The following is a 121,896-nucleotide window of genomic DNA, read 5'->3' as shown; positions in this document are numbered from 1 at the left end:
TAGACATAACTCAGTCATCCATTGAAACAAATACATATACGTCATTTCACTGTCTCTAAATGCCAGCTCACTGTATCTACCACTGCTGGAGTTGTCCTGCTGCAGTAAACAGGTCTCTTATCTAACAGTGGATTATTCTTTCAAAGCTGCTTTCTCTATTAGACTAGTCATACAGTACTTAAATCCTTTTTGTGCAACCCACTTTCGCTTCTTTTCATACACAATGTGGTGCTCCCTGATCCTCTCCATCATTCTACCCACTGACATTATATAACATCAAATCAGATCATACCTAAAAAGAATCATACTCAATACCTGTATTGTATGCCTGTGTTCAATTACTTGAAGCACGCACACATGCTGTGTATGTCTTTTGGAAAATGAGCAACCTCTCTGAATAATCTTTAAAATGATTGCATATTTAACAAGTTTTATTTGATATAAAAACATTTCATTCAGTGGAACATGCTCTCATGGCTCTTTTTAAAAAACTGACATCTTTTTAAAATGATACCCTTGCACGCATCCATCCGTTGGTTCATCTGCCAATGAAAACGTCCACGGGGCTTTGACAAGACTCCCTTCCATCTTCTCTGGCATAAAAGTACAGCAATTACAGTAACACTTTTCAAGCTTTTGCTTTCCTGAATGTGCCAATTCTGCCCCCATGATTTACTGTAAGCGCAGGGAGTATTTCTTTCACTGCTGAATACAGATCTTCAAAATCCTGGTTTACTGCGATGTCCTAGAGAGAGTGATAACAGAAAAGCGGGTGAATAAATTTGAAAGGAGGAGAAAGTCTCATAGAGGTGGGATATGTGCAAGTTACCGAAAAGTCTAATGCCTCCACGGCTGAATCTGGGTTTTCCTGTACAGACTTGAGGATCCCATAACACCCAGCGCTCTGAATGGGGTTCCTTCCCATCTGCAAAGACAGACATTAGAAATGTAAAAATATGGAAATAACGCCACAGATGGGGGTCTTTACTGCGGTTTTTACTGAGGTTAAGAAGGTGATGAGATACGTTTTTAAGGCTATTATGGTGTTTTAAAATTGATTTCCACCCATGCCTCAGCTCAAATCAACCCTCTCACTGGATGTAGTCAGCTTTAAAGGAACATATTAGCATTTTGTAAAAAAAAAAAAACCAAAAAAACAGTTTTTGGCTTTCTGGTGGAGGCTATAGTGTCCCGGGAATGAGTCCTAAAACCCGGAAATGAGTTAGCATTTGAGCACTCCCGCTTCCCTCATCTTTAAATCAATGGGTTCTTTGAATAGATTTTTGTCAGATGCCTGAAATAAAGTTAACCCCTTGAAACTTCGCTCAACATCACTTTTTTGTGATGTGTTCAGACACCTTTCACAGGTGTTTAAACTTCTAAACCCTGAGTAAATTGGTTTGATTTCTTTCAAAAACATGAGGAATAAAGGCAATGAGCGACTTGGCAAGAAAAGTTCTCCAAATTGCAAGAAATCAATAATATTTTTAAAAAGCATAGGAAAACAACAAACAGCATTTGCAATAATTAGCTTTCATATATGAAAATGCAAATAGGATAAAGTCTTTGAACTTTTCACTAACCGATCACAGTTTTAACAGCTAAATCTTGAACTGCCTAACATTTATCTGTTTATATTACGTTTTCAGACATGTTTATTTCACCAGACACCCAAAATCTATTTTCAACTCAGAAGTATTCATAAAATCAATATTAAATGCTCAGGCTGTAGCTCAATTTTAAGTCCTCCCCATAACTTCTTTTCAATCACTAAGCTGTTTCAGACAGTTAAGATGAGCCCCTGAGATCTCTGCTGGGGCGCTGACATTAAAACAAAGTACAGTGATCCATTCATTTATCCCATTTTACCCACTGATGCCCCCCATTGACTTGGGAGCTAGAACCAATCTTTCAGCAGCTTACGTTCAGGGATTTGATTGTCTTGTTTACTTTGAGGCCCATGGCAAGGCGGAGAGCTCCTTCAGGGGGTATGCGGTTGTTACTGTGGCAAGAAACAAATGGAGAGAACAAACAAAAGTGTGTTGGAGTGTGAGGGAAGCAATCATAAAGTGTTATTTTTTAAATGGTATTATTCATCCACGTAGCCCAAATGTCTGGAAATTTGTGAGGCGAGGTTTGTTTTGCTTGGGAAGCATATGATACTGAATTACTTGAACTTTGTTAATAGTCTCACTTTAAGAAAAAAGATGTCTGCAGTTAGAGATTTATTGGTAGATCTATGTAAAGGAAGTTGCCCTCACCAGGAGGATATAATGTGTTAGATTTGCCTAACAATTAGTACTGCACATGGTAAAATATGCTTTTTGCTCCCATTTGGAATTTAAGGAAGAATTCAATAAAACTAACCTAACAACTTCAAGCATGTAACCCTTTAAAAACCTGAGCAAATTTCTTGAAATCAGCAGGGCACTTCTTGATGCCTTTTTCCCCATGTTTCGAAAAGAAATCAAACCAACCGGCTCGATTTCTTAAACAGCCTTGCTTTTTGCGGGTATTTAAACCTTTGAAACGTGATTTCTTTTTAAAACATAGGAAAAAACAGCAATCAGCAACTTGGCATATAATGTCCCAGAAATTGCAAAAAAATCATTAAAACGTGACAAGAACATTACCGAAAAGTTAGCTAAAGACAGAGAGAAAAAGAGCAAGAAAGAAAGTTTAATCATAGAATTACTAAATAACTAGGGAAAAATATCAAGAAAGCTATTTAAATAATTATTACAATTATATAACTAAAATTAGATTACAGAAAACAATATTATTATTTATATCATTTATCATTTTTATTTTTTTGTTTTAGCACCAATAAATATAATTTTCTTTATTTATTCTGTGACTTTTATTTCCTTTTTTGTTGCTAATTTCAGATATTTTCTTGCAAATTTTAGGGGCATTTCTTGCTAACTTACTCATTGCCTTCTTTCTATGTTTTTAAAAGAAGTCAAGCCACTTTAGTATGGTTTCAAAGGGTTAAATACTTGTGAAAGACATCAGCACAAGAAAAGTGACAAATGTGACATCAGCATAGGTTTCAAAGGGTTAACTCAATTACAGTGAAATAATGTGATCACCAGATATGAAGATAACAAAGCCTCATACCTCACATTCAACTCCTCCAAAACAGTGTTCTCTTTCAGAGCCTGTCCTAAAGCGATGGCTCCTTCTTTCCCAAAGCCATTAAACGAAAGGTCCACTGTTCTGAGGAAAATGTTTCCCTAAAAAGAAAGAAAAGAATGTGTCTTTTATAAGGAAAGATCTCAAAAGCAAAAGCAAGTCAAACTTGAGCAAGTTTTCTAACAAGATTATCTGAGGACAAAAGGCAGGCTTTCATTTGAAGCGAGAGAACAGCGGTATAGATCCTGACGTAATCAGCCTCTCATGTCCCGAATCAATCACTCCTGTCAGCGCAGCCCACTGATCAGGTCCCTCTGACCGGCTTGGTCATTAAGACAGGGGGAAGAACTGCGTCGGTGCTGTCTCTCCTGCTGTGAGACGCTTAATGAATACCTGACCAGGAGGCTGCTGCACAGAGCAAGATGAGCGAGTTAGCCAGGTTATAATACACAGTACTTTCCTCCAGTGGCAATTATCAAACTGCATAGCTGAATCATACTATTAAACTTCATATACAAGTTTACAAACTCAAAATCACCATGATGATCTTGTTACTTGTTGCAATGCTAGTTCTACAAATCCTTCGTGTCCATTTGCAGTAAAAGCAATATGCATCGAAAGACAAACTAGACTAATAAAACCAAAAACATTACAACAAATGTCTAGGGAATGGATTAAAACATCCTGTCATAAGAAATTCATGAAATGACCCTAAATTCTTAACATTACGTGGTGGTGGTGATAATTACGTGCCAGCACCACAGAAACAATGGCAATGTAAAGTAGGTTAGGATGCTTTGTTGTGGTGGACATATGAATATCCTGGTTCGACAAAGTCACACACTGGATGGTGCTTAATGTTACGACCCCATGGGCAGTATACAGAGTGATAAACGATCCTCGCACATCACACCAACTTTGGCTTCATTGCACTGGTGTCCAGTATATGTATTTCTGCAACGACCTTTCACTGAGCATCAGATCCGCTGACTCAGTTCCCGCTTTTAAATCACGCCTGAAAACTGACTTCTCTAATAGTTCACAGACTTTCATTATTTTACTGCTCTATTTCACTTAGGTTATATATATAGTTTTTCCTAGCCTTTTCTGTTCTCCTATCTTTTACCATAGCTTTTTCCTTTCAAATAATTGTCTAAATCTAAATATTTCTTGAAATTTGTGGAACATTTCTTACCAAGTTTCTTATTGTCATTTTTCCCATGTTTTTTTTAAAGAAATCACACAATTTGCTCTGGGTTCAAAGGTCTAAATGCTTGTGGGAGGCATCTGTAAGCAGCACAAGTAAATGAAAATTGTAATGCTTCAGCATGCAATTACATTTTTAACAGCAGTGCACTCTAAACTTAAAAATTTGGGTACAGGCTTGTCCTGTTTCACCATAATGATGGCCTCATGCACAAAGCCAGGTCCGATGGCCTGCACATCAGAGCCCTGATCTCAACCCCATCCAACATTTGAGATGAGATGGACCACGAGCCAGGCCTTACCGCCCAACATTAGTGTCCAACCTCTGATGATTTTGTGACTGAAATGGGAGCAAATCTCCTCAGCCAGTCTCCAAAACCCTGCTGACAGCCTTCCCAAAAGAGGCTATTGTAGCAGCAAAACTTGTTCTAACCTGTAAATCCTCTTTTGTTTCGCATGAGTTAAAAACGAATATAGTGTTCAAATATTGATTTTTTTTTTAGGCGTATTACCCCAAGGCCATTGGCCAGCATCACAGCTCCTCTTCCTCGAATGCAGTTCCAGGCCAGACTTAGTGATCTCAACCCTGTGTTCTCTGATAGAGAGTCTCCCAGGTGTTTTCCTTTGGATAGGAACAAGATAAGAACAAAACAGAAACAAAAAGTTCCATTATTTCATTGAAAAGCAAAGAAAATGTCTATTATTCTCAGTAAATTGCAATGACTTGTTCAAAATGAATATAAATCGCTGTTATCAGTCAGTCTGTACGTGTTTGAGGCAGTTTCTCGAATAGCTGAACTTTGATTTTGCAAAAAAAGTAATCACATTGAGACTGATGCATGGAAAATAATCTATGACGACAGATATTTTTTGGTGTCAAAAAAAGCATAATCAAAGATTCTTGACTCTCTGAGGGCAACTTATCTCCAGTAGATTCCACTGAGATGGCGCGATTGTGTGTTTCATGGCCTATAAGCAAAAGTGAGTGAGGGCTGTGCAGGCAGAGATCCTGAGGAGAAAGATCCCCATCATCATCTCACCCACTTTATCACAGGGATAAGAATGTGCACAGCACTCCATAATCACAGAAGAAGACGCTCTCACTGTGCCTGATTGAAAAAGCAATAAAACCATAGCATGAATGAATGAGTGTTTGATTGGTACACTGCTTTCTCTATGCTATATGGAAGAGTGCACTCAAAAAGCACAAGGATGTCCTTTGATATTTCAGCGATGGAAAAATTAAAATTGAATATGTGGGGATGAATCATAGCAGCACACATGGCAGTGCAACAGCGGTGTCCCCTTTCCCACAGACAGATTTATTTTCAATTACCGACATCAGATGCTCATTGCGTCCTGGTTTGCCATTCTGCCACAAGGGGCCTGTCACAAAGCTCATCCACATGATAATTAAAAGCGGTTTTAATGAAGGCGAAATGTTCTTGACCTTTGAATGCCACAGTCTGCTGCTGCCTGCTGTCCTGTGACGGCTCACAGAGAAGGATACACCATTACGGCAAAATTCTTACTGGTTTTATGAGAGGGGCTTTCTAAGAATCTAATGAAGTAGATATAAGCAAGCACATGTTGAATTATTCTGCATTTATCGCAGTAACTGGTCAATTGAAAGAGCTTTATTGGATATTCACTTAACATATACTATAGAAGACAGAAAAGAGTTTTGGGGTGTTTTTTAAAAAAAATGTATTTCTGGAATCTGGTACTTTTACTTTTAATAATTTAAGCACATGTGTATTGAAACATGAGTATTTTTACAGTATCGTATTAATACTTTAGCAGTGAGCAACTTGGCAAGAAAGGTTCTACAATTTGAAAGGAATTAGCAATTTAGTTAGTTAGTTTTAAAACATGTCTAAAACTAAACAATATTTATAATTATCATTAATATCTATTTTTAAATAATTCACGGAATTATTAGAATTTTTAAGCAATTATTAGAATTTTTAAGTCATGATTTTCCTTTTTTGTATATATATATATAAAATATTTCAGGTTTAATTTCTTACTTATATTTGGGTAGTTTCTTTTAGTTTTTTTTTAGTTTCTAGGTTTTTTTTAAGGAAATCAAGCCAATTTGTCCATGTTTCAAAGGTTAAACAGCAGAGATAGAGCTCTGTCCAGAGAAACTAAACTCATTTACATTTGCCACACCTCTGCAATGTCCTTTGCTATCCATCGATGCCGTATATACTTTTTTAGGGACCTAAAGTTCAATTATTATCTGCTGCGAATGCAAAGTATGTGAAAATATGTATCTCCAGTGGAAATCTTTAATATCCACCTAATGAAAATGGGAGCCACGGGTCCTGTTTCATTTTTTGAAAGGCTAAGGCATTAAAGAAAGTATGTGACCTTTATTATGTATAACTAATGGCTGTCCTACCTGCACGCTCTCCCAGCGCGTTGTAGCTGAGGTCCAGGTGCTGTAGCTTGGAGTTGGTGATCAGTGCCGGGCTGAAGTGCTCAGCGGAGCGGTCTGTGAAATGGTTTCCTGACAGATTGAGGCTCACCAGGGTGCTGTTCTCTTTAAGCATACCAGCGACGGCTCTGGCTCCATAATCCCCAAGGTTGTTGTCAGCAAGGTCCACCTCTAGGATTGACACACAAGTATACGAGGAGAAGGTGACGTGTTTCCCATCATGAAAGAGTCCAAACAGAAGAAGTTTATCCTCCACAATTCAAAATATGTTTATTGTTTTATACTGTATAAATCAGTTGTTTAAAGTTTGCTTATTGTCATTCTGATAGTTTTGGTAGCCTGATTACTGCAGAGAAATGTTTCAACAAAATATTTAAGACTGCATCAGTAGCCTTTAGTATTTCAGTTGGTATTTCCTTCTTTGTTGTACTGTAGCTACAGACAAAGTTAATACCATTAAATTCCAGTTATGAATGAAATAGATCAAAGGTTTGTGGCTGTGTTTTAGTTATAAAAATACATTATCCTCACAATTATTGTACATAATATCTATATTTCCACATACAGTGCCTTTTAGCTGCAGAACTCTAAAGTCTAAAGTGAACACAAGCAGCATGGGCGGCCCCCTGGTGGACATCTGAACTCTGCTGAGTGCATTTTTCTAGTTGTATATCTGTTTATTTGTTAAATTAGAAAAAAAGGTTTCCTTTAAAACTCTGTATTAGCAATTAAACTGTTTTACTGTATGCTCCCAAACTGGATTACCCCCGAAAGCTGAATGGTGGTGTCTGACAAAGGGATGTTAAAAATAACGTCACCCCAAAGAGCCCACATGACTCAGAGGAGTCATTCTCCATTGGTTCCTGAACTGACTGACATTTAACAAATATGAAACATGGACCCCAGATATATATGGCACATAATTGAGGTGAGTGGCGTGCGAGTGGGAGTCGGGGTGGCACTTTCGCTACAAGAATGTGAAAGAGTGAGGGAAAAGGCAGAGAAAATGTGTGCATGCTTGAGTGCCCTGTAAAACCACCTGTAATATAACAATTTTCCTTTAACATCTCGGCTATGGCAGCTCCGCCCATTCCTTCCATCCAATTATCTCGCAGGTTCAGCCTCAGTACTGAAGTGTTGGTTACCAGGGGAACTGCCAGTGCTTTGGTGCCCTGCAAACACACAACCAAACCTCTCCTCAAAGTGAAATTCTTCTGTTTGTTCACTGCAGTATATTTTCTTATCCATATTCCAGTTAAAAGAGTAGATGTACTGATGCAGGTGGGCAGAGAGCTAGAGTGAGAGAGGGAGAGAGAGGGGTGAATATTAAACCTGTGTGAGACAAATGAAGCAGAACGGAGCTGTGTGTGGAGGCGTGGGTCAGAAATGAAGCTCGCAGAACATGAAAATTATAGTTTCTAGCACGACTAATGAGAAAGTTGGCTGCATGAAGCCTTATGTTAACTTGATCTTAAAGAGAAATGAGAACCCCATCAGAGGATAGTGCATTTAAATGCATGCAGAGTATTTTTCTTATAGAGATCAGAGAAGCCCATCACTCTGCAAGACATTAAACAAATAACCTTCGGCAGCTGCACTTTGTTACTTTTCTTCTACTCTCTCTGATTGACAGGTGAATACTTATTTAAAATCAGATTCAATTTGCCTGAAAGACATTACTGAGGCCAAAACCTCGGGAAATGGCTTGTTAGGGAATGGATTTACTTTTACAACTTTCATTTACAGCGTTATGGACTGGTGGAAGCCTGTAAAAATGTCAAAATGTGTTGCTAAGAGCTCCAGGCAATGGATTTTCAAATTTGCAAAAATGTACAATTCCCTCTGTCTGTACAATTCCCTCACAGAGCAGTTTCACATTGATTTACCATTAAAATTACATGCAATTGCACATGATTTATGAGCTAAAATAAGGTTACATAGGTTGTAAGTGTAAAAAAATTTATAGATGTTGGCCTATATCTTTTTACAAAGCATCCTCCTGAGACCTGAGCTTTTCTTTGGTATACATCTTTAATTTCTCTGAGCAACTTGGGATTAGTAGGACCTGATAAGTATAAAGAACTAAGCAATGTATTTCTACAGTAAGTAGTTTTTGAGAAAAAAAGTTTTCATATGGGGACAATGGGTTTATTTTTAACAGTCACAAGTGTGAAATTAAATATAAAACAGTTTATTTCAATGCCTGAACATTGTAACAATGCAAAATGTAATCAATGTTTGGTAACTTTAAGGGTTTGGGGTCACTGTTCAGGTCTAAAACTATCAATTTCATTGCCTCAACATGACTGTGCAAAAACAAAATAGCAAACAACAGGACATTTTTAAGCCTTGTGATTTGTTTGCTTTGTAAATGAAATTTTCTTGCTCCATACTTACAGTTAGGAATGCCCCTTTTGTCTGTAAGAGCCAGTCACAACTAACTGGCCTGCAAACTGCTGTGATAATCCAATTAAGTCCAAATGTCCTAAAATGAGACAATAATAAAGTCCTAATGTCCTCAAATGAGCTCCTTCTAATTTACAGCGTTTAAGCTTGTTACAATTGCTAAAATGTGTTAAGTTTGCATGCCATATCAAACTGCAAACATCATATTAAGCATAAATACACAAATTTCAACCATAAAATTTGATCAGGTGCTATACCTTGTCCACTTGTGTCTTGACCTGCTGAAGACTTGACTTGCCAGATGGCTGCCATCTTGTCTTTACATGGATTAGTGTGTTGTGCTTTTGCCACCACTAGATGGCACTTAAAAAGTCCGTGTAGAAGGACAACAGGTCTCAGTTAACCTCCTTAAAAGCTGAGCAAATTTGCTGGATTCCTTTACAAAAACACGTGGAAAGAAGGCAATCAGCAAATTGACAAGAAATGTCCCAAAAATTGGCAGGACCCCCCCCCCAAATTAGGGAAAAAGGGAAAGTAAGTAACAGAGCAAAAAAAGAAAATTAACTAAATAAAGTGCTAGAAAAAATGGTAAATGGTAAAAATCTCTGCCTTTTTTTTTTTTTTAGCACTGCTTCAGGTCATTTTTTCACATTTTAATTTTTGCAATGTTTGGGACATTTCATGCCAAGTTGGTGACTGCATTTTTTGTCATATTTTGGAAAGAAATCACATTTCAAAGGTTTAAATACTTGCGAAAAGAGTCTGAATGCTGCAAAAAAAAAAACAAACAAACAAACAAACAAAAAAAAAAAAACTGATGTTGATCCAGCTTTTAAAGGGTTAAGCAGAAGGTGCTGCAAACCCAAACTGGAATATCCTCATATGAGGATACAGGGTTACATGCCAAAAAGTTTTTTTTGTTGTTTTTTCATGTGCTTAATGAAATGAAATGTAATGAGATCCATTAGTTGAAGTAATGTATTTCCTGTTTGGTGTAAAGCTGCCAAAAACGTCTTTGATTATGTTTCGGTAGATCTGTGTACATCTGTGTATATTCAGGGTTACATGATAGCGAAAACATGTTTGACACAATATAGATATTGTGTCCTAATGCTTGATGGGACCAAATAATAAAGCTACTTTTACATGTCTCAAGGTCAAAAGCATGTGCTGTCATTTGGGTTTAAAGAAAGAGGTAAATTAAAACAGATCTGCATTATGAGCTCTCTCTGATTATTAATCTGCCAGCAGCCTAGCTTCAGTGGGGTGAAGGACTCTCAAATTGATTATGTACTGGAGGATCTATATAATAGACCACACTTATGCAATTTTGTATGTAAATTGTACTGCAAAGATCTTTACATTCATGATCTATTTCCAGGGAAAGGGCTGAAAACGCCTTGAAGCTCTGCTGCATTGGATTTACCACAGTGCTCCCCAGACTTTGCCATGATCAGTGCAGTCCCCGTGAAGGTGAATGTGACTTTGGATTAATTAGTCATTCACTGAAAAAAAGGTGTGGGCTGATGTGAGACGGTGTTAGAGAGAGAAGAAGAAGAAGTTCAAATATGTAGATCGAATCCCTTACTCCAGGTGAAACCGATGGCCACTTTGGGAGAAGCAGAAACATGTTGTGAACTCAATACTGACCAACTCCTGAGGGAAATATCTGACTCATTGCCCACTTTTCCTTTGCGTTATTGGTGCTGACCAGGTAGCACTCTCGCTATAATCCAAAGTGAGCTATGAGAACTGTAGGTGTTGACATTTGTAGGATTTTAGGATGTTTTCAGGATTTTAGGACATTTGTAGGATTTTAGGACATTTGTAAGAGTCTTCTTGTAAGAAGATGTTTCTGGGAGTTTAGGGCATTTCTAGGATTTTCAGACATTTCTGGGATTTTCAGACATTTCTAGGATTTCAGGATGTTTCTAGGATTTCAGGTAATTTCACTAATTTTTGGACATTATGGGCTTTGCCAGGACCTCTGTCGGAGGGTGTGAGGTATCCTCCACTGGCACTTTTTTGGAAAAAGCAAGCTCTATTTTTATGCTGTTCTATGCACTCTGGCACCTTATGTATCATCACCAAAATGTAATGTCTGTATAACATAAGTTTCCAACATACTAATGTCCGATGCCAGCTTGGCTGGTTACAAAAAATAACAAACAGACCAGATCAAGTAAAAGGTAAATAAAACATTTATCTGTGGGGTCCTTCCCAAAATGCTGTCAGACACTAATAATCAGAGTCTTTCAGTGGCAAAACAAACACTTTTAGTTGACATACTGATATTGCCAAATGCAGCAACTTCTTAACATTATAGTCTGTTTCACAGCTGCTAGCTGCCGCAGTCTCTGGACCAGTTTCAAAGAAGTTGTCTCCATCAGTCACATTGACACAAAAACTGTGAAAATGGGGACCAGGATGAAGAATACTGAAGTTTCCCTTCAACAGTTGCTCTTGTCACTGAAAGGCTGAACCGTTCACAGATGGCAGCTGAGTGTCTGCAGAGGCACTTGAGCACTGAAATATGTTTGCCCCGCACCTCGATTCCAAATTATAAAAACAATAGAATCAAATAATAATGAAATATAAAATTGGGTCAGAAATAGATGAATAAGTGAAAGTCAGACCAACCTTCCTTCAGCATAAAGAAAATACACATATCCCTCCTATGATTCTTACCTTCTAATAATTTTCACACAATCCCTAATTTATGATCAACATACCTTCGGCCCCAGACCGCGATGCATCATAGACAGCTCACTACTTTGCATCTGCTGCAGGAAGTAAGAAGCAGGTACAACCTGTAACACCTTACACGCCTCCATGTAGCACGCCTGCCCCGTCAGGTCATACGCCTCCTCCTTATCTGCAATGTGAATAAAGACACTGACTGTCTGAATTGTTCGCTATCAATGCCTCTTTGTAAAAGGAGAGATGTGGCACTTTCCCTCGCAGGAGGACCTTTTGAGTGTGATATTGAAAACTCCCTCGTGGCTGATTTGGCCCTGTCAGGGGAGCTCATTTACACCAGATGGTTTTCACTTGTGGTGAAAAGAAAGCCTGACACAAAGACTGGGATGAAATCATTAAGATGCAGAACAGGGCTTTACATGTGTGGGCAGGTGCATGTAGGAGTTACTGTTTTGATTTGTTTTTTATTTCTTTCTTGAAATCATTTAGAGAGTGAGAAGATGGAAAGCAGAAGAGAAAAGATTAACAGATGGGGTGGCGGGAAAGCTTTGCTTTAGCAATGCATGTTTGGATCTAGATCAAATTAAGACTCAAAATACTGTGTACTGCTAGAGCAGAGACACTAAACTTGCTTTGCTTTGGGTCTACTTTTGCTAAATGACAGGAGGCCAGGGGCCATTCGGAGCAGCCAAATACACTGTATGTTCCTAGGATTTCAGGACATTTGTAGGATTATAGGATGTTTTTAGGATTTCCGGACATTTGTAGGATTTTAGGATGTTTCTAGGATTTTAGGACGTTTCTAGGATTTTAGGATGTTTCTAGGATTTTAGGACATTTCTAGGATTTTAGGATATTTCTAGGATTTTAGGACATTTCTAGGATTTCAGGTCATTTCACTAATTTTTGGACAGTATGGGCTTTGCCAGGAGCTCTTTCGGAAAGTGCTGGGGGATCGTCCACTGGCACAGTTTTGGATAAACAAGCTCTATTTTTATGCTGTTTTATGCACTCTGGCACCTTCTGTTTACTAAAAGTACAAAAACAAGTGTGAATCACTTTATTTTTACTGTGAATTAGAAAATAGCTGGGGGGCCACAGGGCACCCTATCGGGGACCTGATATCGCCTGCTGGCAGTAAGTTGGGTATCACTGTGCTAGAGTCTGGTGTGAAATTTCAAACAGAAAATAACAGAGCAAAATGTCTCATTTCAAACATATGACTCACATCACCAAGACTTTCTCCCTTTTTTATGAGAGGGAACATCACACCCTTTATCATGTAATGTGATAACTTTCCCACCCTATATTATCCCTTCTTTACCTTCAAGCTCTAAATCTGTATCGAAGTCGTCATCAAAGACAACACTTTCCTCTTCTCCAAGCTCCTCATCTTCATTATCTTCCTCCTCCTCTTCCTCTTCACCCTCTCTTTGACCTCTGTCTAGCACATTCCCACCAGGACTTGAGCGTTTGTCCTTTGGCCCACGCATGTCAACCTCTGTCCGTCTCTCTCTCTGCTGGGTGGAGAATGAGAAAGTAAGACATCGTGACTCTTCAAAGCTGCCTGTTGCTGGCAGCCCAAGTCAGGAGATTTGATAGATTTGCTGCCAGGAAGATAAAACTGATACCTACACTTTGGACAACTGTGTCCGTCAATGTGGAGAACTGTCTCTTTGAGCTCGTATCTCTCTGTCCTCCCAGTCTTTGTGACCAATTTCCTACCCTCCTACTCCTTTCTTCCCTCTTTTCTATAACCTCTCTCACCGCAGACTGTTCTAGTTTTTTTACTCCCTTCATTTGAAGGCCTATGGCAAACTCACTACATTTCTCAGTACATTGTTATTTTCAGCACTAAATGTGCTACACAGAAATATCAGAATTTGGCACGTGACCACACACTCACATGTTCTAATGCACTTTTTGTGTGGACATCCAACTGGGTTGTGTACTGAAAAATGTGCAGCTTTCATAATGTGTTTGGTGCAGTCCTGTGATTAGACTACATAAAAGTGTAATTGGGACACTTTCAGGGTGACTCTCTGAGTCCCCTCTGTTAAATAAATTCATGTGCATACACAGGTCAAAAGAGCAATCTTTAAATAGAAAATTGCAGGTCTTTAGCTTGTAATTTTGAGTCTGTATTTCCTCGCCTTGAGCAAGGAAAGTGCTCAGACGTGTCTTGAGATGCTGTTATGGTTAAGGGAATACTTCACCCTGGATGACCATTTCTATCTCACTCGCTTACTCTGTGTTACCTTGAAGAAAACTGTTTGTAGTATGCCACCTGTGAACAAAGAACCCAAAAACTGAGAAAAAACAACAACACATTCACCAACATATGGGGTGAATGATTGATAAATTGGAAATCTAAGCTTTCCTTTCAAACCTTCATTTCTAAAGCTTAATATACTCTTGCAGGTGAATAACATGCTTTAAATTCTCACCTAGCCTCTCTCCGTCTTTTCAAGTCTAAAACTTCATTAAAATCTGCCTCCAAACAGTCCTACAAATCTCTGCTCGCCTACCTGGTTGTTCACACTCCCCCTGCTCAAGCAGACTTGGCTGGATGGTCAGCTTCCTACCTCTCCCAGCTGCAGCTTCTCACTTTGTGTTTCTGCGTCATCGTCTTCCAGCACAGAAGGCAGCAGCGTCTCCTTAGCCAACTTCTTCCCATGAACCATGACTTTGACGCTGAGCAATGGTGAGGAAAAATATATTCTGCAGCCTTTAACAAATTTTGCTCTTTTTGTTTGTTTTCAGGGAAATCACTCGACTGCATTTGACCAGCAGGTATGATTCCCTGTGTTGCTAAACTGTTTGAGCTACTTAGAAATGCTTCACTCTTCCTAATAGCCAATCAGAGTCCTTGTATAAAGTTTGGATGGCTTGTTATGTTGACATGTTTCCATAGTGCTGAGAGGAACCTCTGTGCTCTGAGTGTTGACTCTCTGAGCCATGACGACCAGCACTTACAACGGCAGGGACGGGAGCAAATGGCTTGTTGGCCACAACGCTGTATCAACATCTAAATCTGACCTTCAAACTAAAACACTACAATCTTAAACAAGTCCCACTGCGGGAATTAACCGCTCTGGTGCGGCTTCTCTCTCACATAAACAAGAAAAACAAACCAAGCAAATGTGTTGACATATTCTGTAAATGTTTCTCTTTATTTGTAAGTAAATGCAAAGTCCTTGCAGTTGATGCAATAAAATGGAATATCCTCAATCAATTACACAACAAAGGTCATTATAGCAGAGGCTGATTGGATCAGAGTTGTTCATAGCAGCAGCGATATGCAAACACAGAAAAAGAAACCCCCTTCGAGAATGTTTTTACCATCCCAAGGCCTGCGAGAAAGCCCGGACAACCTCACAATACAGTCTCACTGACTGACACAGTGCTGGTAAATAGACAGAGCTTTTTAAATATGAACAGGAGAGAGAAGATCACCATGCATTGATTTAATGCTGCCGTTTTACATCCCATACCTAAAGGATATGAGAGACACCATAGAATAGGCCTTTTTTTTGTTCTTTTTTTAAATCAAGCAGAATCATAGTGCTCATTTACATAATCAAAATACATTCTTAGAAAAAGATCAAAGTGGTACTCTTTATATTTTATACTTTGAATATATATCTATAGAAGCTATATATAGAAGCTATATCTCGTATCAATTGTTTTTCTGCTGCACATTTTACATCACAGACATTTTTTCTTGACAGCTCTCATTCCGATTTAACTTAATTATACAGAGGAGACATTCATCCAGAATGAACGACAGTGGGGACACTGGGATCACCCATTTTCTCCCGGCAGTAAAAATAGTTGATTAAGAAAAAAAAAATCGAATAAAATAAAATAACCAAACATATTCTGCTGTGAGAAAATCACATTGAAATCCGTTTATCATGCTAACAGTTATCTTTAATTTAAGACAAAGAAAGGGAACAAACAAGCTGACAAGAAAAGCCACAGGTTACTGCAGAGTGGGTGATCGATAAACAACGTGGCCCCTGCACAAATATATATTCAAATTACAACCCTGACTCATTGGAAAGCAGCAAATGACCACAGCGGCAGTGTGATTGCCTCTTGTCCCTTAATGAAAAACTTCACTGGAACTCATCACAATTGAACTGAACCGCTGAGATCAGAAAACTAAAAAAGCCATGTGGGCAGTTTCCTGTTACCAAAACACCATCTGTAAGATTCGCAGGCTCATGTGACTCACAAAACAACAAATTCATGCTTATTTTAAAAATCGGACCAGTTTGACGACAGGCAACAAGCAGAATAATCATGTAAGAACGCACACCTGAGCTCATGCATGTTTTTACACCCACTCAAATAGAGATGCGCACAGTAAGGATGATTTCTATCGCACACTCTCACTCACACGTACGCACGCACACACAAACGCACACACACACACACACACACACACACACACACACACGCTGATGCTACTGAGCAGGTGTCAGGTCACAGTGAAAGGGTGGCGTGTGAGCCAAAGGGTTGTGCACAATCATGCAGAGAGACAAAAGAAAAGAATGAATGTGCTGCATGTAGGCAGAGGCAGAGAGTTAATGTAAGGCAAGAGGCAGAGGAGTTATGATGCTAATAAATGCAAATTTTAAAAGCTCAAGAGCTGTTAGAGGTGACCCGGGCTGCACAGGGTGCTAAAAGATCTTTTTACTTAAGTTTTTTTACAGAAATATATCATTTTTAAGGGAATAGTTTGACAGAGTAAGATAAGAAACTGACGCCCCTATCATGTTGGTACGGTAAATATGATGCAGCAGCCAGGGGCCTTCTCTCAGTGTAAAAAGTAGAAACGGGGGAAACAGCTCGCTTGGATTTCTGCAAATTTAACAAAATCTAACAACCAGGACCTCGGAAGCTCAGTCATAACAGGGTTCCTGCACATTTTCATGGAAAAAAATTCAAACATTTTCCATGAGTTTTCAGGGACTAATACCATTTTCCATAATCATGCAAAACGTATAACACAAACATAACTGTATAGTATAATTTACTTCTGGTGTTAATTATTTTTTTACAGGTGGTCTGTGGACACAAAGCAGTGGAGTTTGCACTGTCTGGGAGTTACAGCCAACAGTTTGGTTGGCCTGTTGAATGACGGGACCTATGAACCACCATTTTTTACTTTCACAGCAGTTGAAGGCAGAGCCTGCGATAAAAAAATAAAAAAAAGGTCCATTAACGCTCAAATTCCACAAACTGGAACTGGGTATATTATGTCTAATGGAAACACATCAATTTTGAAAAAACAAACATTTATAGCAAAAGGTTTTTACAGCACTTTAAACCTGCATCCTCTTTAATGGCCAGTGGGGGCGACCACATTTAGAGTTAAATAGGCAAAAAAAAAAAGCAGGGGACGCTTTAGGTGGTGACCTTGTGATTGATAAGTTGCCACCACGTCGACCTGTCAATCAGGATAGAGGCATAGCCAAGCATATATCGCTGGCACTGTGTACATTTTAATAGCCATGAACTTTTTTTGGAGTGTTGTTTGCGTTCTCAGCATTGAACTTTGATCCTTTCGCAGTGTGTTTCATTGTGTTTTCAGTTCAGCTGGTCCCCTAAAAATGTCTTGATCAGCATTCGATTGTACTAAAACACACTTGAAGGAGTTGACTGCTTTTCTAGTAAGCAGTCTAAAATCAAAGCAAAAATTAGCATCCAAGTAATATTACAGTTAAAGAGAATACAAATGCAACTTTAACCAAGTGCTAGCTGATAACTTAGTGACTTGAAAAATGTATCTGGGAGAGACGTGCAGTCAGGTTGCCAGTACAGGTAGATCTGCATAGTGTCAGTCAGAGAACCCAAAAACAACAAACCAACTGGTGATGTCACTGTGGCTACACCCCCTTCTTCTTATATACAGTTTATGAATGCGACAAAATGTCATCCCGTGATCATCTTAACAAATTAGAACAACCTGAAAACAAACCCAGAGTTGTAAAATCCTATCTCATAGTTTTATACAAGCAGTGTTTTGGCATTTGATTTCTTTAAATTCACAGCTCTGTTACTTAAACTGGATTTCCTAGATTGTATTTCTGGTCTCACTCATACCTGTAACAGCACTGTTTCAACACACGGCTTTCCCCGTCTGAATGCCTGCTAACTGGCTGCTGGCTGTAACATCATATTTACCGTAGAGACATGAGGGTGAATCAATATTTTCACAACTGAGCGCATGAGCGTAATTCCCAAAACACTTGTAAACTGCTGATTAATACTTGGATAATTATCTACAATTCAAGACCTCATTTCCCAGAACAACACACCATTATTATATGGATTGACATATGATCATGATCTTTTTTTTGTTATAGTCAATATGTTAATACCTGGATATTTTATAATCTGAGAGTCCTGAAAGCGTGTTAAAGCACTTTTAATTTGCCATTTATTAAGAGTTTTTTTTTTTTTTTTTAACATGCACTGGTTCAGACTTCTACTTTAGCGGCTGCTCTGCACATTTTTTATGCAGCTGCTGTGGGTTGTGCAAGCCTCAGCTGGGACACATAACATTATGATGTTTGGGAGAGAATGGACAGGCCACTAAAAAGAGAGCTGGCACAGAGGCTGATGCATTTTGATGGACTGCCAGTGAAGAGCTAGATAATATGTTAGTTGAGGCTGTGACAGAATCGCTGTTTTCATAATTCAGGGTGACCTGTCAGAACGCCAAATGTGCTTGCAAAAAAAATCTATCAGTGTTTCTATCTGCATGCCTGTACATCTTTCAATTATCTCTGCCCTTTGGAACTTTTCCTAAAACTACAGCGTTTGATTAAAAAACAAAAAACAGACCGAATAGATCTGACCAGCCCTGATTCTTTCCCGAAATGTAAGGTCGACTTAATTCATACTTCAGAAATGTCTGTGAGTTTGTTATCAACGCCACCTCATAAATATAAAACCTCAATAAAAGCCTTTTTAACTGTAACAACAACACAGAGTATAGTATATTTCTTGAGTATATTCTTGTATTGGTCATGCATTCACAATGAGGCAGGTCATTACACTAGGTGCACACATTATGAATCAAAAATGATCAATTTTATAGTTTTTGGAAGTATCAACGAGCAAAACATATTCTCAGAGAACAGAACATTTCCAACTTGCTACAGACGAAATTGCAGAGCCCAACAGAAACATTAAAGTGGTATAAAAAAAAGAAGAAAGAAATCCATTGGGTTTTTTTTTTAGTAGTAGAAAAATTGGCACAGTATTTTTTAACCAGCGTTGCTGTGTCCTCCAGACTGGTTGTCAGAAAGCCCCTCAATTCACAGACCTACGAGCAGAAAACCCTGAGAGAGAGAAAAGACAGAGGGAGAGACAGAGAGACAGACAGAGAGAGCAACAGAGACATGGAGATAGAGATGTTACAGTCATTACTCATCCAGCCAACAGGGGCTTTGATGGCCAAATGTGAAATTCAAGTGACAATCCACACAGGAGCCATCGTCTGTGATGCATTATGTTGGTACTTAATGAGCCATAGTGAATATGTAGGGCCCTTGTTTTGCTCTCATGGCAAGGGTGTATGAAGTGTCTAATCTTCAATGTGCACAAGTGACGACAGAAACAAAAACAGAAATGGAACAGACCCGCTTGCTTTTGCTCTAATCCTGTTATTTTAAAGATCCCTCTCCACGGGTTTCCATGGTTACCCACTGTGTTTTTATCTTAAACAAGGGGTGATAACACATCGGCAACAACTACAGGTTGCAGATTGGAGTTACTTATACAGTCGTCTCTTGGAGATGGAGCTGCTATAGTAATCTCAGCTGCTGAGATGAATCTAAAAGGGGGCTGTGCCAAAAACACTGCTCTCTAAAATACGAGCTAACCAGCTGGCAAATCTGAGCGGCAAAGAAGATGAATAAATAAGAAAACACATCATAGAGTTTAAGTATCCCACGCAGATCAGCCGCGCTGCAAATAAGTTAAGTGAATGATTGAGGTTTTATGGGTTTGTGCACAAACTAGACATTACCATACCTCCAAAAATCAGAGACAAATAGTCAAACGATGAAGGAGGGAGTACAGTCATGTATGAATGAATGTTTCTAGTTTTATGTGATGAATGAGGTGCAATTTAAATTTTTTAAATAACAGAAATGTGATTCATGACTTTGAGTCAGCAGGTTACCTAAATAGCTTACCAAATTAGCAAAGGTTTCAGGCCTGAAATGAAAAAGGCAGCCACTGGCTAGGTTGCCGTTTAAATGCTCAGCAGGAGATTTTATTCACATCTGCAATCTTAAAACTATTGCTACAAAGACAGAAAACCCTGTAAAAATTGAAGAATCATTGGACCAAAAAATAAGACAGTATCAGTGTCCTCTACAAAAGCAAAAGCCAACAGCAAACTAACTATAATTTAGGGTTGCCCTCTGAAAGTCTAAAGACCTCTCAGTCGACTGAGAGTCCTTCACGTGGACAAAATTTCAAAACTTTTTAGGACTTGCCAAGAACCCAGAACAACATATTTTTTCTTGCTCCACATGTTCGGCATTCTATCCTACATATCAGTTTCAAACTCGATTCAAAAATAATTTCACCTATCAGCTGGCTTCATCTATCTAAATGAAGGAAAAGGTGCAAACGAAACGTCACACATTGAAAAATGCGCTTATTTAGGTCAACAGCTACAGAAAATACATTTGCTGTTATGCTACATTATGTGGAAGGTTATCCACGGAAGATTACTGTAACAATTTTATTTAACTTAACAAAGCCCATTACTTTTCAAAAACTTACAATTATTTTATACTAATTTCATGACTTTTCCAGGACTGGAAGATGTGGCTGTGATATTTCATGACTTTTCCAGGTTTTTCATGACCGTGGGGACCCTGAATGTATTCCTTGACCAACATTTCATGGCGATGTATCTCAAGAACTAATACTAGCATTTTATTAGAAAACTGTTTCTGGTTTTCTGACCTTTGCTTCAACACAATCATACAAAATATCTGTTTGTAGGCAAGAAATGTCAAAATCTGCTAAGCAGGTTACTATAAAATTTACTGTGGTTATATTTGTGCCATGCAAAAACCAAAAATATAAACACTGTACGCAAGATATCTATTAGTCTAAGAATATTGCCATGAAATTTAAGTACAGCTCTGTTTCGTACATAAACGGGATAGTGACCTTTTATAATCTCAATCCGAAATTAAGAAAAACTGTAAAGGGATAGCACTCTTCAGAAAATTCTGGAGATGAAATGACACAAACCACTTACTCATCTGAGTCCTTTTTGCTCTCCTCAATGTAGGCAATGGACTCTGAACGAAGCCGGTTGGTGACCTCATAAGTACGCAGGGTGACACCAAAGATGTCCTCATGGTAGCGGTTCTCATCCTGGGTTTGATGGGATGGTGAAGGTAGAGAAAATGTGAGATGGACATTATTTTTATTATATTATTGTTATTTAATGCTCCAGATAAGTTTGTACAAGTAAATATGTAAAAATACTTGTTTAACATGGTTTTCCCCACATAAAAAAGTAAATAAAAACTTTTGAGAAGGGGCTGGAAGTAGATCTACTCCTTCACCCTATTTGAAAAATTTTGGATCTGATCTTGCGCCTTGCTCACCACCGCTGCTTGTGCAATGTTGAGCAGTTCAAGGGTGGTGCACATCAAGATGGCTGATGTTAGTGTTAGAGGAAACATGGGAGAGATTCAGCCACACATGCTTGATCGTCAGTCAGACCTAGACTGTTAAAAAGGTCAAAAACTTTTCATTGGAGGGGATCTGTAACAGTAAATGACAGCCTCATTTGAAAGAAACAATGAAATAAGCAAATACATATCTGAAACTTAGAAACAGCCAGAGCTGCCTTCTTCTGTAAAAGCACGCAGTTTAAATTCCATGATGGTTTCAGACTAATTCTTATTTCAGTAAGGTCTTACGCTGATAGTACTGAGAAATATTTGAACTTCTTTTTTTATTTTCTTGTCTTTCCAGCTTTCCTTTTCATGCACATTCTTTTGGTTTGTGTATTTAAGATCATCTTACATCGTAGAATGATGAGATGATTAAACATGTACATGAAGAGACATACTGACTGTGTTTACATGCCTGAGGTTGTTGGATTTGACGAGTCACTGAACAGGACTGAAAAACAGCTCTTCAGTTCATTTGTATTCTTCACAGGTAAGTGTGCTAATAGTGGCCTTGGTGACACGTGTCACTCTTCTATTTATAGCCTTTTTTACCCTTGAGTTCACAAATGAAAACAAGCCAGTGGGGGGGTTATTTAACCTTCAGTTTAGTGGGAAATTCTGACTCAACACGCCTTCTGTTTGTCAGCTTCATGCTTAGCACACAGCTACATACGTTCGTGCGAAGAGGCTGCCCTGTAGAACCCCGCCTGCTCAACTGGATGTTGATCGCATTGCTCAAGGGCACTTTTGCAATGATGGAGAGCACTTCCGATTTTCTATTGTTACAGCTCATCTAGGATTCAAACTTGTGACCCCTCTCTTCTCTGACGCCACCATCACATTGAGCTGCTCAGTAGGGTTTAATCCTTTGACACCTGAGGCGACATCACTTTTCTTGTCCTGCTCTCAGAGGCCTTTCAGTAGTATTGAAACCTTTGAGCCAGGAGCAAATGGTTTGATTTTTTAAAAAACATGAGGAAAAAAAGGCAATGAGCAATTTGGTAATTAATCATTCACAAATGACAAATTACAATAAATTATTAGGTTAAAAAAATATTTTAAAAAGCTAGGGAAAAATGTCGAGGGAAAAAATATATTTACAGTGATCATAATTACATATATAAATTATATTACAAAATTATTATAATTTTAAAGCAGCTTTTCCAGGCCATTTCCTTTTTTTATTATTATTTCTCCCTCTCCTTTTTTATTTGACAAATTTTCATTTTTTAACCAATTTCTTAAGTACATTTTTACCAATTTCTTTCAATTTTTTGTCTCTGATTTCCTTCTTCACATATTTTTGCTAAATTTGCTCAGGTTTCAAAGGGTTAACAACAATAAACATCATGGTGATGGTGTAGCACACTGAACTGCGCTGTTTTCCTCTTTCTTACCCGCAGCTTGCTGATGAAGAAGCCAGCATCCTCCAGGGTCATGTTGGCCTGCTGCTTGATGATTTGCTGGACAGTCTTGAGAACATCTCCAGCCATCGTAACATCCCCACACACGTAGATGTGTCCTCCCTCCTCCTTCAGGCACTGGTACACCGTCTCTGACAGCTGCTCGCGCAGTACATCCTGTACATATTTCTGACAGAGCAGCAGAGGAGGAATGATGAGTGTGCACAAAGAAGTCAAGTGTGAAAAAAGTAAGAAACAATGTGAAAAAAACAGGAGACCACTGACAGATAGGGAATAAAGTGAAATTAATTAAAATTTGAAAACTGCAGGCTGGAAGGCTAATATCTATATATATGGAAATTATTTTTTCTACACTCTGTTTCTTGAATATTTTGAGCTTTTATACTCAGTTATTGAACATCATTGCTGTAAGAACCAGACAGCAAATGAAGCAGAGACTTTTTTTTACATGCTCAAAATAAATATCAATTTCAGTTTCAATATTGCTGGCTGAAGCTAGCACAGTGACATAAAAATTGTCAAATGGAAACATATGATGTCAACTGAAGTAAGCGTGCTCCAGAATACAGCCACACAGCAGTTTTAATTCAGATGTTTTACAACGCTATGATTTTATCTCAAGCCCAAACAGCTCTCCAGAGAGATTTGTGAAAAGCTGACTCATCCAGAGCCATGGACAGTTTCGCGCTGGTACCTTTGGTTTGCCGGGTTCTCTGGAATAGGCCGTGTAGAGCTCCTTGAACGCTTCTTTGTTCTTGGCCTGGATGGTCTCCTCTTTGTAGATGTGGTCCATCTCAGACTGCCGACAGCCGAACACCAGGATCATGGGGTATGCCTCAATTCCTGACAGATGACAAGTAGAGTTACTTTGTTGCTCTGAAAGGTTTTGTAGAAGTGACACTCTGCCGTTTTGTATCCTATCTAAATCTCTCACAGTTATTCGATCTGAAATACATTATTACAAAGAGGTGCATGAGACAGCATTTTGCCTGATAGAGTACATTTAGCAGCTTGTCCTGGATATTCTTATCATCAGCAAATTGAATATTCTGCTGCGGGTTCATGTGCAGCTGTGAAAATCCACCGCAAAGCCCCTCAATAAGGTAGTAATAAATACCTTTCTAGGGAATGAGGAAAAAACTTACCGTTGTGTTCAAGGTCGTATAGTCTCTGTTGCCAGAAGCTTCTGAACGGGGCGATACCTGTTCCCGGACCCACCAGGATGCAAGGTGCTTGGTTGTCTTTGGGAAGTTGGAATGATGGTGCACTAAAACAATGCATCAGACAAAAAAAAACATATTAAGTAAAAATGTCCTTAAAGTGACCACAAAACTTGTAAATTCACTTAAAGTGATAGTTTCACATTTTGGGAAACATGTTTTTTTGTTTTCTTGTCAAGAGTTAGACTAGAAGATTAACATCATTCCAATGTAGACTAGTCACAATTTCATTTTCAATTAAAACTTGAAACTAGTGATTTCCTGATTGGATCAGACAGATCAGTATTAGGCCCCTAGCACACATTTTTTAATTGATTGGGATCCTTTTATTTGAGCACGCACTTTCCATGATCCTTCGTTTACGTCCGCCAGGTTTTATTGTAATGCTGCTACTCCAATAAGTAGAAACTATTTTTATTTTCATGTTCAACTTGAGCTGCTGCACCACTTAAAGTGGAAATTAAATTTCTGTAACAATACTTTGAAGTGGAGTTGTGATTTTATTACTCATTTATAGTATTCTGTACTTTTATTACAATGCTACATGAAGTGGATCTGAGAGCAATTTCTGAAGACACATTTTAGTTTGTTTAATTTTTTATTTTGTTGGAAAAACAAATGCTGCACTAAGTGGATTTAAGAGCAATTTCTAAAGTTATTTTAGTTTGTTTACTTGGTTATTTTATTTAAAAGGAAAAAGGCTGCACAGTGGAATTGTGATAATAACCATAAAAAAGTTTAGTTGCTTGCTTTGTTATTTAAAAAAGAAGATATTTTTTCTTGCATTGCACTGCACAGCTACTAAATTGTCAAAGTACTGTTTAAAGTACTTGAAGTGTGCATTGTACAGCTATATATTATCCAAGTAAATAATTTGTACTTGAAACCTTTTTTGTGGAAATGTGTAAGTTTTTTAATGAGTAGGTGTAAAAGTGTGTAAAAAGGAAATGTGTGATTCTCCATCCAGTCCCATATTTATTTCATTACCTAGATAGGATGTAGATGTGGCAGATTAATTTCATTTTTAGTTCGTTTCCATATAATGTCAAGCTTTTCTTTTAACATGCAAAAATACCATAATTCCTCGGAAAGACATGATTTTTACCTTCGGACAAAACACGGCACCATCTCTCCCTTTTCTATCCTGTTGAGCCACGACGAACACACTCCGTGGTGGATAGGTCCTGCTCCATCTGAAAGAGACGATTATTACCAAGCGAGCACTTTACCTTTTTCTCACCAGCTCCCACTCTCTTTAAGTGCACAAACTAACAGGAGAAGAGTGGCCCTCACATGTTTTCCAAGGCCTGTTTCTCTCCCTCTCTCTCTCTCTCTCTCTAAAGGGAAATTACAGTAATTCAACTGTTGCCTTTACAGTCATAGTAATATGTTTGCACAAGTACGCATTACATGTGAGAGAGAAAATAGAAGCCTTGGCATCTGGTTAATGTTTGCTGACTACTCGAGAGGCTGGGAGTAAAGATGCTAATTGGAAAGCTGGAGATATAAGAGCTGTGTGATATACTATACACCAACACTCACAGAAACCTAAATAACTAATGCATTTTACATACTGTTACACAGACTGATATACCTGCGGTGTTTTCTCCCATTTGTGTTTGTGTCCATATCTCTAAATAGAATCTGTGTGCAGATACAGAATCTTCCCGAGGTGTTTCTAAATCTACGTTTCTTGTAATTACAGTCGTGGTCTGGTTGCCCTGTGAAGCAGACTGGCTTTCCAAGATAACTTCCAATCAATTTTCTTTGAGCCATCGGAGGGTTCTCAGAGAGGCTGAGTCATTTGACTTTTCGAGTCTTTGCAGCAACCTTGAAAGAGCCACAGCACAGTGCCTTTTATCCATGGCATAAACTGACCTGAAGCAAAATATATATACAGGATATGCACTTTTTGGAGCAATAACTTGCTGCTAAATACAGTTTACTAGAAACCACAGGGTATAATTGAGTTTATTTTTTTAAGAAATGTCAAGGAATTGGCTATATGAAAAGAAAAAGAAAAAGAGACCGATTTAAGATTCCCAAAAGCCTTAAAAAAAGAGCATTAAAGTTCATCCTCACATTCTGCAGAAGAAAAGCACCTGCCACTAAACCCACGCAGCACTGAAAGCCTTGAAGAGACACTAGATAATGCTAGAAAAGAGCCCAAAAATGAGCAGCGGGTCCTCACCTCGGGCACGGTAAGAGACCACAGCGACGGTGAGGTGGATCTCTCCTGGATGCATGTCTGGAGAGGAGCTGATGGAGTAGTAGCGAGGCTGCAGCAGGGGCAGCTGAGTGAGCAGCAGCGTGGAGGGCATCTGGATGGAGGGGAACTCCTCCAGCACCTCCACCAGTGTCGGATTGTTGTACCACTTCCACTCCTCATACTCCTGCAAGCCCTAAGATGTCACAGAGAAAGACAAAAAGGGAAAAAAAAATACAGGTTGATATTTATTGGATTTAATTTGTCTTGATAAGTTGAATTTTTGTTGTCTAAATTAACCCTCTGAATCCTGGATTTATATCACTTTTGTTGTGGTGCATTCAGACACCTTCTACAAATATTTAAACCTTTGAACCGTGAAGCAAATTTGATTGATTTGATTTCTTTCAAAAACATGGGGAAAGAGTAACTTGCCATGAAATGTCCCACAAATTGCAAGAAATTAGTGGATTTAGAAAATAATTTTTCAAAAAATTTTCTCAGACCATTCCCTTGATTTTTTTTTTTTGTCTTACTTTCCCATTTAGTGGTTATTGCTTGTTTTATTTAATTGTTTTTATTAATTTGCCAATTCTCGGGTAATTTCATGTACTTTTTACTAAGTTTCTTGCCAATTACTGGGTCATTTTTTGCTAAAAGTTGTTTTTAGCCTTTTTCCAATGTTTTGAAAGAAATCAAGCCAGTTTGCCCAAATATTAAAGGTTTAAAGGTTTACTATGCAGGAAATGTTGGCTGTTGTGGACAGGATTGATAGCGAAAGTGAAAGCCAACCCCAGCTTTGTTGCTGTTTGCATTTTTTTGGCACTGTGTGTGCCAAGGCTACTAGAGTTTAAGGAAGGTTAGATTCAAGTCTTTTGAAGACTTTTTTATTACCACTTAAAATGAAATTTAATTCCATTTTTACTGTAACCAAAACTGAAGGACAACTTTGTCCAACTGTTCATTACAGCATAGTACATGACATTTTTATCTAGTGAAAAAGTTAAAATTACCTATTTCAAGTGTTGAAATTTTTTTTTTAAAGTGCAATACATGGAAGATAATGAACATCTTATATTACAATATTCTATTTGGTTTACCAAGCAAGGTGTGGAATATTTGGCATTTGTTGGCCAGTTCTCTCTGAGACTTTACGTTTTTCTCTCTTCATGTGAGATTCCACTGCCTGGATTCCCATCATGACCATTTTAAGATGATTTTGGTAAAATATTTCACAAAAAAAGAGGTTGCCAATTATTTTAAGATTTTATAATGTAATGTCAGACAAAGGACGCATAAAATTGTATTTTCCATGTCTGAGCATTTTTTGACTTTTGAAAGATTAATTTAACTCTTTAGCCTGGACGACTTGTGCTGGCTTCAGACACCTTCAGAATTATTTAAAACTTTGAAATCTGAGCTAATTTAAAAACATGGGCAAAAAGTCAATAAACAACTTGACAAGAGCTGTTCTGCAAATTGCAAGAAATTTGTAGATTACAAAAATTATTTTTCAAATAAGCTTGGGAAAAACGTCCAATACATAATATTTATTATTATCACAATTATATATTTAAAATTAGTTTACATATGTTTTTTTCCTTACTTTTCAGGTAATTTCTTTTATTTATACATTTTTTTGCTTGCTCTTTACCTACATTTTTAAAAAACATCAAGCCAATTGCTCATGTCTTAAAGGTTTACGTTATTTTAATACCAACTAAGGCCTTATTTTTAGATTAATGAATTCAGTGGCTTTTAAGACTCTTTAAATGATCCACCAGAATCCTGCTCTGGGGTTTTCTTAGCTTCCTCTTGAATGCTTGCTGCTTACTATCCAGCATCTGGTCGCTTCCTTTTTATAAAGTCCCGACCTCACCTGCACGCTGTGCCCAGGAACATCCCACATAAAGAAATATAAAAATAAAACAAGAAAATACAGGCAGAGAGCAGAGTCTCTGCAGAGAAATACACAGACACACACTTCTCGTGGGTCCAAAGTGATGCCTAAAGAGGGATTAGAGAGAAACCAAAGTAACTGCCACGATAACAGAAAGAACATAGAGGATGGTTTCCTCTTTTAGATCTGTAAACATTTCAGACTCGAGAGCAGGAGGCAGCCACAAGCAGTGCCATTCACCATTCACTGCCCAACTGTTTTTGTGTGTCATCACTGACATTTAGATGTGATGAATTTAGAGCGCTGCCACTCGGCTAAAAACCTTTGATATGTTCCCAACATCTCCTTTGTTCTCGAGCTGCTAATGAGCGACACAGTGCCCATTACGAAGCCTTGTGTGGTTCCATTCTGAGCCTGAAGCACCGTATGAAGCCCTGTATGTACAATTAGCAAAATTCTAGCAGCAAAAGTACTTTTGGGCTTGGGTTTTTCAACCTTAATATGCAGATGGGGTTGTGGGACTTTGAGACTGATATAGTTCATTTATTTGAGCAGTTGGAAAATGTTGGCACTGTGCAATCCTGCAGATCATGGATACATTACATTTTTTCATTGTTCGTATGTATCTTATCAGTGTTTCTAAAGTGACATGTATATGAGGCGACTTTGTCATCGGGACGTTGAGGGGATGAGGGATAGTGTGACACCAAGTAGCAGACTTCTGTTCTAGACCTATAAACAAACTGGTTGTTATTCAGAAACCATTGTTTTATAGAGCATCTGCAGCATTTCCAGCCATGTTTGTGCCACTACAATGGAGTGTTTGTTAGTGACATATTAGTGGCATTTCGAGCAGCGATTGTGCAACCAAAATGTTTTTTTAACAAGACATTGGCTGTATTTCTAGCGGCAACAGTGCCACCAAACCATATATTTTAGTTTGCCATCTTTAGCATTTCCAGCAGTGATTGTGTACAAAAACTGTTTTTTTAAGCAAAACATTGGCAGAATTTCCAGCAGTGGTTGTGCCATTAAAACCGTGTTTATTAGCAAGACATATGCAGCATTTCCAGCTGCGATTTTGCCACCAAAACGGGGTGTTTTTTTGGCAAATCAGCAGCATTTTGAGCAGTGACTGTGCCACCAAAATTGGCTGTGTTTAAGTGAGACATTGGCTGCACGTCCAACCAGGCTTGTGCCACCAAAACCAGCTGTCTTTTATCAAGACTTCAATGGCATTTCCAGTTGCGATACCACCAAGTGTTTAAGCGAAATACTGATGGCATTTCCAGCTCTTGCTGTGACATCAAAACAGGGTGCTTTTAAGTAAGACACTGGTGATACTTCCAGTAGTGATTGTGTCGAAAAAGCCAATTATTTTTAGCAAGACATTTCATGGTATTTCCAGCGCTGATTGTTCCAATATAACGAGGTATTTGAAGCCAAAACAAAATCTTTTCCTAACAGTAACAAAGTGATTTTTATGCTTTAACATAACCACTTGAAAGCATCATTGAAACGTTCCAACATACCCGTACATGATAATGTGCAAATGTGTATCAGTGTTTTGCAGAAATGAACAATGATATTGAAATTAATGAACTTGCAATCAAATTTTGTCTGATCAATTCCATCTTTCATGCAAAACAGACAACAATAAAACAAACACGACAGCCTGACTTGTCTCTAATACTTGTTAAAAGAGGAAAGATGATTCCAGAAACCCTGCTTTGGTCCTGATGTGAGCTTGATATTTAGGGCATTTAAAAATAAGGATGATCTGCAGTGCTGAATCTACTGTACTGTTTCTTTTTCTGAATTCAGAAGCCTTCCATCTTTTCCTCTTGCAGTGGTGACAATGATTCGATGTATAAGCGTATGAGTCACTGCTTGGCCTCAGCCAGCCTTTTCCACACATTGACAAAAATGGAGAGTGAATTGTGGGAGGCACTGCAAGGGGGAATGGCTCCGGGTTAGAACGATCAACAGCTTTAATTTGGCGCCAGCTCACCCCTGCTGTACATATTTCCGTCAGTGCAAAGTGCATCAAATCGGCTTTCAGACATATCTCCTATATTTTGATGGCAAACATGATGGTTGTGTTGGTTATTGTTGACAAGGAGACTTTTTTAAGAACCCGTACATCAAAAAGAGTTCTAATAAAAAGTGTACAGATCTGGCTCTAAAAAAGAAAAAACAAAAACAAAGAGTGTATTTTTGGAAGGCCTACGCACATACAGTCCATTGCAAATCCCTTATGTGTCTGCCGAGCACTGAGCTGAGCACTCAGTGCAGCAGCAACTCAATCATTCTAAAGGTCAGTGTTACTGGTAACACCCAACACTAAGTGAATTTACCTTACTGAGGATCTCTAGTTTCTTTTTCTGCTTGTCATTGGTTGCCAGAGCAGCAAACTGCTGCAGTAGCACCGGGCTCGGTGGGGTGGTGATGTCCAGGAAGTACTGGAAGGCCTGGTAGATGGTGCAGGGAGGGATACGAGTCTCATTTGTCCAGTTACTAATTACACCTGCAGACAACAAGAGAGGTAAAGCTGCATTAATTCATTTTCTATATTAACAGTGGATCATGTGAAAGAGCGCGGCTGGTGATAAACCAATAGATAATTAGTCAGATGGTACCAGCAACTGGGTGTCTGTAGCCAACAAGGCTATTTGCACCAGTGGTGTGGTTATTTACTCCTGGGTGTCCTAGCAACATCAAAATATGATACTTAGCATAAACAGTTTTATTCAGCTGTTCTGCTAAAGTTGATGTAGCTTTATACATCCTAAAAATTGAAAATAATAAGTCAGTCAAATCTATAAGCAAGCAAACAATAGGCGAGTTTCCATTACAGATTTGCACAAAACTGAAGCGATATTTTTGAAATGTCCATAAAACATAATTGCAAGATGACTGTGTTTCCACTGAGTGATAACTTCTCCTCTGGCGTTAACATTACAAAATTTCTAATATATATACTTTAATATATATATATATATACATATATACATGCATATATATATACATATATATACATATATATACACACACACATATATATACACACACACACATATATATATACATACAGTTACATGTCTTCATGGTTTTGGACCTTTTTTTTAAACATCTTTAAAGCAGCTTGTGTACATTTGTATGTGTGTATAAACAGTTTGTAAATACTGAATGATTTGTTCATGTGTAATTTAATATCCTTATATGAGGTTGAGCATAATGTTAGACTGTGTTCTCAAAATTCACCCATTGGTAAAGCAATTTTAGATGCTTTACAGGATGAATTCTGATTTTTGACTCTTATGTTGCTTCACAGTAATAGTGAAAATCATATGTCAGCCAGTGTCACCACAACTGTTTGCCAGTACGCAGCTTCACTGAAACATTTCTGGGCACGGATACCTCGCTGAAGTGTGACCTCATGTTGTCTGCTGAGGCAAGAGAGACTGTTTTCTTATTCATGTTTTCATTTTGACATCCTGCCCAGATTCAAACGCCTACCACATTCGTAAAGTAGCGTGACGTTGCTAATAGCATCACCCACCTAGGGCAGTGTTCCTCTCCTCCAGAAACTCCACTTTCACAATTTGATTGACAGGTGGAGCATCCTCCAGTTTATCGATGAGAGCTGTCACCAGGTCCTCATGGTTGCCAGGGAAGATGCCCAGATGGTCACCGGGATGGTAGCTCAGCCTGTCGTGGTTGTTTGTGTGGAGCCGCACAAATATGGTGGAGCGACTGTAAAAGAGATCAGAGATTTAGGGAACAATGTTGCACCATTTTCAGTCTGTTCCATTTAGCTCACACACCCAAGTAAACACCTAAAAAGTGCATCAGATAAATTAAACATAATTTGACAGGTTTATTAAAGCAGACACTTATGTGACTTAATATTTCCCTGTTTCATAGTTGGTAAGTACTTACTTGGATTTGGGACTTTGCAAGTTTTGAGATTCTAGCATCTTTGCTCCATAAACCCTCTTCTTGTGAATACTGTACAATGCTGTTGGCAGACAGGAACAAAATAACATACATTTACATTATTTAGGGATCAATCTGACATAATCATTTCATCTATAGATATAACTTGCTTTTATTAAAGGAACAGTTCAACATTTTTGAAAATATGCTTATCTGATTTCTTTAATATGTCTCACATATCTGTCTTTTTTTTTGTGCATGAACACGCTTTAAGAGCATGTTCACTGAATGAAGGGCTGCACCTGGCTCAGAATTATGTCAGTCAAATAGGATTTGGCTGTTCAATTCAAATATTATTTTGTTTACAAAGTTTGTTTGTTGTTTGTTTTGAACTGGTCCCACAGGACGTTCAGTGTGACAGCAGCATTCAGTCTCAGTCTGCTAAAGGTCTCCAAATGATGTTTCAAACCTCTGAATTTCAAGGGGCAGCCCTAAATTGACTGTACTCTTATTGATGGTGAATGATGAACTGAAAGCATCAGTTTGAAACTTAAAACTTAAACTTGAGCGTTGTTCACTCTCAAGATGATTAAGAACTGTTATTTTATGGCACTCAAGAATATGCAGGACTATACAGCATGGCTACTGCCAATGGTACTTCAGACAACGCAGCTACAAGTACTGCTGAAATCAGTTCATATGAATATTTGAAGGACAATCAGTGCATATTCAAATGGAAAAAAATCTCATGTTTATATGCAAATTGTGCCCCATAGCACTGAAAAATTGAGTTTGAACATCAGCCACATCGACAACAAATATGAAACAATACCAGCTTTAGCATCCAACAAGTCTTGATCACAAGATTTTATCTTATCAAATACAAAACGGAAGATGCAAACTTCATGTCATTCATTTTTGGGGACTTTAAACTCAGTTCATAATTCAAAATGTGAACTATGAATGGGAGTTCCCCATCCTCGAAAATGACCAAATGTCAGCTCCAGGTGACATAATGAATGAGTCACTGCTCTTGATCATTAACCTTACTACCCCTCCACTGATATTATGGTCACTTCGTGCTGCAGTGCATATTAGCACATATTCACCCCCCCCCCCCCACATCAAAACACCACTGACGGTTCATCTCTCGGCAGCATTATTATCGTTTACCGTCTGTGAGGGCCGGGGCCTCGGCTGTGTACGTCAGGCGGAACTTGCTCTTCTTCCAGCTGCGGTCATTGCTGATCAGGGAGTCGTTGGCCTTCTCGATGTTCACATCATCGCCAACACAGAACACGTCACAGGCAGCCTTGACATGCAACAAAACAACCACAGGGAGAGAACATGACCATTATTCAGAGCGAATCTCCACACTTACACTGGAATAACAAAAGATCTGAGAAATGACTTCTTGCACTCGGAGCAGAGCTGCCTCCATCATCTCAAGGTCACGTACGGCCAAACACCCTCTATATGTGGGATTGTTTACAGTGGTGGAAAGTTACTAAGTACATTTACTGAAGTACTGTACTTAAATGTCCAGTGTGTAGGATTTAAGTGGATATATTAGCAGAAATGAAATATAATAAGTATCTTTTCTTTAGTCTATAATCAACTGAAAACAGGAATCGTTGTGTTGTAATTATGTTTGAATATGACATTTATATCTGTGTGGGGGGTGGTACTCATCCACGGAGATCACATGTTGCACCGCCATGTTTCTACAGTAGGCTAGAACAAACAAACCAAACACGGACTCTAGATAGGGACATTTGCGTTAACATGTTGGCCATTGCAGTTATCAGCCCGAGTGTCAGAAAAACACTGAATTTTTTAGGTGAAACAGCTTTATTCAGTGTTTTTGCCGGATTAAATCACCAGAGTTGTTTGTTTTGAAGAGGAGGAGACCTATGCTGATAATTCACCTCCAGCTAAAAACCTCCCGACAATCTAGTTCTTAAGTTGTGCGAGAATAATAGTGAGTGCACTTTAGCAAAGGCCGGGTTAGTGGCCTGTTTCCAACATGCTGAACAGTATCAATGAAACACTGATTTGTAACATGAAAATGCTTTATTCAGTGTTTTTACCGGTTTTAATCAATGGGTCCGTTTGTTTTGTAGAAGTTTCAGCTGGTTGCAATCTGAATTTTTTACCACTAGATATCACTAAATCCCCCTAAATCTTACACACTGTTCCTTTTATACAATTTTGACAAGCTTATACTTAACCTGAGTTTTTCCATATTATGTTACTTTATGCCTCTATTCCTTTTCTGAGAGAATTATTGTGCTATTTACTCCAATAAATTCATTAGCAGCAACATTATTTATCAATGATTATAATCCAACAATATAATAAAAAATATTCTAAAGTGACTTTTTTTCTATAATTAATACTTTTACTCTTGGTATTTTATGTAAATGTTAATGCTAGTACATTTGTACTTTTTCTTAAGAAATATTTTGAATGCAGGACCTTTACTTGTACTTGTTATCTACATTGAGGCATTGCTACTTTTACCTCAGTAAATGATCTGTGTATTTTCTCTGGTTTTGAAGAGGTGAGAGGGCTTCCTGATTTGATTTATCCTGTTGTGGTTTCACAGAGAACAGGGGACCATATTAGTATCAAAACCATGCCTTAACAAATAATTCATATGCCAATCATTAATTTAAACTGTGTGCGTGGTGTACCCATTCCAAGCAAAACACACTATTTTGATTGACAAAGTTAACTAAAGGGGACTCAAAGGGCCTCGGCACTAGAAACAGACCTTGAAAACCTTCTTGGCCCAGGTTCTGAATGACTCCTCCTGGCCACACAGCTCATCTCCTTCCCCCATGCGTAGGATGCGCTCCCCTCCCAGCTCTTCAAACAGCGTGTCCACAGCGTGGGCAAAGGCGCAGAAGTGTGGGTAGGCCCTGGAGCCAAGGCCAAACACTGAGAACCTTTAACAGAGACACAAACACACACATGTGAGGAAAAAGACAGATAGAGAGGCAGGTAGTGTTAAAAAAGCAAAGCATCAACAGAAGATATTGTCCTTCTTTTTAGGTTTTATTTCTGAATGTACAAATGAAAATCCGACAGTACAACAATACCTCATGCAACCCATCAAGCTCTTTTAAAAAGCCTGCAAGAGAACCGGCAAGAAACAAAAAACAGAAAAAACAAGAAAAGGAAGAATACAACATCAACACCCGCAAAACAAATAAAGAACAAACAAATAGATAAATAATAATTGAAATTAAGACTGTAAACAAATAAATAAATAAAGAGGGGGGGTAGTTTTATAGATCGCAAACTTGCCATTTTACTATAGCAGGTCAATATATGCGCATAATAACTCCAGTCCAAAACCTTTGGACAGTAACATTTCCCATATCATATGTAAATATGACCCTCTGCTAGACGAGCATTTCCAACAAGTGCTGTCAGTCCTTATCCCGACCCTCCACATCTCGCTGGGAGTCCAGTGATACCTGCGTTAGTTTTAGTGAGGCAATTTTACTTTTAGTTAGTTTTGTGAGGCAATTTTGGAGACTGACTGAGCTCTTCTCCAGACGTCGTTCCATTCCTCATTTGTTATATTACTTTTTAGATCTATGGCCAAAGCCCTTTTCAGAGCTGGACAATTGGATGATATTTTACTTGTAGATATTTTTTGTTTTTAATTAAGACATATCTTTGGCTATTTAACATTTATCCCAGGAGGCGGCGCTGGGTGGTTTGTTTGCCTGATTCCTAAAAGCAGTAACTTCACTTCTTAGTTGAAGATAACGTCACCAAGGTATTTGTTTTAAGAAAAGCCCTGAGTTAAAATCCACATCTAAGTGGACATCATCCTCATCTAATGTGGTATGAGGTGTCCAAAAATTCATTTGACCTAAATCAAGGTCTATTAGGTGTTATTCCGGTGGTGCTGGTGGTAGGATCTTGATCCTTGTTTTGTCCAGCTGTCCAACCTGTGGCTCTCTGCATTTTTTGGACATTGCGGAGTGTGGACACTGGGTTGTTGAAAAAAAATCGGCCTTCATGTCCCACTGTAGAAACCACACAACAATAAAACAAGGGGGGGGGGGGGCTCTCTCAGTCTGGGCCAGCGATCGATGAGCTTGCACAATATTTAGCCCGTCAGATGGGATGCCAAGTCAGAAATCAGAAAGCAGTCATGTCCACTCCTTCGATGCCTTCTTTCACCTTGTAAATTCTCACATTCAACTGGCGTGACTCATTTTCTAAATATTCCACTCAATCCTCCAGTTTGGTTTGCTGTTGCAACAGGTGGATTACAGTTTGGGTTGTAGAAATATCCCCTTCTTCCACCTGGTTTATTGTTTTTTCTGCTTCTTCCACATGGGACACTGTGGATTTTAGATCGCATGCCAGACTTTAGGAAGAGGTAGATGGCCACATGAGTGATGTAGCTGAGAAGAACTCACTCCTCAGGCCCTCAGATATTCTCATTTAAAAGGAGATATTTTTGACAACCAAAAGATGCCAAACCATACTCCAAAATAGTTTGCTATTCTCTGTGGTATGAATATGAGATTGGGAGTTGTTTCACAAACATCTAGCCAGGAATATAAGGACAAAGGATGCAATGGGAAACAAACAGTGGATTTAGAGAGGAACTCTTCCAAGAGGTCAGAGGAGAAATGCAGAAAGACAAAAGTGATTTACAGAGTGAGAGGAAAAATCTGGAATAGAAGATATTCTCAAAGCACCAACACTGAGCCCGCGTTAGACGTTTCCCCTTTCTTCCCTCGACGAAAGAACAACAGCCGGCGTATTCACGGATACTTGTGCTGTTTGGTTTTTGTTTAGATGGGAACAAGAACAGTCAACTCACTTCATTTTAAACCTCGGGCAACATTTTTGTGGGCTCCTCTTCTCAAACTGGTCAGCAAACCTTACACTGCAATAAGATTTGTCATTCCAAAAAAGTTTTTTAAAAAAAGGTCAACTGTCATACAGAGTATTACCCTCTGGATGAGGATTAAAATTCAACATATCAAACAAAAGTTAAATTTGGAGAGATACTGTAATTAAGTAAGATGTCAGCTATGTAAATATTCATATACTATAATTTAAAACAACCACAATTGGCAAGTTATACATTGAAAAGTGTTTTTTAGATATTGAAGAAATACCCACATGACTTAATTTACTCTCCAGTGAATGAAGAATCCGAAAACGGCACACGGTGATTAATTGAGGTAAACAAAGACCACATTAAAAAACACCAGAACTATATCAAAACATCCATTTACACACTTTCTCACAACTCAGGCAGAGTAATCCAAGAGTCACGTGTTCAGTCGTTACTTCAGTGCTTCCCAAATGGTCCCTGTTTACTTCACTTAATTAAAAATGTTTTCCATTTTTGGATTCTATGTTCACTGGAAGCATGCAAGACGATGTTTTTTTTCACAGCATGAATAACTGATATGTCATTGTGTGGATTAAGTATTCTTTTAAGCTTACCTATAAACATTGTTTCAGCAGCATTTCAAAGACTATAACAATGTCTATGATTTCAGTGTAAAGCAGGTCCTAGCCACATAAAAATTGCCAAATTTTTAAATCCTAATTTAGACAACAAATCAAAACATTATTGCTTATTGTGTAGAGCAACTGCAATCACAGTGTCTTATTTTATGGCTGTTTGGTTTTGTTTACCTGACATTAGCGAGAGGCCCTGTACTCTCAAAGTTAATCCTGGCTTCTGGCTCGTCACTGGAGGATTTGCGAGTGTCAGAGTAGGAGGACACGCTGTTGAAACGGACCTTGTAGCTCCTGGACAGAAGGTAAAAGCAGAGAGATGAGACGCACTGATATATAATTTGAAAAAGATGGAAACTGACATGCATAATTACAAACACAGGATTGCAGAGGGAATCAACTCACTTTCTATCTTCTGTGTTGGATGTCGGGTGCCGCATCTCCATTAAGGCACCTCCAAATTTCTACAGTAACCAAAGAAGGGCTGTTAGTAATCTGTGCGTCTGTGTCGTGCTTAATTAGCAGTTGTTGACATATATCATGCTGTACATACCTCTCCGTTTTCAGGTGGATCACCGTTGCCGAATGTGCTGGTCACCACTAACACCAGCGTCTCATGCTCCAGGTCCACCACATCATATTCATCCATAGACATGACCTGCACGTATCACAAAGAAAGGAGCATCATGCTGAGTGAATCTTAGCCTCTGCCTCCACAGAGCAGTCTTAATCTCGCTTTCCTGGACACACACTCCACACGACAGATGACTTGAGCGTGTAAAACTAAGGCTGAACACACAGCCGTTGGCAGAGGAGGAGGTTGTAATGACCACTCTGTCCTCGCCTCTAACAAGATGATAATATGCTGCTGCTGCACAGCGAGCATCCATGATGCACACCACTCAACATGAATGTGTTTGTGTGTGTGTGAAATTTAAGTGAATCCCGTGGCAGACTGAGACATACAACCAAAGGCATTAAGAGGAAACAGGCTTTAGCCCCAAGACAACAAGGATTTGCCCCTGGCGCTTGCATCTGCCCTGTGATCCAACTATGGACACCCATTCTCAGTGACACATCCGCACATTTGCATGCACGAATCTCCTCTTGTATGATTGATCACACTAGGAAAACAGGAAGGGAAAATAAGATATGACCCGGAGGGAGAGCACACAGTGTATGATTGAGAGCAGCATGTTTAGATTTTTTTTCTCTCTATTTTTTCTAAACAGATTTGCACAGCCAGGGGTGCTTCAGGATCTTGTCTTAAACTGCTGTACTGCTCAACGCTTCGATGGTTAAATCTTCTCTCCGACCCGAGGCACTTTACTGCATGAGAGAAGAGGAAAATGTGACAAAAGGCACACTTTCTTCTTCTGCCCTCTTGTCGCTTGTACTCAGCTGGCATCTGCTTGGCTTCGTCATCCACATAGCGAGAGAAAGGGGGGGGGGTTAGGAATGTCTTTGAATTTCTCCTTTTTCAATTAGACGTCCACACAATGAAACATGGGCTCGCGTTCGACTTTCGGATAAGATGATGCAAGGTGGGAGCAAGTGTACCTTTGCGTCAAAAGCGTGCTTGAAGATTTCACAAAGAGTTTTGGCATAATCTTGTGATTTGCCCGTCTCCGTGGCAAACAGTATGGTGGCTTTCACCCTCTTGGCCATGGCCTGGCCCATGAGCTTGGCCGAAAACTTCACAGCCCTGCAGAGGCAAAGAGATAGAGACAGTGATAATAATATGCACGTGAAAAAAACAAAAAACACAAGAAAAGGAAATTGAATCAAGGACCGGTGATTTGAGGGCACATTTTGCAACCTTTAATCCTCAGCCATGACCAGGAGACTTCCTCGTACGTCTGATAAAACATTTGTGATTGAGTGCAGCGTGGTTCACTTCAGCAGGCGTCAGACATTATGTCAAAGCAGGGGACGGATGACAGTTGTGATTACCTGGCTTGTCATATCCTCGAGGCAATTATATTAATAACAGAACATGAGCGGGCACAAGTGCATGCATACACAGACAATCCACTGACAAAGCTTTAATTACTCCCTGAGGGGTAGATTGAATGATTTCACCACGGAGTACACCGGCTTCCTTCCCATGTCTCTAACTTCGTCAGGAAAATTATTACTTGTTCGGCCTTAGATTATCATACACTCATCCTACAGTAAATTATCTCTGACATTTCAGGCTGGCAATGTAACAGTCTGGTTGCAAGGAGAAAATGATGGCATTATACGTTTTTGCAAACCATGAATACATTACATTTGCACATTTGATACGTATCATACTGATATTGTGAGAGTGAAGTAATAAATGAGCTGACTTTGACACTGGGTGGCGAAGGGAATGGTGGATGGCGGGACACCTTGGTGAGACGCCTGCCAAGCTGCAGACCACTGTTCAAGACCATCTGATGACAGAGCCACTTATTTTAGTGACCTGTCATTGTGTTTCCATCAGCTTTTTAACCACCAGACATGGATGTTTTTTAATTACCCATCTTTGTTTTTTGTTTTTTTTGCCAAGACATAGCTGCATTTCCTGGTAAATTAAAGTATATGTGGCACTATGTTTTGGTCAAGACAATCAATTAATGGCGGTGTTTTATGCTGGAATAGTGGGACAAAAAGAGGTTGTTTTTGACCGAGAGAATGCTGTATTTTCTGCCAGGATAATGCGATGAAAAGTGGTTGTTTTGACCGAGAGAACATTGCAACAAAAAATGACTGTTTTTTAAAGACATTGCTGTGTTTCCTGCTGGGAAGGTGCCACAAAAAGCTGTTCTTTAATACCAAGAGATCACTGTTTTTCCACTGGGGATTGTGCCCACAGAAAATTTAAAGCCAAGTCATTATCTTTTACCAGCCATAATCAAGTAGTTTTTGTGCCTAAACCTAAACACATACAACATGTCAACGTATCTGGTACAGAATAATGTACACATGAGATATCTGTGGTTTGCAGAAACATAACATGTAATTGGGTTGAATGTAAACCCATAAATGCTAGAGGAAGAAAATAAGAAAAACAAACCACAAATTTAACAAAACCCAGTATTGTTTTCCTCTAATTTTTTGTGCAACTGCACACTCACTTGGCAAGTTTCTTGAATCCGATGGCTCTTTTCTTTGTGGGCGTCCCGTTGACTCCTTTCCACACATGAGTATTCCAGGGATCAGGCTTTTGCATATGAGACAAAAAAATTAATGAGTTCAGACGTTTTCTTCATTTGAGGCTAAAATCCATTCCAGCATACTGAGACATCTTCTGTCTATTCTAGGAGTGACTTGCCATAAAAACGCTGCAATTAACAATTTGCTGTATACATTTCACTTTAATGTGCTTGGTCTACTTGTACTCTAGGTAATTATTCCCAACTTTAATTTACCTTAATGGCTTCCTTAATGTAGCTTATTGCAGCCAACCATCTATAATTGTGGTGGTGCCCTCTGCATATAACACAACATCCCTTGAACTGCATCACAGTCTGTTAAAGCTAATGTCAGTGCCTCTCACCTGGTACTCAAAGGAAGGGGTGAGTCGGTAGTTGAGCATTTCTTGGTGGAAAACTGGTGTGATACTTCCAGACATGGGAGGCACAATCCACACCCAGTCTCCGGGACAGCCTCCGCGCACCCGGTACTCATTCTCCATGTGCTTCATGAAGGACTCTGTGGCTGAGTGATGGTCTACTATGGTCACTTTGCATGACTACAAAAAGTGGACACAAGAAGTAAACTCATTAATGTGTCTATGTAATGGAAAAATGGCAACATTCAGGGTTCTCACATGTTTTTGCAAAAAAATGTCCATAACATTTTACTTTGTTAACATGACTTCAGTTATTTTAAAAAGACCAGGACTAAAAACATGTATTTCCCAGGCATTTGTGAATCAGCAAACTACTAAAACTTGCTATCTTTACTTACAAATTAGACATTCCTGCAACCAACCAGCTTCATTTGCCAAAAAAACAGACTGTTAACAATGGGTACTTTGCCGAACATCAAAGCCAAGTAAAAAAACGAAGAAAAAAAACGAAGAGCCAAATGATTATCAAGCAGCACAGCACTATTTTATATTATATTTTGCATAATTTTAAACATATTTTAGGAAATTTATGAATATATTTTATACAATACCCAAAACAATATATATTCACTCATGAGTATCTATAGTGAGGTGACATTTAAAACATTTGTTTTTGGTGAAGCATTCCTTAAAATTAACAACACAAAGATGCACCTACCTGAAAGCTGTGAAGAACAGCAATGTTTATCTCCACCAGTGCCTGGTCTTTCCAAAGGGAGGAAGTCTTTCTGGTGTCCAATGCCATCTTGTTAGCAACTTCCTACATAATGTAGAAATAAAGTTTTAGATGACAGTTCTGATATGGAAGTCACTGTGCTGCTCGGTAACTCACAAATCAAATCAAAAGTGACATTCAATTATGCCTCCAACAGATGGCTGCTCAGAGTAGTTCATTTTTGAGAGGAAAAAGGAAATTCATTTTTTATGTGTTCTTCAATCTGTGACAGTGTATCATTAAAATCGGAAACAGACACGTTGTTTTCGCTTTAACTTATCATTATGGAATACATTTTAAATTCACAAGGTAATGGCTGAAAAATAATGACACTATCAGAGAGTAGAGTGGTTCCCTAAAGGCCTTTCACTATCCATTTCTGTCTGCCAGTGAGTACGATCTCCTGGAAAAATAAAGGCTCAATTTACGGCACAAGAGGAAGCGTGCCAACCATTGTACAGCCCAAACAGCAGGCGGATAGCACTTTTGCTTTCCCAGTAGCTATCGGTAGCTAACCCCAGTTACCAAGAGTATCAATTCAAGTTTTTTGCAGTTAATGCCAGATGCTGGAACAACCAAAGTAACTTTTGGAACTTTGTAAGTATTTAAGCTCTGATTAAAACTGAAAGCGATTCAGTTATCTTTGCGACAGCAGCACAAACATTAGGCACATTTGAACTGAACTGAGCCTCGCCTGGACAGTGGACAAGAGCAGGCGGCCGCAGCAGGAGGTGGTGACAAAAAGCTACGATTAGGTTTCTGACTTTTCCAGCAGCCTCCAGCCTGTCCAGGAAGTCACAGAAGCATAGTAACCTATCACAACATTATACAGGCCATCTGTGATTTCTGTTCATGTTTCAACCTTCATTTTTTAGATGAATTTTGGATGAATTCTCATGTAAATCAGCCTCATACGAGTTTGCTGCTGGATATAAATCCGCTGAGCGCACCTGTCACCCTCTTACTACATTATACAATAGACTACATATAGTTCATAATGAATGTATTTGGTCTCTACAACTGCAAAAAGTCACCATCAGCAGCTGGCTCTTGGCAGTGCGATCAGCTGAGAGCCAGGCGTTTCCCATCATTCCCTGGGTCTTGTGGTCAGTGGAGAGCAACTGCGGCATCTGGCTCTAAAATCCATGGCCACCTCAATGTTGCAAAATTATCGCTGTTCACTTTTGCATGACGTCAGAGTAAGTCGGGTTGAGTTCTAAACCGAATGCATTGCTCATCGATCGCGGGTGATTGATTGCGCAGGACTGGCTTAATAATAATAGTTGAAAAGTTGTCTGTTTCCAATTTAAAGTGAAGACCTCTACATTTTTAACTTGTTGAGGTTAGATTATTTTAAAATGTTCTCATCACAAAGTTGACGGGTTGTCAGTGGCTCTCCATGTCTGCATAGGTTTCCTTTTGTGTCTGCTGTTAATGTTCCAGGTTACTGCTATTAATGGTGGGATGTCAACAAAAGCACATGCTGGCACCGGTGGTTAGGATGAGGCAACAAAGATTCATTCAGATGAGAAGTGAACACTGGACCCTGAAGGTTTGTTGGACCCATCCAACACTCCTCCTGCCCGCCCTATAGAGCCTTTGTGCTCTTTATATTACATTGTTACTGGCAGCATTTAAATCTGACACTGTCCAGTGGCAATCTTACAAGGACACAACATGTTTAGTGCAGCCATGTTATCAACTGACGGCATCCGCCCATGTATTATGCTGCCATGGCAGGTGCCGTCCAGCAGCATGTCATAACTCATAACACCATAACTAGTTTTGTACAGCTGTTCTCTTCTGACGCCTACCCGCAGTGTATCATACAGCCACAAAAGGTGGATCTAATGCTGAAATCACTGAAAAGTGGTGGTATTTAACAACTTTGGAATGAGAATGGGCTCATTATGTTGTGCCTCAGTCGCTAAAGTTAGGGGCTGGGAATATGCTTTCTTCTTATTCCCCAAATATTTCTATTTCATGCAAATCGTGTTATTGTGAACAACACCCCCCCCCCCATCCCCCCCCACTCCCATCAACTACTGCAAGCACAATATCCATTCTTCACTTGAAAGACAAATCTACCTGGAGTGCTCTTCACAATTATACCACTCTGAGAAAGCCTCTCTATTCCTTGTCTAAATAAGATACTTTCCATTATAGTAAACAGCCTGATTGCTCTAATTATATACCATATGTCTTGTTTTTTCACTTTAGGTGTTTACTGCTACAAAATAGCTCAATTCAATTTGCCTCTCAAAATATACATGAACATGCAGTATTTTTTTTTCTTAAATCAATTAATAGATAAATAAATGAACACATAGTTTGGTGTTGTATTAAAATCAGCTATGTATAATTTATGTTAGGAGCATTTATGACAAAGCACAAGCAGGCTTTGAGTGCTGTTGATCAGCTTTTTCCTCAGTGTGCACATTTAGAAGAAGATCTGCATTCCGATTGGCTCAGTTGGTGGCACACATGCCCCTCTCTGCAAAAGGCATGAGTCAATCTGTGCCTCTGATTCTTTATCCCCCGATTTCCAATGAAGCATGACTCCGTGTTCTGGCACAACACGCTACCTCCAGAATGTTGTAACGTGAGCTGTCACAGAAGTCCCTCACGCCAATCTCTGTGCCCATGTACCAGCCACTGAAGGGGCAGCCGGTGAACTCCAGGCCGCCGATCTCCAGCAGCATGTTGGAGACAGCCGGGAGGCCGTACCACTTCAGCTCCAGGTCCTTGAACCACTCGTACCTGGGAAGAGTAAGTTGGGAAATGATGGGTGAGAACTGTAGCTATTTCAGCCTCATTAAGCTCCTTACTGACATCAGGTAAACATGCAACATTAGCAATATGCAGTCATTAACCAGTGTCCAAAATTAATTTTTTGACTCACCAACCAAGGTGCCTGGTAGATGAAATTTTTACTGGCCGAACTAATAAATTCACTTTCTTTGTGTTAGTACATTACATTTAGATACTAGTGTATTATGTTGAATGCGATTATTTAAATGTATTAATCAACTCATCATCATAGCCTCAGCATATATGTCTAGGGCTTTTATTTTGAAAGGTAAGAATGGAAGAAGTGGAGCTAATGCTTCTGCAGTTGACAGGCAGGTTTCCATTAACCCTCAAAGTGCACAAACTGAAATCGCAAATATATGATACGCCTAATGGACACGTCAATTCTGAAAAACCTTCCATTTATCGCAAAAAAGTTTTTACGCATGCATGAGGTGGTATTTTAGGCAGTTCAAAAAAGGAATATTTCGCAAAACTGCAATGGAAACACTTTTTCGCTTTTATAGGTCACTTGATGTTATGGCTATGCGCTTGTCGGTAGGAATTGGCTTCCTGGAGCATGATGCAGCAGGCGCTTCAAGAGGTGTTATTGCATAGCATAACTCTTCAAAAGTTGAGCGAATAATACGAAAGTGCTGAATCCACAATTCTTCTGTGAAATCGTAGACTACCACCTCCCAGAAATCCCCCATACCTGGCCGCTCACATAACACACCCACGTCATCTTCGATTGGAAATAATGACGCCTGTGGCTGAAATAGAAACAAACCTGCTTTTGAACATCCATCCTCATGCTGCTTGGAATGTTATCACGAGAGGAGAAGTCGCATAAAATCACTCAATGCAAATCCAATTATCTTGCAATTGTGTTTTATCAACATTTCGAAAATATCGCTTAAGTTTTGCACAAGTCTGTAATGGAAACCCAATGTTGAAGGCAAGCATAATTTAATACATGAATTTTTTGGTAAAAACACTTACCCGCTAGTGTGGCAGATAGCCTTCTGAGATTCCGAGAACAAAAAAATCTACGTGCATTTGGCATGTGGCGGGCGTTAATTAATGTCGAACCCTATCGTTAACAACAATAATTCTTTTTGAGCACAGATATGTATTCCTGAAACAAAAATCATAAAAAGGAGTGTGGCCAAATCCAACATTAACACAAAAAAACGTCCACTTTTGACAGCATTTCAGTGCTGGACAGAGCAGGCAGGACCTCAATCTGCCTCCCGCCGCTCACTCCTGGCACCCAGGGGGGTTGATATCATTGCTTTCAGTGTATTATTTGCAGAGATGGGTCTAATCTCGTGTGATGATGAGACGCTGTTGGTGGTCGTGGCCTGTGCCAAGCTGCTGCCAGAGCTGAGGGCATGATGCAGGGTATGGAGCAAGAGGTGCCAATTTGGGAAGGGGGAGTCTGGCAGGGAGATCAGTGAGGGATATGAAATGCTCTGTGTAGTGTGTAGTCATGTAGCGACAGCTCTGTGTGCATTTGTATGTGCAAAAACTGTTTTACTATGATTATAGGTATTAAATACAGCATTAACACTGAAGATCTCAAGGACATCTGTATGGTAGCTACCGATGTGAGAAAAGTTTTCTTAAAAGTCAAGTCAACACATAGGAATAAAAAAGTGGAAGTAGCTTGAAACCTCACTAACAAGCCCCATGGTTACCACAAAGTCTGGCATAGCAACAGATAAAGCATGGCTCGCTGTGCTTTCTGGGAACATTCAGCACAGTTGGAATGTGACAATAACCCAATCAGACTTCTTGGCTTGAAAGTACCCCATTGTTTAGGAAGTGTTGTTAAGCGCTGCGTGAGTGGGTGGATGTCTTTTTTTTCTCAGCATAGCCCCCTCTGTTCATGTTTTGCTGGATTCTGTATATTTTATACATGCTTAAGAGGGAAGGCATAACTCACTTTGGATGTGTGATGGGCACCTCCAAGATGAGGTCTTCAGGAATCTCAAACAGCTCAGGGTCGTTTCCATTGGCTTGCAGCAGGAGGGGCAGGACATCAAAACGACCCTTCGGAGCTTTCCATCCCAGCTGCATGCAGATCTGGTGACAAAGAGCGACGTGTGAGCTGCAAATTGGATTCTTGAAGCTTGAAAACAATGGCCTCAAAATACAGCTTCTCTTTTTTTTACCTCTGTAAATTCAACATTTGCGGGGTCTCCGTGGATCTGTCCATCAGGCTGCTTGTATCCAGCATAACGAATCAGCTGACTGTTCCACACTCGAAAGTCATGTTTGCCATCTGTCCTCTGAGGAAATATGGTGATAGCCGACCTGCAAAAAACAAACAGAAACAGACAAACCCCCCAAAAATATGTCAATAATGTGTAATGTAGATATTCACAAAATTTGCATATGCCGTAGCTCGTTATTAATATTCTTGTAAAAATAAGTAAAACACAGCAGCAATCTTTGATCCATATTATTCATAACTGGACTTTAATGATATATTATCTTATCAATATTAACTTAAGTAGAAAATAACAACAATAAACACAAGTAAAACAGACAAAGAGGAAAACAACAACAACGGTACAACGGTAAAAGCACAAATATTAAGAAAAATAACGAACTCAACAAAATCTGCAAGTCTACAGAAATGCCTCGCTTCTGAAATGCTCCAGCTATGTTACGACATTGTGCCGAGGATGGAGGAAAACCGGGTCACAGGTGGACCACAGAGAGCTGTGCTCAGTGGAGTCGACCCTCCCAGCTCCCTTACAGCCAAGATGGTGGCGAGGATAACAAAAATTGTGATTTATTCATCTCACATCATGCCTAACTTCAGTGGATCATAACATCTCAGGCATGAAATTAATCTGCAGGTGCTCTGGTTCCAAATGGGACCAAACTTTTCGATGAATGTCAGATTTTAGCCATGATGATGAAAAATTTGGCCTGCAACAGACGAGGTAAGGCTTGTTGTTTTCAGCTGAGTTGATTTCTGGAAAATTTTTGGCCCTTACAGGCAGCTAGGATCAGTCAACAGTCAAAAGGTCATTTTACACAGACTATAGGGCTGCTACAAAGTCCCTTCTTTATTCCGCCTTTGCATTTTTTCATTGAACCAAACAATGCCAGCATCATGTTGCTCCAGTGTGGGATTTTAGATAGCATGCCAGCATCACAGAAGCAAAAGAAAGAAGAAGAAGAAGAAGAAGAAGAAGAAGAAGAAGAAAAAAAAGTGCATTTCTATGTTTGGGAGAGGCATGTGTTGTAAAGCTAGAGAGCTAGAGAACAAACGATTCATTACGGACTAAAAACTGGATTATAATCGGAGAGGGGAGGCTTCGGACTGTCTATGATAAGTTCTATAAGAAAACTGGAATAGATTAAGGCCTCTGGGCACGTTGATTTGTCATCGAAACAATACTCGACTCTGTATCCAGTCAATCTGAGCCGGGTTCACATGGTTAGATCCCCTCCTGGCTTAAGCTTGGTGGAGATAATACTATAACTCGATATCTGAACTGTGCCACAGCACTTAGATCAATAGCATGTTGACATCTGCACATACTGTGTATGGAGTAAAAGGCGTTGCAACAAAGAATTAGATGAATATTTCAGGACATTAATCAACAAGATTGCTACCAGATGGTCAGCATTGTGCAAATAATTTGCCCAAAGGCATTTTCAATTATGCTCGTCAGAGGACTCATAGCAGGGCCAGAGCTTAGCTACCTTTAGTCTGCTCTACAGCCCAGTGATGTTTTAATGCCATGACCGGGTAAAAGTGTTAATACTGCTAAGCTGCTGGTAAGTCACTGAGGAGCAGGGAGAGCAGCTGGTCTGAATCTGGGCCAGTTGTGTTTGCAGTCTACATCTGCAGGAAACAGTCTCTCCGCTTAGAAACTGGTGTAAATGGTAAAACTAACGATCTGACTTTATATGCAAATGACAAGTTTTATTTTAATTTGTCCTCTTGTGGGCAACACATAATGTAGAAACTGGTTGGTGTGATGGCTGCACCTGCTGCCACAAAACTGATTTTAATCTACCAGTCCTGCGGGTGCTGCTGCTGGAGGGCCATCTTCGCAAGCTGGAGCAAGATATGTGCCCCTTAATGCCAAGCTCTTAAATACAGGAAGTGGCAAATCAGAACGTACCAAGTGCACGTCATTTCATGGGGGAGGATGAAATTTCTAGTTTGGAGATTAAATTTATCTAGTTTATAGACTATATTAGTTTGTTGAAACTTTCGTTTTTGTTAGAACATTTAACAGATTTACTAAATGTCCCGCTTTGCTTAATTTATAGTTTAGGTGGTAGTGTTTGTATTTGTGTTACACAAATGGTCTGATCAGCCAGTGCATATACAGTTTGTCCCTTCTTGTGGTCAGTTTGTCTCTGTTAGGTCAATTCAGCATAATCAGAGTTAAGATCTGAGTAGTTCACCACTTTCATAAATGTTGATGAAGCTTTAGAACATATTTTGTAAATTGTTTGCTTCATTGTGGGGTAAATAGAGCTCCGTCCCTCGCATTTGGTGTTATAACTTTCCAATACAATGTACAAAATACTGCATTCAGTTAGTCATATTTTTTTTCCAGAAACAGATACATTATGAGATCCAATTAATAACCAACCCTAACCCTGATCTTTAATTCCTATATTCATATATTACATAGAATATTTTTGATCGATGATGTATTAGGACATATAATATGTGATAACTCACAAATTAAAGATTGAAGAGCAAAGAATTTAAGTTATCATGTTGTTATTATCATTATTATTATTATTATCACTACTAAAAAAAAGTTCTAAATTGGCCACATGCTTTATAAAGTAATAATCAAGTAAAGTAAAGCTTTTTCTGCTGCTATTTTAGTCCTTGTGTATTGTACTCTTTGTATCTGCACACCTCTAACATCTTGACTTGATGGCCTATTAAAATTAGAAACCCATGCAGACTTATTAAGTGATTAAAAAACATTTATAACTGCAATATTATAAAATACAAAGGACTAATACAACTTTTTCACAACTTGGCAACTCAACATTTGTTCTTATTAATCAACTTACAACTTATAAACCCCTTATCAAAGGTTATTAAAGAGAAAGTGGTAGTATGATATTTTATAATTCAGCAACTTAACATTCAGTGTCTTTTTGTTAACTTGAAACCTATTTAAAAATGAAATTGAATAACATTTTGACTGACAATTATTGACACAATTGTCTTTCATTTGCAAAAAATGTTTACTGCACTGTGGACATTACATCATTATTCCCATGATATCCACCACTCGAAAACAGCTGAGCATGGCCCATCCATACAGCATATTTATATTCTGAGAGGAACAAAATGATTCCCACACTATTGCAACATGTTGCAATAGCACCATATGTTTATTTATGTGCCTGTGTTTATTTGTGTTAAAGCGAGCCGGACTGAGAAAGGATGTTGTGCTGGCTCTTATCAACATGTGTATCAGAGCTGTCCTTCCGAAGGCCAGGCTAAGTGTAGTAATGAGTCAGAAGCTATCCATCATTCAAGGACTAAATATGAGGTGTCACATGTGATTAGGACTTGGCAGACAGTGAGTGAGCACCGTGCAGGTCAGACAAATGACGGCTTGTTCGCAAGGTCCGCTGCCTTGCCAACAGGGTAGCGATTGGAGATCAGATAGACAGGCAGCAGATAGTGTCAGATACAGCCTTAAGAGACAGAGAGCACATGCTGACAGATGGGACAGTGGGTCAAGTCAGCGTGGTGATGGAGAGATGGAGAGGGGTGATGAGATACATGGAGCGACAGATGGGGAGAGGAGCAAGTGCGCTCGGAGGAACACGAGCGGAGTTGAACAAAAGGAAGTAAGACTTAGGCAAATAGTTGAGCTATGTGTGTGTTGTTGTTTTTTTACCTCAGGTTGCCTTTGTTGGTGGCGTACTTGATGTGGTTACAGATGTAGTTGTACATTCCATGAGCTGTTGTGCAGTCTCTAGCATCAAAAACCTGAAAAGCAAATGTGAAAATAAAAACTCAGAACCAAGTGCACTGTGCACAGTGACATGTTTCAAATATACAAACAAAATAAATACAATATTCATTTTTTCTGTAAACTGGTATGTGACTGCAAAGCCAAACAAGTGACTGAACCAAAGAGTATCTTTTACACAAAAGTGCACATTTTAGTAAAATTCATCTTGAAAACTATCCCCCATTAGAAATCTACTATAACATAATGTAAGTGTCAGGAATATGGCAACCATATCGAGATATTATGGCAAGACGGACAGCTTTAGGATCTATTGATTGATAATGTGTGTTAATATGCATTTGCTGTTTATGACAATGAATGTTTTTGTTTAGATCTCTAATACAGTTGTGATGTAATATGGCACACCTGCTTATGATAAAAATGTCAACCGAATCATGTAAATCTTTAAAAAGGTTTTCTTCCTTTGTTCTTCCTTTTTATTTATTTATCTTTTTTCTTGAATGTGTTTATTTTGTCTATTATACATGAATGTTAAATTTTCATTCTTATTATTATTGAAAAGAAAACGATCCACATTTATTTATGCATTTATTTATTTATAATGATCCCCATTAGCCGATGCCAGTGACACCAGCTAATCTTACTAAGGTCCAAAATTCAATACATCATATTCATATCATCACATCATGTACACAGGTGTGTGTGTGATGTACATTAGACTAATCACAAAAGATGCCGTGTACAACATCACATCTGCTCTACCTTAAATCCATCACATATGTACCTCGGTTTATGTTACATTACGTGGTCGTAGAAGTTTACTGAAGCATCCATACTGATACACATTCAATAACATTCACATAATTAGTCTCATGATCAGTCCATGAATTAGCCCCAAAGGCCAACATCAACACAAAAAGCATGCAAAGAGTACAAAGCATTATAATAGCATTTTACACATAGTTTATATTACCTGCAGTTTGGACCACTGGATCCTCCCGACGCAACGGGCAGCATTCCTCCAGGCGTGCTTGGCCCCATAAATCAGTTCGGTGTCTTTCAGCTGATACGTTCCTGAGGCTTCAATCTCCTTGGTCACCTCCTCCAGTCTGTCCACATGTGCCTTAGAGCCATTTCTGTGGGCAGGTCAGGTCCATAGGCACAACACAATAAGAGATCATGTACAATCAGTATACCTCAACACAGGAGTTGCTGGGTGTAAATTGTGCCATTTTGTAAAGATCCCTTGTAGGGGGTTGGGAGGGTTGGATGACAGATCATGCTGACACTTTGCCCCCCAGAGCTCTCCAAACAGACCATGTGCTTCACAGCTTCACCAACAGGTGAGAGAGAGACACCATGCACTACAGAGCTTCAGTGTTAAGTGAGAGAGAGCCTGGTGTGCCTCTGATTGGTTGACAGCTTTGTGACACTTTACAGTTTGTAAAGTTAGTTGTGAAGTAAAAAAAAAAAAAAAACAATCAACGGATATTCGAATATCTGAATATTCAGGTCCAGCCCTACTAAATACACATACAACACACACCCAAATAGATTAATTAATAATGCTAATACTTCCGCCGCCTTCTTTACTCTTTTTATTTAACCAGACAGCCCATTGTTACCCAGTCCTAAACATGTTGCTCTTTGGCTCTACCCATTGAGGTCTAGGTCTCAACTTTACAGATGCTACAGGCTGCTTTTACCTTTTGATGGAGGTGTAGTACTGGTCTATGAAGTCAGTGGCCAGTGGAAGAAGCTCCTCTTTGGTTCTGACCTCATCTGATTTGCGGACGTGCTGGTTGGGTATCATCACAGAGCCGAGGCACACATTTTCAGAACAGACTGGCATCTGAAAAGAAAAATATCGTGACAGATGAGGGAAGCTTTTTTGTGGCTGAATGCTGCTTGTTGGTTTTTCTTCAGTGCCAAAATGCAACTGAAAAACCACGGGATCAGGGCCAATGGTGCAGCTCTCTTGCAGTGCGTCTGCAAACAATCATATTTCCAGCAAAGAAAAACACTAACAGAAGATATTATGTTGGCTCATTTGGTGCACAAAACAGAAGACTCTTTTTTTCTTTTCTTTTTTTAAAAAAAATAATTCTTCAACATATTTCAGTGGCCTTCTGTATTCTTGTTCATTTTCTGCATCCATCTCTGTGCTCTGATTAAATGCAAAATGAGAGAGGCGTGGCATCCTCTTAATGCACAAAAGGCAGAGCTATCACATTACCTTCCATCTCTATTCATTTCAGATTACCCAGCAAAGTCTTTGTTCTGCTTGATATGAAATTTACACAGGGATGTGATTTTTCCAGATTTAGTTGGAATTCTGGATTTCCCAACCTATAAATGTGACCCAAGTAAATCATGCAAATCTGTGAAAAACTTTTTTTTCCCCCTTTCCAGATATTCACAAGGATATTTGTTTGGAGGAAAAAACACAATGTGGATTTTACACTAAAACTCATTAAATGTTTAAATTGCACAGATGTATACAAATTAGTTTAAGTCAAACTACAAACAGTAGTTTTCTGTGTCTAAAGCCACTAAAGGTTGGTAAATGCCAGTAAATAGCCTGCGCCAACAAGTGCGATGAACGGCAGCTAATTAACCACTATATTTACTGCTACCTGAAAGTAAAGTTAAGCTATTTATTCATATTGTTTTGCAAGATGAAGTGAGGATGCACTTTTGTGTTCATTTGCCTACCTGTACACAGTGTGGTCAGCTTTGCCGCCAGCAAACGACACAGCTGTGCTGTGTATGTGCTGTAAGTATGAGCAGATTTTGATGGGTGCCTCGTTTTAGTATGTTGCTTTCTTTTTGTCATGGGCAAACTGTATTTCTGATGAAAAAAGGTAACGTCTGCACACTTATTCCATCCCACATAAGTTTACGTCACCTATGTTAAAGTTGTATTAAATTAAGGTTAAGGGAGATCAATTCATGCCTAAAAGACACCTGAAAAACAGATGTACGCTGTTATTTGATAGCCTTACACCTACGTGATATGCGTATAACTACCCTGTTTCAACTTGTCAAACTGGATTTCTGTCCAACGTTTTGAAGAATGTATAATTTCACTTTAGCGTTTAGGCTGGTGGCGTGTATAACACTTGAATGCTCCACTTACTTACTGACATTTACCGAACTCATTGGCATTGTAAATGCAGGTAACTTTGTAGCTTCACTTTAATTGAATTTGCATATATCTATACAATTCAAACATTTAATAAGGTTTCTGCCTGACATTGAAAATCTAATTATGTTTAATGCATTTTGGTCTCCTGTGCTAAACTTGGATGCACAGAGCTGAATTAAAGGAGTGATCTGATAGATTTGGGTTATGCAAACCTAGAAATCTGTATATTTTCCTGCTTTTTTGTCCTTCGCCAATCACATGCCTGATTATCCTTTATGCATATTGCATACTCCAAAAGAAAAAAATGCTATTCTTTAACTTTTTCTATTTCTTCTCTTCTGGCTTTTGTGTGAACCATAACCAGTCTGCCTCTTTGCCCTTTGAAAGAAGATAAAAACATTCTCAACCTGTATAAAATGTATTTACCTTAGACATCTAGCTGAACAACCCTATGGACACATATCTCTTTCACTACTTTTCCCAGGATAAAAGATAAAGAGATGTCAACAAATTATAAAAAAAAAAAGTAACAAACTGTATTTCAATATGTAGGGCCAACATGCCACTGGGAGATCACATTGATCTATACTCAGAGTTTTTCATATTACATTAATATCATAAAAGGTCAATTTTTATCATAAGCTACGGTCTCTGAATGCATGCAAGGGATCATAAGTGTTTTACAATTTCTTTCATTATATCGCTCACACATGGCTGGCACGCATGTTGATGAATGAGTAAGTCAGTGAGTCATGGATTGGTATCCTTCTATTAAGCATAGACAGGAAGACAGAAAGAGCGAGGAGGAAAAACAGAAAACAAGAAAACAGACAGATGCAGAGAGAAAATTGCTCATAGCTGAGAGCAACTTTGTGTGGTCAGTTTAATGTGATTAGAGTTGAAGTCAGCTGTCACTTTGGTTTGCCTAAATGCCTTCACCAGCTTAGAGAGGGATCGAATGAGTGAGCAAGAGCGGACGACGGAAACAATAGCGCAGGCGTGCAGTCCAAGAGGAAATTTGACACTGACCCCAGCGCTGCTAAAATTGTCTCATTACGCTGAACCACACACTTGCACTGTCCAAACACTCAGACGTGGACCGGCAGTCATTCCAAAATAAACTTCCCTCCGTGTCCCTTCCAACAAATCCATCGCTTGTTTGACAAAAACAGAAAAGGAGGAAAAAATCTGTTGAACAATACAACAAACACGCCATCACAGCTAGTCAAAACAAAGAAAAATGAGAACGGAAATTGAGTAAGAATATGTAAAAGTGTTCAAATCAAAGACAAAAATAAAGGGATGATTCCATAGAAAAAGACAGCTTGGAAAAGATAACTGAAATCAAGAGAGAACAACAAAGCCGAGACAGAAAAAACATGAACAGTAGCCTAAGAGGTGATGGAGTAAACGGGGGAATGGCTGAGTAGAGCAGGGAGTGTTAAAAATAAAACAAAGGAATCACTTGTGCTCCAGCACGTCCGCTCATCATACTGCTCTGGGCATTCATGCCAGCCAGCTGTCCTTTTTGAAAAAGACGGATCATCCTCGAATACAGCAGCGTCTGTGATATATAATAAATCTGAAGATGCTATTACAGGCCATTCATCGGAATGCACAGACTGCGTCCAATAAGTCACCGAAGCAATTAGGCTGCCGTTCGCCGTTTACGAATGGCTGCTGTGTTTTGGGGGTGAATGCTTAAACAGCGGGGTTCACCTTGTGCTTGTTAGACCGGCTTACTAACTAGAGGGAGAAACTTTGGCTGCATTTTAAAATGGGAACAATGGATAGACAGGGAGGCTGATAGATGAAACCTTTTCTTAACTAATTCTTTGCGTGTAGCTGACACTTTTAGGAGTTTTACCCAAAGTTTTTGGAAATGACCTTATTTAAGTAATACTCTACCCTCCAAAAGACTGTTTGCTTATCAATTATTCAGCCCATCTTTCCTTGAATTCCTGAAGAAAACTGTTACTTTGTGTTATTGTGTGACTTTGGTAGGTCCAAACTTATTCTTTGAAACACCAAAGTCACACAATAATACAAACTAACAAAAGCCTCTTTTCCAATGCACAAAAAACACACCAACACCTGCTAACACCTGGCTTTTTAATGTAATGGGAAAGGTTACAATTGTCATTCACACCTGCATCAAATGACTCAGCAGTAGTCAGAGGTATTACTGGATCCGGTTCGGATCGGTATTGATGGAAATACAATACTCAGGTGAACGCAAACATTTTAGCCCCTTTGTCAGAGAGATGCAATGACATAGCACCACAAAATACCATCCGTCTCCATCCAAACAGCGCTCAAATAACAACCCCAATTAGTTTCAGCTGAGTTTGAAAGACAAACTGATAAGAGATATATAAACAGAAGTAACCAGCGTAACGTTTTCACTGGCCTTCTGTTTTCTACTTTTTACTAACCTGTTGTTCTGGCCTGTCAGTGATGATGAATGTGACACACACAAACAAAAAACAAACAAAAAAGCTGCAGAGCTGTATACACATCTTTAGTTTATTGGCAAAGACTCTGCCCTCTGTCTGTATGGTCTTATTTTCTTCTTATTTTCTAAGTTAGGACATTTGTGGGTGTCTACCCCCGGGTGAGGTGAGGTCAGGGCCTCATAAAAAAGGTAGCAACCAGGTGCCAGACTGTTAGCAGCAGGTACCAAGTGACACAGTGCCAAAATAACACAAATAGAATGGGATGAAACACCAAACTGCAGGACATGGACCACTTTCTCATTAAATCTGGAGGAATTGTGCAGGTGATAGTTGTGGTTTTGAGTGAGATGTCTTGATAACTATCAGTTGGACTGCCGTGAACTTTGGTGCAGACATTCATGTTCCCTCAAGATACATTTTAATAACTTTGGTAATGTTTTTCTGAAAGATTTATCGTCTCATAAGCTTTACCCAGATTTCCCAAACCCTCTGCTTTCGTGCTAAATAGCAACGAGCTCAATCACCAACATTTCAGGCAAGAGCTCTCTAATGTATGAATACTTAGTGAGAAGCAGAGAAAAGGCACGCCACGCTGTGCTATTATTCTTCAATCTACTTGACTTGCAAATTATGTGTTGGTAAGTCTGCAGGCTAAATGTTTTTTCCAGTCAACCACTCTACTGTATTTATGTTCATTGGTGCCTTTAGGGTACCATTAAAGCCACAGATCACATATCTGTTACCTTTGCTGACCTGAAAGTTTTGCATGTCTGTGACTTCATACAAAGGCTGACACACAGGGTTTATGCCTCACATACATTTTTTTTGTTTGTATGTGAAGACATAGCAGCTTTTGATTTGTCACGCCTATGACAGCAATATCTGCACCTTTTTTTGGAACTTGTTATATTTGAAAAATCAGATAATCTCTCATTTAAATACAGGCTTATTGATATCAGTGATATTGCCACACTACATTTAGAACCTCTAAATCTTTTACTGTACAATTAATATACAAACCATGTACTTGTGAGATTTTACTTAGAGGCCAAAACAACAGAAATCCATGAATATTGTAATGAAATTCAATACAGGAGTCCTGTGGTAAATTATCTCATAGTGAAACCTATAATCTTCAATTTCATTGATGTGTCATAGGGTGCTGGTCCAACTCTAGCTCTTTTTAAAGTTGTAGTTTTTGGTCATGTTTGATTGAATTGCATTTTAGCACAAAATGTACGAGTCAGACATCTGCTGCTACAAATAGATTTTCTATCATTTGTGGTTGGACCGTAGACTAGGAGCCCTGTTGAAATATAAATAGTAATTGATTGCACAACATTGCAACGTATACTCTGTGCACAGATGGAGCAGCAGAACGTCAAGCGCATTGAAAGTTAAATTAACTATTCATTCTGCTGAGTGTAAAAGTTGGCATTCATTCGTAGCTGCTGCTCCTCCCATCATTCTGATCTGATCTGCTGTAAACAGATCTACAGAGTAATAAAACTGCTGCTGAGGAAAAGAGGAACTCATGGAGCTGCCTTTACAGACACGCAAAAATCTCCGAACTTAGAGAGGGAACAGAGAGATACAAAGGGGCGTGCACACAATTAAAAGGAAAAAAAAGAAAAAGAAAAAGAAACTCCCATCGAAAGCTACCACCTCACAGACACACTCATTCTGTGGGAAACACTGCATATTCATAAGGCACCTAAAATATTTAACAGAAATTTCATATTAAAGCATAGCTTTAAAACTAACAACAGAATTGACGAACAATCATCAATCAAGTCCTTTTCAACCATAAATGCAAATCCTTTTGCATTTTTAATCCGGAGGATTTGTTGCTTTTCTTTATCTTTTGTGATGGTAAACTGAAAATATTTGGAACAATGAACAAAGCTTCCTGTGCACAGCCAGTATGATTGTCAGGTGCTGGTTAGTAGCATGAACATTTAAAGCAAAAAACTAAATCGACCACTGCGCACTGAAGAGCTTCCCTATGACTTTATTCAGAGCGCGCAATGTGTTTCGCCTGTAGCTTCTTCAGGTTCGCTCAGTTACAATTAGTACTCACAGGTGTGATAAATACATGAGTCGCATGACTAATTATTAAAACCTTTTTTCTTTTTTTTTTTTCAAAGTGAAGTGTATCAAAATCAAATTTTCTAAAGTGAGCATAATTCAGATTTGAAGTAATTCTTCAGTTTGCAGTGGTCGATATAGACTGCTGGTAGCACAAAACAAGTGTGTGTTAGGAAGTGTTTTTATGTTTAGTTTTTTCTAGACTGAGAGAGAAAATAATAAGCAGATGAATCAAAGAAAATAATGTGGTTATGACTTATAGCTGGATTGTATAGTTATTGATGGCCCAGGGTCAACAAACAAACCTAAAGTAAGTTTTGTAATGAAGTTATTTTTGCAGGGCTGCTGCATTGCATTGCAATTGCATCACACAGGTGTTTCTATTTTCCTGGTCACTTGGTGCCAGAAGGTTCATTTTTAGTGAAGGGTGTCAGGGAGTCAAGAAACAATAGCACCTTACAGACCTTCATTAGAGTCAATGCTGGCATGAAAATCCTGACTAATATGGAATAACTTAAATCATGACATCAAAATCTTTCTCATCCTCGCCAGAAAGGTTGCCTTGGTGACAAACGTAAATGCTGCAGCAGACAGCTTCATCCAACTGTTAATTGGGCTGATTTCCATATGTCTTACCTTGCTGGAGCTGTGGTGGAGCGTGTCGCTGTAGACGGTGCCAGTCTCCCAGTTCTTGATCTTGATGAAGCGGGGGCACTTGGAGGGGCTTCCGTTCTGCAGCGACTTAGTGGGGGAGGACCTGCCCTGGGCCGGGGGCTGGAAAAGGGCATACAGACATTTACACATGAGTCATTACTTCATGCCTTTGTACTGGCTCAGTCTAAGGGGGTTCTGACCTCTTCGACACCTTTCGTGCAAGCTGGATAAGTTGTTTATGACGGGGAGTCATACTGTGATAAGTGCAGGAGAGATGCAGCCCTTTCATTGTGGGGAAGTGGATTTGAGTGCCACAAACGGATATTGATTGGCAAGTTTAAGATTGAAATAACATATCTGGCAGAACTTTTATCGGACTTTGAAAAGCATTTGGAGGCTTCGACTCTCAACTACCGGCTATTTCTTCCCAAAAATAATCAGTTTGTCTTTGTGCTTAAGTTTCTCTAGCACAGAAACTACTTACATCGCTTCCTCTCTCCATTTCTGTTTTATTTCTCACTCCACGATAAAAGCAATCAACATTTAACAGCAGGTTGATGGCAAGCTAACTCCTGGCTCACTGGGTTTTCCAATACTGTAGCTATTGACTTATGAATGCCTGCAATTTAACCCCAAAGCAAACTGTAAGCGTTCCTCGAGAAAGGCACAGAGTGATTGCCAAAGATCAGAGTAATCAATCCCGCACCTTGGAAGCTCTTTCATCATCTCCCACGGTATTGTTAATTGCACAGTGGAGCATCCCCCCTGAACAACAGTGCCACAATCATCCCGCTCGCCGGGGAGACGAATACCAACAGAGTCAAGGCAGTTGAGGCTCATTGTCATTTTGCATCCTCTCCAACAGCAGAGAGGAATGAGGTGGATTGAATTGAATTTGATTTTGCGCACACAGAGAGTAAAGAGCTTAGTTCCTGTGTGCTCATGCTCCAACAACAGTAACCCCCACTGCGCGGCTCAGATATGACACATTGTTATCACCAAGGTTGCGGACAGGAAGAAAGATCACTGTACCGTAAAGAGAGCTCTCAGTCAAACGGGCAAAGAAAATCAGAGGCACTGAAGAGGCAGCTTGCTGACAGAAAAATCAGAGCAGCTGTGTATTTGAATATGAATATTAACCTTGTCGTTAAGTGACCGGGAGCTATATCGCTCTGGCATTTACATTTAAGAAAGGCACTTTTCTATTAATGCCACACACAGATTCAGAGAAGCTCACTTATGTGAACAACTTGGAAATGTCAGTTTAATTCTTTTCTTTATTAAACATCTGTTCTTGTGTAAATTTTAAATGTCAGGTTCACCGTGGAAGGATGAACATCTTTTTTGCTCTTGAGAAAATAAATGTTTGAGCAAGACACACATAGATCAAGAGAGATAAAGGAAGAAAATTATGTGTCAAATATAATTAGCCAGTTGACCTTTTGCTAAATCCCTCCCACAAACATGATTTTTTTTCCATGGATGGTGAAGGCATGACCCGCCCTACTCGAACTTAGCCTTCATCTGATTGGCTCACCCTGATATTCTTGACCTGATCCTGAATGAATAGGACCCAGATTAGATAATGTGAAAACAACTGGGGGACAGCTGCTGTTGCATCATATGGTTTATTTATTTATTTTTTTTAAATTACACACATATTGCACAAATGCAACTGTTCCATCTTTAAGTGAAAAAATATTCCCACCGGTCCTAAAAGCAGCAGCCCTCGCTGTCCACTTTATGCTTTTTTGCCATGTCCATGTCTGCTACGTTGCAGGAAATATATGCTGTTAGGTAACTGCTCATTCACTTGTTTACCATCCGTTCTTGCCAACATTTGAGTTTGGCAAGAATCAAACCTTCTATCTTGTTTGTTCCTGACATTTTAGTTTGGCCCACGTAGTTCATACTTGGCGTATGTCTTCAAACTGTATTATTGTCCTATCATCATGACGTGAATGAAAATAAATGCAGTCTTACTTGATTAACCAGTATTGTGTTAATCATACAGTATATTTTAAAATACAAGCCAAAGGCAACATAAAATTAGTTTGAGGGCCACAATTAGCCCCCAAGCAGGCCTTTACATGACAGTTTGGGGGAGTGTTTGTTTTTTTCCCCAGAAAGGCAAAGGTGTAACTCGCACTACTCTCCCTCCAGTACAAAGATGGTCATAATTTTTGACAAACCTATCGTTCCTTGCAGTGTTGACTAAGCTGAGTCTGAAATCACTTCCTTGTTAACTCAATAATCAGCAGCACTTACTCATCACAAGTGTCGCCACTCAGCTGTAAAGTTGCTCAAAGGTATCTTTTGCATTTTTAAAATGCAAACCATTGCATCTTGGAATTGTTAGCAAGTGTACATGCCATTAATACTACTTTCTTAATTTCATTGTGAGATTTTTCAGAGTGCTATGGAGTATCCTAGGAATGAGTCCTAAAACCCGGAAATAAATTATGCATTTCAGCACCTCCGGCTCCCTTGTCTCAAAGTCAGTAGGTTTTTGAAATGGGTTATCACTTAGACACCTCAAACAAGGTCTGTGGTTGACACAAGCTTAAGGGACTTTCACCTTTTTTTTTACGACAAAAAATATACCAGTAAATAACCGACTCCTGAACTTTGAAGCTTTTATATGTCATTAAAAAGGCAGTTGCTAATAAATGGCTAAATTAGATTACAGAACATCATCACATAGAGGTGCGCCAAACACAGCCTTACAGCCTTACAGTAGCAGTGGCGATGTGACCTTAGTGTGATTGTTTATAGCCTAGTAAGAGCTTCATCTTACTGGCAATTAGATTTAGGCTTCAAAAAGTATCATACCACAGAGGTTATTTTCTGTAATGATCCAAAATCCGATGGAAAAATCCCATAAAGCTTTTTGACGAGGGAACTAGAGTAACGTTAGCTTCCGGGTTGGCCTACAGAAAAATGTCATCCCAGGGGCACTCTATTTCTCCACATGAAGAAGCGTCAATATTAGTATTTAAAGAGTGACTTCTCACTCAAATCGTGAGCCAAACGTTTAAAAAAAATTTGCATAAATTTCAGATGTAAATCTGATGGCATATGTGATGTGCTAGAACAGAAAGCCTGCAGACATAGCAGTACAGGCATATCTTAGCAATTACAAGAAACAACACTGGCTGAAAAATAATCTTAGAGTAAAACAAAAAACTCACTGGCTGTTATTTTATCTCTTTGTTTTGCTCATGCACAAACTAAATCCAGCCTGTTTCAATGACACAGTTCATATGACTGAGAGAAGTTACTGGACCACACAGACAGACAGACAGACAGACACAGAGAGAGAGAGAGCACATAAATCCCCACATGCTTCAATCACTAGGCCTCAATGTCAAGAATAAGGTGTGGATGTAACAGAAGGGAGCTTCCATGAAGCTAGAAATGAAGATAATTGAAGCTAATCTGATGAAGATAATCTCATAACGGGGCATAATGACCAAAGTCTTTCTGGTAAATACAGTTAAACAGTAAAAGTTCCTCATTCAGCCATTAATTACGACATCTGATGGGAAATAGAGATGATAAATACAAGACAGGGGGTAGGTGGGAAAAGAGTAAAAGTAGAAAGTGACAGAGATGGACAGATGTGATAATTGTTCAATATGTATATGTTTTAGTCGTGTTTTGATCGATTTTCAACCAGTTTCGTATAGTGGGTAGTATGTGTAATGTTAAATTAACTGTGTTAACGTCAATCTTACCCAGCAGGGGGCGCCATACTGTTTCTTGTTTTGTAAATGGTAAAACTAAGCAGTGCTAATAAAATATGAAGCCCAATTAAGTTACTGCTCTGTCTGTTTCTCGCCTACCATGTTCCAGAAGTATATTTTAGCTTCCCATGCAACTGTTTTTGGAGTTCGTTGATTATCAGCCGCCACCATATTGTCTTGCAGAAAAAAAAAACCAAGCTAACCGAAGCTAACGCATCACGTCACCCACCAGTGGGAGTGTTGAATTCTGGTAGTTGTAGGTTTCCTATCTCTTGAGCAAAAAAGCAAATGCCAGAGCCCTGCTCCTCTGTTTTCTCAAGTGATTTAACACCAAACGTATTTGCGTCTTTATACTGTATAGACATCCTAGTTTTATGAGATGACCATCTTTCCAGATATAAAATACTTCATTAAACCTTTGCACACTGGACATATTAGCTTGGTTTCTTTCAAAAACATTGGAAGGAAGCAAAGAGCAACTTAAGACAATTAAAAAATTAGCAAGAAATTAGTTACATGTACAAGAAAAAAAAAGGAATTATTACTATTATTATTGTTATTATTATTATTACTATTATTATTGTTATTATTATTATTATTATTATTAAATTATTTTTAAAAATAAATGAAATTTATATTATATATATATATAGTAATATTATTAAGTATAATTCTCTTGTCATTTCTCCAACTTTTTTTTATAAAATAGTTTTGTAAATATACTTATGTCTCACAAATTGATGAACATTTTTTACCAAGTTGTTCATTGCCTTTTTCCCCATGTTTAAAAAAAAAAATCAAACCAATTTGCTCAGGGTTCAACAATTTAAATACTTGAAAGGCGTCTGAATGCAGCACAAGAAAAGCGATGTCAGTGCAGGTTTCAAAGGGGTTAAATTAGGCAGAAGCGGAAGCTCAAACTGAAGCCACATGGACACTTCACCAGAGTGAGAGAACTAATTTGGAGTCAGCCGAATTGCCACTTGAAACACTTGTATCATACAAAAAAATGACTTTAATTTTCTGAAACCATTTAGTGTCTGACTTGAGTCTGGCAGATTAAACACTTAGCGATGAGCAATCAAAGTTAGCATCAGTGTCTAGCAAAACGCCTGCAGGGGAACTTCTTGCTGCATGAGTCACTATGCATATACTGGACACACACACACACACACACACACACACACACACACACACACACACACACAAAACTAATTCCACTTCACAAACACACTTTCTCATAAGAACATAGGTTTCCTCAGTCTAAGCAATCACTACCAATAGACAGATATGGCTTCCTACTATGTTGCACAAACATATCCTCTCAAACCGCCACCAAGAATGCATCACCCACCCACCACTCTCCTCACTCTTTCCAGAACTCTCACACAAATATTCTCACAAGCATGCACATTATCACCCTTTTTCTCTGCAGGTCTGAGGAGCTGGATCATTTCTACAGGGGCTACATTTGATGAAGACAGACGGATCAGCAACTGCACGTATTCATTATGCCTTCTGAAATCATTTCATCCCATCCGGTCCCATTGATGCAGGGCTTGAATGACGTCACAAGTGGGTGCATAGCGCGGACCATGTGCAGATTACGACACTATCTCTGTCACAGACACTCAGACCTGTGACCAGACCCTTCTGTGTGGAAGGCATAAGCTGGATTTAATGCAGCACCAGCTTTCCCCCCGGAAGCATCTAATGCCTAGGTGATAGGATCTTAAGCAAAGGCTTTACTACTATGTGCAAAGAAGCAACACAGATGTGCGTGCTCAGTTTCTGAAAGCTGGTAAAGTGCCAATAGTGTGGATTATTGTACAAGGCTAAAAAAGCCAGAGAGGCAAAGACGGCCATGGGTGCACATGCATTATACAGCTGCTGAGATTCACTTGGCAGGCTTGCTTGAAAACACATGCACAAACACACATCCTCAAAGATGCTCCAGTTATTGATCTAAGAAAGTAGTATGCTCACACATGATCTCTTCTGCTCCGAATTATTTCACGGGTTGAGCATTTGTTTCGTTTTACCTTGTCAGTGTCAGCGTTGTGGAGCACCACCGGCATGTTTTCCAGCATTCTGTCGTTATCTGACGCCAGCTGGGGAGACGTGCCATTTCCCACGCCGAGGTCCCTAGAGGTCAAACACAATTTTCTGTCAGGTGTATGTGTGCTCATATCTGGTGCAAAAAAGCTTTTTCATTCAGCACAACAAGCCACCTTTCTACCGTCTTTACAAATAAATACACCATGGATTTGTACAGTCTCCAAAATGCTATTAAATCAGGAATCCCTGCACAATTTCTAAAGGGTCTGCACACCCACATAGGTGTTTTCTCTGTCAGGCCTTCGTGGGTGTGCAGACGGAGCTTGGCTGGCATCTCTCAGGCTCTCCTGTGCTTCTTGTCTGCACCTGTTGCAGTGCTGCAGTGGGACAACTTGCTCCTAAACGCAGGTCAGCCTCAGCAATTTCTCACCACGGCTGCGCTCAAACTTCATTCTGAGAAGAAGTGGGCGTAAGCCACTAAAACTTCAAAGAAAAAAAACCTTGTGAGTGACAAGGGGGAGACAGGAACTTTAAAGTTAATTGCAAAAGGTGTGTTGACATTGCGTTTGTGATTTCAATCAGTTTAGCCTCACTTTGATTGTTTGGGGTCTCTGGGAATAAATGAGAAAAAAATGTTAATACAGCACTTTCTCTGCCTACATGTTCCTTATTCATCCAGGAAATTAAAACTGCATTTATGTGTCTTGTCACAGGCTCTCTTGTTTGGTTTTATAACTGCACTTAGACTGGTGAGAACAGGCTTATCATTTGAACAGGTTGCACAAATAAATCAAGATGATTGACAACATTTTTTAACATTAGAATACACTTCACTGTACACACAGCTGCTACAAACCCCCCTAAGATAAAAAAGAACAGGATATTATGGAGATCTCACTTTGAGCTTTAACTATATGATCTCAAGAGACTATAGAAGAAGGGGGAGGGGAGCTCTCGGTGCTGCTGCTGTGGCAAACCACACGAGACATGAATAAACACTGCAAACTCATCAGCGTGTGATTTCAAGTTTGCCTAGCTCCATCGAAACACCCACGTATCCTCATCTACTGTCTTTCACACTCACTCCCCCTCCCCCTATCTTTCCCATGAGCATGTGTCCATGCTAATTGTAAATCTTCACAGGCATCCCTTCTCCCTTTCACATTCCCTGCCACAATGTATCTCCTTATTGCCACAATTTGCATGAGCTCATTTTTACCCCCACGATCCAAAGGTGGAGTTCAGACACGCAGAAACATTTCAGGAAGGTTTACATGTAATTTTTTGTCAGCTCTGACTCTGACCTACAGTCAGCATCATGCTGAATTGTGAAATTGTGACCTCTTGTGCTCTGAAAACAAGCTGTCAGTTACAATGGGTCATTTGATTCCAGGCATAATAGTCATCAAGAAATAATTTGAGCGATGTTGATTCATAAATGCACCCAGAAAAAACGAACATTATTGGCAATTTGTTTCACAATAACTTTCTTATGAGCTTCTACTTAGATCTCTAAAGAAGGCTCTAGATTAAATTAAGTTATCTCCTTCCTGGTGCTGTCCAAATGTCAGCATGTTCCTTAAACTATATAGTCTTCAACCCCATTAAGAAGCTGCTTTTGCAAGACTTCACCATCTTCCCAGAATGCAATGAATCACTCAAAGCGTATTTATGAAAGAGAGGAGGATGTGCACGGATTGGTCAAGAATGACATTGATTCAAGGAGACTGTAGCCTCAATTTGATTTCAATCGGTCGTGGGAGTACAATAGCAGATAACTGCGACGCCAATATCAACAGTACACTGTGCAGACCATTTAGACGGAGTCAGGGATGGAAGATTGGCTATGAGGCCTTATGAATAGCTGGTTCTGAGTCAACACTTAAGAAAAACCAAAAGCGATCCCAGGCAACATTTGTCATTCTAATTCATTAAATGTTAAGATGGAGACACTTCTAAATGACTCAGAGCACTGTCACACCTGACCTTAATAACCAAGGGGGACTATTTGGAAGTTTTAGTCTCTTGCAAACAGATAACAAATAGCCTAATGACAAGTTTGAGACACGCTCTGTGTGGCAGTGTGTAAACTAGGGTCCTCTGTGTCACATAATGTGGGGATAGACATCAATGCTAATGAGGCAAATACTATTTCTAATGTGCATCCTAACATTTTTATGTTAACTGTGGCATCAAATTAAGGCAGCTGGAACTGCGACAGCAAGTTTTGCCATTGACATAAAGTTGGAATTGAAACAGGGAATAAAGTTTCACTGGAAAATAAAACGGCTATTGAAAAAATTTTTAATTTTGATGTGTTCTGCTTTCTGATATGTTTTTCATTGACAATCTTCAGATTTTTTTGCCATGTCACCCTTGACAGACTGGGTCCAGAAGAGATGTTCTCTACTTAGTGTGTTGATTTGATATAAATAATGCTTTCTTTGCCCCTTCTCATCAAACTCCTCACCTCCACAGCAAAATAGTGACAGAAAAAAAAAAAGACCGAGGATTGTCATTTAAGAGCACATTATACACATACATATACACACACATATACGTTATATATATATATATATATATATATTCCAAGTACAGTCCCTCCATGATTTTGCAGGTTGATCTGGGAATTTTTTGCGACCTGAAATTCCTGATACCATGGCAGAGTTTCTAATACATTGCAGTGTAACTCGCTATGTTTACTTGTTGAGGGCAGCAGCTGAAGAACTATCTGCATAAGCAGCTCTTTCTGCTGGTTAGCATATGCTAGCACAGCATAACCCTATCTCATCCCTTCTCGTCATATTTTGCCACTTGGGCAGAAGCCTGCAGCTAACATTTGACATCAAGCCGTTAATCTCACACTGACACCAAAACAGCTCGACTCTGTTAAACCTGTTAATAACTCCTTGGTAGCTGTGTGAGGTTTACAGTTAGCAGTTAGAGGGTCTGAGCGAATCAATACGATGAGCCCAGCTTTACAATAAAACAAGATTTTACCAATATTGAATATTCTTATTTCTGGTAAAGTTGCAATGATTGTACTAAATTGTACTAGATTGTTCTAATAATTCACAGGGATGACTGAATTTGCCTTAATTGTTACAATTGCAACATCGCAACATTCTGAAGGGACTAACTGCAATAACATTTTTTATAATCATTTTCTATTTTTTTTTTAATCCAATCTTAATAATTCAGCCAAATAACCTCAAACTCTGGCAAATCAAAGAGAGGAAGTCCCATATTGGAAAAAGTGACCTAGGTAAGCTACATTGTTTAACCCTTTGGAACCTAGGTAAAAAAAAAATAAAAATAAAAATAAAAAGTAAATAAAAAATAAAAAAAAATAAAAATAGAAAAAGGCCATGAGAAACAAAAAAATGTCCCAAAAATGAGCAAAAAAACCCAGAAGTACAGGAAAATTACCTGAATTAGAAATAGATCAAAAAGAAAAGAAAAAGAACATTTAGAAAAACAAGGAAAGGACCTGGAAAAATAATAAAAAATTATAATATTTTTTAATATAATCTTAAATTCGTAGTCATGATCATTATAAATATAGTTTTCCCTATTTTTTTCCCTAGCTTTTTAAAAGCAATTTTCTAAATCTACTAATTTCTCTTAATTTGTTGATCATTTCTTACCAGGTTGCTCATTGCCTTTTTTCCCCATGTTTTTGAAAGAAATCACAATAATAAGCTTTAAAGTTGAAAAACTTGTAAAAGGCATCTGAATGCAGTGCAAAAAAGTGATGTCACTTCAGGTTTCAAAGGGTTAAAGCTTCATGAAGCAGTTGCCACAGAAATTGAAGAACAGCAACCAGAATGGTCCTGATGAATATTGTGAGTGATGTCATCTTAATTGCTGGAGACCAGCGTGCAGACAATAATTACTTGGCACTGTACACTGAGTCATATTAGGTGAATGAGAGCCTGTCTGTAGCTGCTAATGCAACGCAGCTGGGTCAGGTAGTTTGGGGACTGCAGGGTGGCAGAGTGAGTGGGCAGACTTTCTTTCAATCAGAGGACCAGGTGTTGGCTCTTGAGTCAGCCACTAACCATCTTTTTGAAGGGTCCCTGACCTAAATTGTGATTGTAATTCTACCTGGGCTCTAACTACAAGGCTGCACTGTTGAGGGAAGCAAGACACTGTATCCCTTTGAAATTTGAGGAAATAGACTTGATTTCTTTTAAGAACATGAGGAGAAGGCAATCAGGAACAAAAGAAGAAATGCAAAAAATGAAAAATGCAAAACAAATTGGTAAAAGGTACATTAAAAATACCTTTGTAAAAAAAAGTAAAGAATTTGTTTTCAAAAAGTAGAGAAATAATAATAATAATAATAATAATAATAATAATAATAATAATAATAATAATAATAGAATTACCTAGAAAAGGTGCTCAGAAATTGTAATCATTTTGGAACATAATTTTAAATATGTAATTGTGATCATTGCACATATAGTTTTTTTTCTTAGCTTTTTTTTCCCCTGGACATTTTTTTCTGAGCTTTTTAAAATAGCTCATTAGATGTAGTAATTTCTTGTATGAGTGAAAAATTTATTACCAAGTTGCTCATTGCCTTTGTTCCCATGTTTAAAGAAATCAAACCAAGTTGCTCATGGCTCAGAGGTTTAAATATTTGTGAAAGACTTCTGAAAGCAGCACAGGAAAAATTATGTTGCTTTAGGTTTCAAAGCGTTAACTGAGGAATCAATAAGGTAGTATCTCATCACAAATTACCAGGCCACTTGAATCTCGGCATCTCTTCTCCCCACATTCCTCTGGCCTTCTCCATTGATCTCCCTTTTGCTGTTCTTGATGAGCCGCAACACCGGTTCAATCTCCTTCAGTAGCTCGTTGTTCTCCTCCAGCCCATTACACAAGAGAGTGCCACGACTCCCGTCCCTCATCAGCAGGGGGTCCTGGGTCTGCACGCCTCCCCTCTGCAGGAGGGACTGGGTGATGGACGGAGAGGACAGGTTCTCAATGGCTCTAAGCTGGGGCTCCTTGTTGACCTGCTGCTGCTGCCCAGGGCTGAATGGGCTGAGAGGGGAGCAGTGCTCGTAGGACTTTGAGGGCGGGAAAGCAGGACGCGTGACCCTCACTGTGCGCTGGCGGCCATCTCCAGACAGGGTGGTCTCCAGGTGGGTGGTGAAGCCCTCGGGCCCACGAAGGATCAGCACGGCGTGGCTCTCAGGGGACACATTCTTCAGCGTCTCCAGGGCCCGTTCGTAGGACAGGTCCACCAGGGGCTTGTTGTTGACAGCCAAGACGATGTCGCCCACCTGCACCAGGCCACACTCCTCTGCCGCGCCACCGCGGATGAGGTCAGACACGATGACAGGCGGCTTGGACACCCTCTGCTTCACAAGAAAGCCCAGACCACCAACCTTCCTCTTGAAAAGACGCACTGAGATGATGTTGGGCTGCAGCTGGCACACTGTGGGCTCTGACTCCTGCATGGTGCCTGTGTGGGACTGTGTGTGTGTGCTTGTGTGTGAGTATATGTGTGTCCCCAGGGATGTTTCTGAAAAGCAACAGAAGGAGGAGGGGAAGTAGAAGTTTTATTAGTTTGAGAGGAAATTACCTTCACTGCATAATTGGTTTACAGTGTGTTGATTTAACATAAGTCAAAGAGGGTATATGAGTCATTCAAGCAGAGTGTAATATTACACAGATCATTACGTGCTGTGGAGCTACGGATGCAAAATATCGTCATGGACATGAAAATCTATTATACAAATGATCAGACCTGTTAGTACCTCTGTGATCCTCAATATAAGCATGAAAAAGACTAAACACTGAGCAAACTGTATCACAGTAACACTCAACTTATGGCTTGTGGGCCAGATCTGGCACAATAAAGAACCCCAGGAATGAGACCCAACACCCGGAAATATTTTAGCGCCTCTAGTTCCCTAGTCTTAAAGTTAATGGGTTTTTTGAATGGGTTTTTGGTTTGAATCCTTAAATAAGGTCAGTGGTTAACACTTAAGAGACTTTCACATTTTGTTTTACAACATAAAATATGTCAGTAAAATACCCCACTTGTGAACTTCAAAGCTTTTATGTGTCTTAAAAAAGACAATTGCTAACATGTGGCTAAATGAGACTACAGAACGTAGATCCGCACTGAACACAGCTTTGCAACCCATGTCAACCACAAAGTGCAAGTGCAAATCCCAGGACATGGGATTTTTTTTCTTACTTAAATGTAAATAAGGGGTGAGAGTACAAAACGCTTCAAAACAAGTGCAGGACAGGCAATTCATTTGTTAAGTGATAAATACTGATAATATTTATAATGTTTTTCTATTAACTGACCCTGAACTCAGTTACTCAGTGAGGGAAAAAAAGAGTAATTAAATTAGAATAGTTTATGTATCTATCGATATGTATATCTACATCCATCTTTCTATATATATCCATATCTATATATATTAGCCAGTTTAAAACATTAAAATAATCACAAAGTAATCAGTAAGTTACATGATTATGTACTTAAATTACTAACTTTACTCATTACATTTTGACAAGGTAACCAGTAATCTTTAACCCATTACCTGCAAAAAAAACCTCCAAAAAAACCTTTCCAACACTGATAACCCACAGAACTATAAAGAAGTTAATGTATTAATGCTTCAGCGGTAATGATCCAATAATTTAAAACAGTATAATTGGGACATGTTGCAAAAAATGTATTTTTTAAATACTTTAAGTTATATTTTGTTGGTTTGGGTGCCATAACTGAGTATTTTTACATGCTACTTGTACTTTTGAGAATGTCTTCCACTAATGGTTTTCTGCAGATAAGGCAAGCCTACATATTGTGGGTTTTTTGTTTTTTTTCAAAATTTTAAGCCAATTTAAGTTGCACAATAGTGTCTGGCTGAGTGGCAGCAGCCTTCAGAATGACTCACTTTACTTATGTTGTGTAAAAAAAGACAGGGTTATTTCCTGTATTATGGGGCATAAATAAGGCTTAGAGGAGCAGACCATCTGATTATTGCCAGAAATGTTCCCAACCAACATGAGTGCACTCTGAGGAAATGCCAACACTTTTAAGTTCTTTAACACAGACAAATTATGCTCACACGTGTCTTTACATCATCCCTCCTCAACTTTTGAGCGGAGAAAAACAACAAGGCACGTGGTTAAAGCCAATTCCTCCGCTCCTCGAGTCCCATTATTAAATCTGACCCAGTGTTTTATTGTCTCTGCTCACCCGCCTATTTGGCAAGACGCTACAGTAAGACGTTGGACTTCCTTTCATGCACAACAAGCGCGTTAGTTAGTGTTTAAAGTCGCAGCATCTGTCCGCGTGGGTGGCGTCGCCTGGATTGTACAGTTGCTGCTGCTCTGCGCGTGCTACGCAGTCGGTACACGAGGGGCAGGCGCGCACCGTACAGCAGGGCAATTCAGCACCGAGGTCAGCGCTCCGGCTGCACAACAGCCTCTGAATGCTGGCCGTTTCACACCACACCTTATTGTTGTTTCTGCTCCAATGCAACAATTCAGTGAGCTTTTTTTACTCTTTCCAGCAGGCTTAAATCCGACTGAATGCCCTTGAATGTGTTATGTCGCTGCGATGTAAAACCACAGAGCCAAATAAGTCACGAATATGTTCATATCGCACTGTAAAATCTGACAAGTTGATTTTACTTTTAACTATTTGCCTTGAAAATGTAAGTAGATAAAACTATCAATACTTTTAAGTTTATTTAAAAAGTAGTTATACTGCTACTTCATTTTTTGAAGTTGTTGCATCTTAGTTTTTTTGGTTTAACTAAACCAATCTTTTTATGTTTTATGTAACTTCAGTAAATCAAGTATACTGTGCTATGTATCTGTATTCTACTAGTTAATCATGATTATTTATTATTAAACATGTTAAGAAAACAAAACTTACAGTTCTCCTAACTTCATAAATCCTCTTTATCGTGATCAAGTATGTCAAACTAATTTGGTTTACTTAAGTTGCTATAACTTGTAAAGCACAGGGTAATTTCATTTGTCAGTTTTAAGTTGCGGCAACTTCACAAAATCAAGTAAATACAGCTAACCTTCAAGTAGACTTATCACTTAGATATAAAGTACAAATAAATTAAGATTTATAGTTTAGCTTCCTTTTTCGGGGCAATCGGTTTCAAAGATTATTCTAAGTAAAATCAACTCGTCAGATTTTACAGTGAAAAGAAAGAAAAAAAAGTCTTCCGTTCAATCAATTAAACTCCATGTTCTCTGATACTTTGCATATATTTGCCAATATCAGTGAAATCACACATTGGAGGGGTCGCAAGCTCGTGGCTTTAGGGGGAAAGTGGCTTACGTTCATAAACACTGCCTGAACTGTCCTGGGGCGCAGGAATAACTTAAGGTAAGCGGCCCTTTAATCCTCACTCTTTGTAGCTGCACCCTACGAAGATCAGAAATTGCCAATAACGGGCGTGAATATTGATGGAAATGTGCTCTGAATATGAAGATTGGAATCGGGTTTTTTTCTGCAGAGTCTGTCTCCAGTAGCATGATTTCTCCATTATAGCTGACGCTCTAAATATTAACTGCAACGCTGTTAAGTATTGGTGATATTCCATTTCGCACCTGATTGAGCTAAATGAACATTTCATCAAGAAGATTGCATGCAGGTTCACAGATATCAAATAATCATTTGTGCATGAACAAATTCTCAGTCTGTTCTCAAGTACATCGTTATCTGCAGTCATTCAGAAAGTACTTATTAGCTTGTCATTAATTAGCAGCTCATTCCTGGGTTGTTTCTCTGGTAACTACTGATGAATTTGTCTTATTGTAAAGTTTGAACTACTTTGCCTACTGTTGTGCACCGAGCTTGTAATTTGCATTTTGTTTTAAAACCCATTTGGTTTCTTTTCAAATGTTTTTTGGAGAGCAAAAGCAGGCACGTATTGTACAGCCACGTACTGATTAACGTGGGCAACGGTCCAGGGGCCAAAATGTTTGGCTCCCATTTTTCAGCTATTTTTGTGGCCATGTCTTACAGAGGAGGCAAAACAACAACGGCTTCATTGTTATACCTTATCTTCTGCTGGTATGGTACATTTTTCTAAATAAATATGGATTCAATAAAATGGCCACACGTTAACTGGGTGCCAGGTATTCCGACTAGCTGATTTTCATACGTCAGTCTGCGCCCCCTGTTACAGGTCAATCTAGCCAAACGTCCATCAAACAGGTGGGGTTAGTTTCGTCAAGTACTCTTATCATCACCACTCAACGTGCAAACTAAGTTGGAGGACAGGTGTCATATCACCACCTTCACTACAGCAACAAATCATCACGCGGATGGACCAGATGATGATACATTTATGCAACAATCCCCGACTGTCAAAACAAGAATTCCCTTTCTATCTGATTTCTGTCGTCAAGTCCAGCACACAAGCAGAGAACTGCGTGTCGCTACTAAGAGAAAATACCATAAAAACACAAATAAAACTCATGACATAAACAAATAAAACATAAAAATAAACATGTAAACATCTTTTAGGACTCAAAATGCAAGGATAAGTCTAAAAATGTATAGTTGGGTTTCATTTTGCAGTGCTCTCTTCAATACAATCGGCAAAAAAAATGCACAAGATGTTCCAGCGAGCTTGAATTTAATGGGTATTTCCCAAATCAACAAGTCCTGTCGACACTTTTTTTGGTAAGTATACAACCTCAATAACGCTGAAAACTTCTATATTTTGTGTGCCAAAGAGATTTTTCCAATAAAGCGCATCCTGTCTTTGCCACAGGTTTGCACATTAGTTCAGGAACGCTCCATCTATCCTCAATAATCCTCTCTCTTCTACATCCTCATCCACCGGGGGAATGCGCAGCCTAATTTCCCACATATAAAAGAACAAATAAAGGGAGCAAAGTGATTTAAAACGAACAACTCACCCCTGAGAACAAGGTCGCTGTAAAAAAAACGACCTGCTGCAGTGAACTTGTGGTAAAACTCCTGCGCGCTTCCTCAGCAGCGGCTGCACGGGTCTTTCATCCAAAAAGAAAACGTCTCCAGGTCGCAGCGACGCTCTGCCTCTCTAGAGACGAGGCATGCTTGTGCCTTTCCGCGCACCGGGGCGCCTTATAAATGCAGAGCAACGGGAGACACAGTGACGAGCTTGGAGAGAGCCGTGCGCGGGCATTTAAATGAACTGTGGGTGGGTTTAGTTATGTCGGCTATCGTCATCACTCAGCATGCAACAGCCGAGTCTCCTCGCATCCACACTCCTCCTAGAGCCTACTGTAGGCCCTCAGAGAGAGGCAGGGGAAAAAGGTAAGATGTGTCACTGCTGCAACATGTAGACTTTTGATTTTGATCTTCTTGAACTTGCAGTAAAGTCGGATTAGTCGGGGAGGGATAAAGATTTGAGCACTGATCTGTCATGGAAACTCAATGAAAAAAGGCTGCTAGGCACAAGTTTTGACTAAAAAATAAAAATAAAAAACTCTTAATTTATGTTGCACTAAACACCCGTTATTGCATTACAAACACTCACCAAAAAAGTTACAAAAACACTGCATTTATGAGAATACTTCCAGTGTAAAATTCCTGTTGCTCAGCCTGCAGATAAAGAGCATCATAAGACCTTCAAACCGCCAGCCTTTCTTAGAGATTGTATTAATTTTATTTAGGCTTTATTTATCCATGAGAAAACCATAGATATTAAAAAAACAACATAAATAAGACCCCGTTTACTGTGGGTTTACCTTTACATGTTTTTGATCTGTGCCCTTAGTCAATACTTAAAAATATATATATAATAATGATGCAGGTAGATTCAAATAGAAGGAGGAAAGGTAATAACTCTTAAACTAACTTTTATTACAGTATGTTCACAACTGAAACAAGTCACATAAAAAGGGAAAATTGAGAAATGTGATGGCAGTAATATGAAGGAAGAAAAAATGGATTTCTAAAGGGAACTAGAGTAGCAGAGAGAGCAAGGGACCATTCAAGTTTGGCACACACTGATTCGCATGTGATTTTGAGCCAATGTCCAAAAAGACCTCAGTTTACAAAAGCAATAACCTCTGAAATCAAATCCTAAGAAGGAATAAATCAAGAAAACTGAAAAAGGATTTATAAAAGCTGTGTATTTCAGGTTTAAAGCTGAAATGTTATAGGACTTTATTAAAAGACAGTAATGACTTATAGGCAACCATTTATTCATCTGTTCCCCAAACACTGGTATCATTTAAAGGTCCAGTGTGTAAGATCTAGGGGGATTTAGTGGTGGGTATTGCACAATCCAACAAACTGTAACGTCTCCCACATAGGGGTAGGGATTTATAAGTTTTACTTCTGCCTACCCGACACATTTTTGTTTGTTTGAATTTTTGTTTAGATTACGTTTTTTGGTTAGAAATAAAGTTGTAAAAAAAACAACAATTTATTCAGTGGTCATTGTTCAGGAGGTTTTTACCAGGATCTGAATTATCCAAAGAGGTCTCTCCCACCCCGAAACAAACAAACCCACTAACTCAAACCAGTGTATACAATTACTGCCTGTGCCTCCACAAACCAGTGGGGCTGCACTTACAATTGACTTTATTAAATCACAGTGAAGCTGACTTTTGACCTTTTTGTTATAAAATGTTTAATCCATTAGAAATTTGTGTGAAATGTTGTCATAATTACCAAATAAATGTATGAGATATAGCCAAAAATGTGTTTTGTGAGGTCACAGTGACCTTCGACCACCAAATTCTGATCAGTTCATTTCTGAGTCTGAGTGGATGTTAGTGCCAAATTTACAAAAAAATCTCTCAAGATATTGTGTTCACGACGATGTAACAGATAGGGTCACAGTGACTTTTAACTTTCAGCCACCAAATTACAATCAGTTCATTTCTGGGTCCAAGTGGGCCTTTCTGCCAAATTTGAGGAAATTCCCCAGGGCCTTCTTTAGATATCACATTTATCAGAATGTTACAGACGGACAACTCTAAACCATAATGCCTCTGGCAACAGCTAACACCAGTGTGGAGGCATAAAAATACAGAATAAAACAGTTTCACATTACAAATAAGTGTTTCACCAATGCTGTGCGTCGTAAACAAACTAGCCCAGTGATTAAAACATGTAAAAATACAAAATAAAACAGTTTTACATTAAAAAAATATCTGTGTTTTTCTGACACTACTCATTGTGGAGGGGCTTCTAACTACAGTGGCCGATGGGAAAAACACTGGCTCTGTCTAGAGCCAGTGTTTGGGTTTTCCATACTGGACGATGCACCGCTCCCTATGTAGATATAAATGTTTTATTCTGAGGTAACAAAAAACACAACAATTCTTATTTCCATGTGATTATACATCAGAAAGGGTTCCTATTAAATTCAATTTCTGCCCAAAAAAATCCCCATTTTTTTAATTTTAAAAAACACTGATTCCACTTGTGGTGACAATGACTCCCATCAAACCCAAGTCACAGGTTACTGTGTCATATCGATTATTTCAGAGCCAGTGAAATACTCGATGGTCCTGATCTAATCATTCTGTGTCTGTTTCCGATTACTTTTCAGGTAAATTGTGAGTGTAGGTATTATTTTTGTGACAAAAAACACCAGAAACACATATTCCTCCTGCAGTGTGCCATCCACTCTCCTCATATTGTAGGTCAGACAACTTAATCTCTCTAAAACCCATTCACAAAATATTCCCTTTTGCACAAAGTCTTTATAGTCTTTGTTTGTAAATTGGATGTGTTTCTTGGCTATTTGTTGGCTGTTGGAAGAGGTGCTGACCTTTTTCTGAGACTACTTTTGAAAAGCTGAAGTGACTGTATCAGTAGCAGAAGGAGTTGTCATTGTTAAAGGCCACTTGAAAAAAGTTAAAAAGAATAAACATAATAATTTCATTCAGGCAAAATCTCCATGGCATTTACTTTCATGGTTATTATATTTATATTCTTTAATATCTTTTTCTCCCCATCATGACAGCACTTGTTGGCTTTTTTGAAATTAGGAATATTATGTAATTGTTTCTTCTGTTCTCCTGTAATTTGAAATATATTTGTATATACATTTTTACCCTGATGTGTGCAATAAGCAGCCATCTTGATTTATATTGAAATAATGCAAATATATTTGATAGGAATTTGTTGCCAACTCTTCAAACCTCACCGATATTTCATTTTAAAGTAAGAATGAGTAAAAATGTTTTTTTGTTTTTTTATGTCTGTAATTTGCTTAATAATTTGCTCATCACACACTGCTGGCATATAATGAAATAGTTTCACCCATGTGATTAATTAGAATGTACCAATCTCTGATTAGTAATGACCTTTAACTAGGATACACAGACAATTTTACTGTATTTAACAGATAATTAGAATCTCAAACTGCAAGTGCAAACAACTAGCACCCTCTCAATTTTATTTTTTAGCATCAAACTAAAGGCTCTTCTCTAGAATGGCTCACAAAAGTCAGTTCCTAGAAAATTGGCCAGAAAAAGAGCACTAATCAATCGATGGAAAACAAAGCGATGGAAGATATGGTATTTATGCACGGTTGGGTGCACAATGACAAATAGCTAAACCAGGCGAAGAGGTTAAATGGACCTGTTTTTACTTACAGGGCATGAGGCATCTTGTTTCTCATTGTAAAAACTTTGCTTGTGAAACTGAAATGACAGTAAAACATATATACACAAAGCATTAAAAAGCAATCATCAACATGTATAAAATCAAAAGATATACACATAAATATTGTCTCCCGGTATAAACAGAAAGTTAACTTACAAACAGTGTCTCTGAAAGGCTTTTCACAAACAGATGGAATCAGATTCTAAGAGTCATGCGCCACACAGCATCTAACACATGCATTTAAAACAAAGATGTCCTAAATGACCTCTGACCTAGGTCATGTGTTTGTGTTAACCAGTCAAAACAAGGAGCATGCAGTTTCCCAAAAGGCTTTACTCTAAAGTCATACCAGGAATATCCAACAGGGGGTGCTAAACTTAAACTTACCTTATCACAGCATACCATTTCTGCCATTAGATGCCCCTAAATCCAACATACTGGACCTTTAAATGGCTGTCATTGCTTATAAGCATGAAGACAACCACATTCCACCATCTAAATGTAATGTAGGAAATCTCAAATAAACTAAACAGATTCCCATTATTTTTGCTACTGGTTCTAGATAATGGTGTTCTGCAGTTCTTGTTGTAGTGGTGGTGTTGCCGTACCCCAGCAGAAGCCATTGCTCAGCTGCTGTGCACAGTGTGTGACACACTTCAGTCCACTTCAGGAATCAACCGCATGACCTTTTGGCTGCAGAACACCTTGTGTAACCCCTAAGTGTGATGCAGCCTTCCTCTTGACTTAATCACCAAGTATGAAAATTTGGCCCAACTCTCTATTACAGTGCCCCCTCTTTTGGTACCCAAGTGGTAACAAATTATGTCACTCCAGACATTGCAGTCCTGCTTCTCTGCATGTGACCGCTAAGTAAGCCCTTTTTCTCCCCAGCAGTTCATAAGGTTCTCCCCAGAATAGAAGAAAATAATTACCTCCATTCATCATAACAGCTGAAAGTGGATTCCTCCTCCTTGTGTTCTCTGTTATCTTGCAGATAACGCACAGACATTTAGGCACTTACATGTGGATCCGGCTAGCACAAGTTTATTTTGCTGCGCGGTGAGTTAAAAGTGCATGTGGTTATTCATGCATAATCGGTGAGATGAAACTGGCCTTTGCCTTGAAACAGCTATCACTTGATGTGTCGACGTGCAGACAAAACAGAGTGCAATTCTTGGGTATCGCGCACACGTACCCAAAAATAGCAGGGTTTGATGAAAAAAAACAAGAGAGCCTTCCTTGAATCCACTTTAACGATGTATCTTTAGACACTCGCATGCACTTATTCTGTACACACATACACCCACATTCCATGGTCGGCCATGTCATTATGTCAATCACTTCCTGCTTGAGTGGTACCATCTGCCCTCTTATAAAGCCACACACCATGTGGATCACTGTGCAAAGCCCCTGCTTAGCCCTGTTACGTCGCACATTGCCCAGAGTTAAGACTCCGTGGTTAAAATTACATCAGTTTCTTTTTATACATCTCTCCACTTCCTGTTTGTCCCTAGCCCTTTACCTTTTTATTTCACATTAAACGGAAAGAAACAGAGCTGTTTTCTATGTATGTTTGCGTGTGCAGCTATAGAAGTTTTGTTTGCATGACTATATCCTTATGTCTGCACTAATTTGTATGACAGCATTTTACATTTTTTCAGCACATGTAATTCAGAGTGAAAACAAACCACATATTGTAGCTTTCATTGTAGCTTTAACATGTGATGTTCTATCAACCTGTTGCCAGCTAGTCCTTCACCGGAAAATTATACAGCGGCACATGCTGTGCACTGAGCATCTGACTGTATTTGCAATACATTTAGAGGAATTACTAGCATTATCACAGCAGGAGTGCAAGCATATCTGTGAATATGTAATGTGAAGACTCACTTTTGCAGATGTGTACAAATCATTGCAATCCACAACTGCAGGTATGTCTTCTCTTACAGTGCTTTCCCATCTTTCCATTTTCTAACATTTTTTAAGGCATCTAATTAGTTGTGTTTAGGACAAGTGCTCTGTCTTTTGTTTCCATGGCAACTTTTAATTAAATATTTTTCCATCATGTTTCAGGCTCTTGGCGGATCCCTTGAGACCATTTTGCAACATCTTTAAAACCTATCTGCTGTCTGAATGTGTCAGAAATTTAAAAAACTTATGTTTACAATATCAAAAGGGGAATATTTATGATTAAAAAACAAAATGTGACCAGATATATTCTTTTATTTTATATATATATATATATAAATATATATATATATATATATATAAACATATATATAGTCACAAATACAAATACAATAATGCTGTTTCCTAACTTTCCTGACTTAATTGGCTGACTCCAAAGGCAGTACATTCAATATCTTTTGGTGTATCCCATAGATCATTCTTTGTCCCCCTAATTTTAGACGCTATTGGGTCTTAGAATTTTGGTCTGTCAGTTGGTCCAACACTTTAAATAGTTACTGAAATATTTTGGTCTGGACAAAAAGATTGCCATGCAATTTTGTGCATATATTCACAGTTCCAAGAGTATTAAACTTGAGAACTTTAGTAATTCCCTGACTTCTCATCTAGGGCCACTAGCAGGTCAAATGTTTCCCTTCACCTGTGAAATATTTCAGTGTCTACTTGAAAAATTGCTGTGACATTATACACAGATCTCACATTCTTGTTAAGAAGTATGTTCATTCTAATTCTAATGCAATTAGCTAAATGGAGGGCAGTATTAGATTATATTGTAACCAACCCATCTAAAAAGGTAACAGCAAGCTTATTTGCATGCATGTGCTTGATCTTCTCTCCCTTTTTTATTGTGTTTCAGCAATTGTGCCGTTATTTTTACTGAAACCATGTAAAATTCTTCTTTTTTCTATCAAAATAACTAAGAGAACTTCAGATGATGACAACTTGAAGTCTTTAGATTTGAACAGTAAATGTCTTACACTAAAAGACAGTTTTGTGTCTGTCATTTTTAGATAAATGCCTTCCCCTGTAAATGCAAGAGAAATCAGGAGTTTATTTAATTTTTTTCCAGACTTGCCTGGTTTATCGCTCCAGGCAAATGTACCTCACTCGCTCTATACTTTAGTTCTATATGCTTGTCAATGTTAAATTGCATTACGAACTGAAGAGCCTGAAACGACAGATGGCTTCCTTAATGTATATCCGCTTTTTGACCAATTCCATGATTCAGCCTCAAGCTGCTTCCCCCCAAAACATACTGCAAGGTGTGGCTAGGAATCATAGTTTAAAAAATAGTGTATGATTCCTGACGCTGTGCATCAATCTGGCTGGTACAAAAGTGGATTACTCAAGATAAGAATGAAAAAGAAAGTTTAAGAAGTTTAAGACTTTAGTACGACTTTCAAAGTAATGTACTGCAAATGTTAAGGACAATACATTTTTAATGTTGAGCCAAACAACAATAATTTTATATGTTTGCATACTTCCATTTCATGCACAACGGTTTTTTAAGTATTAAGGTTTTAATTTAGCATATTTTGGGTTTCTGCATATCTGTTTTAAATTTGGCTTGAATCCTGTCATGAAATATTTATTATTTACATTTCAGAAAAGGTTATCATGTGAAACTAAACATTTCAAACTCAGCTTTCACACATTATGTTCCACTGTTAATTTGGTATACTACTGCACCTCAGAGGTGACACACAAGCTTCCAAAAAGAACATTGTGCCGATAAATAACCCTGTTCATCAAGCATAGACTGAATAATTCAGCTCTATAAAGTAATCAGTCCAAGCTGACACCCATTCCCTAAAGCTTCACTTCTAATCAGTGTTTAAGCATTAGAAAAATTCTCTCTTACATGCCTGACTTGAAAGACAAGCATGACGGGTGGGTTTGTGTTGATGAAAAGTATTTGTGTTGCATACATGGTTTCTTCACCGTGACGGTCGTGGTGAAGAGGGGGCTGAGCCGAAAGACAAAGGTCTCGATTTTCCAGTCCATCTACGTTCTGACTTTCACCTATGGTCATGAACTTTGGGTTGTGACTGAAAGAATGAGTTTATTTGATATGGGTGGCTGGGCTCAGCCTTAGAGAAAGGGTGAGGGTGAGCTAACAGTACAGCCACTGCTTCTTCATGTCGAAAGGGGCCAGTTGATCAGATTGCCCCCTGGGCGCCTCCTGTCAAATGTGTTCGGGGCACATCTAACTGGTAGGAGGCCCCAAAGAAGATCCAGAACATGCTGGAAGGATTAGATATCTCATTTGGCCTGGTAACGCCTCAGGAACCCTCAGGAGGAACTCGAAAGTGTTACTGGGAAAGGAAAGACTGAAGCACCACGCTCAGCCTGCTGCCCAGGATAAATGGATGAAAATGGATGGATCGGCATGATCTGCGCCCATATAGTGCTTGACTCTAATGAAGGAGTTTTTCTCTTGGTTGCTGCAAGTAGAAAAAACTCTCACCCTCCCAGGGTGAGCGCTATGTTCAGAATTCTTAAAAGCAACTCAATAAACAGTAAATAACTGAATGTCCACACAGAATTTAGAATTTTGTATTCAAACCTTTTCGTGAGTCTTCTCAAGCAAGCAATGAGCAGTTACAGAGCTCTGGATCAGAAATGCATCTCCCTAACCGATAACATCAGCGAGTCAGCCTGCATTCTGACAACCTGTCTTTCCCTGATCCAGTATTTTATACTTTTTACAATGAGGAAATGTGAATGAAGGTAGAATCATCTTCTGGTTGGTTCCCCTCGTCATCTGGCTCCCCATTCAGCGTGGCATTATCTCTGGATTGGTCAACTTCAAGGACAGTCCCTTTTTAGGAGTTGTTTTTTTCTTTTCTGCATGACCTGTTGAACTCACAGAGACCAGACACCCACACCCTTTCTTGGCTCATATACACATTAAGTATTTCCTCTTTTTTGTCTCTGTTTACGGGTGACTTTCACATGACACTCCTAAATGACTAATACAGTAGCATTTCAGTTCTTCTAACAGTAGTTTCAGCATTCTTACTTCAGCATTCTTGCAGTTGCATAACAATTCTAGCCTTGCTTGGACAGAGCCTTAAGGGCTCATGTCACATGAAACTTGTTCTCTATCTTACCCTATCCTAGCATTATAATCACACTTTAGCTGGAATCATTGTTCAGTTACAGAGATTTAGGTTACATACTTACATACTCCAACAGCAATACGTGCAAAACAAATGTTTTTTTTATGCCCCTGATCCTGATCCAAGTCATTTAAAATTGAAAAGAGTCCTGATCTGATACTCCTTTTTTTCTAGATAAAACAGCTGTACAGTGCACACTTTAAGTCATTAAATTTATTAAAATCAATCTGCTCCTTGCAGGGTGGAGAGACACAGTGCGCTATAACTGAAGGCAAACTCGAGACTTTCACACTGAGCTGAAATGAAATTAGTATTCTAGTTTAGATGAGCTAAGTATTTCAGATCTGGATCAATCAAAAAATGCCTTGACTCGCCCCAGTCCAATGTGTCTTTTCGTTTCTTTTTTTCCCCAATCTTATTGTTCTGAGTTGGTTATTTGTAACACATTTTCTTTCCAATATAAGCATTTAATTAATTCCCATTTCAGATATTATTTGTTTTATTTCTACAATTTGTTGCAAATTGCAAGTGCAGTCTTATCTAACAAAGACTCACCTCCCAAAAGACCTAAAACTCATTTCAGTAAAACTGGTGGGAAATTCCCAGTTGGCACAAGGCAAGAGAAAATCTTTTTGACATCAATTCTCAGAGAGAACCTGTGATACATTTTCTCCCCAGCATGAGGGTTGGGGGATCAGAAGTTGTCAGCTTTATGGCTTGTCTAACAGTCCTAGAGATTTCAAAATGAAGTGGGCAGTGCAGGCAAAATGGTGATAAAATGAGAAGTTCTGAATATATGCAAGATGATTCCAGCGGTTTCCCGCAGGCTACGATGTGAAGAACTTGTTCCTTTTGATGTGATCCGAAACATAACATCAATGTTGACTCCCCGTAGCTCTTGGGTGAAACTGAAAATCTGTAAAGACCAGTGGGCCAGTGCGAGGCAAGAACACAGCCGGGGTATTTCATGCAAAATCTCTCACTTGAAAAGAAAACACCCACTCTTTGTTGGCATTGAGATCGTCTTGTAACCAACAAATTGAGCACAGCTAAAGGGGTCAACGCTGCTGAGCTTAAAACTGAGGAATGAAAAAGGCCAAGGGCAGCGCTGTGCATGGAAATGTGCTTTATGCACTCTGTCAAGGTCATCAGGCAAAATCATTATCAGCACAGATGAGCTCCACTTTGTGTCTTGTTTGAGGATGATAACGAAAGCCTGTGTGGTGTCAGCCCCGGTATGCTGGTGGGTGGTATGCAAGAGCTTGCAGTGTTTTAGAGGTTGGAAGTCTTTTATCCAAACCATATCATATTTTACTGTGCTCCTCTTGACATTTCTGAATAATTTAATATATGCAGTATATCTTAAATCTAAATCTGTTGCACAAATTCATGAATCTTAAACTTTATGTATATTGTATTTTATTTGAACCCTTTGAAACCTGCACAAATTGGCTTAATTTCTTTCTTTTTCTATAGCTTTTTTCTTTTGCTCTTTATTTTTCTAAATCCTTCAATTTCTTGCAATTTTTTTGGAATATTTCTGACCAAGTTGCTTATTGCCCCCCACCTCATGTTTTAGAACTACTTTGCACCAATGTGTTCAGGGTTCAAAGGGTGAAATACTTGTGAAGGCCGTCTGAAAGTGGCACAAGAAAAGTGATGTCGTTCCCGGTTTCAAAGGGTTAAACATTTAATCTGGATCCTGAAGCACTGTTTTCTGGAAACATCTGTTAGAAGTTTTTTCTGTGGGATTTAGAACTTGCTGTGGTTTTCATTCTTTACTTCTCACCAAAAAAACATGGAAAAAACATAGCAGGAAATTCCCCTAAACTCCTCAGCTAAAGACGGAAAGCACGGCATTCATTTAAAACAATAGCTGCCTTTTTTTTTTTTTTTGTAGGAAAATCAGTTATTCACAACAACATTTTAGCCCTATTTGTATAACCTTCTTCAGACGTCATATTGAGTATATGACACATTTCAAAATCCCATGGAAGACATTATGACTTACCGGGAAAAGCACAGGTCTAATACCATTAACACTGGTTCCTCTCTGTTAAAGTGATCCCAGAAAAGCGATGACAATGTGTTTGTGGGTCAACATAGGTCAGCATGCACAATAGGCCTTTTTCACAGAAGGAAAAATACAGGTGCCACTAATGTTGTGTTCCAGAAAGTAGGTAACGTGAACATATTAACCTAGTTGGAAAAATAACATTTTGGCATACGTATGACATTGTTCAGTTTACATTACATACTCTGAGTTTCTCATATGAGGGAGGAGGGGATGGTGGATGGTGTGACACCTGGGCCACACCTACTAGGCAGTATAGAAATGCAGACCATCGTTCTAAACCAACAAGAAACAAAGCCAGTTGTGAATTAGCAAGTGTTTTCTGTTTTGCCAGGAACTTTTTAGGCACCAAATGTGGATGTTTGTTTGTGACATGATGATATGTTTTCAGCAGGAATTTTGCCCCCAAACCCGAGTATTTTAAAAAGTATATATATATATATATATATATATATATATATATATATATATATATATATATATATATATATATATATATATATATATATATATATTTGCTTTTGTTTTTGTTTTTACAGCAAGGCCAGGTATTTAAACCAAGTTTCAATATGTCTGCTGCAACCAGAACACATTTATGTTTTTCAGAAATGTTCAAGACCTATAAAAGCAAGTCACTTTTCACATGGACATTTCTGTCCATCTTTGCAATGGCAAAAGCATGCATTTTAAGTCATAACATGATGTTTCCCTATCCCCTACCAAAAATCTGCTACATTTGAAATGTAAAAATGTAACATATCCATGGTTTGCAGAAACGTACAACACCTACATTTATTCTGGCAATTGGGTTGAAAATTTCCAATCACCTAGAAAATGTACAACGGAAATGAGTTTCTACGTGTTAATGTAGCGCTAATCCATCTATCTCAAATACATAAAGAAGCTGTTGTCCAGCATCAAACACTGATGACATCAGCCATCGAAGCGTGCATTGTAAATGGTAAACAAACAACTTAAAGGAAGCATAAAGTATGCCAAATATGTTGCCAATTTTGCTAGATAGCTGGTTACAGTAAACAATCTCTAAAAGTTATTTTCTTTGCAGAAAAGTTATTAAGGAAGATGTTAAAAATGCCCCCCACAAAAAGATGTCGCCAAAGAAACATTAGGTTGTTATCCACGATATTTGTTTATGCTTCCTGCATGGGACGTTTGGAGACCGCAAGTTGGAAACTTAAATAGGAAACTTCTGACCTTCAACTTTGACTGAAACACACTGCAAACAATGGTTCCTCTCTATTCAAGTGTCCTGGTATGCAATGCCAGTGTGTTAGTGGGCCAGCATACCATCAAGCCTTTCTCACAACATACATTTTGCCTTGTCATTGTGGGAAAAGGAAAGATGTTACCTAAACAGTAACAATAGCTCTGTTGTGTTCAAGTGCTCCGGTGAAAGTAACAGTGAGCAAACCAACACATCCCCATTCCCACTTATCACATGGTGCCACACTATCAGAGACCTTCCACGCCTACTTAGGATGTTTTTTGGTATCCCTCTGTGTCAGCTGTTTATGCTCCAGAATGCAGATACTGTGTTGTCAGTAAATGCACATAGTGGGATGAGGTAGCATGGTCCTTATTACACAACAGGATGGACCGTCATGATGGTTGGGATTAGGCAATAAAGTCATGGATGGTTAGGTTTGGGCAAAAGAAGCACATGGGAAGGTGTAGAAAAAACGCCACAGACATCCACATGGGAAGCACCAGCATGTAAATCAGTTGTTTGTGGGACCCATCAACCTCCCCATCCACCTGCCCTATAAGAGCAACGTTCGGCTGCATTCTCAACTGACGCCACCTGTGCACGTTACACAAAGACGTGCGGTTCCATCCGGCCGACCATCAGCGTATAATAACAACGCCACCAGTTCTGTCCAAGTGGGTCCTCATCTGATGCCGGCCAGCCACGCTCCGGTTGGATGCAGATGGTGGCTCATACGCCAAAAGCACTGACAGAGCGGCGCTATTTGACGAGCTCGGAGGGAGAATGGCCTGAGCAAACATGCAGGATTCCGGGACCCGTAAATTAAAGCTGCTAATTGTTTTCTCCCTACTTGCATAGATCAAAATGTCATCTGTGAATAGGCCTACTGGGCCCTGAATCTAAAGCAGCAAAAAACATTTAATTCATCATTTATTTCCAACATAATATGTTGGAAAAATAAGATTCTTATTTATATGTTCAAGGACTGTCGGAAATTTAAAAATACAACAGTTTCCCTTTTTTTACAGTTTAAATCTACTATATGTTATATGTGGTGTAACTTTTGCAATTTTTAAAGAAAATATGCCTTTTAAAAAAATCAGCTATAATTTTAAGTTTTCCATGAAACTTGCCCAAAAACAAAACTACAGGAAAAAATTACAAAATAAATTAACTGTTATGTTACATTAACGTCATTCAATTTATAGCACACATATATATTTTCATGATTTTTCCAAAGTGTTTTAGAAGTTCCATGACTTTTCCAGGTTTTCCATGACAGTGTGTGCTCTGCATATAGCCTACTGAATACCCCAAGAATTGTCTAGACAATTTTATTCCTGAAATATGAACAAAGAAAGCACCAAAATATATAAAGATAGTAGGAATACTGTCAGTATGAATAATATCATACATAAGCAAATGCAAATTTACTTCATATCCTGCCTCCCTGTACTAAAGTACAAAAAAAGGTTGTGATAGCTACATCATTTCATGAAAACTGAACATTATTGTGTCAGGAAGAATGGACATCAACTGATTTAAAATTAGCTCTGCAAAAAGCATCTTGCATGACCTTTCAGAGAAGTATGTTTAAAAAAAGTGTGCGAGAGTCTCCACACAAATCATTTGCTCCTTGAGCCCTTCAAAGTGTTTCTTTACAAATTCAAAAGCAATCGTCTGAGCAAAGACTGTGAAATCCTCTTGCAATTGTAATCGCTGGACTTGACGAAAATTTACTGTGGTCCCTGATGAATGGTGAGATTGAGGCGCTCGTCTGGTTTTAAAACCTTCTTTCATATCATCGTCCTGAGACTATGGCCATGAACACATTATGTGTGGATACATTATAGACCACATGAGGCTGCTTTGACCTGTTAGAGGTTTCGTACTTAACTGCATTAGGTGCTGAAATGACTTTCCCAAATTCCACTGAAGCACAATAATGTGCTCCATGGGAGTGGCAGACAATTTCAAAATTCATAATCTATAAGTCAGAGGATGAGCCCACTGGTGCTATTGATCTCTGCAACTTTAAATTAGTTTTGCAAAAACTTCCACCAAACGAGTGTGGTTGTGAATTCTGTTTTGCAATGGTCTTAAACAATTGATGTACTCATACCAAACGACCATAATGGCTCCTGCAAACATCTACAGAGATTTAAGAATCTCTTTTGAAGAAACAACAACACAAATTATAAAGATGATGTGGCTAATGCCATTATCCGATGAATGCTTCACATTATCATCATATTTTGAATGCTACTTCTTGATAGCTTCTGCAGAGCCATGTCCATTTTTACTGCCTCGCGCCAAGACGAAAGCTCACTGCAATAGCCTCATCTATCTATCTTAATGTTGATAATTAAAGGCTTTTTTTCGTAGCTGTGTATTTTAGCATGGACCCATCTGCTTCTGCCTTCTTTTAAAAAAATGCTGCCAGGAAGAACAACGACACTGCCGGTCTCTTCTTCGCCCTGAAAGGTCAAACTTGTCATTAGCTGTGAAGCTCTTCACTGCTTTGTCTCATATAATTCAGAAGCCCTCTGCAAAGTAATTGCTGCAGGAGTTCACCCCAGGCTCTGTGCGCTGTGCATTGTCATAGATGTGTCTTTAATGCTTTTTTTTTTCAAATATGTTGCCGTAACTTTATTTTAATAAGTTAAGACATAAGAAGAAAAAGATTAGACTCTGTGTCTCAACAGCTCATCCTTTTAATAAAACAGTGTGAGACAGAGCTTTCTCCAGATAGTACTGTATTTCATCAAGTTACCAGTTTCTAATGACATGTGCCATAACACACCTATTTAGAGTTGATGTATTACTCAAAGTGTCTAATTGCACACAGGTAAGAATATTATTATTATATATGGCAATAATATATGGCATATTATTTTTCATTTCAATTCTTTTTATTTATTTTACCTATTTAGTTTATGTTTTATTTCATTTTTTGTGGTTTTATTGCTTTTTCTGCTTTTAGTCTATTTGTTTGTATTAATTTTATTGACATTTTTCATCCCGCATCTTGCATTATTTGTCCTCTTGTTTTAATTTCTTCCTAACTCTACCCTTTTGTTTGTGTTCTGTAGGACTTTTTGGCTTTCGGTTGTTGTATGAATCCCATTTCTGCTTTTGCTTTGTTTGTCAAAGGACTTTGTAAACTCTATTTTCAAAGGTGTAACATATTTTAAAAAAAGTTATCAATTAATCAATTATTAATACTTTTAGATTAAAGTGATAAATTTAAGAGAAACCAGAATTACTGCCTCGCAGTTATATGCAAACCAGTCAAGTTACAGTTATAATCTTGCCGAAACAGTTGCCAGCGTGGACACCTGGGTTCCAGTGGCATCGACCTTACTTTAATATTTAACCTTTTGTTCTGCAACGTGTTTCAGGTTTGAATTCATGTTTGTTTTTCCTCTATACACCGTAACTTTAAAATAGCATCACAGGTGTTTGTAATGCTGTAAGTCATTATTGGAGTAAATTATATTGTCATTTTTTCAGATGTGGTTTTCAAACCTGATCCCGAGACTCATGAGTTGTTTTCACTTGCGATATCTCATCGGGGAGTGGTGGACCCAAGGTGAATACAAGGTGAACCTAAATAACTGCAATTAACTGTAATTACTGTAATTAAGTGAGAGGATGGACAGCAGACCAGCAGTAATAAGGGTCAGGATCGAAAGCCACTGGTTTCTACTCTTTGACTTTTAGCACAGCTAACGCAAAGCAACATTTTTCATCAACATATTTTTGTGTATTTGATCGAAGCAGAATTTATTGCAAAAATAAAGCTTTTAACTTTCAACTCCTCTAAATTGATTTTCATCAGACTTTGTTGTGCTCCTGTTTCCATCAGTAGACAAGTGGGAGTGAAGTGCCGTTTCTCAATATTGATCGCCTCATCATCAGACAATTACAATGAGGGGGGCATCAGGAAAACACAGCATAAGTAAGAGTAAGTAATGACATTTGCTAGAACATTTACCATTAAAGGAGTATGATTACTTTTGAAATTAGAGGCATCTACTGAGTGATGAGGTGTTATTTTGAGTATAGATCCTTAAAGTTACATGGATGTAGTTTTATGAAAGCACTGCACACACTACAGGTGTTTAAAGCCAACATTATTATAATTTAGTCTCCACAATGTTATAAGAAATTAAAATTTCACATTCAATTTTTTACCGCAACTTATTATAGTGTAGATCTCTGCTTAATGAGTTACCTACCATTATTTTACAGTGTCAATGGCATAAATTATATTGGTAATATTATATTACTGTCCCACTTATTACAGTATTTAAAAAGCCTGGAGATTTAGAGTGTTAATATTAATTAATATTGTCATCAAAATACATCAAGATTTAGAGTGAAATTGTACTGTATTTTGGAAAAACTGTACATTACTGTTTGGGTCATATTCTTACAATATTTTGTTACAGTGTAGAGTCCAAAAACATTTTTGTACAAGGCTGTAAATGCATTTATTTTTGGTGTAAAGTTCATTAGCAGACTTTCCAGTCTGCTAATTTCTCTCATCCTTGCTCCTTGCTCCCCTGTTGTTCAGCCCATGACCCAGAAATCGATCACAGCCTGCCATCATCGTGGATGGAGGCACAGCGGGGAACCACAGGTGTATCGTTAGAAAGTTTGTTTCCTGTTACCCAAGGGAACCCACCTCATCTGTTGCAAACTTTAATTTTACAGTTTTCAAATGAATGGCCGAGCTGATATGAAAAAACCTGTTAAATTTCTGATTGCATGATTAGAATATTGCAATCAAACTACCTGTTAAACCAGCACCAGCAGCTCTATTGTTACTTATATTTATAAATGAAATAAAAACAAATATGTTGTGTGAGAATCTGAATCAGGACTGAATCATAAAAAAACTGCAACTTTGTCGACCATTTCTTCATCAGGATTTTCTTTTCTTGTTCTCTGTTCCAAGTGAATCTTGGCTCATTTTAAGAAACATTTACAGCCGCACAATTTTCTCACAGTAAGCTGAACATTATTAATCCTTCCATATCAGCCTCAGTCTGAGAAGCTAACTTCATCTACAGTTGTGGTCTTTCGCAAGAGCGTGTACAGCTGTTTTATTGAGGACTAGACTCAAGAGAGGCAAGCACGGAGCCAGTGATGGGAATAAGAACGCATGGTCAGTATCCTTTACTTTATATAAAAGATCCCTCATTCAGGTCTTCTTGCTGACTGACATAAGTTTGATGGCAATGATCAGAAATGCACTTACACTGTTCGACATAGTACATTATGCTTCCTTTCCATCCATAAATAAAAGTGAGATCAAAGGTTCTTATTACAGAAACCATATAGCCACCCGCACATGAAAGCAACCGCAACCGTCAGTTGTTGGAAGTCAGAGGGAAAATTGATGTTTACTAATGCTGAAATAAGATGGAAGTCCACACAGGCAGGGAGGTGATTTTAGTTTGTTTTTTTTTCTTCTTTTTATGTCCACTGATTTGCATTCCCCCTCTGAGGCCTGAAATTACAGTGATTTTATCCAACAGGGAGCTTCATGAGCCAAACACATCTCCAGCTGACACGGTTTGTACCATTCTCACTTGTGCGGTGGCCACATGCCTCTCGGGGCTCCAGTTTCTGACCAAAGTGAAATGATCCAGCTGAAACCTGCAGAGTCTTTATTCTACTGAGTTGCACCAGAACTCTGGAGATTATCACGGAGTTACTGAAAGGATGTTTAAACATTAAAGACGGGAGTAAAAAGGCTAATTAAGGAAAACTTCAGCATCCTTTCCTCCGCTAAGGCAGAATTGTGTTTGTGTGAGATTCCATGGTTTAATACATTTATCCATATAGCCAAAGGTGGTTTACATTTCCACTGATTTTCATAAGTTTTTTTGAGGACCAATTTTTGCAAAAATTTGGCAACTGCTTCCTGCCTTTGTTCTCATAGAGATGATCTTCATAAAGTATATGCAATAACTCGAATCACTTGTCATGTATGACATAAGAAATAAGAAAAACTCACAAGTTGTAGTTTTCTACCACTCAAAGTTAATTTAAACCAAACAGATCTATGTGATGCATTATTTAAGTAATAATACCAAGAATCAACAGCCATGTTAGCAGCTCTGTGAGGCCATACTTAAAGGGATAGTTTGGGATTTTGGGGGCTGTATGAGATACTTATCTATGGTCAGTGTAATACATACAGGAACTGGCAGCCGGCGCGCTCCCCGTTTGTGAAAACTTTCAGCCACTTTAAAAAAAGCCTACCTAAAAGCCAGTCTAAGTGGACACTACATTAAGAGTTTTCACTGCTTTATATTTAATATTTAACATTTAGATTTGATTTTAAACATTTTTATTTAAACAGTGATATTATCTGGAACATTTTTTCACGAAATAATAAATCTGACAAAGTTCGCAAATGATGCTCTAAATGTAATTTAAAAACAGCTAAACATGGAGAAATGTTACTGTTTCTTTCAGAGCGCACAATTTTACAGTCGCCGCCCCATAGAAGAACTGTGCTGTGAGCTGTTTCACGCCGCCGGTCAGCTGTTTGCATCAGAAAGTGCTGCAACCAGCAGCTGCTATGTGATCCAACTGAAATAAAACTTTTCTAAAGATTTCACATGCTAGTGTTTTTCCGGGCTATTCAAAGAAATAAATTAAAACTTCTTTGGCCAGTTACTCTGAATATAGACATCAACACTCTTATTAAATAAAAAAAAACACCACCAAATAAGCGACAAAGCCACTGGAGAAAACAGCTGTACCCAGCCATCAGGTACAAATACATCAGATACCTACAAATAAATTAAAAGGACTCACCAAACAGCCAGTAAAGTGTGAAGCGCTGACATCTTCTGATTCAAAAAGACCCAGAGGTTGTGTTGTAACCACGTCCAGGCAGCAGCAGCTCTTTGTGTTTCACAGACGTTTCCACAGAAGTTTCCCCTCTCTGTCTCTTTTTCGGCCTGTTCACTCAGCAAAAGTTCTTCACTGTAAATGTACTACAGGATCCACTGTGCTGTACCAAGCCGCAGAAATCGAATAAGGAAAGCCTGCATCAAACATAAAAAAGCACCTCTTTGATTTACTGAATAGCAGTAAATGTGAACAGCTGTGTGCAAGGTGCAAAGGGAACCGGTGTTTGAAGGGAATGGGAGATGACCCTCTGATTGGTTGAAATCATGTCATGCCCCAAAACACACCTGTGACCAATGAAGTGAAAAATACAACCCTTTCACTCTTTGCCCCTTACTTCACTTCCATGTTTTTGCACCGTTTAACTAGCAAAAGTGATGTGAACACCACAAATGCACTTTAGATCATGATGTGCTATAGATTATTTTTTTTAAATAGCATTCAGTGTGTTTCAAAATTGTGCAGAATTAACATTCAATAATCAGCACAAAACACAAAGTGCAGCTGAGGATGATGGTTACATTATTAAGTTTTGCAGGCCGTAAACCAAAGTCTTTGACAAATTAAAATTTTGTACAGACATTAATGGTCCCCAGAGGAAGAATGAATCCTAATGATTTTGGTGATCCTTAAACTTTTCATCTAGTCCACCCTCAGGTCATGATTTTAATTTATGACCAAATACCTGCAAAGTTAATGAGACTTCATCAGCCTTGGCTATAATTTGTCTTTAATGCCACACCAAATATTAGATGCCTCACAGAGAAATAAAAGGTAAACGTGGTAAACATCACTTGACACACTTAAGCATGTTAGCATCTTTATTTTAGCATTTACCTCAAAGCATAACAAGCATGGCTTTAGACTTTTAGTCATGTTTTTAAGGGAACAGATATATTTAGTGCAGATTTCACATAGTGGTTAGTATTTTATTTGGATATTTAGTGTTTTAACAGAGTTTAACAGATGATTGATATTCTCAAAAACACACTTGTAGTTTGCAGAATGCCTCTGATTCAGTGCTAGAATGTAACTAAATTCATATACTCAAGTACTGCACTTAAGAATGAATTTGAGGTACTTTTACTTTGTCACTTTGTCCATTTCAGAGGGAAATATTTGCTTTTAACTTCATTACATTTATGTGGAAGCTTTAGTGACTTGTTACTTTACAAATTAAGATTAAAAAAAGACTATCAAATGTGATGTTTTGTTAATGATTAACCCTTTACCACCTGAATCAGTATCCGTGTTCATGTGTTGCATTCAGATGCATTTCACCAGCATTTAAACCTCTCAAACCCATGACAATTAGTTCAATTTCTTTCAGAAGCAATTAGCAACTTGGCAAGAAATGTCTGAAAAAAAGAGAAAAAGAGTAAAAGGTGACAAAGAAAGAAAATTAGCTGGGGTAATCCCCCCATAGATATGATCAAAAAATGAAGGCAATGCCCAGAAAACTATATTTATAATTGAATAGATTATGTATTTTAAATTATGTTGAATAAAAAATACAATTATAACACTTTCTTGTGGTAATGTTTTTTCTGTCTTTAAAAAAAAAGATCAGGTAAATTTCTTGTAACTTCATACAAATTTCTTGCAAATTTTCGGGCCATTTTTTGTTAAGCAGCTTATCTTCCTTTTCTAATGTTTGTGAAAGAAATCAAACCAATTTGCTCAGGTTTCAAAGGGTTAAAATATCCATCTGTTTATACAAGTACATCTGATGATAACATTTAAGTCATTTCCTAATTTATTTTGAATAATTTTGAGGGGGTTTTGTTTGTTCATTTGTTATTTTTATTTAATTTTTTTTAAAGATTTGTCTGCATTGGGCATTTTTACTTTCAATACGTTAAATACATGTCCCTGATTCTCACCTCTACTTTAGTAACATTTTCAATGCAGGGCTTTTACTTGTAGCATAATATTTTTACAATGTTGTATTAGTTCATACCAGGTACATATAAGTAAAGGGTCTTTAGATTCCCTGCACCACTGCCTGTTTTAGACTTGAGATGCAGTGTGTGTGTGCCATCCTTTAAATTACTGCCACGAGCTATGACAGAAGAGCATCAAATGATTTCATTTGGTGTCCCTTGGTCAATATTAAGAGAATAATAAATTAGCTTTCTTGTCAAGGCAGCGTAAGCTGCATTAATAGCAACATTAATGATGTCTCGGGGCAAAATATGCGTCAGACTATTTGCTTTTTTTAAAAAAAAAATCATCAATCTTATCTCACAGAGGAACGGGGACACAAAGAGACAAAGACACAACACATGACTTCAGTGAGGTCAAGCTCAGAAATCCTGATGCTTTTTGAAGTGCGTCTTCTGTTACCGATCGTTTAGAGTATACAAACAAAACACAGCCTCACGCAAACAGCATGAAATTATCACTTAAATTTTTTTATTGACAATTTTTCTTCTCTTCTGGACAGTAGAACAAACCCAAATGTTGCACAAAAAACACAAACTTTATAACAAGGCCTGCAAATCGTAATTCATTGACATTCAGTTGAACAGCAGAAACTAAATAATTTCTGTAAGGGTAGAAAACTTTATAAACTTTTACTGTACAAATTATACAAATGAAGATCCGTTACAAGCTTGAATGAAAGATACGCTCTTTTGGACAGCATTATGCTTTGTTGATGGTATCATGAGGATGCTGATGAAGGGGTGATTTTGCTGATGATGGCGCTGAGGATCTGTGAAAGTCAAGAACCTGGAGGGGATAAAGCATCATGGCGTTGCATTATGACTGCGTTGCAGCAAAGCATTTTAGGTACAAAATGGTAACAAAGGAGGAATAATATGATTTACAGAGGGATGAGCCCTGGACAAAAATACTCGTTCCATACAGCACACTGTATCCACTCAAAGAATGAAAGCAGAATCAGAGCACATTTGAATCAGCAATATGACCGTGAATCAAAAAATAGATCGGTTGTCATCAGGGAGGAGGATATATTTAGGCTAATCTGTTCATATAGGATCAGCTCTTCCCTTCTGGAAAAGCTGCTTGTGTTTGACATCATCCTGTACATTCTCAAGTTTTCATGATTTGATCGTCATTTGAATCTTTCCAAAGAAAACCTGGGAAAAAAAAAATTAATACCGATAAATTCTGACAAAGCTATTGTGAGAAGCCCTTTCAGCGCACACCCTTGTATAACAGTCAAAACAGTTTCTTTTGTTTCTTAGCGCCAAATGGCACAGCACTGTCCTTCTTGCTGAATCTCTGGCTTTGAAGAAATAGTATTATTAAAAAATAAATAATATTAAATAAATAGTATTTTTAGAAGATATGTATGCTTATTCTCTTTCTTGCCAAGTGTCGCAAGGTATCAACCTTCTCATCAAACTACAACAAAAGTGAATATGTGCATTTCCCCAAAATGTCAATCTGTTGCTTTAAAGCTAATACAAATGCAGATTCTCTAAACTGAAAATCTTTAAACACATTTTGATGTTTTTATAATGTACTGTTTTAAAAAGGTATTTCAAGGGACAGTTCACCCAAAATCAAAAGTACATATTTTTGCTTTTACCTTCAATGCTATTTATCAGTCTAGATTGTTTTGGTGTGAGTTGCAGAGTGTTGGAGATAGCGGCTGTAGAGATGTTTGCCTTCCCTTCAGTATAATGGAACTGGGTGGCACTCACTGCTAATGGTGCTCAAAGTCCCAAAAAATACATTTGAAAAACTCAACAGCAATGTTTTTTCTCAAAAATCATGACCAGCTTACTCAAGATATTCCACAGGCCTTGTTGTGAACAGTTGCATGTAGGAACTATTTTCTCTCTACCGAACTATACCCACAAACCGTATCACTACGCACAAGGAAAGGATGCACCTACTGCTCACCTGGCACCAATGAGCTAGCTAATGTTACAGCTCAGCCGTGGAAGATGCCATTAATCGTCATTTATCTTTAGCTGTAGCAAGAACGAACCATTCATTGACGACAAAATACACGATTCCTTTTGTGTGGCAATATGGTTGGCGGGTGTAGTTTGTCAGAGAGAAAATAGCTCCAACATGAAACTTATCAAAACAAGGTCTGTGGATTAGCTTGAGTAACCAGGTTATATTTTTTTTTTTTTTTTTTTTGCCAGCACCGCAGGCTGAGTGGCATCTAGTTCGACTGTATTTAAGAGAAGGCAGACATATTTCCAACACTGTAACTCACACCAAAACAATCCAGATTGATAAATAGCACTACAGGTAAGAGGGAAAATATGTATTTTTGATTTTGGGCTGAACTGTCCTTTCATGTCAGTTTCACAGAGCAAGGTTGCACTTTTTTTCTATAGAATCGTAGGCTTCTGGAAATTTCATAAATGCATTAAGCACATGGAGTATATTCATTTCCCACAGCCTGTCATGTGCGTCATCATAATGCTGCTGTCAACAATGACCCGTGAACAATTCAAAGTAGGAAAATAAACATCTTTACATCCACTCATCTGCATGGACTGATTTGTCATGGAAAGCTTGTTTCCCTCGGATGACGGCACGATACTTGTGTCACCTGAAAGTATTTTGTTGAGCTGAAGGGAATTAGGCGAGCGGAGGAGCCTTTCTCTTTGAGTGAATTACATTTTAGGGTTTTTTTTTCCTTTTTTTTTTGATGTCCTGCCTCTGTGTTTGATCTCAACAGGGCCCTATTAGCCAAGCGCATGTAGCAAAGTTAAGAGGCATCACAGAGAAATAGGTCTGACGGGGTTTGTCCTCTGCCCACACTGTGTACACTCATACAGGATTCACTGTCTACAGAGTTTTAAATCAGCCGGAGCTAGTTAGGAAAAAGACTTTCAAACTTTTAACTAGTGTGGGCGCCAGATTGAATTTACATTTGTGTCATGATTTATAAATCAGTATGGAAAATGACAAGCGTACCACAAAAATAGTGGACACTTTAACATGCACATCAAAAATGTGAATGGGACAATTATGTGAGCAGGGCAAAGTCCATCTTATTTCATACTCTCTATAACGTAACCTGCTCTAACGTAACGCCATGACATCCAAATCCCATGAAAATAACACCAATATATTTTTCCTGTTAACAAGTATTGATAGAACTTACTCGTCTGTGCCATGGATCTTGAATGTTGTTGTAAAGGTCCATAATTTAGGATTTAGAGGCATCTACTGGCATCAATGAAATACAATTTCACGACTATGTTTTCATTTGTTACCTAAAACTAAGAATCTTTGTGCTTTAGTTACCTTAGAATGAGCCGTTTATATCTACACACGAATCATGTCCTCTTCCACAGAGTACACCATGTTGTTTCTACAGTAGCCTGGAATGGACAAATCCAACTCTAGCCCTTTTAACACTGAGAACGCGCAATAGGGCTGCTACAAAGTCACTAACAACAAAAAACATCGGCATCATGCCACTCCAGTGTGTGATTTTAGACAGCATGCCAGCATTGCAGAAGCAAAAAAAAGATGTGACGGCATGATGTGTAACACAACAACTTCAGCCTTTAGTGTTAATATATGTGTTGGCAGCGCTTTCTAAAAAATAACAGTGACATAACATGGCAATAACAATCATTCAGCATCGCCGTTATATGGTGGCTGATCTCATAATGAGCTCCCATTGTTTTCCCAATATGAAGACATTTTTGGACACTGCTCGTTTTCATTGAGTTAGCTGCTAACTGCTACTGGCTGCTTTTTCAAATCTGGGTTTGCAAACAGACATCAATGCAGCCAGCCCATTTTCATTACTAGTTTGCTAAATGCCGCCGCTTGGTCAGTGATTTCAGCATCAAACACCAATGCAAAAAGGCACCTTTTGCAGATCAGTTTATGCGCCGCCAGGCAACATAAATTTAAAATGCCTGGACGGCAACAGTTTAACATGCAGGGTCATACAAAGAGCTGGACTTTCACTCAAGAGCCTGCTGTTTGCTTCCTGTCTGAAAGTTGAGCCAAACCATGATATTTTTTTTCTTTTTAACCTAACCATGTGCTTGTATTGCACAAGCAAATCAATGTAAATACAAGGTGTTTTACTGACGTTGTAAGTTTATTTTGAAAAAAACAAAAAAACAACTGTATGCATCTAACGAGCAGAAGCTGTACATTTACTGAGAAAACTTAAGTGTGTTTTGAAAAGACGCAATGCATTTAACAGGCATAAATTGGAACGCCATCCCAGAACGCCGGCAACAGACGCAGGAGGATATCTATCATGTCATATGTAGACATGAACAGCACTGACCAAGCGGTGGTGTTTGACCCACTCGGATGAGAATGGGTTGCTATGGCGATGTAACTATCTCTGCTGCCAGCCTAAAGGCAAGACAACTTTACCTGCTCTTGATCAGGTCTTTCACATTTTAACACTGACTTCTGTGGTTATCCTACATGTTTGGCGCATGGGAGAAGTTACAATTTGCTGAAGTCTGAAGAAATCACTGCAAGATGCCACTAAATCCTACACACTAGAGGACCCTTATAACAAATCGCAAGCTTCACCTTTGTCACCAGAACATGTCCCTTCATTACCATGAATATGGGCACCTTTAATTTTGAGTCAATCCCACATACACACTGTCCTCCTGCTGTTAATACTAGCCAGTGTACTAAGTCCTCAGCTGAACATGCACTATTACTTCTGCTAAAACCTTCTATTTTTAGAAAAACTTTTTTTTTTTCCTCAAATGAAAATATATATTTTTAACATGTTTTTAAAGATTAATCTCCTCAATAGGAGTCAGCTTGGGGCAAAAAAGAGACGGATGTCAGAAAGTGAGAGAGACGGATAAACATATTGTCAGTGCCGGTCTTTTCATGGGATTTGTTGACAGTATGAAATATATAGATTATCAGCAGCTTTATCCTTATCATGCCAGCAACATATGTGCAGCATAATAGTTGTAAGTTTCTAAGTGGTCAGGCCGCAGGTTTAATGCCAAAACTTATGTAGCAGGAGTCTGTAAAGATGCAGGCACACAGTGTAAACATCTCCCATGTTTGTATCATGTGAAGAAAAACTACTTCCATGTTTCGTGATGGAATATTCTTCACTTTGAATGAGGAATTCAGAAAGTTGTTGTAGACAATCATAGTTGTAATTAATTTGAAACTGAATTAGTGGCAGGGCAAGAGGAAAATAAAAAATAAAAAAAGTCCCATCACTCAGGAAACATTAATTAAAAGAGCTGTCACAGCATGAGAGCATGCCAGTGGCTTATTCAGACTCTTGCTTTGCTCACATTGTTGTAAAAAGTTGCATTATTATGTGCATGTAAGAGTAGCAATTCCAATAAATGGATGCAGGGCAATAACAAACGTTTCTAATTCACTCTGTTTAAGCACTTACATGTTTACTTTAACCCTTTGAAACCTTCAGCGACATCACTTTTCCTGTGTTGCTTTCAGACACCTTTAACAAGTACAGTATTTCAGCCATTGAACTCCTGAGCAAACTTTTGGATTTCTTTCTTAAACACGTGGAAAAAGTCAACAGTCAATTTGGTTAATCAATCACTGGCGACTTATTTTTAAAAAATTGGGGGAAATTTTTTTGGGGAAAAAAGAGAAAGCTAGGGAACACTGTATTTTTTGCAATTTGTTATAGTTAATTAGGATAAAATTATGTCATGGAATTATCAAACAGTTTTCCAGATCATTTACTTTTATATTTACATATTTTTAAAAAATATATATATATATTTATTTAGGCTATTTTATTTCATTTTTTCTAATTTTCAGGCAATTATCTTGTACTTTTTACTAGGGATGTAAATCACTGGTTTCATCACAATATGATATTATATTGATTCTCTGGACAACGATGCAATATTTTCCGATATTACAAAATCTGCCACGATACAATATTCAACAAGATTCAATTCTACGTAGGGGCCTGCGATTGATATGCGACAATATTATATGCTTTTTTAAAAATTTTAGCCAAAAAAGATTTAAAAAAACAACATCTAAATAGTTGCAAATAATTAAAACTGGTTGACTCTGTCAAAAATAAACCAAAAAAAAAGTGTCCAGACCATGATCTTTTTCCTAAAACTTCAGGGATTTCTGACTTAAAGCCGTGAAGGTAAACTTCTCTCAACATCCTCAAACGCGGATTAACAAGATCATTTCACAAAAGTAGAAAAACCAGGTCAATAATAACTGTCAAGTGTCATAGACAAAACAACAAGTCACGTTTCCGCCCACATATACAACATGCTAACGTTATTGGCATGCGCCTATGGCATTACACATTGCATAAATTAGCTTAGCGGCTAGCTGACTTTTCCTTGACTCATAACTTCACTAATTTACATATATTGTTTATGCTTTCTATTACTCATCGCTGGTTTAAGTCAAAGACAGAAAAGCAGGGGTGAATTTTATACTGCATGCATGTCTTTTCAGTCAAACGTTGCTGAAACAGAGCGGCTAAGATTTCCAGCATGTACATCGTGTTTCCAGAGAATTTCAAAATAACGGCGTACCCGAGAGAAGATGCTATGATCGATGATACTTGATTGTTGCTGGCTTGATCGATATATCGATGCAAATCAATGGACACTCCTACTTTTTACTAATTTCCTTGTAATTTTGGGTTATTTCTCCTTTTGTTGCTCATTGCCTTCTTTACGTGTTTTTGAGAGAAATCAAGCCAATCTGCTCAGGTTTCAAAGGGTTTAATTCTTTGCACAAGGTACCGCAAAGATGTACTACACCATACATATGCGATGACTGTGGCTGTCAATTGGGTGCTACAGACCAAAACTGCAGCCATTAAGTAATTTCCGGCTGCTTAAATTTACAAGAGGGGAGCTTCAAGTGCTCTCGCCAAAGATAGGTTGAATATGTCATACTTCATCTTATCAGAATCAGACCTTATTTGAAGATGTGCTCCCTACACAATTCAAAATATGCCTAAAATGTAAAACAAAATGGACTTTGATTTGCCACCAGAGAAGTGTTAAATGCATACGGAAAACTGTCAAGAACGCTTAGTTAAATCTATTAAAACGGCACTTTAGTAAAATATTTACCTCTTCAAAATAGTAGCTTTATGTTTTCTTTATCTTAATTGCATAGCCTTGAGGTCATTAGGAACCTATGTGTATGTGGGTGTGTGTGTGGGAGGGGGGGTTGAATAACCTGTTAGTTCACTGTATTTCACCAACACATAAATATTCTGTCCAATTATCTGTATTTGAGCGCCTGTGTAATTTGCTCACACAGCATGTACACAAAAGAAGTCTCCCGCCACTCGGAGATTAAATATTTGAGAAGCACATTCCTCAGAGAAAAAGAAAAGTCACATTCATTACGCTGGATGCGAATATCAATGGAGATATTTTAACATTACAGGGTTTTTTTTTTTCTTGAAGTCATTTCATTTTTCCTCACTCACTGGGAAGAGATTAATTTGCCAGTCCATACAAATGGGTGTGCTGATTTCTAACTTAGCAGACCATGTAATAGAATCAATTTAACTGGGATATTCTCAATGGGAGGTTTGATTCCCTCCACCAGTGTTTGATACCCCCGCATGTTCTCTCATAAGCGGCGAATGTGCCTGAGCTTGTCCAGTTCAGAAGCTTGTTTCAGAGTTAAAAATACACGTGAGATTAACAGATTTTTCTTTGAAAAAAAAAAAAACAAAATAGTGACTTTCAGTGTTCGGAAATAAGACGAAAAAGAAGCGTAGTCTATTCTTGTATAAATTGGTAGCATTTTGCAATGAGAAAATTTAAAGAGTCATATCAGTGTGCATTAACAAAATGTGATCAAAAGACAGTAACATTTAAAAGGTTAAATGTTACTTTCAGGGGTGAAAGAAAGTTTCCTATAAAACCTCTTGAAATATTCAATTGGGCATCAGGTTATTGTTCAAAATGCATTGTGACAAAACCAAAACAATCAAAAGTCAACACTGTGGAAATGAAAGATCTTCAAAGGGTGGCGACCACACTCACTGACTTCAAAATGTGTTCAAATGACTCCTTTGCATAATGTGCACACTCCAGATGTTGTCGTCAACAGTTTTGTAGCTGCTATGAAAATGTCACTCTGGGGCTCCCTAAAAAAAAGCGAAGAATGATATGTTGCACAATCATGGTATTAAAAAACACATTTGCAGCGTAGGATGACTTGCAGCATGGCATGAATGGTGCTGTATGCATGTCGAAATTCCTCAACAGAAAGACAAGGGTGTCGTTTTTGGGGAAGGGCTTCAGGCATAGAGCGGAGAAAGGCCTCTGTTTGAAAGTCTGCGGCATGTTTGTCACCCACTCTGGCAAAGTGGGCCAATACTGACCGCTAAAGGGTCCAATCGGGCATTTAGGAGGGAACATGTATGTGTCAGAGCTGGAGCGAGGAGGAGGAGCAGGAGAAAGGTGGGGGGTTGTGGAAGCAGGGTGCGGCAGGAGAGGGTGGGTGGGTGGTGGGGCAGGCGGGCGGGCGGGGGAGCAGATGTGAGCAGAGCTGAGGACGAGCTTCACGCAAAGACACAGTCCCATCGATGCCTCCGTTACAGCCTGGAGCAGGAAGGGGGAGGGAAGGAAAACAGAAACAACATTAAATTGGAAGCCGTCCTAACACACAGCCCTGCAGGAAAGCACACTGTTAACAGGCTATGTTCAGACAGACAGACGGACGACAATGAAGAGCGCAGGCTGAAACACATTCCTGCATGGCATTTCAGGTGTTCTGTGAATTTAATTTTTTCCCATTTTTAATTTTAAAAGCCCCGAAAACAATATCATCTTCAATTAACAACTGGATCCTGCATTTTCCGTCTTAGATAGAACAGCTTTGGTTATTTCACAAGAGATTTTCTGTGTTTTTGTTTTCTCTGGTTAAAGGTGGGTGGGACTCAGAAGGGGGAAAACACGATGTCACGTACTATTGTAAACAATCACAATTTAACAGCATTTGAATCAAATCTGATGACAGCTGGGGGCTTGTTTGCTTATATCGCCATCACTGTCAGTCAAAGCTGCCAGGCGCTTGGACTCTCCACTGGTTGCCTGGCAACTTACACAAGATATAACTTGTTAATTAGTGAGTTTTAGAAGTGCTGGTTGGCAGATTTGTTACCTTTGATCAGAGCCAAACTAGCTGTTTCCAGTCAGAACAAACCATCTGCCAGAGCTGAGGTAATCGAGATCGGTTTTGGTCTTGAGACCACTTTTTAAAGATTTCAGAGTCTACCTCATTTTTACTCGGCCTTGTCTCATCTCAGACAAAGAGGACTTTTATTTCAAGACCTGTTGAATGCAAAACTGCAGGGATATCCCTTTATTCCACTGTGTCTGACTTATTTCTTAAAATAATTTCCGTGATTGAATGTAAAATCACACCTGCTTTTAATAAAACCAAAGCCTTGACTCATTTCTAATTTGAAATTTTGTTTTGTTTTTTTTTTTCTGGTTATTTTTGGCATTTAGAGATGTGATTAAAATCTGTAGTTGTTTTTTGTGTTTTTGTGGGACTGTGGAAATTTCATTTTCCATGTCTTATCGTAAGTGTGTGATGCAGTTTGGGACTCCATGAGTCTGGTTTGGGTTTTAACGCGCTCTGGTCTTGTTTATGACTTAGTCTCGGTTTACATATTGTAACTGTACCAACTGATCATCTTGCAATCTAATTCTCAGTGAGAAAGCAAAGCATATTTCTAGGTCTAGTCGAGACATGCAAGTATGTTTTCAAAAGAACTTTCTTTCCTTTGTCTTTCTCAAAGAAAAAAAAACTAGGTCAAAATAACACAACTGAGGTGCATGCCAAACCAACAAATGATATAACCATAAAGCAAAGATGAAGAAGATGTTGACCAATTAGAAGCATGAAAATAGCCATTACCAGATAGTGAACTGGGAGAGTGACCTCCGCAGCGCATGCTGACCAGGCCCCTAGTAAGTGAGCTGGGCTTTGAGGCCAATTTTCATGGTGACCAAACAGTGTAATTACTCAATCACATAATGCTCTGCAGCCCAATTGACTTAAATGGCAAAAGAGAGATCTGTAAATCGCTCTGCAAAAATGACTGTTTTCACTCTCAGGAACTGATTCATTTGGTCAGATGACACTTCAAAAGAGCTGCATAATAAAATAATTTTGTCCCCATTCAAGTTAGTGGATCGTCAACCAAGGATTGCATCTGAATTCGAAAAACTCGACTAATTTATCACTCCCCGGTCATCCAATTATGCAGTTGAACCAGTTTAGCTTCAAGCAAAATGATTTTAACAAAAAGCAAATTCTAATAATAACTGATTAGTACAGAATCTGAGCACCCAAATAATACCAAAAACAGCAGGCAACAAAAGAGGGGTAATCCAAAAGAAAGAAACTCAACTATAAACCAAAAACAAAGTACATACAAGAGCCAGTAACGAAGACGGAGCATGTGGAGCAAAACAGCGAGCAAACACAGCAGCCAAGAGCATAACTGACAAAATAACTAAGAGCAAGACAAAGACAAGGACTTAAATACACAGGGTGTGATCAACTAATAGAGCGCAGGTGTGGAAAAAGGGCGGGAAAGCAGACAACGGGAGGAAGTGGAAAGGCAAACATGACACATGAGGATACAAACTACAAAACAGAAAAGGAAAAAAGGAAATACAACACAAAACCAACACGACGCCAAAACAATGACAATAAGAAAACAGTGCTGTCTTGGCCACATCCAGCATCGCACATAAATGTCATTTGTTACGCCTCACAAATGAGATATTATAGTGTATGCTCCAACATCACAAACTGAAGACTCAGTTTTCCCTCTCTGCACGTCAGTACAGTAAAGACCTAACACACAGAAAAATCTGTTTTCAAAAATATCCATATACATATGGATAAAGCCTCAGACTGTTCCTTTAAACAAACAGTTAATAATACCCTTAAAAAATAAATTGTTAACACCGTTATCTGAACATAGAAAATATATTTATATCAAAACATCAAATCAAAACATAGAGGCCTGCAGCACTAACCCACTAATGATGTTCAAACATGACCAAAAAAACCCTCAATTGCACATATGACTTTGACATAATTGCAAAAATAAAAGGATACACGAACATTTATTTCTAAAAATGAGAAAAAGCCCAAGATCTGGACTCACTTTGACACGTCTGTCAGCATGTAATGTGCACACCAGATTCTTTGCATCCAGGAAATCCACAATGGATCTTAGCGGGTCTGAGTGGCACTGTCGTTGCACATTATCTGCCAGATGGGCCAGCACAGGGCCTGCTGGAGGGGAAGACAGGGTCACATCCTCCATCCTCTTGCATTATGTAAGATTTATTTTTGGGCCGTACAGTTCAAACCAGTGTGGGTTTGCCAAGTGGTTGTCAGACAGTCAAACCACTCTCAGACTCTCGAGCATGATGTGAAATCACCATAGTTTGACCGCCAAAAACTTCTCCCCCGAATAATATGTCAGACAGGCTGCCTCGCTGGTTGTAAATCGTTCAGTCAGGAAGACTTTTCCACCTGATTTGATTGCGAGAGTATTTCTGGCATTAGTGTTAAATTCATTTGCTCACTGAATCAGGCCAACAGCTGCATGGGATTCACTGCGATGTACATACAGGTGTGCGGTGCCAGCATGTTACTTCTAGCCTCGAGCTTCCTAGCGTTTTCTTCCTGGCTCGGCTTTGGGCTCGGTAGAGCTGAACCTTTAGGACACCCCCCCTTATGTGTCACGATTTATAGTGCTTGCACTCTCTCTCTCTTTCTCTGTCTGTCTTCCAAACCTCTGATCTAATGAAATATATCTCCAGCATAATAAGCCACGTGGGTGTCTTTAAATGAATAAAGAGGAGCCCACAGTCCTCAGAGGCTATGTGGCAGAGCTAATCTGCTGCTCTAAATTGGCTATTTTCAAAGACATATACAGCGTGTGTTTTTGTGGACCTGCATCATGTTTGTGAAGGTGAACACTGGCATGATCTAATTAGCCTCATTAATCTAATCAAGCTCCCGCAGGAAGAAGAAACTCCCCAGAGATTTTTTTTACGTCCCCAGTGTGTGATGTTTGATGCACACTGATGTGTAGCTTTGATTGGATTTTTTTTTTTGTCTTTCTAACAACATGCCTTGCCTACCTCTGCATCACTTAGCGATCTCCTACATTTCCCAGAATACCTCATTAAAAGTCTGCCTGTTCTTGGATGTGACATGTTACAGTACATGTAGGCGGTGAGAAAACAACCATAGCCTATTAAGAGTGAGAGAGAGAAAATGTGTGCGTCACATCAATGGTGGTTTAAGAAGTCATGCACACTGATATCCCAATATTATTCCAAATATGGCAATATTATGATTTGATATAGGTGATGCAAACAACTTATTGTGTCTGGAAATTCTGAATTAGGCCTTTTTCCAAACGTGGCATTTTCTAATTAAAGGTCCAGTGTGTCGAAATGAGGGGGCTATATCAGCAGAAATGGAGAATAAGTATGTTTTCTTTAGAGTATAATCACCTGAAAATAAGCATTGTTGTGTTTGTGTTACCTTTGAATGAGTCTTGTTAAAAACCTCCTGAACAAAAAAAACTGAAGGAATTTCAACCGGGAAAAATTTCAGCTGGTTGCAATCTGCAATCATCACCACTAGATGTCACTAAATCACCCTGAATCTTATACAGTCTTCTTGTAAGACGTGTTAGTATCATTCAGATTTTATAAACATTCTTGCCATTCATGGTCAGCTTGCCAGCATTTTTCAGGGCTGTGGTTTGGAGATGCACGCCCAAAAGAAGAACCAACATTTCTGGTTGGAGGGAGAAACACCCCTACTTTAATACATCATGAAAGTCTTGGAAATATACAGGTTTTTGGATATACCCAAATATCACAATGCTGACCTTTTCAAGAAGGTGGTTGAAGGAATGAAAGAGGGAGGCTGTTGTCGCTCAAATTGGTTGTTTAGTTGGTGCAAAAATGCTAACATTTCTAACTGATGTTTTTGGCAGCTGCAACATTTCTGCAGTTTGTCTTTATTGAAGTTCTGTTACAAACACCCTGGCGCAGTATATTGTCAATATTTGACAGCTGTCTAGCGTGTCTACTTTTGTTTTTCTTTTATTCTCTTGTGAGAATAAAATTATGTTTTTGTTTGTGCTGCCGCGAGGACCAACTCCTACGGTCTGCCTCATATTTTATGCACAGCATTCAGAATTTAAGTTTTATTACCTGCAGCCTTGTTGCTTTTATATATCCTTTCAAGTCTGAGAGTGCAACAATTTTAAAAAGGGATTAAATGAAAAATGGTGACGATGGACAAAATATGAAAAGATCAAAAAGGTTTCAAATGAAAGGGCATGTGCAAATATCAGGACACACAAAAAAACATTAATATTCTGAATTACCTTTTACATATTTTGCTTTGTTGAGGAGTTTTTTTTCTCTATGTGACCACCATTACTGAATTTATTTGGACTCAGGTTAAGGTGTTTAATAAAATGTATTTCCTTTCTTTTCATTTCACCTGTAATTACGAGCTTAAACATCAGTTTGTGTTACTAAATCTATTATTTTATTATATTCTATTTCTCATTATTTCATGACTAAAAATGAATTTAGTTACCAACTATACACTCAGTCAGTAAATTAAACATCTGCTTCAACTGTCTCTTGAATTGAATTGTTTTTATTTTTCTTCTCTGAGTCTGTATGTACTGTAACATGAAATGCTATGAACCTTATCAGGTTTTAACACTTTTAAGAAACTCGACAGACACCAAACAGTCATGCTCGGCTGGGCTTCAGCCTCCCTGAGATTGGGTGATGTGGATTTTTTACGCTTCAGTGGCCGGGGCTGGACTTCAGAGGTGGAGGTGGAGGAGAAGAAGGAGGAGGAGGAGGAGGAGGACTGGCTGTGCAGACGGGGAGAGCTCTCATCTATCCATCTATTTATTTATCTGCCCATTTTCCCGCTCCATGCCCTCACTAACTCACTTTCTCTCTTCAACCAGTGACTCACAGGGCGGACACTGTATGTCATACAAATACACACACACACGCACACACACACACACACACTCTTAACACACACATGCACACACGCACACATGCACACACGCACACACACACACACGCACACATGCACACACACTGTCGTTAGTACACAAGCTCTTTCATAGAGATTTGTTGAGACAAATGAAGGACAGAAACACAGACTTTTTCTAACCAATTTGCAAATTTAAATAATATCACAAAATCTCGTTTTTGCAGTGAAAGATTTGCTAACTAAAGGTTCTTCTTCTTGCCCGGACTGTTAACTTCCTGGCTTTAATTTACACCTTGCTGAGATCTAATCACAGCGCAGTCTGGCCAAACAGATGACATCATGACCGCAATTCATCCCGCGTGCGTTTACACCTTGCTCTAACATGCAGTTTTCCAGAAACAGATCTCATGTTAATGCTTGGTGTAAATCAGGTCTCTGAGATCACTTTTGCAAGCTGTACGTTTTTTGTTTTTTTTTTTGTGATAATCACCCATCTCAAGCACATATTTTAAATTACAAAAATCTTCCCCCATAACCAAAGTAGCAAATGGCAAAAGCATCATTATTACTAAATTTTGCATGCTGATGATATATCACCAGACATTTCTATTGGTTGTATTCTGATTAAATACATAACTCTTAACATGACTTTTAAATTCCATATTGCTGCTATTCATTTGAAAAAACAGGAATCAGTTCCTGGTAGAAGTCAAAGTTTAAAGGGTTGAGTCGGAGGTGATTAACTCTGTAACTGCAGACTGTTTATCTCGAATCAGAGGTTAACAAGTCTAACTGTGCATTACTTAAAGAGATAATTTGGTTTCGGGGGATTGTATTTGTATTTCTTCTGCTTTCACTGAGATAAACTTATGGATGTCTCTCTAATGTTGATGCCTGGAGGTTATAGCTCTTCTGAATGATGAAGCCAGCTCAGTTTAGTTCATGGATGTCATGGAAACAGGTGCTCTCAAAGGAAGAGTAGAAACAAATAAACCAGCGAGCTGCAAATACAGGTGTCTCTAATCTCGACCTTAACATAACAATTTGATAAGTGGAGCTCATTGAGGTTTGCTTAGTTTAATCACAAGGTTTCTGATCAGAGAAAACCAGTTAGAACTGATTTTTCCTGGATTTTTTTTTTCCTTTTTCCTGCGACTAGAGGACATTATTTACCTCAGAGCACGTTAGGTTTCTCATGGTGAGTGCTCTGAATATTTTTCACTTCATAGGAAGTGAATAAGTCTTTTAAGGTCACTGTTAATTCACTTTCTCAAATACAGGGATTTAGAAAGTGGCGGCTTGCTGTGTCATAACTTCACTGCACAAACAACAACAATTAACCAATCAAAATTGTTTTGGTGTGAGTTTCAGTGTTGGAGATATTGGCTCTTGCTATGTCTGCCCTCTTTCCAATTTAATGGAACAAGATGCTCAAAGCGCCAAAATACACATGAAAAGCTCAACAATAATGTCTCTTTGCAGAAATCATGACCCGGTTACTTTAAATAATCTACAGACTGTTGTGAGCAGTTTCATGTTGGAACTATTTTCACCCTACAAAACTACGCCCACCAACTGTATCCCTACACAGAAGGAAGCGTGTTTACTGCTAGCTCACTTAGCACATGGATGCATACAGAAAAGTAGATACAGTGTTGAAATGTGGTTGTTTTTGCTCAGTAAAGTCAACAAAGATTGATTTCTGTGATATGAAATCACCCAGATCTTTAAGATTAATGCATGATGGCCAAACATAGCCGACTTCTGGTTTAGCCCTCCACTAACTTGAATGGGGATGAGAAATTCTTTAATTGTGCGGCTCTGCTAGATTTTTCAAACGTTATTGGACTGAATTGATTAAATCCCAATAGTAAAACCAATCCTTTCATGGTGGTTGTGATGCTTTTTCTAGGGGAAAAAGGGATTTTGTGCTTGAGGACATCAAGGAGACAGACTTTGAAGTTGTAATTCAACATTTGGCCAATGTTTCAAATTTGCATCCAACACTACGGTAAGATGAAAAACTTTTATGTTTGATTCTGGGGAAAGAGTGATCGTAACAGACTGAGTCTATGGATGGATACCATAGGAGTACTACCAAGAATGGCTCAGCATTTTCGGATATGATCATTTTCTTTCTTGTTGAATTACATGAGAATTTTAATATCAGTTTCATATCTGTCTGAAAAATATAAGGCAATTGCCAGAATCCAGTTAGATTATTTTAGCATAAAGACAGGTGGAAACAGCTCACCTGGCTCTGTGCACAGGTAACAAATCACCAGCATCTCTGAAGTTTGCAAACACATTAACATGTATCGTTTTTGTTAAATCAGTATAAAACAATGTTAAAAATGACAAATTGTGGTTTAAAAGTCTTTGCTCACTACATGGAGAAAATATTTCAGGCAGACAGACATAAAAGCGAATAACCCCGTTTCCAAAAAAACATCAAACTGTTCCTTTAAAAAAATAAGGTAATTTTTTTCTTTTTGTTACTTTAAGTTTATCCCACACTAAAAAACAAACACTGGGACTGATATGAATTTAGCTTGACTACAGCCACTGCTCTCGCCTTTTTAAAGTTACAGGTATTGATAGTCTTTGACAGTAAAAGTTTGTACGGTGGATCACTTTTAGTAATTAAACCTCAAGTACAGCGTCAATCATTGCACTTTTTAAAGTTATAACAGAGACCACATCATGCTGGGAACAGTTATTTAGGTTAGCACTGACCCGACACTACATTTGTTCTTTGAAGATGTGATAAAAATTTCAACCAAAGTAAAACATGGAGAAGGGTTGACTAATATAAAAGATGACATTAAAAGAAACAGAAAACGTCCAAAATGAAAACATCTTTTTATTGTCATACACTTTGTAAAGGATGAGTGCAAATAAAAGAGCTTGTGATCAAAATCTACTCATCACTAAGCCATGGACCATAAGGCATCATTAAATACAAGCTTTTTGGAGCTATCATCTACAATACAAGGACGGAATCAAGGAAAAGAAACAACACAGCATCAATGCGTATGCAATTAGGAGGAAAATGGAGGAAAAGAAATTTAAATGAACAGAAAACAGAAACGACAAAAAAACACAACACAATTTGTACATTCAAAAGAAAGAAGTCAAAAAATCCACAAGGAATATTGATATTACGGCAAGTGACGATAAAACATAGTCTACAATCTGTTATGTACACTTGGCACTAATGTTAGATCTTTGATTGTTGTCCAGTCAGGTTGTTGTCAACTCTAGCATGTGCACAGATCGCAACTCTTTTATTTTATTTTTTTTTTAATTTAAATGCTAGTCTAATCATTTATATAATCTATAAATATTCTGAAACAATCATTCTCTCAAACAAAGCTGTTGAAAAGTTCTGCAAAGCCTGACGTAAAACTTCATTAGGTATTGAGATCAAACTGCTCAATGGACAACAGTTCATCAGAAAAATGCTCACATAACTTTTTTATATATAGTGTAGAAGGATTTTTTTTTTTCATAACAAGAATCAATCTTTGATAGTCCATCTCATGCACTTGAAAGTTGTAAACAGTACAAATATAAATGATCCACTTACAATATTTGAATCCCAGCAATTCCAAAATAGACAGACAGACTCCAAAAAACAGCAGCAGATTGTTTGTATGCATTTTCCAACACTGGCAGATGTGTATATAATGAGGTGGAAAATGGCTATTTAACATGATTGGATTGTCTCTATCTATTCCACGTGGCTAGAGAGAATCAAAAGCAGTATACAGCTCGAATGACGCCACAGCTTCCAATTCATGATGATATGACTCCGATTCACTAGATCTCTAAAACACACATTTAAAATATATTATGATATATATTATGAAGTAGAAAAATGGCCTGGGGTGGTCTTCAGCATCCTGATATGTCTTTTCTGATATGTTAAAGGGAAAGTTCAGCCAGATTTATGTTACTTACTTGTTACTTTAACTTTATAATCCTCTTTTATTTACTCTAGCTTCCTATAAATAAAATCATTCAGGATTTAATAAACAAGAAGGCAAGTTTAAAATTAATTTGTTCTCCACAGTCACCTTTTAGCAGTGTTGTAGTCAAGGGTACCCTAATGAGTACTGAAACAAAAGAAAGGCTGTTTTGTTAAAATAATTAGTAAAAAGATAAAAACCAAAGGCTTTTATGTTCAAGGAAAAAGGAAGAAAATCTATAAAAATCTGGCCAGTTGTGGCAACATTTAATGAAAGACATTCACTTTTTGTTAAGAGTTTAAAAATTCATCCCTCGCTGGACAGGCTCTTTGTTCTCAGGTGTGTTCAGACTAAACTAAAAGATTACTTTCACCTCAGTTTCTTCATATAAAACTATAACTAGCAAACATCGTGCACAGAGTGTATGCATGTTTATCTTTGTGAGAACCAGTTTGAATTGTAGACCTTGAGAGTAAGGACATTTTTTGGAAAGTGAGGAGATTTTGGCCAATCCTCACCTTTGGAGAGACCTTTAAAGGTCTGTCTGAGGGTTCAGACTTGGTTTTAAGATTCAGATTAGAAGTAGGTTTACAGCAGGATGTGGTCAGGGTTAAGGTTAGGCATTTAGATGTGATGGCTTAAGTTTGGGTAAGGGCCGAGGGATTTGGCAACAAGGATCGTCAAAAGTGTTGAAGTACATGGGATGGTTTGTCCAAATGGGGACAAAAGTCATACAGATTTTCAACCAGCTCTGTGTCAGTGCAGTGTGATCAGATCAGCGATGTTAGGGCGCCCCTTTTGCTGTTGGGCAGCAAAAAAAAAACAAAGAAACAAAAACCCAGCTTTATAACGTATTTCACTACCAAAACTACAGTGACACCAGGAATGGTTATCACCAGAGGCCCCACAATACAATATTATCACGATACTTAAGTTATGATACACTATTATTGTGATTTATTAAGTTTTCCAGTATGCTGAGTATTGCAATAACATATGTTCCCATATAATGCAGTTTATTACTTTTTCCAACTGATAATTATGTCAGACTTTGTCAACATCTGTTTTTATTAAGTTTTCAGTCGGTTCATGTCACTTCAGTCGATTTTATTGCAAAAAAAAAAAAGAAGTATCTATTGGATAAAATAACCAATTGCTTTAAATATTCTAGTAGGCTACCAAAAGTTTAATTTGTATTCATAATATTAAAAATTTATGAAATATAAAAATAGAAACTTGGTGTCCGTATATCGATACAACATTGGCACACAAATTATCCTGCTACTATGCTGTATTGATTTTTTCCCCCAGCCCTAAGTGACACAGAGCTGGTTGAAAATCTATTAAGTATCCCTTAGGATAAGTTAAGGTTGGGTTTTGGATCAAGGTCCCTGGTGGGTTTTGTTGCGCTGGCCTGTGGATATGGACTCTGAGATCCCTTATGGAGGTCCAGTTAAAGTAATGTGGGGGGAAAATGACATAATCTCATAATTGACATATTTCACCACCCACACTATAGTGACGCAGAGATCGATGAAAATCGGCAAAGTAACCCCTGGGGTAGGATAAGGTTGGGTTGGGTTATGGTTAGGCAAGTAGTCGTTATAATTCGGGTAAGTCTCCAGAAAATTAATGTGATTTCCCCAAAAGTGATCTAAAATAATGTGTGTGTGTGTGTTTGTGTTTGTGCTATAGCTCAGGCTGCTATTACTATTTCTTCTTGGCATTTTAACTGAATATTAAAGATGGTGAAAGACATAGTTTTGCCTTCAGCATTATCTCATAAATATCTTTTGTTGCCTCACAGTCTCAATTTAATTAGCTCCACCTTGAGTTAATCTAGCATCTGTTTGCATCCCCTTCTGTCTTTTTAGTCATCTTTAATGCATTTAAGCAGCCACTTTACATTCAGTCTGAACACACCTTTATACAGATGATTTCTACATTATTAACTCATTTATCATTTATTAGAAAAACTTATTTGCATGAGTAAATCTTCAAACTGTCTACCTTTCGGTGCAGTACATTTTAAAAATGTACTTTTACTCGCAACGTGTTGGTTAAAGGTATGTGAGAGTACTGATTTTCAAGAATGCGAAGCATAACAGTAAAGGAAAATGACTACAACACTGCTTTTGAGCAACTCTTAACAAATTTTAACGAGTGAATACAAACTCAAAGTTTACATCAACTTCTCAGAGTTTTTGTGTTGCCTTTTTAAAGGTCATGTGCTCTCCCTTTTACGTGTCTAACAGTCACATCATTACAAAAACTTCTTTTTCCTGTGCGGATCTATATCATTCCCTCAAACCCACCAGTAGCAGGTCCTTGATCCATTTTTTTCCAAACTATTTTATAAAACAGTTTCATACACTAGTCAGAAAGCTAAAATGACAGTTTATGTATTGATTGAGTAAAATAACTTAAACTTACTGCACTGACTCTACAGCAGCAAGCTTTAGATTTGTATCTATTATACTCTGTATCTATCATTAGCTATTTAAAGTAAAATAATATACATTTATATCTGGGAAATGGGGGATGGGGGGGCTCAGTGATAGCGTGTCTGAAGGGTAATTAGTTCTCCAACAGTTGACGAGATACATTTCAAGTGTCAGCGATTTCACAGAACAGCGTCAAGTCAGGGAGTCCTGGTCTGACCGGCGGCTTTTTTTTTTTTTTCTCCTCCCAAAAGGCCGTTATTGTTCAAACCTCTCGCTTATATGTTCACAGGCAATAATCAAAGCACAGGCTGATCAGAGAACAGTCTCCCCGTCAAAGAACCGTGCCAACACATCCCCACACAAACAGGGATGCTGGCTTCTTCACATTCAAATGGTACGGTGTAAATAAGAGGACATTTTCTTTTAAGTTAAATAAAGCTTTTGAGACAAATTTGTACAGACATCCACACATGAGAGACCATGAGGTAACACTGACAAAATGGTCTACACAGTTGACAGACATAAGGAATGGCAAGACAATGCTATGGAAATATACAATGTGTGACAGTTACATTCATTCAAAACAGAAAAGAAGACATGGAAAAAAATCTACATTTGTTCTTCTTTTTTTTCTCTTTTTTTTTTTTGAAGTCCAGGATTACATGATCAGTCGAAAGTTACAAGCAAGATACATCCAGGAAATAAATCATGAAGGGATCAAGTCAATAGTAAAGGACAAAAATAAAAAAAAAAGATAAAAAAGGAAAAAAAATATCCAGTATGGTTTAAACCAAACCAAAGAAAATATGAATCCCGACTGCTTTGAGAAGTCAACTTATCTGTACACACACACATGCCAACATTCCATGAAAATACACACAGCGCGGGCAGTTTTCATCACTGGGCTGGCTTTTGGATTCAGTGCATTCTTTAAGGAGGTGGGTTATTTATGTAGAGTTATGGCGGCTGTTTTTTTATTTTCTGTTTTTTGTTTTGTTTTGTTTTTTTTTAAATAGTTGCTGATTGTTTGCTGTTTTGTGTCCCTAACTCATTTGACATACTCAGCTGACTTCCAGAAGTGCCCTGGGTGGGAAAGGCGACGGTTCCGTTTTGGCAACTTTTCCAGTAAATCTACCAGCTTGGAGAAGCTGGGCCGCTCTTCCTGCTTGTACGCCCAGCACAGAAGCAGAATGTCCTGGAAAAAGATACATGGAAAAGGGGCTTTTAGATTTTGCATAACTGCTAAAAGAATAAATGTTGTGCAAATAATATATCCATGATAACATCTCTTACCTGTAATTAGTTTAATTATGTTTGATAACTTTATTAATTAATGCCAACACTGACACTGTCTGGAGTATGTTCTCCTGATTTTTACTGAATGCTTTGTTTTTGTTGTCTGTATTTGTTTTGTTTTTATGCCATTACTGCCTCTTTGCTTGTTTTTGTCACATTTGATATTGTTTTATTATCCTGTTAATTTAGTTTTCTGTTAAAATGGTGTGTCAAATTGTGCTTACGTCGTATTATTTCTGTTATGAAAACAAGATGGTAGAGCTCAAGGAGTTATTTCTTATAGAGAATTTCTTATAGTAGTCTCTGTGTTTACTGAGCTGAAATAAACTGCATTTATTCAGCCTAAAACAGAGGCAAAGGTATTACATAAGGGGAAAGGGACTGGTGCATGCTGGTGTTCCGAAAACACCATCGATCTTAATAATACCTAGATAACGGACCAAAGATGGAATTCATTCCTACGGAGTAGCTCGGCTTGTGCATCAGCCAAAAAAAGTTTTCTAGCTTCCAGGTTTACTTTTGTAGTTCGTGGCCCACTGACTATGCACAGTAGTGTTTCTCCCGCTGGGAGTAAACTAAGTAAACTGCTCCGTCTGTTGCAAGAGTACACTCTGCGCTCTGAGAGTAGTGCAGTGCAAAACTGCACAGTTTGTTGTATATTCCAATAGCGCCCCTAATGGTCCAACCCCAAATACATAAAATTAACATGCGGTGGATGATGTTTAATTGTGGCGGGAAGCCACAAATATATGAATGTATGGAAAAACCCTGCCACCACAGACCACTGTTTGTGATTTAGTGAGCTGTTGCTGTTTTTTCCAGTTCCTTTTTAGGCATAAAAAGAAGTTGTTTTTCTTACTGAGACATTGTTGCTTTTTCTCCTGGGATTGTGTCCCGAAAAACATAATCTTTTCCTGACCGTAACAACTTTTTGTTCCTAAAATTAACCAAATATCAACCACTGCAAAGACATAAAGTTTTAAAATATCAGCTACATAAAACTGTACAAATAGAATGTATTCATGGTTTGCAGGAAGATTTTTTTTCTGGCAACTGGGTTAAAGGTATCTTTAGCAGGTAAAAGACATGCTAGCTAAAAATAATTGCATGACCTGCAAAACTTTGCAGCCACTTAGAGACTATGCATGCTGAATTAGCAGATAAACATCCAAATCTGTTGAAACGGAGGTGTATCAAGGACAGAGGTGGAGGCGTCCAGCAGGGTGAATGTTGCACTGTGCTTAGCAAAGACAGGAAAGGCCAACTGGGGACAGGTGCATTCGTCACGATTCTTCCTTACAGGGGTCCATAGAGTCAGACTGAAAACTCCTGGTCTAAAAGACCAACTGTGAATTAACACATTTTTATGTAAGCACAAAATGTCAGGTTCTTTTTAATCAACCTATATATTTTAGTTACCACTGCCCATATTAAATCATTTTTCATTGAAATGTTTGTTAGTAATAACATTTTTCCAAATCCTATAACCACAAGGGTCACTGAAATGCATTTCTGCAAAATTACATAATGGAAAAACTTTTTTATTGCCCTCTTTAGAATATTTTTTTTAGTTGAAATTTTACTTATAAGGATTCTTCTAAAAACTCTCTGTCCCCTGGTATTTTCACTTAAAGAGCACTTCTGTGACTCCAGGCCCAGATTGCTTACTGCCTTTATCATGTAAAGTGATTTTTTGTGCATAGGATTCAATGAGTGCTTATACATGAAAAATATGCAGCAATTCACTCAGGTTTGAAAAAAAGCGTGACTCACTAATTGTGAAAAAATGAAGAAGAAGCCCTTACTGATATCTCCTTCCCCATGCCAGTTTGGGCGAGGTTGGGCTTCATCCCGCTGCCAATCTGCCATATGATCACCTCTGCTGGCTGACTCTTGTAAGGCCACTCACGTGCGTGTAACTCATACCAGATGGTGCTGTGAGGGAAAGTGAACAGAGTGGTGGTCAGTGCTTTGAACCGTTCAAGAGAATAACACCAACACTTCAAAACACTCGTGTGGAGGGTTCACATCCTGCACAGTGCAAAGACAGTGACCAGGCAAGATTTTAGTTAAAAAAAACAAAGCTTTCAGAACAATGTTCAGCTGGAGATGATACTTCTGCACAATTGGATCATAATGTATGCAAAAACTTGCATTTTGTGGATGAATTTTCTACAAGTTCTTAAGAACAACTTTAATCCAGAAGTTAAAGGAACTGCGCATTTTTAATTACTGCTCATGCAAAATTAGCATACCACCCTCCCTGTGCAAATAAGCAGTTGTTTTCTTTCTGCTCCTACACATCAAGTTTGAGGAGCATAAAAATAGCTCTTTGCCAGGAGTAGAGGGAAAAAAAATGACAGCTGATTGTCAATGAATATGTAAAACAGCCATGAGGGTCACCTCTAGGTAACACAAGAGCTCACGGAGCAGCTGGACATCGTGCGCCAGCACTGCACTCTTCTTCCTTTTAGAATGATATAGCAACAAAACCTCCATATGGGGGGCCATCTGAAAATGCAATTGTGCTTGGAGTCAACAAAGCAGGGTCCACCCCCACAAATGAATCAACAATGGCAGCAGACGAAGAGCAGGAGCCGTGGGGATTTTTAATCAACTTAGGTCACATTTAAAATTGGACTTTGGGGGAGGAGAAGGAGGACCCCTTGGTTTTGAGAAACTAGACTGACACTCAGAAAAGCAATCTGTATGCAATAAGTAAGGGGGTCTGTGAGGCGATTTGGGTCAAAATGAGTCACACATTTCAAGAAAGAGAAATGCAAAAAGGAGAGGCTTCATTGAGCCAAGCTGGTCACATAAATGTATTTATTTTATCTCTAAAACCTAATATCAATGAAAACTTTAAAAATACATCTTCATGTGTAATGCATTTTGTTGTGTGTGTTATGTGTTTTAAATCATTTTTTTTGGTGCAGCAAGGGAGGGTTCACGCACAGAGAACAAACAAGAGATTCGGACTAGCGTCTGGAGTTTAAATGCTTCTGTTTGATTCATTAAAGGGCGATACAGACAGGGAAAAAAGGTGCAAAGCTGCAGAGAGTGCAAAAGTACAGGCGCTTGTGGACTTTCCTCAGTGCAGAGCCACGCATGATGAGTCACCCCATATATGTGGGTTACTCTAGAGGTGCACCTTATTTAACCGTCAGAGCTTGATTGAACACACATGAAGCCAATTACCAGCAGGTCAAGTCATTACAAACACAGCGGAACAATGATACTCCACAGCACAGACACAATGTCATTGAAAATAAATACTGATATATATGGCAATTAAAATCCACATCACAGCTGGAATCTCTTTCTCGATGCACTATACTTTTTCCACCAAAGAAGAAGAAAAACAAGGGACAGTTTTAAAAAAATGCAAACCTTGCAAACCATTAAATGAGCATTTTGGGAAGATTAGCACCACGCTCATGTCTGTATGTTAAATTCGAAGCTATTAAAGCCAGCAGCTGTTTATCTTAGCTTAAAGTAATAAGACCTGAAACACCAGGCAACTCGTTCTCCTAAAAAATGACATATTTGTATGACTAAATTGCATTCATAATTATGTTGTGGTTTGAATGTAATTGCTGCCTGGATTATGTTACGAGACAACATTTTTGTTGAGTTAATGAAACACTATATTTATGTACCGCTCTGAGTTTTGCAGGGAGGTGTTCAGGTGCAGAATTGTAACACAGAGTTTTTGTCTCCACTCCTATGGTAGCACTTTGGCTAAATGTTAATAAAAAAAAGGTTAGAATAAAAATATAGTGCTACTATAGGTGGTGTATTGTAAGAATGCCTATTTTGGCAGAAGACATAAAAAACAGTCACTGAACATTTTGCTGATAATTTCAGTGTCGAATTATTTAATTCAATTCACACAAACTGCTGTTACTCCCTGCCAATCATAAAACCACAGCATGTCCTGTGCAGCTGAGAATTTCACCTGGTAAACACTCAACCACACACCAGATGTTTGGAGACCCAAAATCTAAAAACTTCCATGAGACAAAGTTTAGCATATCAGAAACAGCGTCATTCGTTATTCTTCCTCCTCCACTCTTGGATTCACTCCTCCTGCCTAATCAATTAGCTGACGTCTCTAAGCTCCTCAACATTCACGCATTTTTGCCTCTTCCTGTAATTATC

At 38.5% G+C, this 121,896-nt stretch overlaps 3 protein-coding genes across 14 annotated transcripts in view; all 3 read right to left on the bottom strand.

Moving 5' to 3' along the window:
- Positions 1–413: 413 nt before the first annotated feature.
- lrrc74b (leucine rich repeat containing 74B) lies at positions 414–14,783 on the bottom strand. Of its 3 annotated transcripts, none has more exons than XM_042488781.2 (10): positions 14,476–14,779; positions 13,215–13,410; positions 11,923–12,065; positions 7,824–7,956; positions 6,749–6,955; positions 4,854–4,963; positions 3,121–3,236; positions 1,924–2,002; positions 830–925; positions 414–745 (listed from the first exon to the last, which is right to left on the bottom strand). In XM_042488781.2, exons 1-10 carry the CDS (start codon positions 14,572–14,574, stop codon positions 629–631), a joined length of 1,296 nt encoding a protein of 431 aa, XP_042344715.2. In that variant the 5' UTR covers positions 14,575–14,779; the 3' UTR covers positions 414–628. The 3 variants fall into 3 exon arrangements, with proteins under 3 accessions (XP_042344715.2, XP_087932587.1, XP_087932588.1); XM_088076461.1 differs by having other exon boundaries at positions 13,215–13,407; XM_088076462.1 differs by lacking the exon at positions 1,924–2,002 and having other exon boundaries at positions 14,476–14,783.
- Positions 14,784–15,036: 253 nt separating this feature from the next.
- nos1 (nitric oxide synthase 1 (neuronal)) lies at positions 15,037–75,213 on the bottom strand. Of its 4 annotated transcripts, XM_042487595.2 has the most exons (30): positions 74,989–75,212; positions 69,808–70,594; positions 65,046–65,148; positions 59,240–59,377; positions 52,618–52,763; positions 51,885–52,047; positions 50,834–50,925; positions 47,099–47,240; positions 46,870–47,009; positions 44,717–44,891; positions 42,075–42,176; positions 41,342–41,536; positions 40,920–41,005; positions 39,376–39,520; positions 38,369–38,473; positions 38,221–38,279; positions 37,993–38,109; positions 37,163–37,228; positions 35,084–35,258; positions 33,481–33,619; positions 32,311–32,389; positions 31,931–32,124; positions 30,726–30,895; positions 26,454–26,664; positions 25,368–25,455; positions 24,188–24,309; positions 23,737–23,885; positions 23,016–23,210; positions 21,192–21,310; positions 15,037–19,248 (listed from the first exon to the last, which is right to left on the bottom strand). In XM_042487595.2, the coding sequence occupies exons 2-30, from the start codon at positions 70,527–70,529 to the stop codon at positions 19,233–19,235; spliced, it is 4,353 nt and encodes a 1,450-aa protein (XP_042343529.2). In that variant the 5' UTR covers positions 70,530–70,594; positions 74,989–75,212; the 3' UTR covers positions 15,037–19,232. The 4 variants fall into 4 exon arrangements, with proteins under 4 accessions (XP_042343529.2, XP_042343530.1, XP_087932585.1 ...); XM_042487596.2 differs by lacking the exon at positions 37,163–37,228; XM_088076459.1 differs by lacking the exon at positions 15,037–19,248 and having other exon boundaries at positions 21,188–21,310; positions 74,989–75,213.
- Positions 75,214–100,065: 24,852 nt separating this feature from the next.
- The window catches only part of ksr2 (kinase suppressor of ras 2), a 142,460-nt gene continuing 120,629 nt past the window's right edge, over positions 100,066–121,896 (bottom strand). For 5 of the 7 annotated variants that reach the window (XM_088076454.1, XM_042488538.2, XM_042488536.2 and 2 more), the window contains 2 exons: positions 119,541–119,670; positions 112,864–117,634 (listed from right to left, as the gene is read on the bottom strand). In XM_088076454.1, the coding sequence (XP_087932580.1) occupies positions 117,488–117,634; positions 119,541–119,670 (277 nt within the window). In that variant the 3' untranslated portion in view covers positions 112,864–117,487. The other 2 variants (XM_088076455.1, XM_042488537.2) reach the window with 2 other exon arrangements.

The sequence above is a fragment of the Plectropomus leopardus genome, chromosome 4, assembly GCF_026936395.1.
Source record: "Plectropomus leopardus strain MGB_pleo_1.0 chromosome 4, ASM2693639v1, whole genome shotgun sequence".
Taxonomy (NCBI): domain Eukaryota; kingdom Metazoa; phylum Chordata; class Actinopteri; order Perciformes; family Serranidae; genus Plectropomus; species Plectropomus leopardus.
Note: the sequence above shows the minus strand (reverse complement) of the source record. Positions and strands in the feature narration are given on the sequence as shown.

Bases quoted from the DNA above. Each gene is read 5' to 3' on its own strand.
- nos1 (XM_042487595.2), bottom strand. From the start codon at position 70,529: ATGCAGGAGTCAGAGCCCACAGTGTGCCAGCTGCAGCCCAACATCATC. The intron at 65,149-69,807 runs GTAATTTGTGAT...TTTGACCTCTAG, and splicing joins GCCGAGATTCAAGTGGCCTG to GGACCTCGGCGTGGGAAATG. The intron at 26,665-30,725 runs GTAAATTCACTT...GTGACATCTTAG, and splicing joins AACTAGAGATCCTCAGTAAG to GGCTTGCAGGAGTATGAGGA.
- lrrc74b (XM_042488781.2), bottom strand. From the start codon at position 14,574: ATGGTTCATGGGAAGAAGTTGGCTAAGGAGACGCTGCTGCCTTCTGTG. The intron at 12,066-13,214 runs GTAAAGAAGGGA...TTCACATTGCAG, and splicing joins TACAGATTTAGAGCTTGAAG to ATAAGGAGGAGGCGTATGAC. The intron at 746-829 runs GTAACTTGCACA...CACTCTCTCTAG, and splicing joins TGGAGGCATTAGACTTTTCG to GACATCGCAGTAAACCAGGA.